The sequence below is a fragment of the Arvicola amphibius genome, chromosome 6 (assembly GCF_903992535.2).
Source record: "Arvicola amphibius chromosome 6, mArvAmp1.2, whole genome shotgun sequence".
NCBI classification, from domain to species: domain Eukaryota; kingdom Metazoa; phylum Chordata; class Mammalia; order Rodentia; family Cricetidae; genus Arvicola; species Arvicola amphibius.
The window spans coordinates 25,351,057-25,472,952 of record NC_052052.2 but is presented as its reverse complement, the minus strand read 5'-3'; the positions used below and the strand labels follow the sequence as shown (position 1 = coordinate 25,472,952).

Sequence of the window (121,896 nt, the reverse complement as noted above, 5' to 3'; positions counted from 1 at the left end):
GCCAATGAGACAGCTTAATTGGTAAAGGTACTTGTGGCCCAGTCCACTGACTTGAGTTCTATCTTGAACACACAGCAGAGGAGAGATCTGACTACACCAAGCTATCCTCTGACTCCTAGACATGCATCATGGCACACAGACACAGACAATACACACACACACACACACCCACCCACCCACCCCCCACCCCCCCCACACCTACCTTTGGGGCCAGTGAGATGACTCTGTGGGTAAAGGCACTTTTGCTGAGCACTTGAGCTCTCTACAGAACACACAAAACAGGAGGGAACTGGTTCAAGTTGTCCTCTGACCACCACATGCACTGCTGTTGCAGGTGTCATGCACACACACACACACACACTATATATATATATATATATATATATATATATATGGCTAACAAGACAGCTCAACAGATGTTAGGTGCTTGCCAGCAAGCCTGACACCAGCGTTCAATTCCTAGAACCCACATGATCTGGAAGGAAAGATGTCTTCCACCTTCACACCATACTGTGGCAAGTGTGCACACATGAGATGGCTAAGGTGTTAAAAGCCATTTTACATTTGAAAGTCTACCATGTGCCATGGTCCAACAACTAGAGTTGGTACTGTTTCACTTCACAGAGAAAGTTAAACAGAGGTTTGGTTTTTTTTTGTTTTGTTTTTTTTGTTTTTTTTTTTTTTGTTTTGTTTTGTTTTTCGAGACAGGGTTTCCCTTGTAGTTTCTAGAGCCTGTCCTGGAGCTAGCTCTTGTAGACCAGGCTGGCCTCGAACTCAGAGATCCGTCTGCCTCTGCCTCCCGAGTGCTGGGATTAAAGGCGTGCGCCACCTAGGTTTCTTTATTTACTTTTACAGAAACAACAAGCACAAAGACCCCAAAGCCTGCAACTCTCCCAGTAAGTTACAATACCTCACAATTAAGAATATCTCAGGAATGGCAGGTGATGAAGTACCAGGATGGACAGCGCTAGTATAGAGGTGGGGAGCACTGGCGCCTCATTTACAATTGCCTGAGCTTTCAAATGGCCACTATAAAGGACCTTTGTATTCACATGGAAAAACTGAAACTCATTTGAGAAACCTACTTTATACGTTCCATTTGGGAGAAAGGAATTTTATAAACTTAGGAATGTCATAAGGCATACACAAATGGACTCTGTAGAATTTGGTGGAATACCAAGACACTTCTAGAGACCTAGAAAAAGCACACTTTATTACCACATCCGCAATGAGATTCTCATTGACATATGAGAGTAAGCCAATGTCAGACACTTATCCCCAGCCCCCTTCTCTCTTTTAGTTTCCTGAGATAGAGTTTCTCAGTGTAGCCATCATGGCTGTCCTGGAACTCGTTCTGTAGACTAAGCTGGCTTCTAACTCAGAGATCCACCTGCCTCTGCCTCCCAAAAGCTGAAATTAAAGGTGTGCTCCACCAACGCCTGGTAACTCTTACCATCTCAAACACTCACCGTCTTGAAGAGGTCTGCCCGAAAGGAGGCATACATATCACTTGGTATTTCTAGCTGTTGGGACTTTTCATATAGTTTAAAATGTCCTAAAATGGAAATAAGTCTTGAGAGAAAGAAAGCAAGCCATGGGAAGACTGCAGGGGAACAATGCATTAACTGGGCTGAATAAAAACCAAGGAACTTTTCTGAAAACTGCTTTCCTTTTGTGTGTGTGTGTGTAATTTTACATCTCTTTGATCATACCAATAAGATCAAATATATATTTTTATATAATATATATATATATATATATTTAAAATTCTTTAAAGTCACAAAGAAAACTCACCCATCAAATACAAATATACTATTTTATTCTATGGGAATAGTTCTGTGGTTCCTGCAAAGGGAAAATCCAAAGACAATTAAAGACCAAGGAACAGCAGGACAGGACAAGTTCAGGTTCTGTTTGTTGGTGGTTTTTTCTCACCCTCCTGGGGGTGGGGGAGTGTGATTTCTACATAATTTTAACAAAAAGTAAGTAACAAACAGCTGACATAACAAACAGCTACATTTATGAGGAATGACTGATGATCAACCAGTTTGAAATTAGTTTAGGGGTCTGAAGCCCCTGCACTAACATGCAGCTGAAGCCCTGATACAGTCATTTATCTGGGTAGTGGTTGTTCTCTTAAGATATATTTTTTTCTCTCTGGTATTTCATAACAATTTATCTACTAAGCTAACAATATTTGTTTTGCATACAACTATAGATGGGAAATGTTAGTGTTCACACAAATCATAACTGATACAGCGGACTGGACACCTGGTGTTTCTGGATGGTTTATTGGTGACTTATCAGACAGGTGAACTGCTTTCCCTCCAATCAAACAAGGTCTGGAAGGAAGCAGTTTCCCATCAAAAATGACAAACACAGATGGAATTAGCCATACAGACTGGGGCAGATTTACTTCTTTCACACAGTTCTTAGTAACAAAAAGGAGATTCGTTACAGGCAGAGGACAGAACCACCAAGTACACAATGTCAAAAGGCCCATTTAAAATTCTGTTGAACTTAAATGACTTATTTGTTTAAAACAAAACAAAACAAAACTTGCTACCCCCACCTAATATATGGAACCACACTGAATGAAGTCTTTCACTTCAGAAGAAGCTTAGGACTTCTCAGTTCTGCTGTAAACTCAAATTAACTTCAATTAAAGAAGCTCAGTAATTACATTATTAAAAGCTTGATTCAAAATTTTGTAGGGAAGAAACTGAGAATGGAGTCTGATAATGTCACACACACCTATGCCCTGCAATCCTCACAGAACTAAGACAGCTAGAATCTGAAATAATGCTGCTTATGGGTATGTACTTGTACTCTAACCCCAGCATCCCTAACTTTCAAGTCCTTAGGGCAACAAGGTCAACTTCCAAATGTTTACTACGACCTTCCCTACCTTAATTCAGATAGCTACGTAATACTGTGTCTTTGTGGGATCTCCCACGTTTGTCAGAACTGTGGAGACAGATTATTCCGTTTGAAATGACAAGGGCCTCCAGAAGCTGGTGCAAAGGACAAGAAGAGTCACTTGGAAACAGGAAAGTAAAGCAATGGAAGAAAAGCTGCCATTGGGGGAAAACTGGGAAGGAAAGGAGCCTCCACTTCTGTGCAGCAGAGCTGAGGCTATGAGACAGCAGCAATAACGGTGTGCACGCAGGAGGAGGCTGTTAGTGGGCTTTCTATAAACAGTTCAAGACACCCAGGGTCTAATGGGCTCCACAGATTTTCTGTGTCGACTACTATCCTTTTACTTTCAATCACCCACATCTGAGAAGGAAAGACCAAAATAAAAAGGGGCACACTAACAGCAGTGGAGGGTGTTTCCCCATGTGAGGGGCCTTCAGTCAAAGTACCAAAGGCTTCTATCCTTCACATAAGTGGGTTGGCAGTGTAAATCAATCAAGACCACTGTCTTTTTACAAAAACATGAGTATTTTTATTGGATCTTCAAGGCTGAGTCCCAGTGTCCTTATTTGATGTCAGTCTCAGCTCTGTACTGATTTCCCTCCTGACTCATGGACAACTTGCTCGAACAGCCTACTGCAGCGAGGGTCTCACTCCAAAGCTACCCCTTTCTAACTAAGGTTATACTATAGTAGAATTTTATACAACAGTTTTCCTTAAAAATATTCCATAATTTCTTATTCCCAAACAAAATAAGATTACGCACCACTCAGAAACTGGTTAGTCATTCGAAGATGTCTACGAACTCTCTCCCTGCCAATCATTCACACTCCTCCCTTCGGGTTTCACCTGCAGCCACACTGTGGCTCAGGAGCTGCCTGTTCTTCACGCCTCACAAGAGTCAAGAGGACTTGGGCTATACATTTTCCCGACAGCTGAGTGCATTCACAGCTTGGTGCACACCAAAGAGCATGAAAACAGGAACTTTACTCCATCTTAATCTGATAATTCAACATCAGAATCTTCAGATTTGGCTTTGGCAAGTTCTTCATGGACCTCCCTCACCATGAGAATGCGCGTCAACATGGTGTCCAAGGTTCCAGGGTCTATTGGGAATGTGGAGTACCACATGGGGCTATTAGGAACACAGGAGCGCTCGGGCTGAAGGTAGAACACATCATTCCTCTGCTTCACACTTTCAGAACTATCCACAGGAGGGAACAAACAAAACAAAAGAGAAGGGAAGCTGAGATCAGAACACAGGAAACACACATCATTCTTTCTTATATAATGGTTCTGAACTTCTCCACAGGAGTAGATAGGGACATAGGCATTCTCCTCCCAAGAGTAACCTATAACTAAATCCAAAGTGGTAGACTTTAATAGAGAGAAAGCACAGCTGGATGTGATGGCAGACACCTGTAGTCCCAGTACCTGAAGGTGGACAAATGAGGATTACAAGTTCAAAGTTTAAGGCCAGCTTGAGATACATGAGACCCTGCCTTAAAAAAAAAAAAAAAAAAAAAAAAAAGTGGTGGTATACGCCTTTAATCCCAGCACTCTGGAGGTAGAGGAAGGGGGATCTCTGAGAATTCGAGGCCAGCCTGGTCTAACAGTGAATTCCAGGACAGCAGAACTGTTGCACAGAGAAACCTTGTCTTAAAAAAACAAACAAAACAAAAAAACAAAAATGAAATATAAATCAGGTCCTTCATTTCAAATGCTGGTAGGAAAATGAATCCTGAGGTCACCTAATGCCATTATTTCTTTGATCAAAAAAAGGACTTTTAGTATGAGTCACACATTATAATCAGAGATTCACTGAAAATGTTCAAGCCTGGACTAAGACTGTATGGCGAAGTGGGAGAGCATGCCTAGCATGGTGACAGGCCTGGTAAGACTCCAGCTCTTTAAAATACAAAACTGAATATCTGCCCTTATAGGTTTAACAAAAACCAATCTCAGATCTTGTTTTCTATACAAAAAATAAATCACTATAGAATCTACAACACTGCAAAAGATCAAATGAGACATAAATTTTGCTTTGGAAGACATTTTGGGAGAAAAACTTTGTGAGAAGAGGGCTTGCTTTTTAGCTCCAAATCCAGGCAGATAAAATGATGGAGAAAATAGAAATGAGAGGCAGATCCAGTACCACAGGCCAACTCTGCTTCTGGTTTCCAAGGACTTGAGCTGGGTGGTGAGTGAACTATACTCAGAGCACAGAAAGAGCCCTTACCATTTTGACAGGTAAAATTCATAAAGTCGAACAGGACATCTCAGTGGGTTGTCGGTATTCTCTGCCATCTCCACACCCACTGGAGTCTCGTCATCTTCATTTCGTTTCCTCTTGCCAATTGTTAGTTTATCTTGAGAAAAAAAATCAAATGTTTGTATAAGAGAAGTGCCAACAGACCTAGTGAGCTTTGCTGCATGGCCAGAGACCCTGTCACTCCTGCCCTTTTTCATTTATCCAACAACACTGACTGAGCTCCTAATGTGCTAGGTCTCATTCAAGTGTTCAGTTTACGCCCTAAACACCACACTTGGACTACAACACATATGGTCCCCGTCCCCGTGGCAAAAGGGACAGTGTGGGTGGTGTGCCTTCCTTTGGAGTTTGCTTTGTTAGCAGACTGGATTAGGTACATGGTTCAGGTATTATTAGGAAGAGTTGCCCTCTTTCTATTTGGACTTGTTTCTCCTCTGGAACACTAGCACTGACCCAGTTGTTGCTCAAGTTCCTTCTCATTGTGTGGTCTAAGAAACAACATCTTAGGAAAAGAAAGTCTCAGCAGAGTTGGTCATCTGATACGACTGGCCTCTATAGGGGCTGGGCTCTCAGACAATACAGGGTGCAGGCATAGGAGGGAAGCTGCTGCTTCTTATCTGTCCACTCAGTCTAAACAGAGTTCTACTAGGTAGACTCAAGAGCCAGAGTGGCTCATATGTCATTTATACATATGTGGAGGTAGGGAGACAACTATAGAGAACTGATTCTCTTCCACCTTCCATGAGCAGGGGGATCATATTAGGTAATCGGGGTTAAGCAACAACCACCTTCCCTTACTGAGACATCTTGCTGAACCTCCATTTTCTTTTTTTGAGGCAGGTTTCTCACTGACTTGCAGCTCAGTCATACGCTACATTGGCTGGCCTGGGAGCTTCGGAGATGCACCTGTCTCTGCCCCCACAGTACTGGGTGACAAATGCGCATGACCACTTCTGACGTTACAGGTGCTGGAGAGTCTTCACTCAGGCTCTCATGCACATTAGGACTTCAGACGCTGAGCCATATCCCCAACCTATTTTTCTTTTTCTTTGTGGGCTGGTTCTCAAGACAGGGTTTCTCTGTGACGCCCTGGCTGTCCGGAGAACTCACTCTGTAGACCATGGCGGCCTTGAACTCAGAGATCCACCTGGTCTGCCTCTGACTGCTGGGATTCAAGGTATTCACCTCTACGCCCAGCCTCCAAGCCATTTTTTTAAGATTTGTTTTTATTTTATATGTGTGGGTATTTTGCTTGCATGTGTATCTGTGTACGACCTTCATGCAGTGCGCACAGAGGCCAGAAGGCAACAGCTCTCCTGGAAGCAGAGTTACAAACATCTGTAAGTTCCATGTAGATGTTGGGAATAGAGGTCCTCTGGAAGAGCATCCTTTTGCAGAATATCCTTTACAGTTTGTGAAGATGTGTCACTGTGATTGGTTTAATATAGAGCTGCAGGGCTATTAGATAGGCAGGACTTCTAGGGACAGAGAGGACTCACAGAGTAAGAAAGGCAAAGTTGTCAACCAGACACAAATGAAGCAGGATGGGCAGTTATAGAGAAAAGGTAACTGAGCCACCTAAAAGAACGCAGATTAGAAAGTAATTAGAAGAATTAGGAACAAGCCTAAGCTAAGGCCAAGCTTTCATACTTAATAATACGTCTCCGTGTCATCTTTAGTAAGTTGCAGCACAAAGGAAACATCTGACTACACATGGCATCCAACATGGGTACTCAAACATCCAAACACAAAGAACCTGAGAAAGCTAAGAAAAGTTCTGGACAAGGAGTTGATGTGGCTTTCAAGCCCTTGCAGTCCCTCAGGCAGTCAAGTGTTTGGCATACCAAGTCACCACCATAGAAGAAGGAAAGAGAAAAAAAAAAAAAAAAGAAAGAAAAAAAAAAACCAAGTCACCACCATGTGGTAAGCTGAGTCTTGTGGCAGCTAACATGGCAATTTAAGGTTTGTCTCAAGCAGAAAAAAAGAATTCTGCAGGTATTCAGTAAAGACAGATCCAGAAGGGAAAAAACACTAAATAGGTTATAGTGTTTTTAAAATGTGCATAGGTTTAAAAAAGAAAAGAAAATGGGTACAGTCATAGAAAAATAATTTATAAATAGTAAGATAGTCTTTAAAGAGAGAATAAGATAATATAAAAAGGACAAGCCACATAAAGATGTAGAGTATGGGTCCTAAATGGTATCTTACGGATTCTGAATTTTTGATTGCTGGTGAGTAAACAACAGCTGCTAAGGAACATGGGATTCTAACAGAGACTGCTAGACTAAACCAGCCTACAAAGTTTAAAAGTACCTTAATTTTTTGTTTTGCTTTGTTATTTTGTTTTTTGAGACAAGTTTCTCTATGTAGTCCTGGATATCCTAGAACTATCTCTGGAGAATAGGCTGGCTTCTAACTAATAGATCCACTTGCCTTTGACTTTCAAGTGCTGGGATTAAAGGCATAAATCACTGCAGCCCAGTTACGATACCTTAACTTTAAAATCGAAGTCAGGCAGGGCGGTGGTAGCACACGTCTTTAATCCCACCACTCGGGAGGCAGAGGCAGGTGGATCTTTGTGAGTTCGAGGCCAGCCTGGTCTACAAGAGCTAGTTCCAGGACAGGCTCCAAAGCTACAGAGAAACCTTATCTCAAAAAAACCAAACCTTTCCCCCTCCCAAAAAAAAGTCAGAAAATGTATTACTTTGGGGAAGAGGTTATTCTTTTGTTTCCACAGAAAACAAAAAGCTGTGGATTCCTTCAAGGTCGAGATCAGACTTCATCAGGGAAGACCCCTGAAAATTCAGGCTACAAATATAAAGAAATGAACCTTAAAAACTACAAGACAGGAGATGCGTATTTTACCTGCTTAGACATAAAACAAATTAAAAAAATCATCTTTAGCTGGCTTGTGTACAACACACAGTTCACACTTGTGTTACTGCAGATATGCATGTTACCTTTGAAAGTTTGTTTTCAGAACAAGAGGACCAGACACCAATGAAAACAGGTAGCTCAGGTGATCCAACGTCTCAGATGCCTCTGCTACAGTTTCCTCAGAGTTCTGCATTCAGAACAGCTCCCTCTGAGAGCTGAGGTGGTCCAGCCTCAGACTATTCTAGTCAGGACTACAGAAAGCCTTGCGTCTTTCAATTGCACAGAGACAGGACAACAAATATTATGGCTAGTTTTCCCAGGACTTGACAATTATCTCAATTTTCTCAAGTTTCCTAAAGATATCACTGCCACAGACAGCAGGAAGAATGTAAAAACCACAAAGAAAGGAAGGAAGGAAGAGCAGCAAGAAACGGTTACAAAAAAAGCAAAAAACAAACAAAACCAATCAGTGACAACAAAAACCATGACAGCAACAATCCCAAGAGGTGGGATGAGTGGTTTTGGGTCGCTCATTGGGTTATGGATGTTTGTCATCATTTAGTTGGGGTTGGTTATGGTCAGAAAGCTATACAAAAATTAAAGGATCTCTTTCTAAAAGGAAAAAGGGGATATAGTCCAGAAATGATGAGATAAAAGGGTAGATAATTGACTCTACTTTTGAACAATCACTAATCTCAAATATTTTACACTGCTATGGAATTTTGTATATTAATATAAATTTAAGGTTATTTTTGTTGCAACATACTATACACTATTCTACTCTTGTTTAAGGTATTATATCTGTGTAGGTTATTTAGCAATGTAATGTAAATTTCTAGTTCTTGAAAGTTATTACTACAAACTATTTAGAATAATAAAAAATGCAGGTTAGTAGTTAGTATTTATAACAATTAAACTTGTAGTCATATCAAGTATGTTTGCAAAGACCTACAGAATATGGCATTTAAACGGTTTTAATAACCTCAAGCTTTACATGAAAGGGAGATATGTCTGCTTCTAGCAGCAACAATTTACTTTTAAAAAAAGATGATGGGCACTGAAGAACTTCCATATGGCGTTTACTTTCTTTACTGCAAAAGCAAGTCATCTGGATAAGAAACTGCCCTTGCCTCAACTGCTGACAGTATACTGTCCAAATTAGAAAAGCAGAATACAAAATAAGGCAACTGCCAAACTTTGCCAAGACAAAGTAGGCCAGTCCTTCAAAATTCCTGCTTCACAGAAAAGTCTGTCAGATATTTTAAGCCTATAGGCCAAACATGAATGCTCCATTACATAGTAACTTTGGGGTGACAGTTCAGGCAGCCAAATGTCTGATGTTTCTATGGTTTTATAAGTTTCTTGCACTACTCAGGTAATATTATATCCTTCTGGCATCTTTGATGGAGTTGAACACAAGATAGGTAAAGTTATAGTTTTCCTTAGTTATGATAAAAGGTAAATTAGGTACAAAACTTTGGACTCACCAAATCAGGATTAGTAACAGAGTACTTTCTCTGAATACACATACCAAATACAAATGAAATAGATATTGTAAATGTAATTCTTACCTGATAATTCTTCCTACTGTTTATAGTTTTATTATATTAGAGTTAAAACTTTTCCTTTTTATTTAGACAAAAAGGGGGAAATGTTGAAGAATATTCCTGTGCACTATGTGAAGATGTGTCACTGTGATTGGCCAATAGCTAGGCAGGAAGTGGTTAGGTGAACTTCTGGGGATAGAGAGGACTCAGAGAGTAAGAAAGGCAGAGTCGCTATCCAGACTTAGAGGAAACAAGATGGGCAATATAGAGCAAAGGTAACTGAGCCACATGAAGGAACACAGATTAAAAAATAAGGGTTTATTTGTTGTAAGAGTTAGTTAGGGACAAGCCTAAGCTACGGTCTCTGTGTCACTACTTGTGAGCTGGCGGCTCAAAGGAAAGTCTGACTATAGCATCCAATGCTCTACCACTAGGTCATCATCTGTCAAGGCCTTCCCCAGTCCATTTTTACAGTCATTTTTTTTTTTTCGAGACAGGGTTTCCCTGTAGTTTCTAGAGCCTGTCCTGGAACTAGCTCTTGTAGACCAGGCTGGCCTCGAACTCAGAGATCCGCCTGCCTCTGCCTCCTGAGTGCTGGGATTAAAGGCGTACGCCACCGCTGCCCGGCTTTTACAGTCATTCTTGACAAATAGTTTAGGGTTCTTTTTCTCCAGCTACCTCCACTATTACTTTAAAACAAATTCACTCCAGTTTCCACTAAAAAATGCCTTGCAAGTAACTTAAAAGCCAAGTTGAAAATAATATCAATATTTTTTTTTGGTTTTTTGAGACAGGGTTTCTCTGTAGCTTTTGGAGCCTGTCCTGGAACTAGCTCTTCTAGACCAGGCTGACCTCGAACTCACAAAGATCCACCCACCTCTGCCTTCCGAGTTATAGGATTAAAGGCATGTGCCACCATCACCTGGCTAATATGAACGTTGTTAAGCACCCAATCAAAAGTGGCAATATTAACTGACTGCCTCTCATTCATCCAGCTAATAACTCCTACAAATACAAAGCAGACCTTAAGGAGAAAAAGGTCTACAATCCCATCCCCAAGGAAGCTGAGAAAATTGTATTGCTTCAGGTCAGAGGCCACCTTGGGATCTACAATTGAGTTCTAGGCCAGCCTGGGATACAAAGTGAGATGCTGTCTCAAAAAAGCAAAAAAAGCAAAACAAACAAACAAACAAACAAACAAAAAAAAAAAAACAGAACTACAAAGTGGATCACATAAGCATCAAGCTAAAGCCAAGAGACAGACTCCAGGTGAAAAGGCAAGATGATCTTAATATTTTTTTAAAATTAAAGGACAACTGAAAACAAGCTAATAAAACAGGGTACATGGAACAACTATTCGTAGATTTTTCACATTTCAAGTATGTATTTTATTCTTAAAAGTAGTAACACAACTTGAAGAACTTGATATTGAAAAAAGTAAGGGATTTGTTTGTGTATATATGTGATGCACGAGCATGATGGCTTATAGCTGTAAGGCCAGCACTCAGATGGCTGACTAAAGAGGATTTTGAGGTCAAGGATAACCTGAGCTATTACAAAGTAAGATAAGCCTCAAAAAGACTAAAACCAAACACAGAAAGTTTGATTTCTAGTTCTAGAATAACAGCATTATTTTTCAGACATTCAAGATAAAGAGTCACTTTGTCTGTTTTTGAAACACATGATCATAATCTACTTACTGAAAATGTCACTGCTTACCTAAGCCTACCATAGGTAAAAGCAGTCTACTTTAGGCCTGCTGCTAAGTTCCTTTAGAATTTTAGAACTGATTAAAAGATGCTAATTAAGACAGGATGTTCCAGTCAAAAACAAAATCCCAACAAATTAAATGCTAACCAAGTTTCCTTTGATTGGTGACTGCTGACTGGCGTACCTGATGGAGGAGGGTCTTCTGTTTTGTGTTGATTTCATTGGTTAAATAAAGAAACTGCCTTGTCCCTTTGATAGGACAGAAAATTAGGTAGGTGGAGTAAACAGAACAGGATGCTGGGAAGAAGGCAGTGAGGCAGCCACCTCAGGCAGACGCCATAGCTCTCCTCTCCAAGATGGACACAGGTTAAGATCTTTCCTGGTAAGCCACCACCTCGTGGTGCTACACAGATTACTAAATGTGGATTAAAGCAAGATGTGAGAATTAGCCAATAAGAGGCTGAAACTAATGGGTCAGGCAGTATTTAAAAGAATACAGTTTCCATGTAATTATTTTGGGTAAAGCTAGCTGGGTGGTGGGAAGCGGCCCGCTGCCTCATCTACAACACGTACCTGTAAATCAGTGACCTCTTCTAAGTATTATATGTTGGTTACTTGGGATTTATCTAATTAAAGCAGGGGGCTTTACTCGGTTACATCAAATTTCTAACGTAAAGACAATAAAAACACAAGGAGGCAGAGTCCTCTCATTTTGAAAGCTTATAACCTACTTGAAAACAGAGAAAAATATTGAAATGTTATAAGCAAGTTTTGGCCCTCCATGACTAGAATGAACTATCTTAGCATTTCAAACAGAACTCTCATCTCCAGCAACACACCTGGCTCTGACTCTTGCTTCTGTAAAGGTGGGAAGAATCTCAGGTATGTCATCTTGGTGCTGTACTTCAGAGTCCTGGTCCGTCTCATCACATGGGCAAAAGAAAGCTTCAAGTGCTCAGTAACATTCTTTAGTTGGAAATATTTGGTATTGAAAAAAAGGAGGGTGTTTAACAGGACAATTGGCGAGTAAGCGCCCAGCTGTTTGCATTCCCACAAATGCTCTTCTTCAATGCGAGAGAACATGTAACCTAGACAGGATGGGAAGAACAAAAGTATGTGATCTCTCAAATTCCACAGAAAGAGCATTGTTCTCTCCCACCACTCCTTTATACAGGCAAGAGAAGCGGCACCAGGAAGAACAAGGCAGAGGACTCCAGCTAGACAGATTCAAGCACTGCCCTGTAAGCAGTGGTTACCATTCCTCAGAAGGCCACCTGCTTGGAACAACTTTCTGTTGCAGAAAGAGCCAGAGACAGTTTTATTTATAGACATATTCCAATTTCATTCAATTTCCCTATCACAAAATATTTTCTTTAAAGTTTATAATCATTTAAAACCCCCAAAACACCTTTAGCTCAGACAACAGAACCAGGACACAGGCCAGATCTGCTCTATGAAGTTAACCAGCTCTTGCCCAGACCATCAAGCTTACAATTTGCCAGTTCCATGTGTTTAGTTACTAGGGAGGAACAAGTGGCTCCCTCCTCCCATCCTCCCTCTCTCTCTCTTGGTTTTTCCAGACAAGAGTTTTTCTGTAGCTTTGGAGTCTGTCCTGGAACTTGCTCTTTCTCTTGTAGACCAGGCTGACCTAGAACTCACAGAGATCCACCAGCCTCTGCCTCCTGAGTGCTGGGATTAAAGGCGTGCGCCACCACCACCTGGCTTCCCTCTCATTCTTAACTTACATTAACAGCTATGTTTCTTGGGACCAACTGGAATCTGTATGTATGAGAAGCAAGGTCTTAAGAAACTGTACTAATTCTTGTACCTGTCTCTCCATGTCCCTTAAATTCAGCTCTAACACAGTGCTTTTTCCTGAACTCTCTTTACTGCTGCTTTCATATTCTATTCTTGGGGAGATCATCCCTGAATGTGACTTTACTACTTCCAAATCTATGCTGTAAGTCTCCTCTCTATTAAGTTCATCATGTAGCTCAGAATGATTCAGAGGTGCTCCAGAGCTCAACAGAAAGCACACATTGGTTGTTACACTAACTCATCCAGTCAGAGCCTGGGAGCCTGAGTGAACCACAGGCTTCTCTATGACACCAGGTTAAAGAATTCATGGATAAGAACAAGCAAAGACGTTCAGCACGCGCTGACAAAAATCATCTGTGCATGGATAAATCAATAGCAACTAGCTTATTGACTCTACCAGACAAAACCATTCTATAAACATAAATATAACAATGTAAATTTTTTCAGGTGTTAGTATCTCTATGTATACTGTTTATTACTTTTTAGTAACTGTTCACAGTGTATTTTACTAAAATGCTCCACAACAGATTAATCTAAAACAATCTCAACAACTGTATTACATCAGGACAGATTATATTGCAATATATGAAAATATTTTAAAAAGCAATTTATAAAAGTATACCATAAAAATAATTAAAAACAATTCCCTTACCATTAGGAAGTATTGTAGGCTCCCATATTTTCAAGAGTTTCGTAAGTTCAATCATAAATCTGGAATAGGGCTCCGTAAAAATGTTATCTATTCTACCATTTTCAAACAGGTACTAAAAGATAAAAGAATTAACACATACTGGTATAAAGAAAGCTCAAGATTAGAAAACATCATAAGAAATGGTTTCCCTTAATGTCTGCCTTTGTAATGGTCTATCCCACACAGCTTCTAAGCATTTTACTACAGGTTAAAACACCAGGATTCAAGTCCAAGGCTCTGTCATGGAAACTGGTCATTGTCCTTAGCACTGAATTTGCAAAGGAAAGTTCCTTATAAAAAGTGTGGGTGGTACAGAATAAATACTAAAAACAAGATCTTGGAGCAGCAGGTAAGAGCACGTACTGCTCTTGCAGTGGACCCAGATTCTGTTCCCAGAACCCACTCAGCAGTTCATAATCATCAACTGTAACTACAGTTACAAGGGATCCAATGTCTTCTTCTGACCTCTGAGGGGTCATGTACAAACACAGAGACATACCCAGGTACACACACACACGTATATAAAACCAATACACATAAATAAGTAAACTTCCCAAATAAGAACCCTTCACTCTTGATGAAACTGACCAACTCTCCTCTCCTGACATGCACTATGCTTGGAAATGTCCTCACAGAGCTCTGTCTGCCATTCTACTTAAACAAACTTTCTCTTGAAACAATACAAACTCAAATTTAAGACCTTACTGAGGTGGGGGAAGGGGCTGGTGTACACTGGAGAGCTGCTCTTCCAGAGAACCTGAGTTCAACTTTTAGCACCCACATGGTGACTCACAACTGTCTGTGATTCCAGTTCCAGGGAATCAGACACCTTCTTTTGTCTTCCCTGGGTACCACACATAGACATGGTGCATAGACATTTATGTAGACAAAATACACACACATTTAAAAAAAAACTTATAGGGGTGTGCTAGAGAAATGGTTGGCTTCTCTTGCAGAGAACCTAGTACCCACATAGTGGCTAACAGCTATAACTCCAGTTCCAGGTGATCCTAAACTCCTATCTGTCCCCATGGACATACTTCATGCACATGGGATACAGTCATACATGTAAGCAAAAAAACAAATAAAAAACCCTCATATACATAAAATACAAATGAATAAATCTTTAACAAAAAAAAAAAAAAACCACAAAACAACACCAAAAACTACTTGGGAACTTTCAACCACAGTTCTCAACATTCTGACCCACACTTCTGACAGATTTTTTTAGGGGGTGGGGAGTGGACTGATGGGGGACAGGGTCTCTCAAATAGCTTTGGCTACCTATAATTCACGTGAAAACTCACAGAGCTCTATCTGCCTCCCAAAGCTGGGATTTAAGGTGTGTGCCAGCAACCTGAAAGGGTCAACTATTAAGAATATCACAAAATAAAAAAATAAAGAAATGCTTGGATAACACACAGTCAAAACAATACTCTGGCTAGGAGGTGCATGCTCTTAATCCTAGCAACTGGGAGGCAGAGGCAGGCAGATCTCTGTGGGTTTGAGGCCAGCCTAGTTTAAAGAGCGAGTTCCAGAACAGCCAGTGCTGTTACACAGAGAAATCCAGTCATGAAAAACCAAAAACCAAAACAAACCAAAAGAAATCTGTACTCAGGGTGCAGCTAAAATATAAACCAATTAAGACAGAAAATATAATAAAGGATTATAGAACAATACAAGGTATATTTAGTTTTAATTTTTATAAGGATTTATTTTATTTTTATATATGTGTTTGTGTGCATATGTGCACATGTGACTGCAAGTGTCCTCCACACAAGCCAAAAGGAGATATTGCTTTCCCTAGAGATGGAATCGTAGGTGGTTGCGAACTAAGTGCTGTGAACAGAAGCCACACCCTCTGAAACAGCACAAAGACTTACTGAGTCATCTCTATAGCCTGAGCATTCAGTATTTTTAAGGTATTTCTCACATCTATTACAACTTCTTATATCACTGATAATTTTATAAACTACAGAAAATTATTTCCATTTATATTTATCCAAGTCAATAACAAATATCCATCACTCCAATACGAATTTGAGTATGAGACAACTTATGACCTTACTTGCCCGATAGTTTTGTTATTAGATATTCAATTTTTTTCTTATTTCCCTTACAATGTTAGGGACTGAATCCATGCCTTGTACATGCAAGATGCAAGAAAAGCACACTGACTATTGACCTCAATCCCTAGTCCCTCTTTTTTTTCAACAAAGTCATTTCCCCAAGTTTAAAATATAGAAGAAAGGGCTGGAGAGATGGCTCAGAGGTTAAGAGCATTGCCTGCTCTTCCAAAGGTCTTGAGTTCAATTCCCAGCAACCACATGGTGGCTCACAACCATCTGTAATGGGGTCTGGTGCCCTCTTCTGGCCTGCAGGCATACACACAGACAGAATATTGTTTACATAATAAATAAATAAATAAAATATAGAAGAAAGGACTACTTAAATTTAGCTAACAAAGCCAACTATTAGTAAGATGTAGAATATGTTAATCTTACCAAATACATACTTTTAAATACATTAAAACATGTAAAATGCATGGCTTTACAGATGTCTTCACTCTGGGCAGGAAGAACAGAATGATAGTGTCTGCCACTCCTATTGAACACTGTTCTGAAAGCCCTAACCAGAACTATGCCAGAGAAAAGTATAAATCATTCACACAGGAAATTAAGTTAAACGTTATTCTACTTGCAGATGACAGGACACAGACACGTACTTACAACATACCAGTAGTTAGAGCTAACATGTAAGCTCAGCAAGTAATGAAATATAAACACAGCCTCTTTTCTCAAACAATCCAAATAGGAAATTAAAAACAAAGCCAGACAGTGGTGACGCACGACTTTAATTCCAGCATTCGGAAAGCAGAGGCAGGCTGATCTTTGTGAGTTTGAGGCCAGCCTGGTCTACAAGAGCTAGTTCCAGGACAGGCTCCAAAGTTACAGAGAAACCCTGTCTTGAACAAACAAACAACAAAAACCATAAAGAGGGACTGGAGAGATGGCTTAGCAGTTAGACCACTAACTGTTCTTTCAAGGGTCCTGAGTTCAATTCCCAGCAACCACATGGTGGCTCACAGACATCGATGCCCTCTTATGGTATGCTGTCATGTACGCAAATAGAGCAGCACTCATATACATAAAATAAATAAATCTTAAAATAATGTCATAAAGAATAAAATACTTGGCCTAGAGAACGGCTCAGCAGTTAAAGAGCATATGCTGTTCTTGAAAAGGACAGTTTGGTTTGGTATCCAGCTCTGTTCCCTCCACTGGGGGCGGAGACCAAGAGGGAGGGGGATGTGTGTTTACAACCCTCTATAACTAAAGCTCCAGTACTCTCCAAAGCTATCTTCTAGCCTCCATGGGCATTAACCTCAGAGGCACAGCCATCCTTATATAAATATATGCACATACAACTAAAAATGAAAACTTAAGAAAAAAAAACAAGAAAACAAAACTAGGGAAGACTTAAATCAAACTACAAGCTGTAACTGAGGTAAAAATTACAGAAGACCTAGGTAGATGGAAAGATATTAGAAGACTTAGATTTGGTCAGATAACAATATTCTCCAAATAATTTGTGCATGAAACATAACCTTTCTACCAAGGCATTACATGATACTCCATTAATATACAATTTTTGTTTTAATGCATGAAATTTAGTGGACTGCGATGACTGTTTATAAAGCACATGCTATGCAAGTAGCACCTGAGTTTGTTCCTAGAGTCCTTAGCAGGCTTAAGCTATATATGTAAACCAGGCTGGTCACCAACTCACATGATCCTTTCTGCTTTTTAAAAAAAAAAAAAAACAAAATGCTGGGCAGTGGCACTTTAATCCGAGCAGTTGTGAGGTAGAGGAAGGCAGATCTCCGTGAATTTGAGAACAGGCTCAAATTCAGGAACAAGTTGCAAAATACATGTTTTATAGACCCATTTTGCTAAATAAAAACTGAGGAAAACAGGGATGAGAAGATGGTGCAAGAACACATGCTGTGTGAGCATAAGGACCCCAGTTTAAATACCTAGCACCCAAGTATAAGTTTTACATGGCCAGGTGCGCCTGAAACCCTGGAACTGGAGTGTGGAGTCAGGTAGACCCCTGGAATTTGACAAGTCAGACTAACTGAAAGAGCAAGCTTCAGGTTCAGTGAGATACCCTGCCTCGAGGGAATGAAGCAAAGTGATACAGATACCTGACATCCAGGGCATGCATGTGCACCCACATACACATGTACACACACATACCTGTCTCCCTTTCTCTCTCAGAGAGGCACAGACACACACAGCAAAGCAAAGCAAAAATATTAACAAAGAGCTGGAGATACTGGCTTAGCAATTAAGAGTACATGATATTCTTGCAACAAACATGGATTCTGTTCCTAGTATCTAAATAGGAGCTCACAACTGTCTATAACTTCAGTTCCAGGGGATTTACCCCCCTTCTAATGTCTGAGTGTACAAGGCATGCACATGGAGACAGACATGTGGGTACTAGTAATCACATGCAGTTCCTCTGGAGGAGGAGCCAGTATGTTAACAGCTGAGTCATTTCTCCAGACCACAAGTTACTTTCCTTTGCTTATTTGAGACAGATTTCTCTATGTAGTTCTGGTTCTGAAGCTAGTTCTATACCTGGAACTCAGGGATCTTGCATCTGTCTCCTGAGTGCTGGGATGACAAGTGTGTCCTAGTCAACCTAGTACTTACTTTTGAAAGTAAAGAACAAAACAAAAAACCCTACCTTGTTTAAGGTCAGATTAATACCACCCAGAGACAATAACCATTGCACACGTTTTTTATTTCACCTTCTTATGAATTCATATCACTATGCCATTACAGAGTAATACCTAATTTATAATATAGTTATGTATCACTAAGCATTACTTTTGGAGATAGCAGTCTCACTATGTAGCCTAGGCTGTCCTTGAACTTGCAGTTATCTTGCTTCATTCTAAGCAGCTGAGAGAGCTGGCAATACTACCAAAACCACATTCTAATTTATAAATAAAACAATTGGTTAGATACTATGCTCTATTTACTAACTCTCACATTTGGTGAGCATGAACTATACCCAGTAACTTTACAAACTTGTCAGAACTTCAACTTTGATGAGTGATTTTTGATTTATGACTATGTAATTGCCCCCAAATTTGTAATCCTCTTGCTTCAGCAACCCCAGTTCTAAGATTATAGAGGCATGAACCAAATGAGTCCTAACCAGACACAAATGTTGAAGAGATGTTAAATAAAAACTAGGGAGGAAAAAAAAAGGGTGAAAACATTCTTAAATACTGTACTCAAATTGCTGTAGAAAGTGTGCATTGCCTCCAGCTGGTAAATTCTCATCATGTAGCACTCTTATGAACAACTGATCTTTTAAAATGTACGTACTTGTGCATCTATTAATTTACTTTGTACTTTGAAAGTGCAAATAAAACATTTACACATACAGATGCAGTCACCTTAGTTGCTTCTAGGTAGGCTGATATTTATGCCCTTTTTATCCATTTAACTACAGAATACATGATCCCTTCCCAATGTCTACTATTCTCCCAACAGTCTCACTTCAGTTTACAAAGACTGTATGTAAAGACTTTTAAATTGGGATAGCAGTTCACTAAGGAAAATGTTTAATACAAATAAATGACAGAATACACTTATTTTCAACAATTCACAAGTTATCTCAGATGACGAAAACCACAATCAAATGTAAAAAAAGTTATTGAAACTGATACCTGCTGAATTCCAAGGCACAAGTATAAGATACTGTCTGGGTCATATTTTTCGCCATTTGGTCTCCGCACCTCTTGGATAAACTGGCATAATCCCAAACTCAACTCTGCAAACGTGCAGGACAGAATATCTTCCTTCAGCTTCATAGAGCGGACTGTGAAACGGGAGAAGACATCTGAAACATGAGCTTGCAGAAATGCAGTACCACTACTGTTCAATGAATCAACCAGTACCACTGTGCCCCAAACACTATGTATGGATCACAAAGCATGGTAAACCAACATGACGTTACAGTACTCGAGATACTGCGGCAGGAGGACTAGCCTAAGCCACACATAAAAATCCTATCTCAAATCCATCAACCAAATAACAGATCCTGACTCAAGTATTTTTTTTCAAGAAGAGAAATACAATTTACTGCACACGGTGCAACAGGTACTATGACAGAAGGTTCGTTTAACTGGGACTCTATGAAAGTAAACAAGGAATCCAGGCATAATGATGTATGCTTTTAATTTCAGCAGGTAGGAGGCAGAACCAGGCAGCTCTCCTTTGAGTTCAAGGCCACATTGGTCTATATGACAAATGCCAGAACAGCTAAGGCTACATAAAACTTTTTTTTTTAAAGTTGGGGTTTCAGTAATTTGCCACGACTGATATTGAACTGGTAAGCTCAAACATTCCTCCTGACTTTGCCTCCAGATAGCTGAAGATACAGGAACTGTATCTGGCACTGCAGCTGGATCTCTTGCTTCCTTCAATAAAGACTAGTAAACAGCAGGGGAAATGTTGCAGGCACAACCTCCAAACTAGAGGGTATTTATAGAACCCTAAGAGCATAAAGGTAATACTTGATTTGTAGGGACTATGAGTCATCACAACACAGCAGCAACTGACTGTTCTGATAAGAACTTGTGTACTCCAAGACCAACAAACAGACTACTAGCAACAAAAGCCAGAACCTGATATAGTGATCCACTTGTAAGAGAAACGGTATAGTGGAAAATCTCAAACCAAAACCTTTAAATAAATTAGCAATAAATCAAAGCTTACGCAAATGTTATTAAATGGGGCCAAGTACCATCCCAAGTAGGTAGCAGGGCTTGACAGTGTTGGTCATATTGTTCTGGCTTTAGAATCAGGAAAGATACAGGAATGAAGGGGCTGTGAAAATTCCCTCTGTTGTTAAAGATAGCTGCTGAAGCTAGGCACGTGGCAGGGGGAGTCTCTTCCTCCATCCTTCACAGTGCTAAGACTAGCACATCTATACATCTGGTCAATTAACAAACTTATTAGGGTCCAGAGAGATGCTCAATGGTTAAGAGCACTGGCTCCTCTTCCAGAGGATGCAGGTTCAGTTCTCCGCAACCACGGGTGGTTCGTAACTAACTGCCTGTAAACTCTAGTTCTAGGGGATCTGATGGCCCCTCTGGCTTCTGCATGCACCAGGCGTGCAAGTTTTCCACAGATACACATATAGGCAAAATATTCATGCACATAAAATATTCTTTAAACATCAATATTAAAAATAATTGATAGGAAAAGAGACAGAAGAATATTTACCTTTACAACCTTGCTCTGAGGATTCTTGAGAGAGTACCTGGTCTTGAACACTTCCTAAGGCATCAGAACATGGACTAGGAGAGGCATGTTCACCTCCTGATGGGATAAATGAGACAGGTAAATAACAATAATGAAATGGGATGAGAAAAGCCAAGTTTTAAGTCTTATGAGTTAATCCTTCTTCGAATATATTTACGACTTTGTTTCTATTTCTTGTATCTGCCTGACACAGAGTGTACTGAGGACTTACCTCCACATTTCAGATCTCCTTGTTCTTCCTTGGCATTTTTCCATTGGACCCAATTCTTCCAGGCATTCACCCCATACATATACTTCAGTGTCATTCCAGACACTGAACAACCTTGCAAGGCTCCTTGAATAAGACTCCTGGGCTCCACAGGCACTACAGACTTCTTCCTTCCCTGTGAGAATTCCAAAAATTCAGAAACTATAAAATTCACCTTTGGAACTTTAAGAATCTGAGTTCTCGGACTTGCAAAGCGAATAATCCTATTAATAAGGAAATTATTTTTATATCCTAAAGATTCAGAATTCAGAGCTGAAAGGGTTTTAAAAATAATCTTCTACTTTCAGACAAGATGATGCACACCTATTACAGCACTTAGGAAGTGGAGGCAAGAGGATCAGGAAAAGTACAAGGTCATTCTGGGCTCCATGGAAAGTTCAAGGTCAGCCTGGACTACAAGAGACCCTGTCTCAAAACACCAAGAACTCATCAAATCCAATTCATATAAAAAAGAAATTATTATAGTAATTATCACCATTTAGGTAACTGGGATATAGCTATTACCACATGATACAGTACAAGCTCACTTCATTAGGTCATATTCCAAACTATAAAATAGGTTTCAATAAATTCTTTACACAAGATTTAGACTTAGCCAATAATGGAAAAACATCAAGAAAACTCTCAAATCATAAATGAATAGTACACTTATAAATATTGTGTAGATCAAGGAAGAAATTGTAGCTATAATTAGAAAATCCTGTTAACTTAAATGAAAACCATAAAACTTAAAAAAAAAAATCCTGTGATGGATTTTTGTACTTGTGTGATAGGAGTGAGATATTCAAAATACCTATAAGCTCCTGCAAAACTTAAACAGCTCTGGCATTAACTTATGCAGAACATGTGCCTAGCAATCATGAAGCTCAGAGTACTAGTACCAGTAATGTCAAAAGAAAAGAAAGCAAACTCAAAAAAAGAAAAAGACTCATAAAATCCACAATTAAAACTTTCTGTCTAAAAAAAAACTAAAAAAGAAAACCAGATTAAAGCAGGCAAACCATGACAGCACACGTCTGAAATCTCAGCACCTGGGAAGCAGAGGCAGGAGCATTATTGCAAGTTTGAGACAAGCTTGGTCTACTTAGCAAATAGAAACCAGCCATGGCTACACAGTATGACCGTCTCAAATCGACAAAAGAGAAGGATCAAGATGAAGAGAAAATGGGCTGATGTACCCGCAGCGCCCACACTGATGTCTTTGACAGTCTACGACGGAGGTGAGAGTGCTCCTGTAAGCAGCCTTAACAAGACTCAGTGGGTGACTTAGAGAAAGACACAGAAGTAGAAGGGAAGTTAGCTAGGAAGACAATGATTGAGACTAGGTAATACGTGTGTGTCACACGCGAGTATTTCTGTGTGAGAATATTTGTGTGTGCTGTGGAAAAATCCTCTGGTACACTGTATAGATTTGTCACTCAAATTGGTTTAATAAAACATGGATTGGACAGTAGCTGGGCAAGAAGTATAGGCGGCAACCAAACTAAGGATTATGGGATGGAGAAGGGCAGAGAAGGAAATCACTAAAAAACAGGGGTGCAAGATGAGAACGCAGTACTTTTTTTTATTTTTTAATTTGTTTTTTGATTTTTCGAGACAGGGTTTCTCTGTAGCTTTGGAGCCTCTCCTGGAACTAGCTCTTGTAGCCCAGGATGGCCTCGAACTAACAGAGATCCACCTGCCTCTGCCTCCCGAATGCTGAGATTAAAGACGTGCTCCACCAATGCCTGGCTTGAGATCGCAGTACTTATAAGTGTAAGATTTAGCTAGTAATAAGCCTGAGCTATCGGCCGAGCATTTATAATTAATATAAGTCTGTGTGTGGTAATTTGGAAGCAGCTGCCAGAACAGGGAGCGAGAGTGGACAGGACAAAAAACTTCTGTTTACATGTGGGCATGTGTCATCTAAATACACTATGTGCTTGTATGAAAATACAATGAAGGGTCTTGAGAGATGGCTCAGAGGTTAGGAGCACTGACTGCTCTTCCAAAGGTCCTGAGTTCAATTCCCAGCAACCACATGGTGGCTCACAACCATCTGTAATGGGGTCTGGTGCCCTCTTCTGGCCTGTGGCATACACACAGACAGAACACTGTACACAAAAAAAATAAATAAACAAATAAATAAACAAACAAATAAATAAATAAATAAATAAATAAGAAAAATACAATGAAACCCATTGTTATGTTTAATATGTGCTAATGAAAACATTAAACAAAGGAAATAAAAACCATGGGGAAAGATTTTTTTTTAAAAAACTGATGAAATGAAAGCTCATCTTTTGAAAAATATTATTAACATTGGTAATTCTCCAGCTACGATGATTTAGGATAAAAAAATAAAAATATAAAATAACAAGAACACTAACACTGTAGAGACAAACGATAAAGAATATTACTTATAACATTATTGTTTTTTGTTTTTTCGAGACAGGGTGATAATCCCAGTAGCCACAATGACACACACCTTTAATCCCAGAAGCCACACTAGTTACCACAGAAATTGGACGGTGCATGCCTTTAACCACGGTGGTGTATGCCATTAATCCCAGCCCTGGAGAGGAATATAAAACGGGAGGAAACAGCGCTCACACACAGTCTCATTATGAGATTCCTGGATCGCCATTTGGGACTGAGGTCGAGGTAAAAGTGAGTGGCTTGCTGTTTTGCTTTTCAGGTCTTCAGGTTGAATGCCAATGCAGTCTCTGAGTTTTACTAATCGTGCTTCAACAGGGTTTCTATGTAGCTTTGGAGCCTGTCCTGGAGCTTGCTCTGTAGACCAGGTTGGCCTTGAGCTCAAAGAGATCAGACTGCTTCTGCCCACTGAGTGCTGAGATAAAGGTGTGTGCCATCACCACATGGCTGCTAATTTTAACTTGTGAATTGATGCTTAAATTTAAATAGAATATTGGAACTGGATTGAGGACTCAACAATTAAGAGCATTGGCTGCTCTTGCAGAAGACAGCTGTAACTCTCAGTATCCACATAGCAGCTCAAAGCCATCTGTGACTCATTTCATAGGATTCAATGCCCTTTTCTAGACTTTTTGGGTTCTAAGCACACATGTGGTATACAGACATACATAAGGCAAACACTTATATAATTAAATAATATAAAAAATTTTAAATTTACACAGAATACTGCTATACCAATAAATTTAGTGACTTACAAATAAAAAAAGTATTTACTCAGTATAGTGATGTACACACATAGTGTCCCAGGCTGAGTTGGAAGAATATCAAACTGAAGCTCTGCTTAGTTTACAGAGTAAATTCAACGCATAGCATGGGCATCTAATTGATACCCTGTCTCAAAACAAAGATAATTAAAAGGACTGGGTATATAACTCAGTGGAAAAGCACTTGCTTGGTATACATGCCATGGGTTCAATGCCCAGAATATATATACTCTTGAAAGATACAAAGCAAAAAAGTTTATAACAGAAAAGAACAGATAACCTAAATTCAAACACATCAGGTTTATAATTTAAAACCTTCTCACAAGGCGAGGTGGAGTGGTACATGTCCACCACATGTGGAGGCAGAGGCAATAGAAGAACTTAAAACCATAACAAACCAATGGGCAGTGGTGGCGCACGCCTTTAATCCCAGTACTCAGGAGGTAGAAGCAGGAACTCCGTGAGTTCAAGGCCATCCTGGTCTACAAGAGATAGTTTCAGAACAGGTTCCCAAAGCTACAGAGAAACCCTGTCTTTAAAAACAAACAAACAAACAAACAAACAAAACAAACCTACCATAACAAACCGTTGTCACATCTGATCCAAAATTATATAAAAAGAATACATTAGGGAAAATGTATTTCACCAGCTTAAAAGACTATGAAACAACACAACAATAAAACAAACATTGAATCACTAGATTAAAAAAAATTCAACTGATAAAAGTCTATCAGGGTGAAAATTTGCAGAAAACTCAAAAATCAAAAGAAAACTACAAGGGGAGCTAGAGAGATGGCTCAGAGGTTGAGAGCACTGGCTGCTCTTCCAGAAGACCTGAGGTTAATTCCCAGCAACCACATGGTGGCTCACAATCTATAATGAGATCTGGTGCCCTCTTCTTTCTGGTATACAAGCAGAACACTGTATACATGATAGATAGATAGATAGATAGATAGATAGATAGATAGATAGATAGATAGATAGATAGATAGACAGACAGACAGACAGACAGACAGAAAGATTTTTTAAAAAAAAAAGTAGAAGGAGAAGGAGAAGACCTACAAGGAACAATGCAAGACAGATTGGGAACAAAGCAAAGGTTTCTCTACTACTGCCCAGTACATAAGAACATCCCTGAATTCAATACAGGAAGAAAAATAAAGTAGAGGTATTCAGATTAGGAAGAAAAAGCTAAACTATCTTTATTCATAGATAATCTAACTGTAATGTAGAAAACTCCAAGAAATTTAGTGGAATGAAATGTTAGGAAAATAAGGTGAACATAAAAAAACCTTCAGAATTTTTGTAAGCCAAAAGTAAAATTTAAAAATAGTATGATTTAAAGTATAATGTGGTAGCAGAATGGGCAAGCTCAGCACTTAGAAGGTTGATTTGGAGGATAACAACAAGTTTGAGGTCAGCTGGGTTACTGAGTAAAATCCTGCTCCAACAATTAATTAATATAAGTAAATAACCTAACTTACTTGTAATAATATTAAGAATATAATTGATATTAATTAATATTACCTTTAATAGAACAATGAATTGGAAATACTCATGAAAAAAAAATCTGCAAGCACTAAACATATAAATATATAAGACATTGTTGAGAGAAACTTAAAGTGACCTAAATAGTTGGTCCTGAATTGAGAATTCAAGTACCCACATAAAAAACGTGGGGAGATGCTGGGTAGCAGTGGCGCACACCTTTCTTTAATCCTAGCACTTAGGAGGTAGAGGCAGGTGGATCTCTGAGTTGGAGGCCAGTCAGGTCTACAGAGTGAATTCCAGTATAACCAGAGCTACACAGAGAAACCCTGTCTTGAAACACTAAACCAAACCAAAACCTGGGAAGAGTGTAGTTCTGTGTATCTGGGTGAAAGTAGACACACCAATGGGACACATGCAGGGACAGAAAAGGCAGATCCATGAAGCTCAGTGAGCCATCCTATCTCAAGGTAAGGTGGAGGGTAAAAGGAAAAAACTTAAACTTCTTGTGTCTAAGTACGTGTGTGTGCACATGTACACATGCATACTCAGGTATACACTACACAGTGAGTGGCACATGAAACAAATAAATCGGGGAGATAACATTTTTATAGACTAAATGGAACAACTGCTAAAGATGTCAATTCTAAGATATATAATACGGACTCAAGAAAACCCCAATGAAAATGCCAAGTGTCTTTAAAAAAATTTAAAAATTAACAAGGTAAAGTTAAATTTATAAATATGAAAATTGCAATTTAGAAAAGCAATACTAGAGGCTGTAGAGATGGCTCAGTGGTTAAGAGCACTGACGGCTCTTCCACAGGACCTAGGTTCAATTCTTAGCACTCACATGGCAGCTCTCAACTGTCTGTGACAGGGGATCCAACATCCTCACACAGGCATACAAGAAAACAAAAAACAAACAAACTAATGCTTATAAAATAGAAAAAGAAAAGGAAAAACAAGATTTTACCCTTGACTCCAAGACCTACTGTAAAGCCACAATTTAAAAAAAATGGTATTAGGAGCTATAGAGATGGCTTAGTGGTTAATAGCAAGTACCACTCTTGCAGAGTACCCAAGCTTAGGTTCTAGCATCCATATCAGGCAGCTCATAACCACCTGCAACTCCAGTTCCAATGGGAATGTGGTATTTGTAGCCTCCTTGGAAAATTGCACTTAGTTGCATATATATAGATAAATACAATTTTTAAAAATAATAAAAATCTTTTTTTAAAAGAATCTTGATAATGGTATTAAAAATTTTTTTAAAAAATCAATACAGTAGAATGGAGACATGAGAAATAGAATATCTATATATATATATATCTATATATTTATATATAGATATATATATATAGAGAGAGAGAGAGATGTTTAGCATTCTTTTATGTAAAAGTACAAGTGTAATTTGCTGGGGAAAAGTTGATCCTATATATGTGTGATGCTGTAGGAAATGGATGGCCATGTAAAAAAAATTCAGCCTTGACCTTGAACTCCTGCAGAAAAATTAAGACGAAACAGTCCAGAAAAATCAAAGAAAAAAATTCTAAGACTTCTAAAAGAAAACAGAGCTGGGCAGTGGTGACACAAGCCTTTAACCCTAGCATGTGGGAGGCAGAGGCAGGCAGATCTCAGAACTTGAGGCCAGCCTAGTCTATAGAGCAAGTTCCAGGGCAGGCTCCAAAGCTACACAAAGAAATGTAAATGTAAGAGTATTTTAGACACCACTTGTGAGACAATAACATTTAGTCAGAATATTTTAAAGCATTAATTATCAAAAAAAACTAGTAAAGCAGAATTTCTCAAAATTAAAATATTGTATTTGTTAGTAAGAAAATAAAGAAGGACGCTGAAGAGATGGCTCAGCAGTTAAGAGCACTGGCTCTTCTCCCAGAGAACCCAGATTCAATTCCTAGCACCCACATGGCAGCTCACAATGGTCTGTCAACTCCGGTCCCAGGGAATCTGACACCTTGATACCAAATACACAAAGTAAAGTTTAAAGAAATTAAAGAAACTGGACATGGTGGTGCACACCTCTAATCCCAGCACTCGGGAAGCAGAGGCAGGCAGAGTTCTGAGTTTGTGGCCAGCCTGGTCCACAGAGCAAGTTCTAGGACAGTCAGGGACATAGAGAAAACCCCCTGGCTCGGGAGGTGGAGGGTCAACCACAAAAAGAAAAGAAAGGACAGTGTGCTAGGAAGATTTTTGTCAACTTGACACAAACTAGCGTCGCTGGGAAGAGAGAACAGCTATTGAAAAAATGCTTCCATCAAATTGGCCTATAGGCCAGTCTGTGGAATATCTTCTTGATTAGTGATTGATGTGGGAGGAACCAGCCCACTGGGAGTGGTGGCACCTCTGAGCAGGCTGTCCTGAGTTTGGAAAAGAAAGGTCAGCAGACTCTGTGTCGCTCCTACACGTAGGCTCCTGCCTTGAGCTCCTGCCATAATGGACAGTGACAGGTAACTAAGTGTAAGGCAAATGAACCATTTCCTCCAAAGTCGTTATTCATCAGAATGTTGTGTATTACAGCAAGACAAAGCAAACTAAGAAAAACAAGTAGAGGTTTAAGGAGTTCAAGGTTGTCCTCTGCTACACTGAAGGTTTGGGGCTAACATGGGTTATACAAGACCCTATCACAAAAAAAAAAGATGGGAATGGAGCTTAATGATAGAGCACTAATCTAGTATGCTCCCCAGCCTTGGGTTCAACTCCAAACACTGCAAATAAAATCATGAATCAATGAATGAATCAATGAATAAGTCATAGGAGAAAAATTCCTGATTGAAGAAAGGGATTATATCCACATAAAAATTCAGCAATATTAATGTATACCTGTAATTTCAGCACTTGGAAGGCAGAAGCAGAAATGCTGAGTTTCAGGCCAATCAACCAACAAAAACTACACAATAAAATAATATCCCTTTCTTTAAAAACACCCAAACAAAACCAACAGACACAAAACAAACAAAAAGCATACAATTCACTGACAACCACCACTCGGCATACATCCAAAAATGGGGTATGTATACTTAAGACTCTAAGATATTCTGCCAAAGATGGTTCACAGATGGTAAAAATGCACAAGAAAAGATATTTACTAACCTTTTATCACTAGAAGAAAAAACAAACAAACATCTACAATCTACTAGATAGGCTAAAATCCAAATGGACAAATATCAAGTGTTAGCAAAATCATGGAATTTATGAACTGTCCTACACTGCTTGTGAGCATATGAAACTGAACACCAGAGTGGTAAGCTTTGTAAAGTTTAAAATATACTTAGCATAAAACCTAGTAATCTTATTTCTAAATACTAATCTTCAAGAAAAATAAAAACATATGTTCATGTGAAAATTTACATTAGAACGATCCTAACAGCTCTCCACATAGCCCAAAATTTGCATGGCTTGTTAGGCAGAAACAAAACAGATGAAGCACTGAGACACAAAGCAGCATGGAGGAAAGCCAAAGGTCCTCTGCTGTCAGAAAAGGTACACTAGGAAGACAGCACCATATGACACTACTTCTCCGTATTTTCAATAACAACAAAACACTACCATTTTGCATTAATCTATATAACAAATTGTGGCTATCAACATCTGGAGATGAGAGTGATAACCAAAGACTAAGACATTTTCCATATAATTGCTCACGAATAGCAGTGATTACACAATCTGTTTATTTGTCAAAGCCCACCAAACTATGTTTATAATTTATGGGGTTTTTAAATATAACCAAAACTCAGTTTTAAAAAGTAAGGCTACTCTTGTTACATGTAAGAGGCACAAGTGATGAATAACTGCGAGGAAACACAGTTCTCCAGAAACAACAGGACTAATGCACATGAGTTCACAGACCACACCAACAAATACAAGACCTGTACAGGTTCAAGCCAGATGGGATCCCAGCCCTAAGAGAGGGAAGTGGACATGGGGTCCCACTACTACTCAAGAAGCCATTCTAAGAGGGAAACCCACAAACAGAGGAAAAATCAGTTTTTGCCAATGGACTCTCCCTGGGTATATCAATCACACTACTGGGCAGGCTGCATGCCCAGGGGTAGTTGGCCAACACAAAACAAACTGACCAGTATTTCTGTAGACATTATTTTTCATTTTGCTTTGTTTGGACGTTTTTATTTCTTTTGCTTGTTTAATTTTTGTTGTTGTGAGTTACTTTTTTTTTTCTTGGTGTGTACTTCATTTTGCTGTTTTTGTTTGTTTTAAAGAAAGAAAGAGCAAGAAAATAAAGTTGTTTGGGAAGGTGGGAAGGAGTCTACGAAAAATAGAAGGAGTGAGAAACATAATCAAAGGATGCTTATATGAAAATTTTTCTTTTTCTTTTGTTTGTTTGAGACAGGGTTTTTCTATGTAGCCCTGGCTGTCCTGGAACTCACTCTGTAGATCAGGCTGGTCTGTCCCGAGAGCTGTGGTTTTTTTTCTTTATTTTTTTCTTTTTCTTTCTTTCCTTTTTCTTGTTTATTTGATGAAATGTCTTCAACAAAAAAGTTTAAGACTACTCTACTGTACATATGTGCAATCAGGGTGGTAAGTGGAAGGGGAGGAAGGAAAAGACTGAACTCAGGCAAGGCAGCAAATACCTTTATATTCAATGAGCCATATCACTATTCCTGTCCTATCTTTTGGGAAAACCCTTTCAATACAAAAAACAACCTACATGAATTTAACTAGTATACTTTAACATACAAAAGTTAACTTTTGATAAGAACATGTAAAATTACCCAAATTTAGAGTTTAATGACAGAAAATTTAGATGTTTGTTTCATTTTTGGTGTTTAAGAGTTTCTCTGTGTAGTCCTGGCTGTCCTGGATCTCACTCTCTCTGTAGACCAGGCTAGTCTTAAACTGAGAGATTCTCCTTCCTCTGCCTCCAGAGTGCTGGGACTGTAATATTTAGAATTTTTAATGATCTTTAGTGATATGTTTGTATGGTTAAGTAAATACAGGTCTGTGCAGGAAACCCTAGAATCCAGAAGGGAGTGTTGGGTTCCCTGGGGTTCCAGTTATAGGCAGCTATGAGCTGCATAACATAGATGAATAATCAAATCCATGTCCTCTTCAAGAGCAGGAGATATTAACTGCTAAGTTGTTTCTCCAGCCCCTGGTATTATTCTATCTTAAAATTATTTACTTTTTATTATGTGTGTGCACATGTGCTTGAACATGAACGTGGACCTATGCATGCTATATGGTATGTATGTGTGTGGGGTCAGGAGACAACTTACAAGTGTCAGATTTCTCCTTTCACTACGTGGGTCCCAAGGTTCAAACTCAGGTTATGAAGCTTGGTGACAAATACCTTTATCCTCTATGAATATACCTCATTGGCCCATTAAAAAAAGATTATAAAAAGCTCCTCCACACACACTTTTTTGTTATTTTATGTGTTTATCTGTTCTGCATGTATTTTTGTCTGTGTAACACATGTGTTCAACATCTGCAGAGACCAGAAGAGAGCAGCTAATCCCCTTGACTGGAGTAATAGACAATTGAACTGTCATGTGGAAGCTGACAATCAAATCTTGGTCTTCTTTAAGAGCAGCAGCAAATGCTCTTTTACACTGAGCTGTCTCTCTAGGCCACTATAAAAATCTTTTCTTTTCTTTTTTTCTTTTTTTGGTTTCTCGAGACACGGTTTCTCTGTGTAACAACAGCCCTAGCTGTCCTGGAGCCCACTCAGCAGATCAGGCTGACCTTGAACTTCCAGAGAGCTGCCTGCCTCCCAAGTACTGGGCTTAAAGGTCTACACCACCATGCCCAGCAAAGGTTTTTAAAATAATAATGAAAACCTATAAATAGAAAAACAAAAGAAAAAGTTGTGTTTGAAAAAAATATGTAATAAATGACTTTTTTATACTAAGAAACAAAGGTGCAAAAAAACTTAGGTGTATGAAACAATACATGAAAATATTTTATTTGGGCTGCTATGAAGCTTTGTAAACAGAAAGAACTAATAAATACTGCTAGAAAAAAGTAATACAAATTTTAAAAATTAAGCTTCTGCTTACTCTTCGTCTGGGCTGGGGGAAGCCATCTCTGTGTCTCCTCCTTGTTCGAGAACGTGCCTGGATTCCCTGTCCTTTATTAAGTGGGTCAAAGGATTCTGCAGTAACCAACAGAAAGCATAATTAAAATACATAACACCAATTTAAAGGGAAACCAGAAAAAGAGAAGTCCTAATAATCATTAATCTATTCTTAATTTGTGATAAAAGAGCTTCAATTATACACTTAAAAAGAACAAAGAATTTAACACATAAATGAAAAGTTCATTATCAAGGAAATCTTTCATGAATAGTTATTGTTGAAAAGATTTTTTAAAATTTCAAAAATATCAAATTAACCACATATAAGAACCTTATAACAGACATTCACATTTACAAAATAAGGAAACTCTTGTGCCCTAGATAATCCCTAACACATCACAACTGCTTAATGATGCAAATGTGGAACCTTGATAAATCTTATGAAACAGGTGACCTTCAGTAGTCAAGTTAGGCTGCACAAACCTGAAGGAAAATCTGCCTCCAGATCTTGTTCTGTTTCCCCTTTGGAGAACTGTTTCAGTTCTGAATCAGCTTCTTGCACAGCATTTGACTTTAAGGCATAATGATTCAGCTCTTCCTCCCAGCTATGCGGCGTTGAAACTGCCTCTGATTCAAGATCACCGCTATATGTGCTTCCTTGGTCTGAAAGTGATAAAAACAAGCATGCTTTCTTGACATATTTAAAAACTCTAATGAGCCCCTGCATGCTTAAAACTGAAAGATGGTTGACAGATAATTACCTAGACACAACTAGTAAAGTAATGTGTAGTTGGAAAGACGACTCCATCAGTAAGTATTTGCTTTGTATGAGTTTCATCCCCAGAACCCATGCTTTAAAAAACAAAGGGACAAGCATCATAGCATGATGTAATCCTAGCACCAAGGGGGCAGAGACAGGTGAATTCCTGGTGTTTGCTGGCTAGCCAGCCCAGCCTATCTGGCTAGTTCAAGGCCAATGAGAAAACACTACAATTTGCCCCTCAATGGATGGTGATTAAGGAAAGACACCCAAAAATGTCACCTAACCTCTATACACACTGGTCATATACATGCACGTATACCTACATTCACATGTACAGATATACACACACACACATACACACAAAGAATTCAGCATCTTGTTTAACAGCTTCACACAACTGGATTCCTATTCGTGGTGAGAACTACAAAGCATCATCTCAATCTTTAAAACATTTGACGCAGTTATTATTTGCATTACAAATTAGCATGTCAGTTGGTGCCCCTCATAAATTAGGAAAAATTATAAAATACTAAACCCAAAGATAATAATGTTTATGAGTTGCTGCTTCAATTGTTAGCAGAGCTCAGTATTTCTAAAAACTAAAATATATTTGTAAATACAAACCTTTTTCAAATATCTTGGTATCTAGAAAGAGTTCTTGTTCAGAAGTTTGAGATTCTAAAGAAAAAAAGCAAACAAAACACATTGCATCTCAAATGAAATGATTTCATGATAAGTATTACTCACAATAGAGACAAACAGACTAATAGGTAAATAGCCTTCTATACATAAGGCCCAATTCATCATATAATGAAACATCTGTAATAAAAGAAGTTAAATCAACAATGCTGTCAGCAATGTTTACACTTCTAGGTAGCAATGTGAGAGAAGCCATAGTGAAAGGGGTTTTACTTTTGATTCTGTATTCTTTTGCCATTTGAAATCCTTTTATATAGTTATACATGCACACAGACACACATGCAAAAAAAAAGACGATCAATTATTCCAATTAAATGTCTTTTACATTACCTTTAAAAACCTAAAGACTTAGAATAGAAAAAATTGTTATATGAGCATTAAGCACACAAAACTGAGGCCAACATGATTCAATGAAAAATGAGATATTTGAAATGAAGTTCAGAGATTCAACATAGAAAAAAAATACAGCTTACTCAGGAAAACATTTTGGCTTTTCTTTTATTTTACTGAAAGCAAAGGAAAATTATTCCCAAATCCTATTTCTCCTTACAGTATTCCTTAACCACTTTACCTTACCTAAAGTGATTCCAAATGTTTATCTTGAAGTTAGCTTACTTTCTAAAGTTTTTCTGACTCAACAATATACGAAAGCAAAAATTTCCATCATAAGAAAAAGAATCCATTGGGCGGTGGTGGCGCACGCCTTTAATCCCAGCACTCGGGAGGCAAAGGCAGGTGGATCTTTGTGAGTTGGAGGCCATCCTGGTCTACAAGAGCTAGTTCCAGGACAGGCACCAAAGCTACAGAGAAACCCTGTCTCAAAATACCAAAAGAGAGAGAGGAGGGAGAGAGAGGGAGAAAAAGGGGGGGAGAGAGAGAGAGAGAGAGAGAGAGAGAGAGAGAGAGAGAGAGAGAAGAGGAGGTAGGGAGTGGGGAGTAGGGAGGATGGAGGGAGTGGGGGGAGAGATAGAGCTATTTGGTGATTTTTTACCGCTGTACTCCCCGGTCGTAGATAAGTCGCTCCCGTTCTCTCACCTTCTCGCTTACTCTCCTCTCTCCGATCCCTCCCCTCGCCTCCAGACCTACTTTGTTGCTGTTGGTGCGTGTGGGAGGGGGAGGGGAGAGAGAGAGAGAGAGAGAGAGAGAGAGAGAGAGAAACCCAAACAAATGCTCAATAGCAATGTGATGGAGAAGTTGTCCCACCCCTTTGTGGAGACTAGTTTTCACTATTATATAATTCAACCTGGCTATATGAATCTCTTGCCTGAGGATCTCAAATGCTAGAATAATAAATATGTGCTACCATGCCTGTCTACAAAAGGTAAATTTAAAGTAAGGTTTATCATCATGAATTGTATCAACTTTTAAACTGAATATAGTATCAGAAGTTAAAAGTTGTTCAAGCAAAGGGATAATATTCTAATATTCTAATACATTAAAGAAGAAAATCATAGGAAATACTGATAATGATAAATAAGCTTTCAATGAACTCAGTATGTATGATTTATAAATTTGATCAGTTAAGAGCACATTATACTCTTGTAGATCGCCGAGTTCAGTTCCAAATATCTACAAATGTCTGAAACCCCACCTCCAGGGTATCCTCTTGGCCTTCTCGGGTATTGCCCTTAAGTGCACAAACCCATGCACAAGACATATACTTACATGCACATAATTAAAATTCACACAAATCCTCATGTCGAGGTGGGATTAATGCCTTTAATCCCAGCACTTCAGAGGCAGTGGCAGGCAGATCAGTTCAAGGCCAACCTGGTCTACACAATGAGTTCCATGACAGTCAGGGCAGCACAGAAAACCCCTGTCTCAAACCACCCCTAGAACACCAGCCACCTCACTGACCCCTTCCCCAAAAAACAAAACCACAAACCTTTGAAAGATTCAAACCCGATGGTAACAAAAAGGAAACTTTGCATTGTTTCTCCATGTGCAATAATGCTCAAAAATTTTCCTAGTACCTATTAAGTAAAACCAAACACACCAGCTAGCTGGACATGGTAGCCAACAATGGTAACAGTGAGGGTGACGGGAACAGAAGGATCAGCAAGCAGTTCAAGAGCAGTTTGGACTGCATGAGACCATGTTTCAAAAGACAAAAAAAAAAAACCCCTCAAACCTCATTAGTTGTTAAAAATCTACCAGTGAGTAAAAGAAAAAGAAATGGTATTTGGCTCAAAAAACACAAAGAACATTACTCAGTTCATTTATAACATAAGAAAATGCTTTTGTGCTTCACATTTCAACAACTGAATTTTCTCTGTATCTTCCTGTAACTAAAAATTAAGATGATACAATCAAAATTAGAAAGCTTCCTGGAAACAGATCAGAAAGTTCCTTTCATGTTGTGGCCAAATCGTGGTTCAGTCATCTCTTAGTTCTCTTGGTATGCACGTGTCTCTATCTCGCTCTCTGTCTATGTATGTGTGTGTGGATATATATGTATGTATGTGTATATGTATGTGTATATATATCGCCAGTACAAAACTAACATCCTATTTCAATATGAGAAATGTCAATTAAGCAATACTCCCTTCACAGGCTGGTTCAGAAGACTAAATGCAGGAGAACATACAATACACTTGACTATGAGGCGCACACAAGAATAAATGTCATGGGGCTGGAGAGATGGCTCAGTGGTTAAGAGCATTGCCTGCTCTTCCAAAGGTCCTGAGTTCAATTCCCAGCAACCACATGGTGGCTCACAACCATCTATAATGAGATCTGGTGCCCTCTTCTGGCCTTCAGGCATACACACAGACAGAATATTGTATACATAATAAATAAGTAAATATTAAAAAAAGAATAAATGTCATCTATTATAATCATCGTTATTCCAAACTAACAGAATCAGACTTCTCTATAGGCAACTGAGTCAACAGGCTTTCTTTCCTATGCTTCTGTTTAGTAACATCAGCATGCTGTTGATTATAGATTAGGAATTATATGCATGGAACATAGTTTTGGATATAAGGATTAAAATACAAAATTAACATAAAATTGAAAATTACTTCAGATTAAAGTAAATTGTAGAACTGTAGATGAGCTTTAAAAAAATCTTTAAAGACTACACCAACCTCCCTGGGATAGACTCTTCTCCTTCTCTTCATCCTCTGCAATCATTTCTGCCATCTCAAGGAGATCAGCTTCAAATGGATGTGTAGGAAGCTTTTCTTTCATGTCTTCAATACTCTCAGTAGCTTTATCTTCATTATCCACAGAAGATGGAATAAGCATGGGAACAGGCAACTAAAAGAACAAGAACCAAAGGCTTCTTTTTTTCTGTGTGTGTGTGTGCACGCGCGCGCGCGCGCGCGCGCACACACACACACACACACACACACACACACAAAACTGTTCATTATCTTATTTTTACAAGACAGGGTATGCCACTAAACACAGAGATGGCAGACTGGTTTGCCTAGCCAACAAGCTCCAGGGATCTTCTGTCTCTGACTTTCAAGCACTGGGATTATAGGACACAACTATGCATGGCTTTTACATCAATGCTGGACTTTGAACTTGAAGCGTGGTGCTTGCATAACAAGCACTTTACTGACTGAGCCAACCCCCCAAACCCCTGAGGGTTTCATATTTTAAAATTTTTTTAACTTTATTTTTATTTTATGTCCATTGGTCTTTTCCTATGTGTGTTAGGTCCCCAGGAACAGTTGTGAGCTGCTGTGTGGATGCTGGGAATTGAACCTGGGTCCTCTGAGAGAATAGAAGGTACTCTTAACCACTGAGCAATCTCTTCAGCCCCTGCCCCCAGAATTTCTTACACAATAGGTTTGTTGTCAGAATCTGTGAACTGGTGTAAATATTAAAATAATGAAAAAAGATACTTTCATTGCTGAAATTATGAATCTTGGTAGTTCATTTTTATAAGGCTAGAATGATTAAAATAAAAATAAGCAAGAAAGATGATTAAAAATAAGTAAGCAAGGTGGGCATAGTGTCACAAGCCTTATATCCCAGAACATGGAAGGCAGAGGTAGGTGGACCTCTGTGAGTTTGAGGCCAGTCTGTACTACATAGTGCTCTATAAACAGTCACGAATACATATTGATACTCTTTCTGAAAACTAAAAATAATTTTAAAAAATAAATAAATAAATAGTACTTTTCTGGATACTCAACAAAATGCTTCTAAATCCTTCAAAAGAATTCTACAACATAAAAATCAGTTTTGTTTATATTTCTTAACATTTTCCAAACTGTCAAATGAGAAATATATTTAATAAAAAGTGAGAAACAAGCCAGACGGTGGTGGCGCACGCCTTTAATCCCAGCACTCGGGAGGCAGAGGCAGGCGGATCTCTGTGAGTTCGAGACCAGCCTGGTCTACAAGAGCTAGCTCCAGGACAGGCTCCAAAGCTGCAGAGAAACCCTGTCTCGAAAAACAAAAACAAACAAACAAACAAACAAAAAAGTGAGAAACAGTGATGGGTACCTTCTTTTACCTGTACTACACTTCAGAACTCTTTTAATTTTTATTTCATTTATCATATCATAATCATTATGTTTTAGCATGTTCTTTGGAAATGTGTGCCATGGTCAGAGGACAATGTATGGAGTCAGTTCAATCTTTCCACTTTTACTAACATTCCAGGGACTGAACTCAGATCAGCAGCCTTGCTTAACTGGACAGAAAGCACCATTACCAGTTCAATGACCATGCTGGCCCATAATTCAGGATTCTAACATTCATAGTTTCAAATTTTTCTTTTCTATTTGAGTGACTGCACTACCTTTTTAGTAGTGGCCATTTCATTTGTAAACCAAGCTTGCCTGAAGATCAGAGAAGTAAAACAGTCACACTGGCCAGCCGTAAAGACCAGGCAGCAATGACACACACCTTTAATCCCAGTAGCTACACCAGTTTGCCATAAAAACAAGGAGATAGTGGTGCACGCCCTTAATCCAAGAACTAGAGAGGAATATAAAACAGGAGACAGTTCTCAGTCTCATTCTGAAATTCCTGGAGGCAGGATCACCACTTCAGACTGAGCAGAGGTTAAGACCAGTGGCTGTCTGTTTTGCTTTTCTGACCTTCAGGTTGAATCCCAGTATCTGCCTCTGAGTTTTTATTAATTGTGCTACATTAGGCACCCAACCTCTGAAGTACAAATTCACAAAAAAGGCATTTGCCTGAGGCTTTATAACCACTGGTACAGGCCAGAGCCGAACCCAAACCTAGCCACCTGTATTTAGAAGAGAAACTGGAACTCCCAGCTTCCTTCGGCCCAGGTTAGCTTCCATGTAAAGATGGAAAATACACAGAGGATCAGGATACTGTATGTTATTATGTTGTCCTTGAATTGTTTGACTGCTGAGGAAGGAGCAACAGCTGCTAAAAGACATTTGATTATAAATACAGCTGCATTAATCCAAATTATGTATTTTGAAAATGCCTTGACTACAAAATTTAAGTCAAAAGATATGTTACTTGGGAGAAGAGATTTTGCTTTTGTTCCACAGGAAGTGAGAAACTGTGAATTCATTATGGATTAATAAAAATAAGGTCCGAATGAGGAAGACCCCCTGAAAAATCTGACAAGAGCAAATAGCCACATGATCCAACGTTTCTGAGCACTTCAGTTGGAGTTTCCTGAGTTCTACATTCAGAACAGCTTCAAGACTGCTGGCTGAGATGATCCAGCCTTACAGAATACTCAAGTCAGGATGTGAACATAATCCTAAATTTTCTTTGGGTCCTCATAAGATTATCAGTGGCCCAAATAAGCAGGAATTAGTCTAGAAAACTATGCCCACATTACCCAAAAATGGATTATAGATGCTTCTCTTTGTTTAGTGTGTTGGTTACAAACTGTTATGGATAATGGTCAGGAAAAAAAGCTACACAAAGGAAATCAGATTCAAGGTTATTGTTTTGAAGAGAAAAAAAGAGAGATACAGATATGACAGGACAAAAGGACAGATTATGGAACCTACTTTGAAAAGAAAAAGGGAGGTTATAGAAATCATAAAATAAAAAGGAAGATTATTGAATCTACTTTTAAAATGTGACTCTTAGTTTTAAATGTTTTACACTAGACTGGACTTTCATATATTGTATACAAAGACTGTATATTGATAAAATTTGAGACTTTGTTAAAACATACGGTACATACATTTCTACTCTTGCATACAGCTCATTTAACAATGTAATGCAAATTTCTAGTCTTTGAAAGTTATATTACCAATTGTTTAGGATAATAAGGAAATGCAGGTTAGTAATTAGTCACCCATTATAATCAAACTTGTCACATCAGGTATGTTTCCAAGGTCAAATAAAGATATATTTTAGATAGACAGTTCATCTTCAAAAACTTCAGAGATGTACAGAATATGGCATTTTAAGAAGTTTTAATAACAAAGGCTCTTTTTTGTGACAATGAGACATGTCTACTCCTGACAGCACCAATCTACTTCAGAGAAGATATTGGGCATGGAAGAAACTCCACATGGAGTTTACCTTTTTTGTGGCACATACAAGCCACTAAGTAAGAGAATGCCCTTGCCTAGACTGCTAACAGTATGGTGTCCTAATTAGACAAGCAGAACACTAAAGAAAGTGACTGCCCAACATTGTCAAGACAAGGACAGCCCTTCAGAATATCCTGTCTCACAGAAGTCTGCCAGATATGCTAGACCTGTAGGCTCAAGATGGATGCCACAATGTTACAGAGCAACTCTGGGTGATTGTTCAGGCAACCAGCTGTTTCTGTCATTACTCACATGTTTTGGAAGTAACTTGCTTGCACTTCCTACTTACTTAGTTAATATTATTTCCTTCTTGGGTCTCTGAGGAAGTTGAAGACTAGATAGTTATAGTTTTCCTTCTTTACCTGACACAGATAGCTAGTTGTGATAGAAAGTGAATTAGGTACAAGACTTAGGACTCACCAATATAAGATAGATATGGAGCATTTTCTCTGAATCTGTCAAATGCAAATGGACTAGATATATTGATATACTTTTGCCTGTATATATTTTATGTAGTTATTGTATTTATTGTAAATAGTTTTTCTTACATCAGTTATAGCCTTCTTTTTATTTTCATTTGTATTTTAATAATAAAAGCTTGCCCAAAGATCAGAAAGTAAAAGTCATACTGGCTAGCATTAAAGACCAGGCAGCAATGACACACACCTATAATCCCAGTAGCCATACCAGTTTGCCATAGAAAGCATAGGTGTGTATGCTCTTAATCCGTAAAATAGAAAGGATTATGAAATGGGAGGAGACAGTCTCAGTCTCATTCTGAGATTCCTGGAGGCAGGTTCACCATTTCAGACTGAGGTAGAGGTTAAGATTCAGCAGCTGGCTATTTTGCTTTTCTGACCTTCAGGTTTAACCCTAATATCTGCCTCTGAGTTTTTATTAACTGTGGATTTACTTTATTTGTATGAATGTTTTGCCTGCATATAAGTATGTGTACCACATGCATGCCTGAAATCACAGAGGTCAGAGGAAGGCAGCAGATCCCCTAGAACTAACTGGATTCACAAATGGCTGAGCCACTATATGGGTGCTAGGAATAAAACCCAAGTCCTCTGAATCTCTAAAGTATTTGTTTTGTTATTTTGAGGCAAGATCTGACTCTAGTATATATATATATATATATATATATATATATATATATATATATATATATATATATGTATAATGTGTGTGTGTGTGTGTATAAAATATATAAAATGCTGACCTTCAGGTGGCTTCAATTCTCCTCCAGCCTCACAAGTACTGGGATTACAGTTGTGAGCCAACATCCTACATCATAATGTTCTTTCGAAAGATAAAGTATGAGCAAAAGAAATCTTCTACAGGGCTGGAGAGATGGCTCAGCCGTTAAGAGTATTGCCTGCTCTTCCAAAGGTCCTGAGTTCAATTCCCAGCAACCACATGGTGGCTCACAACCATCTGTAATGAGGTCTGGTGCCCTCTTCTGGCCTTCAGGCATACATGCAGAAAAAGTATTGTATATATAATAAGAAAAAAAAGAAATCTTCTACATTCTCCATAATGAATAACAACAGTAATATAACAGCCATCAAACAAAATTAGGTATATTTTAACAACAAGTAAAACATTTTATTACACAGCTGTAAAATTATAAATGAGGAAAATGCAAAGTTAAATTAGGTAAAAATCTTTCAATGATTACTTACAGGAACTGGAATCCCAAAGGGGACAGGAGTATACTGAGTATAAAGATGAAGAGGTATAGGAACAAACACCGGCACAGGGACTGGTACCACTATAACCTGGGGCTCACTTGGAGTATCTTCTAATGAAAAAAGCACACACGGACAAAAAGAGTTAGAAAACAATTTAACGAAATTTCACCTTAAGAGAGGAGAGAATTTGTGCCAGGCAGCACACACCTTTAATCACAGCACTTGAGAAGCAGAAGCAGGCAGATCTCTTGAGTTCAAGGCCACTATGGTCTACAAAGGGAGGTCCAGGAAAGCCAAGGCTATACAGAATAACTGTCTCAAAAAGACAACAATCAAAAATAACCAAAAAAGGGGGAGAATTTACATTTGAAAGGGCAGGTATTCAACAAATGATGCTAAAAACTAAATATGTGTATGTAGAAGAATGAATAACACCTCAATTTGTCATAATGCAAAAATATCAGTCCAGAATGAATCAAAAATGTTCATGCAAGGCAAGCAAAATAATTAAAAGTATATACAGGAGAAATGATTCAGGATACTGTTCTGAGGAAAGATTTTTCTTTAATGTTTGACCCCAAGGAAAGTGGCAACAACATATAATTGGCCAAAGAGACTACCAAACTCAAAATGTTATATGGAAAAACAATTTGGGAGCTAAGAGACAAGTTACAGCCGGGCAGTGGTAATACACACCTTTAATCCCAGTACTTAGGAGACAGAGGCAGGTGATCTCAGTGAGCTCAAGGCCAGCTTGGTCTATAGAATGATGTCCAGAACTGGGTCCATAGCTACTGGAAAATCCTTTTGCAAAAAAATAAAAGGGGGGGGGACCCAAACACACAAAAAAACCTTCACATAATGACAAAATATTTACAAATTATACATCTGACAAAAGTTAACTATCTAGAATATAGAAGAAATTCAAGCAAATAAAGAGCAAAAGAACAACTAACCTGATTTTCAATTGATCAAATGGTCTAAGAGGATATCTCTCCAAAGAATACATATAAATGGACAATGGTTATAACATGCAAGAGTACACTCTAATTGAAGACTCTGATCAGGTGATATTGCTGGTGGGCGGTGGAAACTTCAGGAGGACCTTGATCACTGAGGTGGGGGTTGCACCCTTATTAGACAGCAGACAACAGTAGCTTCTCTGTTCTTGGAAAGTCGTTTGACCCCACAGATAGTCATCTCAATGTCACTCACACCACATGGTAACTGGGTCCAGGGAGTGGCATCCCCAAGCCTGTGTAACCCTCAAATGATATGCTAAATAAACCTTTTCTGTGTAATTAGCTGACTTGGATATTTCATTGTTAGGAAGTAACTATGTCAATAAAAATGAAAAAATATTCAGTGTCACTAATGATCACCAGGAAAATGCCTATCAAAATTATAGTAACAGGGCTGGAGAGACAGCGCAGCAAAAAAGTGTGCTTGCTTGCTCTTAAAAAGGACCTGGATTCAGTGTCCAGCACCAGCATCAGGTGGTTCCAACTACCTATAACTTGATAGGTAAATCAATAACTCAATGTTCCCTTCTAGCTTCTGTGGTAGTTTATTTGTACTTGGTACAAATAACATAAGAATGCATACAAACACATAAATAAAAATAAACTTTAAAAAATTAAAATGAAATAACATCTCATCCCAGTGAGAATGACTACTATCAAAAAAGAAGGAAAAAAAATCCTGGTGAGGACTGAGGAGGGGGAACTCTCTAATATTCCTGGTAGGCACTACAAATTAGTATGGCCATTATAAAAATAGTGAGAAGGTTCTTCAAAAATATGATAATTCAGCCGGGCGGCGGTGGCGCATGCCTTTAATCCCAGCACTCGGGAGGCAGAGGCAGGCGGATCTCTGTGAGTTCGAGACCAGCCTGGTCTACAGAATGAGTTTCAGGACAGGCTCTATAAACTACAGGGAAACCCTGTCTCGAAAAACAAAACAAAACAAAACAAAACAAACAAACAAACAAACAAAAAAGATAATTCCCAGGAGAGAACCAACTATGTAAGGGGAGCATGTCCTCTGACACGCTCTCTGTGGCACATGCTTGACCACACAGGTAAGATAAAGAATGAGTCAACTCTACTGAAAGGAACCTTTCAAGTAAATTTCAGGGAATATGTATATTCACTGTTTGGGAACAACAGCCTACATGATGACAACTTTTCATCTAGAATTCCTTTCTAGTTTAAAAACTCTAGGACCTGTGGTTGAATTAAGAGAGGCTATTGGGAAAGCAAAGAAGATGAAGGCTACGAAAGGAATTTGGGGCCAACTGTCTTGAATGTGCAAAACAAATGGAAATTAGTATTTCTTTTTTTTTTTCTTGGGTTTTTGAGACAGGGTTTTGCTGTAGTTTTAGAGCCTGTCCTAGAACTAGCTCTTGTAGACCAGGCAGGCCTCAAACTCACAGAGATCCACCCACCTCTGCCTACTGGGTGCAGGAATTAAAGGGGTGTGCCACCACAGCCCGGCTTGGAAATTTTATTTCTAAAAATAGTGAGTTTATGACATTCCAGTGACTACCTGCTCCAGCATTTAAGCTCAGCTCAGCACAGCTTGAAATATTACTTAACTCTGGCTAGCTGTGTCAAGAAGACTGGACTTCTCTGTCTCTGCAGACACAATTAAAGCTTTTAAAACTCACTACAAGGGCTCGAGAGTTGGCTCAGTAGTTAAAGCACTTGTTATTCCGTAGATGATCCAGGTTCAAACCATAATACCCACCTCACAACTCACAATTAACTGTAACTCCTTTCAGAGGGGATCCAATGCCCTTCTGACTTCCTCGCACATACATACATGTAGGTTGGGCATTCGCACACATAAAATAGAAACTAAAAACAAACAAAACTCACTAGGAGAGGGTAAGTCCCTAATATTTCTCGTTAGGGGATGGATTCCTGGTGAGTACAGGCAGAAGGACAGGGTTGCTCTTCAATCAGTTTTCATCCACAAGATGGAGGTTCTACTCCAAAACAAACAGCAGACAGGCTAAGAACACTGGGATTCTAGTCACTCACCCCAGACCACATACCGAGCAGGATGACTGTTAGGAGAGGCTGAGTAAGAACACGACATAACCCTGTGCAGAATTCAGAGAAGCAGTGCAGAGATTTTGTACAGAGGTAGAGACAGCTCCTAAGAAAGTTTGGAACCTTTCCAAGGCAACTGATCTTTTGTTTTAAGACAGGTTTCTCTACAGGTAGCCATGGCTGGCCCAGAACTCATTATGTAGATAACAGACTGGCCTGAAACTCAGAGCTCTGTCCTCCTCTTCCTCATGAGAGCTAAGACTGAAAGGCAAGCATCACCACTCTTAGGGCAATTGACTTTTGATTATTTGTTTGTTTTCTGAGACAGCGTTTTTCTGTGTAGCATTGGTAATCCTCGAACTCAGAGATCTGCCTGCCTCTGCATCTCAAATGCTGGAATTAAAGGCGTGTGCCAACACCACCTGGAGCAACTGACTTTTTAAGACAATATGAAGGAATGGAGATAGGTGTTACATGCAAGAAGCACAAGGCTATATGAACACCACTAAGTGAACACATATGAAAATGAGAAAATAGTAGAGTTATATAAACTTAAGAGCACATTAAAAAACTAAAGCATCTCTGAATTCAAATCCCACCTACATTACTCTAAAGCTAATGCTGAACAACACTGCATTATGAATTAGCTTCTTTCTTTTTTTCTGAGACAGGGTTTCTCTGTGTAGATTTGGAGCCTGTCCTGGAACTCGCTCTGTAGACCAGACTGGCCGCGAACTCAGAGATCTGCCTGCCTCTGCTTCCCAAGTGCTGGGATTAAAGGCGTGTGCCAACACCACCTGGCAAACTAGCTTCTTTTTGAGCTAACTTACTAAGTTTCAAATAGAAAAATACCTTATTCACAGGCACATTGTGCAAACTACACTGAGAAATAAATAGAAGTAACTAATCTAGGAATCAGTACTCCTGGGGTAAACCAATGATCTCTTCCCTTAAATAAAATAATAAACCCAAGGAACATACCCGTCTGGCATTCTTTGTTTTGAGTATGTGGTTTACATGAAGTGGCTTTCGTCTGCGTGATGGGTTTACACAATAAAGCTTTGTTCTTCAAAAGCCTTGGAGGCTGGGAAGGTGGAAGTTTCAGGGCATCTGTCTGAGTACTTGCCTAGGAAAAAAAAGGAAAAGAAAAAATTCAGAAACCAATTTCAAAATGCTTTTAGTAATTATTAGAATTTCAACTTTAAAAGACTTATCACTGAAATTACATAGTAAAAACAACATGCAAATATGCTATTTAATAAATCAGATCTATTTTATGCCTGAAATATTACTAGCAATCAAGGAATATTTTAGGAAGCATCACCTGACTCAATGTTCTTACTATATTTGCTTATCAAGGAAAACTCTGATATCAGCTTACTGTAAAACACTGATAATCAATACAATGGGGAGTTTTAAATGAGTGCTGTTATTTCCTGACTGAGTTAGAAGCATAGTCTTAGAGGATGTAACCAAAATTAAAGGAATCACTTATGATCACTCAATATAACATGAAGGAAAGGCTGTAACTGTGGTCTAGGCATTTAGAGTTTGGCACTAAAAACAAAAAGTAACTCAAACATGAAAATTAGACCAGAGGCTAGGAACATTTTCAAGAAATATCACTGTTTCATTCATGAGTTTTGTTCATTATTATCTTCTTTAGTCTTTTTAAAGACAACGTTAAACATGGTTATGATCAGCGTGTAATGGGAGTGAGTAGCACTAAGTAAGGATGTTAATAACAATATGTAAGATGAAATGGCCAAACGCTGTACATTTACTTTAATTACGCATAATTTAAAAATGTCAGTAATTAATTTATAATTACCTACTAAGCATTCAAAGAAATAACAGCATGTAAAAAAACTTGATTAGATAACAGAAATTCTATTCAACAATTCTTTTCCTTAATAATTAGCTCAGACATATGTAGTGCACATATATGAAATATACAATAACATTAATAAAATAACTTACATCCCCAATGATTTTCGCTGTTACTGTTGGAACTGCACCTTAATAAAGATTAAAATATAAATTTAGAATCTTTAAAATTATTTAAATATTAGTATTAAAGCCAATTATCAGTCATGATCTTCTATAACTTTCTACACAATTCAGTAAAAGCAAGCAATGGCTTGCTTCTATACTAATAGTAGTATAAAACAAGAAAAAAAAGATGTGGAACTAGAGGAAACACTTGTGCACCCTAGTGGTGCAGCAAGCTGCCAAGAGGTATATAGAGAATTTAATTCGAACGGTAAAAAAGCCAGTTCAAATCAAACTATACCTTGTAAGACGCTATTGGCATTTGCTGTGGGCTGAGCAGCAGGAGCACTTGCCAAAGATACCACATTAGCAATAACTGGAGTTGAATCTTTTCTGAGTGATGGGGGCCCTGCAGATGCAGCCTGAACCATGGAAATACTTGCTGGTTAAAAGAGAAAGAAAGACGAGAGTTTGTGTGACTTATGTTTTATACAAATCAACAGACCAGAAGAGACCAATGCCTCCAGGAGTAAGTCTGAAGCAGAGGAATAACTCGGATTTTGTTTCATCACTTCCTGACCTTTTGCCTAAGGTAAAGTGTAGTATCTTTTCTTTCCCACTTAATTACTCAGATTTGGTTTGCTAGTCTTTGATTAGTGAAACTTAAGTCTCTCATGTACTTTACCGTTGATAAAAATCCATCAGTCTCACTTAAAAGCAACAAAAATGCCAAAGGCATAATTTTAAACAATGACAATTACAAAGTAGAATTAAGGGGAATTTAAGGAAAGATGTTTCTTAACTCTTCCCTTTATATGTAAAGGACTTCCTAAGGAGTTTCTAGAGTAAGCCCTTACCTGTCCTCAAAGGGATACTATACTTGGACTCTTCTGAGTTTCAAAACAGCAATAATTTGTGCTCTAAATTAAAGCTTCTAAAATTTTATGTCCTAAATATGTATATTGTTGGTTGTTGATTGGCGCAGCTCTTACTATGTAGTCCAGGCTTACCTCAGACACACTATGTGGCTCATCCTCTCCTTGAAGTCTTGATCACCTAGCTTAGTAAGACTAGAGATGTACCACCAAACCTGACTATATATGGTATACTTAAAGGGCCATGTGATTTAGTCTTTATTTCTTTTGCTAAAATCTGAAATCTGTCATTATGGAAGCCAGGGTACATACAGAATTAAAAACAGCAAATGCCATTCATTCCCAGAAAATTGAATATGGTTGAGTGAGTATTCTGAGTATTCAATGAAATGATGTAATTTAAATGGTAAAGGTATTTGTTCAGTTTGTGATTGTCGTTCATGCTGCTGCTGTTGTTTTGAGACAGGACCGTTCTACACAGCCCTGGCTGTCCTGAAACTGGCTATATAGAACAGGCTGGCCTCAAACTCACAGATATCTGCTTGCCTCTGGTTCCCAAGCGTTAGGATTAAAGGCTACCATGACGGGCTTGTTAATGGTATTTGAACACAGTAAAATTCGTATTTTGTAAAATTATTGACAATGTATATATTCTAATCTGTACAAGAAAAGTAACTCCTTCACTGATAAAAGTTCATTTACTCGTTACATTTTACCTGAATTGTTTTGTAAAGGTTGGTCACACAAAGTCTGCTGATGGCAGAACATCAAGATACAAAGCAGGTTACAAAAGTGTTTTATTTCGCCTCGCCATTTCAATGACTCACTGAGTTTACCCTGTCTCTTGCAACCATCACATTTGGCCATCTAGAAATGAAGAGAGCAAAGAAGGAAAGTTAACAGAGGCTGAAGAGATGGCTGAACTATAGGAGCACTTAGCTACTCTTTCAGAGGACCGAGGTTCAATTCCCAGCCCCCACATGGTGGCTCATAATGGTCTCCAGTTCCAGGGAATTTGATGCCCTCTTCAGGACTCTGCAGGCACCAGGCACACATGGAACACAGACACACATGCAGGCAAAACAGCCGTAACACATAAAGTAAAACTAAATAATTGAGGGGAAAAAAAGAAACAAACTAAATATCTCTACAGTCTGACAGAATAAATCAGGATAACAAGAAAATTTAGAACTTAAATTACGGGTTTTTTTTAAAATTTCAAAATTTAACATGCTATTTGTTTATATGGGTATTTTTAATCTGACAAGATAACACACTTGATTTATTTTTAAAACTTAAATCATAAACTCCAACCTGACTACCCTAAAATGGTAAATGTTTCTACAATAATGATTTTTAAAAATGTGTGTATGTGTGTATGTCTAGTACATAGTTGGACATTTTAGAATGTGCATAGGCAAACATGTGGCAGCCCAACACTGACATAGGCAGGAGGGTCCTTCCTCAATCACTCTCTATCTTATTCACTGAAGCAGTGGTCTTTCACCTGAAGTCAGAGCTCATCAATTAATACTAGGCTTGCTCTGAAGGATTCTGCATCCTGTAGTGGTATATTATTTGTGTTTTAATAAATAAAGCTTGTCTGAAAATCAGTGCAAAGCAGCCATGCTAGTTAACCATACAGGCCAGGGAGTGGTTGCACACATCTTTAATTCCAGCAGCCACACTAGTTAACCATAGAGGCCAGGGAAAGATGGTGCATGCCTTTAATCCCAGCACTAGAGAGGAACATAAAACAGGAGGAGACAGGTCTCACTCTCAATCTCAATCTGAGGATCTGTGAAGGGAGGATTGTCAGTTTTCAGTCTAAGTTAGAGGTAAGAGCAAGTGTCTGGCTGCTTTGATTTTCTGCTTTTCAGGTTGAACTCCAATATCTGCTCTGAGTTTTTATTATTCGTGCTACAGCATCCAAGCACTGAAATTACATGTGGGCTTTCATGTGAGTGCAGAGGATCCAAACTATAGTCCTCACACTTGTACAGCAATGACTTTAGCCACTGAGGCAGCATTACAACAATCCTACCAATGACATCATTTAAAAAAAATCACTTTTTAAAAACCAACTTATAGGGATGGAAAGATGGCTCAGTGGTTAAGAGCACTTCTTATTCTTCCAAATGTCCTGAGTTCAATTTCCAGCAACCACATGGTGGCTCACACCCATTTGTAAGAAGAGCTGGTGCCCTCTTCTGGTGTGCAAGAATACATGCAGACAGAACACTATAAATAGTAAACATTAAAAAAAAAAAAACTGTACAAGGAAAGGAGTGGAGATCATCTTAAAAAAAAAACCAACTTATATTATTAGAGAACACACAATAAGTAGCAATTTAAAAACAAAGTTTTGATCCCACAAGTTGGCTTCAATAGGTAAAGGCACTTACTGCCATGTCTGATAACCTGAGTTCTATCTCCAGGAACATGTTCTCAAATGACCTCTTTCCATACATGTGTATGGTATGCATGTAACTACAACGACACACAGGCATACACATACGTGCACAAAAATAGACCAATGTAACAAAAGTAAAAATTAATAAAAACAAATATTTTTTTTAAAAAAATCAACTTAAAGCTGGGTGGTGGTGGCGCACGCCTTTAATCCCACCACTTGGGAGGCAGAGGCACACGGATCTCTGTAAATTCAAGACCAGCCTGGTCTACAAGAGCTAGTTCCAGGACAGGCTCCAAAGCTACAGAAAAACCCTGTCTCAAAAAAACCAAAAAAAAAAAAGACTATGTCTTAAGCTCAAAAAATCAACTTAAACAAGCTTTCGGTTCTTCACAATACAGAAGACAAATTCCATTTATTTAAATGAAAAATCATTAAAATATTTTAATGCCATAAGTCAGCTGTATCTACTATAGAAAATTCTCCCACGTGTTGTACTAATTGCGAAGAAACAAAATATTTAATATTAAAGACATTTTAATAATCAAGTTATTCTTTGTACATGAAATTAAGAAAAGCTAATGCTATTTCTCCCCAAACACAGACATGTGAATAATATTTTTTTACCTGATAAAACAAAACTGTATACTTCGACATGCATTCTTCACAACAGAAGTCTTCCACCTTTCCACCCAAATTATTCTGTATCAGTTTGGGAGAGGTCTGTAAACAGTAACTGCACATTTTACAGTGACTTCCCCAGCGTTTCCCCAAGTCATGTTTATAAAGCAATTTGCAACCTATGAAGTCAGGAAAGATAAAATAAATAATGGGGCAAATAAATACTTACATTTAAAAAATTTATAATAGCACTGTATCACTGTATCTTCATAGCTGGGTCCTAACCATCAGGCAGGTCAAGAAATTAATTAAAGGATCAAAACTAACTGTGTGTGTGTGGACTGAAATATATGTCATGTATAGTAAGTTTCATAAAGCTTTTGTTATATTTGAAATGTGAAAATACACTAGGTTGTAATATGAAATGTAATTATTTTGTGTTACACAGATCAAGAAGGATAACACTGCCATTTTAGAATCAATCGAACCATTCTTAAACATACACATCATCTAAATAAAGAAAACAATTTAACTTCCTTTTGATATTCCTACTCAAACGATTTATATTCAAAAACACAAATTTAGGATGTCATGAGGACTTAAAAATGTCCATCTTGAACTGAGTATCTAAATGTCTTTGAGTTCTCCATCAAATTAATGAGGTCAAATACATTCTGTGCTACCATCTTCTGCATTATACTTTGAGGTTCTTTCAAGTCATTTTAGTAACTATATAAAATTAAGATCACATAAAAACAGCAAATTATCAAAAGACTTTGTAAGCATGTACAAAAAATAAATCAGCAAGATAAATTGGCATGGTAATCTGTAAACAACTACTTAAGAAACCACAACCAATGCTCAAGAGTAAGATGACTTTTTATTTACCTTCACTACAAAATGACTTGTCAGCACCTGAGAATCGTACAGTCTCCTTTATAATTTTCTCAATTTTACAATATTCACACATTGCCATTACATTATTGATTTTCTTATATTCATCAGAACAATTCTTGCCACAGAACTGAAACATTTTACCCTGTAAAAAAATATTAAGTAGTAATTAGACATTTAGTTTGTTATGAAAATTCTCATCCTTCAAAAATACAGGGTATGATGTTGGCCATAAGGCACATGTCTGTAATCCCAGCATTCAGTAGGCAGAGACAGACCGATCTCTGGAAATTTAAAGCGAGTCTGTCTACATACTGAGTTCCAGGCCAGCCAGAGCTACACAGTAAGCATGTCTCAAAAACAAAATACCCAAACAGTACAATTTTAAGATAGAAAATAAAAATATATTTACAGACAGAATCATTTATACTCCAACTCTTATGACTCTATACTTTCTTGTTCTATTTCCTTTCTATTTTGTAGAAAGAGGTTCACAGTGAGGAACCACAGCTGATTTTAAACTCACAATCCTCCCGCTTATCCCCCTATGTGCACAAGCAACCATAGCGGCTATAAGCTCACACTTACCTTGTAGTCCAGAAGCTCTGGTTTTGTCGCAAAAAGACGATTACAGTGTTGACACCTAAGCTTTACCACACTTCGTGCAAACCCAACATGCTGGGACTGGGCAGCAAGCCGCTGGAGACCAGCTGCAGCAGAGCTGTTGATGGAGGTGGGGGACACAGCAGGAGTATTCCCTCCACCAGCAGAAACTGCTGAACCTGTAGGGATGCTCACAATTACTTGGCCCTGAGACAAGGGCACTACTGAAGAATTCATTCCAGTTGGTTTGTTGAACAAATTCTGAAAAAGTAAAACAATAAAAATAGGTCTCTTTAATCACTTGTTGAAGAAATAGGAATTATGCCCCTATGTATGCCAAGCAAGGCTCTAGTAATGCAACAAGCTAGCTTCCTTGGCATTGAACACCTTAAAACTGAATGGGGCAAGCCTCACTTAGAGAGAAAAATAATCTAATAATCTTCAAAACTACTATTCTCCCGAAAGTGTCATTTAATTTTATGGAGGACAGTTAAGTGACTTCTAAGCTGAAAAGCTGTAACAGAAACAGACAACCTTGGTACAGTATGAGGTGAGTCACTGACTGAAGAAGAGGAAGATTCCCGAAGTCCTACCTGGAAAGCTACCACACAACTGTAGCTGCAGAAGTTGCGTATACTTCCATCTGACATGGCTAGATGATACTGAGGGATTGCTGAGGTTTTACAACTGTTACACTGAACTTGTACACCTTAGCAAATGAAAGTAAAAGCTATGAGTCACACATGAACCTATGAGGAATTAAGTATCATAGACAAAAATTCAATTTTTAGGTTAAGCTATAGGAACTGAAGCTAACCTCAATCATGCCACATCTATCAAAAACTAACTGAACATTTAAAAGTTTTAAATTTTTAAATAGTCATAATCTACCCTGGAATTACAAAATAAATGAATATTGAAATTAATTGGATGTGGACAATGAAGATACATTAAAGAGGGTATCTGTAATCCATTCAGTAAGGGGGATGCATAAATAGGTAAGCAATAAATAAGATAACAGGTAGTATTTTACAATAAAAATGTGAAATATAATTGCCCTAAAAATCAACTAAATTTAGACAAAAATTTGGGTCAGCAAAAAAGTAGTAACTAATTTCCCAACTATTACATTTTATAGTTTATGAAAGCAGTATTACCTGCAGAAGTAACCATTTTAACTCTGTAAGCAGATAAGCAATTAACAGAACAGAAAAGTTCTGTCTTCCCCAAGCTATTGGTATTCTCAATCATTTCTGCTGAGGATCTCAATGATTTGCAAAGCGCACATGGTGTTATTTTGGCTGATTTCTAGTAACAGAATAAAACAACATTCATTTTTACTGAATTCATAAGGCATAATTCTTTGAAATGTTTAAACTTAACTCTGTTGAAATATTATGTGTGGTGTTAGGAATCAATCCCAGGGCCCTGCATGGTGCATTTTCCCCCTTACTCATGAAGTATTTTAAGTCAATAGTTTTCCAAATGATCATCATTACAATCTTCAGTAAAAAGCTTCACAAAGGGAACGTATGTTATTCTGAAATTCTCAGTTTGTATATTACATATGTATGCACACAAAAGTGAAAAGCGTTTCACAGAGCAACATACATCATGGAAACATGCATTATGCTTTCATATAACTAATGTATTTCATTAGAAAAGTGTTAGATATAATCTAGCAAATTTAAGATCTGATAATTGATTATAAACATTGTTTTTAAAAGATTGTTTTATACACTAACACAACGACTCTCCTTTATATTAGCTGTAAAGTGTAAAGAACTTCCTACAAGAGCTGTTATTTAAAAGCAATTAAGTTTTAACTTAATTTTAAATCAGTAAACTTACTAGAAAAAACAGTATCAATCCTCTCCATCAAATAGCAATACATTCACTGTAAGCAGCAAGATGGGAGCAGATCTTGTAAACAAGGACTCTGACAGAGTACTCAACAGAAAATAATTGTAAATGCTATTATCCAATCACACACTTAAGAAAACACTGTTCAAACTGTAACTAAGAGATTTTAAGATTGTTTTCCCTTTCCGTGGTAAACTGCAAAATTGATACTAAAATGGATGCATTATTAACATACACCTCATCTGGAATATTTTCTAAATTCACAGATCAGAACTACAAACACAAACCTAACTTAAAAGACATGAGTCAGAACTCATCTTTGTGAAACTTTTGCTGACACACTAGTCCCACCAACTATGTTTATGTTCTCTTCGTGTACACAGTACACAAGACTTCCATTACACCATCTTTATCTGCTGGTTTATTTGTATGTCAGAAACATGCCTTCCCATAAAACAGGAACTGGACTCAATGTTTAAATAAATTAAAAAACCATCTACAAGAAGCCAGGATCTGTATTAGTGTTTCTGCTCTTACTTTACATAATCCTGAACACAATTCATAGCTATTATCAGGGTAAGGCAAACAAACAAAACACAACAACCTAGAATCCATGTTTTCCCCATGTAAAATTGTACCCGAACATACTGGACTGGTCTTACCCAGTACATCAAAAATCTTTGGTTTGGTGTTTTGCTGTTGTTGTTGGGGGAAGAGTGTTTTTGTTATGGAGATAGTCTCAATATGTAACTCTAAATGGCTTGAAACTTACTATGAAAATCAAAATAGGCACAAACTCACATGTGTCTTCCTCTAACTCACAAGTACTGGAGACTAAAGATATGTAACACCATGCCAGGCCCTTGTATTTTTGAAAGAGTGAGAGACAGGGAATATTAAATTCTTGCCCCTAACATATTTTAATAGATGAGAAGTATTTCCAAAATTAAAATTTAAAACTCATTCTTAAAGTAAAATGTTTTATTCTATTTCTCCTTTTACAAAGTATGACTAAACTTTTAGTGCCTGACACAATTATCAGAAAAAGAAGGGCTTCTGAAAATGTTATATTTTTTTTCATTTGTGAGAGAAAAACATTAATATATATTATAAAGTTGAACCCTTTTAAAAATTATACATTAGATTTAAAGTGAAATTCCTATGATTTTAAAAATGCAAAGTTGAACTTACACAGTGAGTACTAGGCCACCCAGTACTACACTGTGAGAGCAACAAAAGAACCGAATGCAATAGTAAAACCTAACTACACTAGTCCCTGATTTGGGTGGACCATATACAAATTCACTATGTATTAAGTGGGGGGGGGGGGGCAATCAGCAAATGCAATAAACAGGAAGCCACTGCAAATTACAAAATATAAAAGCGTTTACCATCCCATTAGGACAGTAGTACTCAACTTTCGTAATTCTATGACCCTTTAAAACAGTTCCTCTGGTTATGGTGACCCCCAATCATAAAATTTTCATTGCTATTTCTTAACTCTAATTTTACTACCTACCGCTATGAAATCGTAATGTAAATATCTGTGTTTTCCAATGATCTTAGGTGAACTGTGAGTCATTCAACCCCAAATGGGTCATGATCTACAAATTGAGAATGACTGCTTTGGGGCTCCCAATTATGAAACTAACATTTGACCAAAAATTACTGGTAAAATATGAAACAAAATACTAAACAGCATAAAAGACCCTTATCATAAAGTTCATCCAGTTTATTCTCTGCAAATTGCTAATTCACAAAGTAACAAATAACCCTCATTTATTCTGTTTCATAGGAAAAGTCTTTTAGCACTCAGGAGGCAGAGGCAGGTGGATTTCTGAGTTCGAGGCTAGCCTGGTCTAGAGAGTTCCAGTACATCCAGGGCTACACAGAGAAAAACCTGTCTCAAAAAACAAACAACAACAAACAAATAAAAAACCCTCTTTACAAAGATTTTTACTTTCTTGTTTACAACTGTAATTATATGATTCCATTTGGAAGAAAATATATGTTGTGCATAAACACACATACACACACAAACAATCTGGACCATTTTCGTTAAAAATAAATAAATACACACACATATCAAAATATATTTCAAAGATCAGAAGGATACACAACAAAAAGTTAAGACCAGTTATCCTTAGGAAATATATTTCTGCTTTATGCTTGGGTTATTTAAAATTACTATTCAAAAATACAAATCACATCTGAAATAACAGTCATGCCCTAGTCAAGCACAGTAAATGCAGATAATTCCTACACTTGGCAAACTAATGCAAGATGGAGGCAAATAATATGGACTGGACCATATAACAAATTCCAAGAAGAAATGGCTGCATAATGATACCCTATTTCAAAAAACAAAGCCACACCCTATGCTTTTCTTTTTGGTTCTTCCAGACAGAGTTTCTCTGAGCAAATGGCTGTCCTGGAACTCACCCTGTAGACCAGGCTGACCTCAAACTCAGAGATCTGCCTGCCTCTGCCTCCCGAGCTGGGATTAAGGTGTGAGTCACAATCACCTGGCTGGAAGATGCATTTCTTAATGCATGTAGAGAAATTGGGACAAAGAACTCTATTTCAGAACATTTAATATATATGCATTTGGTAAACACCATCAACATGTAAAAATATAACCAAATACTTATCTCATTATTTTAAACAACTGTGCCAAAAATAATTTCTACCCAAAGGTTTTACTCCCCTGAAATGAAAAAGATACCAAGATTAAATACAATCAAATACCTGCTTGTATGAGGTGACACACATTGAACTACAAAACTTCTTAGACTGTCCCTCAATCTGAAGCACATGGCACTGTCCAGAGCCACTGTAACAGTAACCACCACAGTTCTCACAACAGTTCATAGTCAGGTTGTTAGCAGAGCGAAATTTAGAGAAGCAGGCATCACTGCAGAGTTTATGGACCACGTTCTGGTAATTAACTTCATGTCGAATCTAAGAACAAAGTAACACCGAAACAACAAAAACAAAATCAAACACTGTTCTCTAGGCATAAGCAATAAACTTATTCCCCCAAGAATAAAGAGGTAACTTACAACAGCGTTCTTCTGACACATGCTGCATTTGGTTGAAATGCTATTTGTATTTATGGTAACAATGGGTTTTTTTTTCAGTTCATATGTTGACAAGCATGATTGACTGCAAAAATCCTTACTGGTGGTACTATTTTCAAACTGCGCACTGATCACATCCTTTGGATTTAAAATGTCTCTAAAATAATAACAAAGATAAAATAAGTCCCAGGATATTACATTTACTTTTGTGTGTAAAGCAACCAAATAAAACCAGGCTTATAGCAAAGAGAAAAGACATTGCAACTTTATTAAACCATTTCTATTTTCTGTATATGAGTGTTTTGTATACATGTATGCCTGTGCACCACTTGGGTTTCTGGTGTGTTCACGAACCAGAAGAGGGAGTTGAATCCCTGGAATTGGAATTACAGATGGCTGTAAGCCACCACATGGATGGTAGAAATCGAAGCTGGGTCCTCTGAAAGAATAGTCAATGCTCTTAATCACTGAGTTATCTCTCCAGCCCCCAGGGTCACTGCAATTTAAATGTTTATGTGTGTATTTGTGAATTTGTGATGTATATGTGCAGTATCTATGTGTGCAGGTAGGTGCATGTGAACATGGGATTATATCAATGTTTGCTGTCTTCTTCTATCCATCTCCACTTATTTTCTCAACTTGGAACTCAATGACTGGCCAGCAAGCTCTACAGATTAAGCCACGTACACCCCCAACCCTGCAGCACTGGGATTAGAGAACCTTGCTGCCCAAATGGCTTTTCCTTGAACACTGAGGATCAACACAGCACTCACTGAGCCAATTTCTCAGCCCTGGAATTTAAACTGTGAAGTAAGTTTAGAGTTCTCCTCAATAAACTTAGAGATCGTTGAGTCTTTTCTTAAATAGGTAACATACCACTTACTACATTCAAGTATTATAACAATAATGTTTTCAAAATTAAAAAAAATACATGGAATGGAGCCATGCGTAATGGTTCTTGCCAGTTAACTCCTGAATGCTGGACTCAGGAGGCTGAGGCAGGAAGACTGCAAATTCAAGGCTAGACACGGCCACACAGTCAACACAGTGAGTTGAATTCCAGACCAGTCTTGGCTGAGACCCAGACAGACGAAGAGCACTGATGAATTGCATTCAATGTAGAGGACATTGAACATTTTAATTTTCTTCTTTAAAATCATCTGTATTTTCAAAATATTCAATAAAAAACAATTACATATGAAATTATTTTCAAATATTATGTGCAGGATCTTGTGTGTGTGCATCTCCATGTGTATTGTTCCTTCTACCATTTTTTGCATTTTATTTTTGTTTGTATTTTTTATATGCCAGTATACGCAATGTGTGCACACCACAAAGGCTGAAGTCAGAAGACAACTTAGGGTTCCAGGACATAAATTCAGGTCCTAAATCTTTGGAGCCAGTACCTTTACTCACTAAGCCATCTTGCACACCTCCAAAACAGAGTCTCTCATTGAACCTGAAACTTAAAGATATTCAGCTAGACTGGCAGTCCACTGAGTTAAGAGGATGTACTACTCTCTGCCTTCCCAGTGCTAGTGATTTGAACTCAGCTCCTCAGAGGGCACCCCATTTTCAAATAAACTATTTACCCAGTCCGATGTGATAGAGTTAAGCATGGTTACTTAGATGTCCACAGCTAATAAAATTTAATATATAACCATTAGTAATGAAGACAATGAAGAAAGAATCCCTAAGGATTAGGTTTCCTACCACTACTACATATATCAAGGTCTGGAAGAAACATTTCTCATTGATCTCAATAAATTTACAGACCAATTCTTATGACAGAAAAAAAGGGAAATAATCACATATATTCTGAAAGCTACAAAAAATTCAGACAAATTCTATGAATATCGTAACAAAAATGTGATCTAACAGAATCCACAAAATTATATTTCAAATTATTTATCTAAGATTTGAAATAAATATAAAAAAATTTTAGGTTCTTATTAAAAAACTATACATTAAACGATAATAAAAATATAATTCAGCATGATAATCCTAAGGGCACAATAATGGCATACATACATTTGGTGGTAACGAGCAGCTATCTAATTGCACTTAGGGCCGGCTCAACAAGAAGGATGTCTAGTACTAGAAATCTAGCCAACTACCAGGGCCTAATGAGTCATGGATCTTGGATGAGAACCTACATCTGCTACTTAACTAAACCGGCATAATCCCTAGCTGCATTCTAAATATTTATCTTGCACCCACAGTTAAGTGCAGTTTTTACTCATTATTAAAGAAACAAAGAAACTTCCATTTGTAATGGAAAAAGACCATTGGGGGGAAAAAATCAAAACTGATCAAAATGTAGAGTACAAGAGACTGAGTGGTGTCCAGTAGGAACTAATACACTGACAACACAGTTCCCACATCTGAGGCTCAGAGATCCTTGCAACAAAGGGGCAGTACTGCTCTAATGACTATGTACATTAACAGAGGGAAGAGCAGAAAGGTCAAGTGACAAATAGGAAATGAAAGGTCTTCTGTCCCTGAAAAGGGATAAAGCAAAACTAAAGGGGGAAAGTATAATGAAAAATGAGAATAAAAGAAAAAAAACTTTAAAAAGCCTGAGAAGACAAGTGGGTAAATAAACAGTGCTTAAAAAAATAACAGAAAAGGGCTGGAGAGATGGCTCAGAGGTTAAAAGCATTGCCTGCTCTTCCAAAGGTCCTGAGTTCAATTCCCAGCAACCACATGGTGGCTCACAACCATCTGTAATAGAGTCTGGTGTCCTCTTCTGGCCTGCGGCATACACACAGACAGAATATTGTATACATAATAAATAAATAAATATTTAAAAAAATAACAGAAAAATAGAAATGGAAGAGTAAAGAATGAAAATAGATAAAAGACTAAATGAGTGAGGTAAAACAGATAAACACTGAAAACCTTGAGGTGTAAGGCAAAAATACAAACATCATGGTTCAACTATTATTTTATATATTTTTTATTTTTATTTTATATATAGAAACTTTTGCCTCTGTGTATGTATGTTCATCATTGTGTGCCTGGTGCCTGAGGGGGTCAGAGGCAATATTGGATCCCCTGGACCTGGAGTGACAAATGGCTCTGACTCATCATGTGGGTCCTGGGAACTTAAGCAGGGTTCTCTGCAAGAGGAGCAAGTGCTCACAACTGATGAGTCACCATTCCAGCCCCAGTCAGAAACACTTATTTCTGACAGGTAGGAAGAAAAAAAAAATCTGTCTTCAGATAGATCAGTGATAACCACAAAAGGACAGAGAAAAATGATAAATGCAGATAAAACTAACATGCATGAACATGAATATAAAGAAATACATAACCAACCATGTGGCTGGGAAGACAGTTCAGTCAGTAAAAGGCTTGCCCTGATAGCATAAGGACCTAAGTTCAATGCTCAGAATCCAAATAAACAGCTAAAAGTGGTGGTGAGCACTTCTAACCCCAAAGCTAGAATAGTCCAGACAGGAGGATGCCAAGGACAGGAGCATTCCTAGGAAAAAGTGCCAGTCAGCCTCGAGTAACTGGTGAGCTCCAGGTCAATGAGTCAATGACATTCTGTCTTTTTTATTCTTTGAGTTTTTTTTTAATGTATTTATTATGTATACAATATTCTGTCTGTGTGTATGCCTGCAGGCCAGAAGAGGGCACCAGATCTCATAGATGGTTGTGAGCCACCATGGAGTAGCTGGGAATTGAACTCAGGACCTTTGGAAAAGCAGGCAATGCTCTTAACCTCTGAGCCATCTCTCCAGGCCTGTCTTTTTTTCTCTTCAATTTATATAACTTTATGTGCATTGGTATGAAGGTATCAGATACCTTAGAAATGGAGTTAAAGACAGTTAAACTGCCATGTGGGTGCTGGAAATTGAACCTGTATCCTCTGGAAGAGCAGTCAGTGCTATTAACCGCTGAACCATCTATCTGTCCAGCCCCAGGATATTCTATCTTAAAGAAAGTATATAGAATCCCTGAGGAGGACATCCAAGGTTATCCACTGCCCTTTATTCATGTGCACATATATACACACACACACACACACACACACACACACACACACACACACACACGTGTATGTGCATATACATAACCTCCCCTATATGCATACACATTAAAAATATATACATGGGTCGGTGATGACCTTTAATCCCAGCACTCAGGAAGCAGAGACAGGCGGATCTCTGTTAGTTCAAGGCCAGCTGGTCCACAAAGCAAGTTACAGGACAAGTTCCAAAGATATACTGAGAAACCCTGTTTTGAAAAATCAAATGGAGAGGAGTGTGTGTGTGTGTGTGTGTGTGTGTGTGTGTGTGTGCGCGCGCGCGCATGGGTGTGTATGGAAAGGAGACATATTTCTGCATACCAATATGAGTTTTATATGGTAATTTTAAAATAAGTGATAAATCTTTATAAAGCAGTATCTATGGTTCTCATGAAAGAATTACTGACATCTTGGAAATTGCTGGCACCTAAAATGATTAAGGATGTATAAGTTATTATATCAGACAATCAGATTTATTTCATAATAAAAAACAGCAAACAAGATAAAAATAAAAGGTAAAATAATTATTGTTTTCAATCTAACTTAATCATATAATAATTTAAAAGTACCTATACTAGAATATGAAAACTTAGAATACAGATAAGTATTATTTGTTTGTTTGCTTTTTGTTTTATTTTGTTTTACGAGACAGCCCTGGCTGTCCTGCAACTATTTCTTGTAGACCAGGCTGGCCTCAAACTCACAGAGGCCCGCCTCTATCTCTGCCTCCCGAGTGCTGGGATTAAAGGCATGCACCACCACCAACAGCCTAAGTATTCACTTTTAAAAGCACATGTTATAACCAAAACAGCAAAAACAAAGAACTCTACTTTGAGTAAATTAATCTTGCCAGAAATAGTAGTGAAAGTCAATTTAAACATTGCCTTACATAAGATATGGCTATAATGATAATAGTTTTTCTCTAAACTTAAGATCATTAAATAAATCATACAATAATGTTAGTTATCTACTAGATTTACTATATAGAAGTAAGCACAACAAAGTACATACCTCTACATTATTTTCATTTAACACTGACAGGTAATAATGTATATTTACTACATATAATATGATGTTTTAAAGCATATCTTTATAGTCAAATGGCTAAAGTTACTTATATATTGTAAGAATACATGAACTCAATTTGAGGGGGAAGGTGGAGTTCGTTTGTTTCTTTTAAAGATTTATTTTATTATATAAACCGTGTTCAGCCTACATGAATTCCTGCACACCAGTAGAGGACAACAGATCTCATTATAGGTGGTTGTGAGCCACCATGTGGTTGCTGGGAATTGAACTCAGGACCTCAAGAAGAGCTCTTAGCCTCTGAGCCATCTCTCCAGTCCAAAAGTGGAGGTTTGGTTTTTTATTTTGTTTTTAGTTTTCAAGACAGTTTCTCTGTGTAGCTCTTGGCTGTCCTGAACTCTCTCTGTAGACCAGGATGACCTCGAACTCAAGAAATGCAACTGCCTCTGCCTCCAGAGTGCTGGGATTAAAGAAGTGTGGCACCACACCGGACTTTTGGACGAAGAACTTTAAAATATACTAGCAATAATCACTGTGTTCCATAATAAATTGCTTCAATTTATTCCTTAAATTTTAAATCACCAAAAATACCAATATTATTATTGAATCAATTTTAACTTTGAACAAAACTAGACCAAATTTCCTAACCTATCCAAACAAAGCACATGGCTCTAGATCACTTTTAGTCACATACAAGTATTAGAGACATTCACCAGATAAAACTATAAGCACTGAAGAACTGCTCCAAACTGAATACACCCTTTCTTAAATGAACAGTATCACTAAAATATTTCAACTTTCACATTTTTTTCCAGATTTTGGAGTATTTGCACAAATATTATTGGTTAAGCATCCCTGATCTGAAAAATCTTAAGAATGATCAAAACCACAAAATTTCTGAGTATGTTTATTATTCAAAAGGTTTTGAATACTGGGATTTCTATTTGTGATTCTCAAACTGGATAACCTTAAAAGAAAATCCCAAAACAAAACAAGACAAAACAAACAAACAAAAAAAGCTGTGGTGTTTGTTATTTTAAGGAATGGCAAGGTAGCAGGTTACCAAAACAAACAAAACTACAACTTCCAAAGGAGAACGAAGTCCAGTCTAAATTGAGATACATGAAACACAGTAATTTAAAGTGCAATGCTACTGGATAATACAGCCAAATTTAAGTTTTCAGTTATCCCTGAGAGATGAACAAAAACAGATGTGCACAGATAATTGGGAGATATCACAGTGGTTATGGCTGCCCTTCCAGAGGATCTGTGTTCAATTCCCAGCACCCACATGGCAGCTTATGATGGTCTGTGTCTCCAGTTACACACTTTCTTTGGATTTCTGAGGGCAGGAAACACACATGTAGTACACAGATATACAGGCAGGTAAAAACACCCATGAAAATAAAAGTTTAAAAGAAATTTGTATGAAACTAAGTTATTGAAAAGTATCTACATATACTCAAATTTCTGTTAAGTCTATGGTCTAACCAATTCAGAAGACAAGAAAACTGAACAAGTGTAAACCCTGAAAGAAAGTAATAAACTGTAGTTTAAATTGAGAGGCGAAGAAGTTTCAAAACACCAAAAAAGTATCATTGCTTTTTCTTTTTCTTGTGTGGGGGTGAAGTTGGCCTCTCTGTGTAGCCCACAAAGATCCGTCTTCCACTACTGAATGTGCTACAACACCCAGCTTCTCTTTTTTTCTGAGTTGCTCTAGTAATAATTTACTAACACCTTATAAAATTTATAAGGGTGATCTTAGTATTTCTCAAAAACATCAAGATAATTTTAATTAAGCCAAGGTTCATAAACCTTTTTGCTATTCAACATTTCAACAGAACTTCTCAAGGTTCAGAGATACTAGATAAAGTGTATGTGTGCGCGCACATGCATGCACATATGAGAAGTCTTTTAAAGTGAGACAAAAATTTAACTATATTGCAACTAAATAACACATAGGAAACCTAACTGTAAATATGTGTGGCACCTAGGATCTATTGTCAACAACTGCAGAAAGAACTGCTGTGGTGCTAAAATAGTAAAATGTAAGGAACCTTAACTAATAAAAAGGAAAGGGTTAATTTAAAATCACTCCTTAAACTAAAAGAAAGCTGAGCACTTCCTACTCAGAAAAACATGAAAGCAGCAACAACATGGTGGCACTAAATTCTGTGGTATTCCTTTAAAAAAAGAAACCACAGTAAAGTAAAAATTCAAATATAACACACAGGTTAAAAAACAAACACTAAGAGAAACAAAGGAACAGTAAAGATAATTTAGAACTCTGTTATACTTTGAGCAACTTGAACAAGTCTTCTTGGTAAGAGGAGGTGGCAGGCGGGCAGGTGGAACTGTGTATCCAGTGAGGCACAGTGTGGAGCAGAAGAGCTGAGTAGACCCTTTCCTCTGATAAGCAGTCTGCCCCTTCTGGAGGATTTTTTTACAACCAGAACAGGAAACTCGAACAGCTGTGGCTGGAACTGAAGGAAGCATTTTATTCATGCCAGGTGATGCCAGAGAAGGCTGAAAGCCAGTAGTCAACTGTGGAGCTTTAAAAAAAGGAAAAGAACATTGAAAGGAAAAAACTTACTTTTGATCTTATATTTTATGCATCAGTACTTTTCTAGAGCTAGTTTGGAACCTGGTATTAACTATGGACTATACAATATAAAGGATTCTAAATGAACAAAGAACAGCCTAGTTTATTAACCTCTGATTTACATTGGCCAGAATAAACACAATTCATTTACTCAGGGCTGATTTCTTACCAAGAGGACTGCCACTGACTGAAAACACAGCACTAATTTTCAGTTCCCCCTCTGGAGTTTTTTGCTGTTGGCCATGACCATATTCCTTTAAAAAAGAAAAACAATAAATAAATATAGAGAAAAGACTAAATTCCTAAAGAAATCAAGACATTTTACTGTTGCTGCATAGAAGTGAAAAATGTTTATAACATTAACATTAATAAATAATGACACACAAAACAGTAAACAACTTATAACTAACAAGGGCGAATTTGCTTGTATATACTGAGAATAAGGACGGGAAAAAAAATGAATGTTAGCTACCAAAATAGCCTGATGTAGCACTACTAGATCGTTTCTAAATTATTACTGAATTTTTCTTTAATATTATAGTACTGTAAATTTTTGTTTATTATAAAAGTAATACACAATCACATTAGAACATTTATTTAGAAATAAAGAGAAAACTTCTATTCTTATTTCCATCACCTCAAAAGGACTGTTGTGGCTCTGTGGTATATTTCTTTCCAGTCTTTTCCCTTTTCTAGTCAAAGAAAAGTTTTGTTTCATTAGTTATAATTATTCCAAATATTTTTCTTATGAATTCATGTTCTGCTTATTGGAATTATGATATATTCTTGCATACTTCTCCACAATAACTTCTAGTGGTTAAGTATCAGCATTTATAAGACCTGAGTCCAAGAGCCAGTAGTCTAGGTAGTCTAAGAATTCTAAAAGAACATTTTAAACACTATATTGTTGACATAACTTAAAAGAGAAAGTTTAGATTTATTTATTCTTTTATATACGTGAGTTTTTGCCTGAATATATGTACACTACATGCATGCCTGGTGCCCATGGAGGTTAAGAGAGGACACTGGATCCCCTGGAACTAGAGTTACATATGTCTGTCAGCCCCACCATGTAGATGCTGAGAAATAAACCCATATCCTCTCAAGAAGCAGCCAGTACTCTTAATCTATGTGCCAAGCTCTCCAGCCTTAAATGAGTTTTAAATACAAATAAACATTTTAAGTCATTTATAGACACCATACACCAGAATTCCAGTATATATTTTTCAGGGTTATTCTTTAACTGTACAATTATACTTGTCACCTGTAACAGCACTAAGTAATAGTTGTTTTATAATTTTAACATACTTATTACAACAAAGCTTGCGAAATAATAAAGAGACCCATAATTAGAATCGTGGGTATCTCAGACATACTTCCTTTTGGTGGTGTGTATAACAATAAATAAAATACACTATACAACCAGAAGGACTATTGATATTTATTATATATACACAGTAATAAGTCAGATTAAACAGTTGAAGCTGGCATGAAATATGTACATGGGACTCAGGCACAGAACAAAGAGTACCCAAATCCTTGGCAATTATGAGAGCACAGTTCTTTTGGTGTTACTTTTGTTTTTGAGGCAGGGTTTCACTGTACAGCCCTGAATAGCCTGGAACTTCCTAAGAAAGACCAGATGAGGCCCAAACATGCTGCCTCTGCCTCCCAAGGATTGGGATTACAGGTGAGTACCACCACAAATGAATAATACAGAATATTCCTAAAAAAAAAAAAAGATCAAAACTTATGCAAAACTCCATGACTAATACAATAGTATTGTAACTTTTAAAAAAAAGCAGAATCAGTACTATTGATTTTTTTCTGCCTTTTCCTCAGGCTTTAATACGGGGATGCATGGCAATGACATGTAATGGACACAATGTTGGTATACTTAATGTTTACATATATTCAGCACAATGAGCGAAGGAATGCAATGATGAAAATCACATCCCCACCCAGTTTTTCAAGACAGGGATCTTCTGTGTAACAAAAACCCTAGCTGTTCTGAAAACTGCTTTGTAAAGCAGGTTAGCCTCAAATACACAAAGATTCACCTACCTCTACCTCTGCTGGAATTAAAGAAGTGCTCCACACACCCTTCTGATGAATATCTTTTATCAAGTAGAATTACTAGGTTACAAGATCCATATTAAAGATTTTTGAGACATTTTAAGAATGTTTTTATCCAAACAGAACTGATTTTTGAGTTGTTTTGGGTTGATGATTTGTTTTCTTTTTCCTTTTTTTTTTTTTTGTTTGGAGTTTTTTGGGGGTTTTTGTTTTGTTTTCTTTTGTTTTACAAGACAGGGTTTCCTTGTGTGAACCTGAGTGTCCTCAGAACTCAATCTGTAGATCAGGCTGGCCTCTAACTCACAGACAGCTAACTGCCTCTGCCTCCCTAGTATTGGGATTAAAGGTACACACGACCATGCCTGGCTTTCAAACAAAACTGTTCTGACTCCAATAACTAATGGAGTGGGGGAAAGAACAATTAAAAGATTTTTCATACTTGTTTTCATTTGTAGCTATTTTTAATCTTCACTTACAAGTGCATTATGCTAGTACAATATTAACCTAGGTAGCATTTCTCATCAACATTTCTTCTGAGTTAATTTTTTTTAAATGTACTAAGAGGCTTCCATTAATGCCAAAATTTTGACAATCTTTACCTTTGTGATTTCTTCTATCTCTTACCAAGTTTTACTTCCATAATAAAATAATAAGGAAGTTGTTTCACTGTTTATAATACAGTCCTTTAATCCAGGGATCAGCAAACTTTATCTGCAAAGGGCCAGATAGTAAATATTTTTGACTTTGCAAACCATATGGTCTGATCTCTATCACAACTGCCCAACTCTGCCCTGGTAGAGCAAAAGCACCCACAGACAACATGTAAATAAATGAACATGACAAAGTTCTGATAAAACTTTATTTCTAAGAGCAGTGGTTGAGCAACAGACTTAAATATAGGGTGGGTTTGATTTGACTAACCACTGATAACTTGCCAGTGCTAGCTACCGTTCACTTGGGATTGGTAAGCTTCTTGGACTAAATAAAATTTTTTTTTCGTCTTAACAGGATCAATACAACATACTAAATCCTGAAAAAACAATTTATCATGGGCTATGCTGCTATCATCAGTCTGATGACTATACAATGTTTAACTGTTTACACAGTTTCCACTCAACCTCTCCAAATACAATTGAAAGCATGTATAAACCATCTATGTATATTTGTACACTTACTCCTCAAAACATCAGAACCTAATCACCAGTATGTTTATGATATCTGTATCTTTAGGAATAGTTGACACCATTAATACTTTTTACATTTTTTTAAAAACTAGTCTCACCATTCATTCAAATCATCTTTTATCTACTTTTTAGTTGCTACTGATAATACTGGCTCTCAACTGGGCAACACTGTTTTTTCTATAATTATTATTTTACCTTCAACTCCACTTAACTATCACAAGTTCTATTAATACTCTGATAAAATTACTTTATTTCCCATTTCTATTACATTCTCTTCTAATTCCCTTTATAATACATTAGCATGTTTTGTGCCAAAGTAAAAATGCTAAGATCAATAATATTTATTATTTTAATAATTACAAGGTTCCCATAATTGTGCTTTCAAATTCAGAGTTTGGGCTAGCGTAGTTATTTTCTTTCCACAATGAACAGAATATACATAAGAAATGTATCATGAATTATGTGATATATCATTTGGTATATAATAAAGATACAGATACTCAAAGTACTCCTGAGTGCTGGGAATAAAGGTATGTGCCACTGCCACTTTTCTTTTTAAGACAAGATCTCATTGTATAGCCCTGGATAGACAGAAACTTATTATGTAAATCAGAGACTGCCCTCGAAATCACAGAGATCAGCCTATCTATCTCCAAGTATTGGGACTAAAAGCAAGTACTACCATATCTGACAAGTACTAATTTCTTTTTTTAATATTAACTTATCCTGACATACCTATTCATATATTTGAAAGCACATTTCTAATACAAAAATTCTTATCCCAGAAAACTCCAGAGCACTTGGTCTGTCTAGGTCCCCTATGATGACTATAGTAAGCCATGCTTTGTAAGAAAAAAATACCTGATGACTCCAAAGCTTTCAAAAACAAAATAAAATACAACTAAAAAACAGAGGTCAAATAAAAATTGCTTATCTTTCCCTTGCTGAACACAAAGAAAGGCCTTATTAATGCCACAGGATAAATGATGTTGAAAATGAACATCTCCTATGGCCAAATGAATGACATAATGCAAGCAAAGCTCCAACATTTGCACAATTGCATTATACTTTCATAGTCTATGAACCATTACTGTGATAATTAGGCAATTTGCTTTTCCATTTTCATTTACATCAATGAAAGACTACAAATTAGTTCTCTCTTCATTACTGTGAGCAGAAAAGAAAATAATGAAGATATCAACATTAGTAATATCTAACTTTCAGGTGCTATGGAAAAATAAAAACTGAGATCTTTGGCTCTCTTTAAGAGTTTCTCAAGGCTGGGCAATGGTGGCGCACGCCTTTAATCCCAGCACTCGGGAGGCAGAAGCAGGCGGATCTCTGTGAGTTCGAGACCAGCCTGGTCTACAGAGCTAGTTCCAGGACAGGCTCCAAAGCCACAGAAAAACCCTGTCTTGAAAAACCAAAAAAAAAAAAAAAAAAAAAAAAAGTTTCTCTTTGAGAACTTTAACTACACTCTTCCCTTTTTAAATCACTCCGTGAGCTACAGAAAAAATAGTCTAATAAAAATAAGACCTAGATTATCAACCTAGATTGATTCTTTCCTGGCCTAGATTGATTGATTTGGCCTTGAATAACTAAATTAAGCTATGACATTTGACTTCCTAATGTAGGCACAGGATAACATATTCTGTATTTAGACCACATACTCACAGTTGTTAGAAAGATAAAACAAAATAGTACATATAAAAAATCAACAACTATTTTTTTAAACTACAGAAAATACTATTGTAAAATGCAATGAGATTAGAATGAATAAATGAATCTGAAAAGCCAAACGATTTTATGCTAGGTAAAAGATGCAAGAAGATGACCAACAAGTAACTAAACACAATGGGGTAGAACTGAGATACATATACAGACATTTCAGCAGCCTAGCGGTCTGAATGTAGACCAACTTGAACAGTAAAAAGCACACTGAAAGCAAAACTACAAAACAAAGCAGAGAGAGAAGTCACTAGTAAATGATGATTAGAGAAAAGGGTAACCAGAGATTTTCCTTTGTTGGGGTGATTTCTCTGAAGATTTTCTTTTCTAGGTTTCTCCTTTCATCACATCATAGCAGCTATTTCTCCTACTCCCACTTATTCATTTATTTATTAATGATCGACTGATTGGGTGGTTTTTCAGGATAGGGTTTCCTTTGTGTAGTCCTGGCTGTCCTAGAACTCACAAGAGGTCCACCTGGCTCTGTCTCCCAAGAGCTGATTTAAATTTAGGTGTGTGCCACTACCCCGCTTACTCCTACTTTTAAACTATCCTTAATGAAGCTCTTCTCCAAGCTTTAAAAGGAAGTCTCTCTTTTCCTTTAAAGTCCTAACAGGCTGTTTCTGATATACCATATTGTGACTTTTGGATGGTCTACCTCACATGGCTCCCCTGGTCATGGTGCACTCTCCCCAAAACAAACACTATTTCTGACAGGCAATTATGTGTCAGCGCCTTTCACAAACCACCTGGCACTCCTTCTGTATCTTATACTCTATAGCTGCCTAGTCTTTACTCTTTGATCTGAAACAGGGGTGCTCTATAGTAAATGATTTTGCTCCCCAGGAATATCTGGCAGTGTCTGAAAATATTTCTGTTACAACTGGAGAGGTAGAAGGCTACACGTGGCAACAAGTATAGGTAGAGACCCCACAAAACACAGAGCAGGTCGTCATAATAAAGAACGGGCTTCTTCCAAATATCAGTAGTGCTAAGGGTGAGAAATCCTGCTCAAAGAAGCCTTCACAAAAAAATCTCTTCTATACATGTCTTATTCACAAAATCCCTTATATAGCAAAATAAGGAAAAGGTAAGCTTTCTTAGATATTATTTCATAGAAACAGCTAATCTGTGTTCTCTATTTTTCACTTTCTGAGTTCATGACATCTGAATACAGCCTACCTTCAAATAGCTGCTACTACTATATATTCATTGTTTAAATCCCTTCCTACAGTTCACAGTAACTACAGCCTGTGGTGTAGCTTCTTTCTTCTATTCCAACCACTGCAATACCATCAATGGGTAACTTAAGTAACTGTAGAATTTCACTTGCAGGACTCCTATGACTTACTTCCAGAGCAGTCTTGAAACTGCACAGCTAGACCCTTGTCCTTCCTACTCAACTATCTTAAACTTAGAATCATAAATCACTCACCAACGCCTCCTTTCCAATAACCTGGTTCTTCAATTAATTAACCCTTCCAAAGATATTTATGTCCACTAGCCCTCCTGAAAGACAATTAAAGGCATACCTAACCTGTACCTCATCAGTAGTAGAAGGATCTATGAATTAAATCATTACACAAACTCATGTGCCACCCTCCTCCTAAATTTTCAGCCTCTTCTGCTGTCTCAAGTCTTGAAACCTCAAAGACTCACCAGTCTTCCAATTCTGCACTAAAATGCCCACAAAACCCACAGTGCTATTAAAACACAGAGATTAAAGTCTTAATTACTCTTCCCGAACACTTTCATGTAATTCTTGCTACAGCCTTGCAAAGCAATTCAAGTTGCTTCAATCACAAACTCTTTTCATCCTGTCAATAAACTATTTACTTAGGCACTTCCTCTTTCAAAATGAGTTAGCTGATGTGTGGAACAAAACGAAACAAGGAGGGGGAAGGTCAAATGTTTACTTGAGCATTTTCAGGTTCATCTTTAACTCTGTCTAGAAGTCCCTGCTGAGGCGCCACTGCTTTGTCATACTCATCATCCAAAGGTTCTTCTTTAATTCTAATATTTGATGCAAAGGAATTTCCCAGTTCCGAACCAATAGATTCTTTATTGGCAAATGGATAGCTGGAGTCCTAAAACACAATATAAAGGATTAATAAATATTCAAATTTAAAAATTATTCCTCTTCAGGGTTAATACCCAAAGAAAAGCTCACTTGAAATTAATTCTATGGACATACATCAGTGTCCCTATGCCTAAAAGCTGATGAACTATAGGTCTAAATATCAAATGCAAATAAAGAATCTAAAAGCCAAGGTTTTTTTAAAAAGAAAATATCTCCAAAGATGGCCTTATGCAAATTAATATTTTTTAAAAAAATCAGTGCTCCTTCTAACACAAGCAGAATTTTGAAAGTGACATAAAGAAAATTTTGACACTTGCCACACTTAACAGCAATCTACATACACACTGAAAACTTACCCTAAAGTTTGTTTCTGGGGTTTGTGGTAAATGAGTATGTAATGTTTCTTCAACTTGATTAGCTATTGAAAGAAAACAAACAAACAAACACATGTATATGAATAACAAATCTTATAAAGAATGACCTAAAAAGACTATTATTTGAAATCATCTCACTATTCCAACAAAGAGTGAGTGAGCTAAGTTCCAAAAAACACAGTTTCATTCAAAGTTCCACACAATCTACTCTCCCCTACCATTTAGCCTTACCACACAGCTTTCCTTGCTCAAACAGAATGGTGACTTGATTTACTATGCTCTGAAAATTGTTGGTTCTCCTCTGCCACTCTGCTAAGTTACCCAAGTCTCTGCTTTCTGTTCTAATACTTAGTTTCCAGACTCTGCTCAGTTCAAAACTCACCTCTATAGGAAAACATCCCTTGTCCACTAAGTCTCTCTCCTAAGAATTTCAAGTGAGTTAGGAATGTGGTTCATGGGTAGAGCACTTGTCTTAACACACCAAAAGGTCTGGAGTCTAATACAAAGCATGTAAGGGAGCTAGGCAAATTTAGACTAGGTGTGGTGGCTCACACACCTGTTAAACACTTAGGAGACAAGGTAGGAGAACTGCAGTGAGTTCCAGGCCAGCTTGAGCTGAAGATTAAGACTGTCTCAAAAGTGAAAAGAGCAATCACGTTAACTAACACCCCAGTTATTTACTCTTCTATTATCTTATCTTACACATACAATCTTAGACTGTTCAACTCATCATTAGCACCTCTATTTCTACCTGTCTTATCTCTTCTATTACTAGACAAGCTCCTTCAGAAAAGACTCCCAGAACAATAGCCATTAATAGGTAATAAAATATATAGATAACTTAATCACATATTAGAAATAAAGTACATCCTTGAACAATGTTGTATATAATGAATGTTCAGCTAAACAGTTATGCTTCTTCACAACACTGATTTGTTCTTTCTGCAATTTATTTCCTAAGATTGTCTGAAGAAGTACATGGATTGATATGGTGTAGCTGCTTTCCTAAATATCAATTTAACATTTAGGAAAGGATTATAATCTTCTTGTAAAAGGAAAGATCCTAAGAATACAAAGATGAGTAAGATACAAACTGACTCTCGAGAAACAAAATCAATAAATACTATAAATAAGACATAAAACAAAATTCTGTGGAAATATAAGAAAACCATTCTTAGGAATGACTACAAAGTGGAAAAGATTTATGAATTATGCTTCAATGGATAAGAAGTCATTTTATAGGTATATATATATATATATATATACACACATACATACAGAGAGTAAAAATGAAATATCAAGAAAGGAAAGCATACAAGAAATGTGTGATACATTAAAGAACAGGACTAGATCTAGAATAGAGGGTGCATTGTGCAAAGAGAATCAAAAGGAACTTCAATGAACTAAAAGAGAAAATGAGGTACTTTGTTTCAACTCTCTAGACTAATAGATAGGATAGCAATTTAACTCAGTGCTAACAGCACAAAGATGCTAAGTCCAACTTCAGATTCTAATATTCAACCAAAGATAAACAGGTGATACAAGCATCTTGCCTTTCATCAAAATATTGCAATCCAAGAAGGGGAAAAACTATGGCTTAGAGCTATTTTTCAACCACTTACACCACAACTAAATGTTACGGGGAGAAATTCAATCACTCTGAAGAATAAGGACAAAATAAAAACAAGCGCTTACAAGGAGTTTAAAACTGTTCGTATTTCACTTAACATTACAAGTAATAAAAGCTCCATTATAGGTACTTTGTTATTGTGCTTTAGGGCTCTATTCCAATAATTATTACCTGCTTTATCAAAAAAACTGCTTTTCAACCTTGAATCCAAACCTTTATGGGGTTTATCCGACCGTTTTTCACGTTCATGATAAGTTAAGTCTCTATTTTTCTCCTTTCCAGAAAATGTCTCTTTGCTGTTTTCTCTTACTAAACAAAAATCTTTCCGTATTGATTTAAAGACAGAAACCTGATCAAACTGTTTAGGAAAGTCTTTTTTTAATTTATTTTGAATTTGTATTTCATTTTCATTGTCTGATTCATGATGAGAGGCTCTTCTCTCTACTTCCAAACTATCATCAGTATGAACTGAAGAAACCAGATTGTCCTTTGAACTAAAATCCTGTTCATCCTCATTGTCACTACTAACGACTGGAATTCCTGCAAGATCCCCAGAGCTCAAAAAATAATCATCTTCATCCAGCAATGAATTTTCAGATCCTGTTTGATTCGGCATTCCATAAGAGATGCTGGCAAGGGTAGGAGTTAAGTTGTGGTCTGTGTCTTCAGACATTTCTGTATCCGTGACGCCACCTTAAAAATAAGACACTGTTTAGACGAGTGACAGCACCGAGGATGGCCGCAGTCATGAGCTCTGTCTGCATTTAAACCAATATACTTCTTTGTGTCAAACAAAATACAGGTAGTATTATAATAGTAATCATTTAGCATCTCTGATGAGAATATCCCCGACACTTAAGGAAACAGGAAGCCTAAACTTAAAAGACCAACTTCAGGTTACAAAGAAAACAACATGGTACTGAGAAAGGAGCACCAACTTCGGAAACAGACCTATCTGTGCTGAAATTACAGAGCAAAAACATTCTCCATCTGTATATAAAACAATCTAATACTCACCTTGGAAAATAGTTTTGTGGTGAGGTTTAATGACAATATTTATAAAAAGCTACTCACAAATTAAAACACAGAAAGGAATATGAAAGTGATAATTATAATTTTTAATATTATGTGTTCTGCAGAGTTGAGACTAAAACACTAATAATATAACGCAGTTCTTTAATCCCAGAATCCCTTTTTTCTCTGCACTCACACAGATTCAATAAAGTAAAAGTTTACTATGCTAAGTACGCAAACATAAAAATAAATTTAGCTAAGTTGCTACCCTTCTAACTCTAAGCCGGTCTGTCCTATCTCTAAGCCGGTCTGTCCTATTACAAAGATTCAGCTTTCCTTCACAAATACACCTCTTTTTATTTATTTGTTTGTTTATTATGTATACAATATTGTCTGTGTGTATGCCTGTAGGCCAGAAGAGGGCACCAGACCCCATTACAGATGGTTGTGAGCCACCATGTGGCTGCTGGGAATTGAACTCAGGACCTCTAGGAAGAGAGACAATGCTCTTAACCTCTGAGCCATCTCTCAAGCCCCACACACCTCTTTTTTAAACAAGTTTTACCTAGCTTTAATCTAACAACAAAGCTAGTTCACTGGTCTCAGAACTTCCCACTAGAATTACCCACAACAACCTCAGAGTCACAGCCAACGACTGTGTAAAAGGCTTATCTGTTTGATACTGTACTTCTTACTACATATTATTTTATACTCTGTTCATGGGTTCAATATTAGTTCTCCAAGATTCCAAGTTTCTGGTTTCACATACTCAGACTAAATTATTTTATTCATTTGTATATACCTTGACCTGTTTTATTGACTTTTTCTTTTTTTGGAACCATGATACTTCAGGATGAAGGCCAGGAGCTTGTGCATTCTAGGCAAGCACTTTCCCACAAAGATATACCCCAATTTTAACTTCCTCTTTTCTTCCAAGATAGATTTAGTGAGGCTGGAGAGATGGCTCAGTGGTTAAGAGCACTGACTGCTCTACCAGAAAATATGGGTTTGATTCTCAGCACCCAGATTGTGGCTAACCTCTGTAACTCTAGTTCCAAAGGATTCCAATACCTTCTACTGGATGCACAGATATATGTTCACACACACATTTCACACACACACACACACACACACAAATCACACACAAAATATAAGAATAAATAGAACCAGGCGGTTGTTGTGAAGCATAGCTTTAATCCCAGCACTTGCAAGGGAGAAGCAGGTGGATCTCTGTGAGTCTGAGGTCAGCCTAGTCTACAGAGCGAGTTCCAGGACAACCAAGACTGATTCACAGAGAAAACCTGTCTTGATAAACATGAATGAATGAATGAATGAATGAACGAACGAACGAATAGATCCCAAGGTAGATTTAGGTACCTACATTTAATTAGCTCTCCTCCCCTAAGGAACTCCAACTTACCTAAGCGCAAACTCATTCACTCATTTCAAACATGCAGTTCTTATTTCTCCCTCACTTAAGTAAATGATTCACCAACTAACAATTATTCAGGAGAGAAAATTATTTCAATTCTTCTTTCCCATGAATAAATTCTATCAATGATATTATTTCATGTCTCTAAAATTAATATCTTCTATTCAGTACCTAATTCTGACAGTCCAAATCTCTTCCTGTCCTATATTTTCAGTGCACTAAATCCACATAACTCCTTACAAAGTAACTGCATTCTTACAATTCCTATGACTAAATCACATTTAATTGGTCCAAGAATAGGCAAAAAGGATCTTGTCAAAAACAAAGTCAAGACAGAAAATATTAATAGCATATTTGTTTAATCAGTTCAAAAAGCTTTCTGTGGTTAGCTCTTTAACCTGGATCTATAATCTAATAAAAATCCTTTATTTGTTTATTTACAATCACAATGTAACTATGCAGAGTCCAAATAAAAATTTCCTTCAAGGTACCTTCTCCAAAAGCATGTTTCTAAAATGTAAGTTAGTCCATAACCCTTGATGATCTCCCACAGTCCCCTGATCTATAAAGGCAAACCGCAGCCATTCACAGCACATATGTGGTAAGTAAGTACTACCACAGGTTATAAAGACAAAATGTAAAGGTAAAAAACTCTGATAATGGTTGCTGTTACTTACAAAGCTACAAAGATGATTGGGGGGAACCTACTAACAATACGACAACGGGGGTAATCAAGATTGGAGTTCATAATAAAAACAAAATCAGAAAAACAGAAACCTTTATATGTTTTCATCAGTAAAATGCTTGATAATTAGTGTGAAATAAAAGAACGGAAAAATCTTAATTGTATGCTTTTCAAAACAGTTCACAAAGGGTTAGAAAGACGGCTCAGCAGTTAAGGGCACTCGATGCTTTTGCAGAAGACGTAATATACTTGTAGAGAACTTGGCTTCAGTTCCCAGCACATATATGGTGACTCACAACCATCTGTAACACCAGTTCCAGAATCTGATGTCCCATTCTGGTCTCTGCAGGCACCAGGCACTCATGTAGCACACTTACATACATGAAAACACCCATATGCATAAAATTTAAAAACTAAATCTTTAGAGCCAAGTGTAGTGCCCACTCCTTTAATATCAGCACTCAAAAAGCAGAAACAGGAAGAGCTCTGTAAGTTTGAGGCCAGGCTGGTCTACATAGAGAGTTCCAGGACAGCCAGGACTACACAGAGAAATTCTGTCTTAAAATAAATAAGGGACAGAATTAGCTCAGCAGTTAAAGAGAACTAACTGCTCTTCCAGAGAACCTGGGTTCAATTCCCAGGATTTATATGGCAGCTAACAACTGCCTGTAACTCCAGTTGCAGGGGATTCGACACCATCAAACAGAAATATAGGCAGACAAAATACCAATATACACACATAATAAAAATAATTTAAAATGAAATCACACAATAGATGGTAAAAGGATGCTAAATTCTTTTTTTCTTTTCTTTTTTGAGACACGATTTCTCTATGTAGCCCTGGCTGTCCCAGAACTGGCTTTGTAGACCAGGGAAGTCTTGAACTCATTTGATCTACCTGTCTCTGCCTCCAAATGCTGAAATGAAAGGTGTGCATCATATCACCTGAGACAGACACTAAAATCTGAGGGGAAACGCACAATAAAGAACTCGCAGGTGAGGCATCAACATGCCTACTTTCTCATGGCACATAGCAGAGACAGGCAGAAAATGAAAGACTGCACAGGGTGAACAAAATTGGAGATATTTTCATAGCCCTGTTTTCCAATTACTTAAAACATCATCGAAAGAGATTAGGGAGATATACAGCCCAGCATTCTACCAGACTATAAGCATTCTAAAGTCATCTTCTCTATTGAGTAAGCCATGTACTGTGTACTCTGTAACTGTTTCATGAATAAACTGCAAGTAACAAGGTCATCAATTTAAGTTCTATAATAAATAAAAATTAATACTAACAAATAATATTGCAAGAAACTTTGATACCTATTTACATTAACAGGTAATAGGACAGAAAGAGACAGGCATTCAGAAAAACCTGACATGAAACTCACACGGAAATTACTTCCAGATAAATCTAAGTTCAAACATTAAAAGAAAAATAAAAGCCGGGCGGTGGTGGCGCACGCCTTTAATCCCAGCACTCGGGAGGCAGAGGCAGGCGGATCTCTGTGAGTTCGAGGCCAGCCTGGTCTACAAGAGCTAGTTCCAGGACAGGCTCTAAAAAAGCTGCAGAGAAACCCTGTCTCGAAAAACCAAAAAAAAAAAAAAAAAAAAAGAAAGAAAAATAAGAGAAGCCATGTTACAATGATTAAGTCTGAAGGTAATACCCAATATTTTAATGACAAAAAAATCAGTATAAAACACAAATTTACTGAATAAAAATATAAAACAAAAATGCAACTACAAACACTAATAAAATTAATCAAAAAACAAAGGATAAAAGTTAAAATGACTTCATTGTACTACGTCGCAAAAGGCAATAAAGAAACAACCAAAACATATAAAAGCAAAAATTTTAATAAACATTCCACACATAGGAAGGGACCAACAATCAACAAGAGAAATGTCAATTAATAATACAATGAGCTACAGAATGACAGTAAGACAAGAATGCTACAGGACAAGGTTGGCAACTATGACCCCAAGGCCATGAAATATAGAGAGAAAAGACTGTAGCAGAGATTACATGTGGACTTTGGAAAGCCTAAAATATGTTACTGTTAAATCCTTAGCAAAGAATATTTCCCAATCCTTACAGTTAAATACTGATGACAGAAATGAATGTAAACAAAAAGGTTAGTTTGAGGCTAGTCTGAGCTACATAAGAATTTTTGTAGACAGACAGACAGGCAGACAGACAAACAGACCGGAAACATTTCTTTTCACCAGTGAAGCAAATTGATTACAGTACATACACTGATAGACTATTACACAATTACTTTTAAAAAGGAGGTGGCCAGATGTGGTGGCACACATCTTTAATCTCACCCTTTAGGAGGTGAATTTCTGTGAGTTTTAGGCGAGCCAGGATACACAATGAATGCTTCCTTTTTTTCTTCTTTTTTGTTTTCATATTTATTTGTTTGTTTATGGTTTTTCAATATGTGGCTTCTGTATGTAGTAGCCTTGGCTGTCCTGGAACTCGCTTCGTAGACCAGGCTGGCCTCGAACTCACAGAAATCCACCTGCCTCTGCCTCCTGAGCACTGGGATTAAAGGCGTGCGCCTCTACTGCCTGGCTCCTAGTTACACTTTGTATGTGGAAGTCAGAGGACAAATTTTGAGTGTGTTTTCACCACTTTTATGTATTTCTTTGATCAAACTTGGGCTGTCAGGCTTATATGACAAGTGCTTTACACATCAAGCACTTTTGCTGGCTCTTCATTTAAATTTTTCTCCCTTGTCAATAGGGAATTTAAAATGACGTCATTTTCTTTCTTTTTCTTTTCTCTCTTTTTTTTTTTTTAAACAGAGACCCTGTTTCAAAAAACCAAAACAAACAAAAAACAAAGGGGAACATGGATATCAATACACTAATACATACTGTTAGGTCCAAAGCAGCCTCCCAAAATAGCCGTGCTAGTAAAAATGTCTTAAATAGAAAGACTGTTGTTATTACTGGGTAAACAGAAACCTAAAGATTCTGTCCTCCAGGAACCTCCCTTAACCCACCCCTTCAGCAGGGGACTCTAGTTCCCAGTCCATCCAAACAGCCTGCAGAAGCTCAAAGACCCCACCCTGCTGACTGTCACAAAGCCAATTGCTTTTTCATCATTTTGCTACTCTCTGCGAATACATACATTTGTACATACATGTGCTCGGTGCGCATAGACATACACACACATACATGCATGTACACACATACAAAGTGAGAGTTAGTTTTGGCAGTTAGATCCTCAATAAACCATTTTTTCTACCCGTGGAATAGTCCAAGGTTGTGTTTAATTTAATCAGATCATCGGGACCTATCCCAATAGTGTGCCATAGATGGGAAATGTCTCCTAGCAATCTTTGGACGTCATTAAGATTCTGCAATTGAGCCGGGCAGTGGTGGCGCACACCTTTAATTCCAGCACTTGGGAGGCAGAGGCAGGCGGATCTTTGTGAGTTCGAGGCCAGCCTGGACTACAAGAGCTAGTTCCAGGACAGGCTCCAAAGCTACAGAGAAATCTTGTCTCAGAAAACCAAAAAAAAATAAAATAAATAAATAACACGATGACAAAGAAGCAGCAGCAGCTAAGGTAGAAGTATTGGAGGCAAGTTTTTTTAAAATTTATTTATCTAGGGGCTGGAGAGATGGCTCAGAGGTTAACAGCGTTGCCTGCTCTTCCAAAGGTCCTGAGTTCAATTCCCAGCAACCACATGGTGGCTCACAACCATCTGTAATAGAATCTGGTGCCCTCTTCTGGCCTGCAGGCATACACACAGACATAATATTGTATACATAATAGATAAATAAATATTTAAAAAAATTTATTTATCTATTATGTATACAGTATTCTGCCTACATGTATGCCTAAAGACCAGAAGCAGGCCCCAGATCTCACTACAGATGGTTGTGAGCCACCATGTGGTTGCTGGGAACTGAACTCAGGACCACTGGAAGAGCAATCAGTGCTCTTAACTTCTGAGCTATCTCTCCAATCCAAGAGAGGCAAGCTTTTAAGACCAGTCTAGGTTATACAGTTCGAGGCCAGCCTGAGCTACAGAGTGAGATCTTATTTCAAAAAGACAAAAGAGAAGTAGTTGGGTAGCTCGGGGAAAGACATTTGTTGAATAAGTCTATAGATCTGAGTTGATCCTTAGAACCCACATTTCAGTGGAGAGAAAAAAAAAATCAAATCCAAAGTTGTCCTCTGCCTTTCCCATGTATACAGTGATACACCTGGTCCCCACTCTGGACATACAATAACAAATTTAAGTTATAATTAAAAGTAAATAAGAGAAATATATAACAAGAGTAGAACTCACTATTTTCCTATTAATAAAATAGAATTTTTGAAAGAATGAGAAGCATGTAAGTGGAATCCAAATCTTCAAAGACATCAGTATATTTCTGAGCCTTCTATAATTTAACTATCCATGGTTGTGTGTCATCTTTATTATCCAAATAAAGCTGTTCTTTACCATTTAAAAGAGAAAGATATACATATACCTTTTTACAAACTAGTATGAGTTATCAAAACAAATGTTCTGAATGTAAGTGACTAGTTCATGAACAAAGTAGCAATGCTCTCATTTTTCCTTTGAAATCCGTCAAGTTTGTTCTCAAGGAATCTTACTCTATCAATGATATTAGCAGCTATTCAATGATGAGCTGGTATCTCAAGAACTTTTACTAAACACAAATCTTTAATGGAAGCTGGGCATGGTGGTGCATGTCTTTAATCCCAGAACTTGGGAGGAAGAGGCAGGTGGATCTTATTGTAGGAATTCTATTAATAATACACAGACCCGAGCAAAAGTGTATTTGCAGGAGGTATTTAAAAATTATTTGGTTAAAAAAATGGAGTAGAAAAAAAGTAGTGAAAATGAGCTATAATAGAGGAGGGATGAACTCTGGCTGCTGTTTTAATATTTGGTTGTCTTCCTGACCACCAATGATGAGTTCAAAGATGAGCAGAAAAATCAAGGTGGTTCAATCATAATCTTTTTAAATTAATATACTTATAAGAAAGTAAAAGATATAACAGGAAATTTCTACTCTAGAAATCAATTCCTACCACTCTAGTACATATGGATATTATTTATTTTACTGAAACTGACAACAGTATCAAATGAGTTTACAATACTGTCATTTCAGTTAGCTGGCTGAATTACTCAAATTGAAAGGACTGTTTAATGTTTTGACTTAAGCTTACTTTTACAATATGTGATTTTTGTCATACCGTCAAATAAAAACAAGACAGCCGGGCGGTGGTGGCGCACGCCTTTAATCCCAGCACTCGGGAGGCAGAGGCAGGCGGATCTCTGAGTTCGAGGCCAGCCTGGTCTACAAGAGCTAGTTCCAGGACAGGCTCTAGAAACTATGGGGAAACCCTGTCTCGAAAAAACAATAAAATAAAATAAAATAAAATAAAATAAAATAAAATAAAATAAAATAAAAAAATAAAAACAAGACAGAAATTTTTTAGCACAGTGTATAAAATTAATCTAGAACTCCAAAGGATAAACTTCCAGAGGACAAAGAAATGGCTCAGTGGTTAATACCACTGAATGCTCTTCCAAGAACCTGTGCTTGACTGCACACACATAACAGCTGACAACCACCCCTAACTTCAGAGGATCCAACATATACCAGACATGCATGTGATACACAGACATACAAGCAAGCCAAATATCCATATACATAAGATAAAATAATTTAAGTCAATCAAGTGGTTAAAGAGATAGCTCAGCAGTTAAAAGCATGTACTGTTATTGCAGAAAACCTGAGTTCAATTCCCACGACCTATGTTACACAACTTGTAAACTTCAGTTTCAGAAGGATCTGATGCTCTGAACTCCTCGAAGACCAGCTGCACATACAAAGACACACACAAAAACAAAATTAAGAATAAATCTTTCTTTGCTTAAAGTCGATCAAACTAGGCATAGTGGTAAATGTCTTTATTTCCAGCACTCAGGAGGCAAAGGCAGACAAGATTCTGTAAGTCCAGGACCAGCCTAGTCTACATATACTGAGCTCCAGAGAAGTCCAAACTACATAGTAAGGTCCTGTCTCAAAAAAAAGTCAATCAAACAAACTTGCTTTCTGGGAACACTACAAAGAAACGATGCCCATGATCTTTTGCTGAAGACTCTAAACTTGCTCTTTACTTCCTCATTAAATACTGTGAAATATTTCATTGTACATCTAAAATTTCTCTTCTGAGGCTGAAGTAATATCATTCCATGGTAGAGCACTTGTTTATGAGAAGCCCTAGACTTAATCTTCAAGACGATAGATAGATAGATAGATAGATAGATAGATAGATAGATAGATAGATAGATAGATAGATAGACAGACAATGATAGATAGATAGATAGATAGAGACAGACAGACAGACAGACAGACAGACAGACAGACAGACAGACAGACAGACAGACATGATATTTCTTCTAGCTAGACTCTACTGCTTGCAACAAGGACATTCAATAGCTAACCCCATTATAGACTAGGAGAATTAGTAATTACTAGTTATCACACAAAAAAAACTGTTAGCAAACTAACTGCAAGAAGGAAGGTACTCAGAAACATGGAAGAGCAGGTAAATGGAAAGAAAAAAAAAACACATTCCCCTAAAGAATTCTAGATGACAAAATTTGCCATACATAAACAAGTATGAACATCCTATAAAACTCAATTCCATTCTTTGTATTTATCCTACAAAAATATTTGAAAAAATAAGCAGTGTAGATAGCAAAACATATTCAGTATTGTTTATAACAAAAATTTAAAATTGTTTATACATTTACTGAAAGGAAGCTGGTTACATTACAGCCCTGTAATAAAATACTCAGTAGCAATTAAAAGGATACATACAATATGTCTATAGCCATGGGCACATAAAAACATCTATACAGTTAAACAAAAAAAGCAGAATATTCATGTGTTCCTGAACATAAACCTCATATAGCATACACATGTATACATTCATAGAAAAGTCTGGAAAGATATATAATAAATTCGTAAAGCTAGTTAAATCTTCTGAAAATAGTAATATGTTTACTTTCTACTTTATTCATTCTGTACTGCAATGTATTACTTTTATAATCTATCATACAACATTTAAAGAGACTGCAAACTAAATAAAAGCTTTAAAGAGAAAAAAAATAAGTGCAAGCTATACATTCCATATCAGCAAAGTATTGCTGTGTTTTAACACAATAAAAACTGAAAGAATATTTGCAAAAAATAAAAAAGAATCTAAACACCTCAACTTAATGACATTGAGGCTAAATCGAACTGGACCATCCCACAACTCAACACTAACTAAACACCCTAATGGTTAAATGCTGAATCCAGAAATACCCTAACTATAACCATTTTTTTTTCTCAAATAGTACTTACAGTTCTCTACAATTTCATCAAAAACTGCATCACTTTTCTGTTCAAACTGAAAAAAGAGAGAGAGAGAAATATCATTATTCTCAAATATTTCAATCTTACTTTTTGGAATCCCTTTATACTCCCCAGGAGAAATTTGGTGTTCTTAAAATCAAAGTCACCCATGTTACAGTGGTGGCTACTGCTGAGTGTGGGACCTAGGCGAGAAGTAGAGTCAAGTATGGAGTAATTCTAGGCCTTTAAAACAGACAAGGAGCTGGAATGAAGCAGAAGCCACTACTCCTGGAATTCATGGTACTCTGCTTTGCTTTAGCCTTCCAAGTGCTGGGATTTCAAGCATGAGCCACAGCAGCTGGCAAGCATTTCTCAGAGTCTTAATGATAGAACATTTTTGGTTGTGAGCCTCCCTTTAACGGCTGAGCCGTTCCTCCAGGCCTGATAGAACGTTTTTGGAAGAGAACACTAACACAGCCAGAATCACAGTGATAAGCGATACAAACTGATATCAGAAGGTCACCTGTGTGCATTTCAATATAGAGCCACTTTTAATGTTTAGTAATATACTCCAAATTAATTCTATATAATTATGCTATTTGACAATTTCTGATTTTCAGAAGTATTTTCTGGGAATTTAACAAAGTACATTGAGCACAATATATTTAAAACACTAGAATCTTCAAATTTAATATGAAAATATTAAAAACAGGAAAACCTGGCTCCTAACTGTCCCTTACTACCCAACTTTTCTGTCCATCAATCAACCACATAGCACTCTTACCTACAAAATATAGATGTTATCAAAATTCCCAACATCCATTAATAACTAATTGAAGCTGGCAAGCAATGTCAATTATACAAAATCAATATAAAAAAAACAAAAAACAGTAGCCTTCATTTATACCAACAGTCTATTCTCAAGAAAAGAAATTACTGGGCTAGAGAGATGGCTCAATGGTTCAGACCTCTAGTTTCACTTCCAGAGGACCCAATACCCTCTTCTGCCTTCCTTGGATACTAGGTGTGCATACATATATGCAAGCAATGCATTCATACACATAAAATAAATATTTTTTAAAAAAGAAATTAGGAAAATATTCCATTCACAATAACGGCCCCCACAGAAGTATTTAGGAATATATCTAACCAAAGAAATGAAAGACTTTTAAAAACAAAAACTTCAAGATACTAAAAAAGGAAAACACGGAAGGTACTAGAGAACAGAGATAATCCATAGTACTAAATTGGTACAATTAATATTGTGAAATGGCTATAATACCAAAATTAATTTACAAGTTTGATGCAATACCGAGTCAAATCCCAATGTCATATTTCACAGGTATAGAAAAAAATACAAGAATTCATATGGAGCCACAAAATATCACAAATAGCCAAAGCATTCTTAAGGAGTAAAAAATACCACTGGCAGTTTTATAATATCTGATCTCAAATTATACTATAGAGCTAAAGTGATAAACAGTCTGATACTGGCATGGGGTAGACCAATGGAATATAATAAAGGACGCATATGTAAAACAAGGCTGTCAGGCATGGTGGCTCACACTTTTATTCCCAGCTTTTAGGAGGCAGAAGTAGGCAGACCTCTGAGTTTGAGACCAGCATGGTCTACAAAGCGATTTCCAGGACAGCCAGGGCTATACAGAGAAACTGTATCTTAAAAAATCAAACCAAAAACAAACAAAAAAATAAATTAATTAATTAAAATAAAACACACACAAGTACACACACGGACACATGGACAAATGGTCAATAACCATTTTTTAAAATCTCTAGTCATCAATGAAATGGAAATTTAAAACTACTTTGAGTTGGGGAGGGAATACCTACGAGAGGGACTGGGAAGGTATGAAGGAGGGTAAACTTTCATTGGAATGTAGTATGAGAGAATAATTTTAAAAATAATAAAAATAAACAAACATTAAAAAAAAACTAAAACCAAGCAGTGGTGGCATATGCCTTTAATCCCAGCACATGGGAGATAGTGGCAGGCTGAACTCTGAGTTCGAGGAAGCCTGGTTTACAGAGCTAGTTCTAAAACAGTCATGGCTACACAAAGAAACACTGCCTCAAAAAACAACAACAAAACAAAAAGAAAACCTACTCTGAGATAGCCCCAGTCAGAATGGTTGTCCACCATCAACAAACCTGACAACAAATGTTAGAGAGGCTGTGGAGAGAATGAAAACTTATTCACTGTTGATGGAGTTACAAATTAATATAACAACTGTAGAAAGGAGTTTGGAAATTTCTCAAAAAAACTACCATATGATCTACCTACCTATCTCATTCTCAAACATATACCCAAAAAACTCCATGCCCTACCATAGAAATATTTGCAAGCCAATGTTTGTAAGCCCAGATATTACTTACTGCTTTATTCACTATAACAAAAACTTAGATTTAACTTATTTGTCCATCAACAGATAAATGAATAATGAAAATTTGCTGTATTATATAAAATAGAACACTATTCAGCGCTGAACGAATTTTAAAATTTTCAAGAAAATGGACAGCCAGGCGGTGGTGGCGCACGCCTTTAATCCCAGCACTCGGGAGGCAGAGGCAGGCGGATCTCTGTGAGTTCGAGGCCAGCCTGGTCTACAAGAGCTAGTTCCAGGACAGGCTCCAAAAAAGCTGCAGAGAAACCCTGTCTCGAAAAACAAAAAAAAGAAAAAAAAAAAAAAAGAAAAGAAAATGGACAGACTTAAACCATGTATAATGCAAGGCTTCACAATCTCAAAAAGAAAAATAACCACATTCTCCCTCATGTAAAAATCCAGCCAGTAACATAGGCAAATATATAAATAAATATGTGTATTAGTACCATGTAATATGCAGAAACATTCCACAAACCCATCAGTGTCTCATTCATTATCAGTAGACAGGAACTAAACAAACAACCTCAACTAGACAATGTGTGGAGTAAAAGACTTTAGAATACTGAGTCCTAAATGGTATGCCAAAGCCTTCTCCTAAGGGCCCAGGAACTATGCAAGAGGCAGCAGAAAGATTCAAGCAGTCAGAGGAAAAGGAGAACACAAAGAAAACAGGGTCTTGTAGACACAACAGGACTAATGCACACGGATTCACAGGTTTGTTGCAGCATGCATAGGGCCTGCACACAGCCAAGTCAGAAGGAATTCCAGTGCAGAGAGAGGAAGTAGGCATGAGCTATCTTCAACTGGCTATCATTTGCAAAGGAAAAATTAGTCTTTTCCAACTGAATTTCACTAGATATACATAACACATTTAAGCGCAGCAGTTGATAGTATTCTTAGAAATTTTCTGTCTCACATTGCTTTGTTCAGGCACTTTTTAATTTTTATTTATTGGCCTTACTTATCTTTTGCTTTTATGATTTCTAATTTTGTGTTTTTATGAGTTTTGTTGTGGATGGGTGTGTCTCTGTGTGTGTGTGTATACATATATATATATATATATATATATTTCTCATGCTTTTTGTTTCTTTAAATATAATTCTGGTTTGTTTTATTTTTTTCTTTTTTTTTCTGGTTTTTCGAGACAGGGTTTCACTGTAGTTTTAGAGCCTGTCCTGGAACTAGCTCTTGTAGACCAGGCTGGCCTCGAACTCACAGAGATCCGCCTGCCTCTGCCTCCCAAGTGCTGGGATTAAAGGCGTGCGCCACCACCGCCCAGCTCTTCTGGTTTGTTTTATATGCCTGTTTGGTTTTTTTTTTTTTTTTTATTTTCCTAAATAAAGAGAGAAAGGGGACAAGGAGCTAGATGGGTAAAGTATGGAAAATCTGAGAGGAAATGAGGGAGGTGAAACCAAGATCAGAATATATTGTATGAAAAAAATTATCAATTAAAAACAAAAAGTTGGGAGTTCGAGGCCAGCCTGGTCTACAAGAACTAGTTCCAGGACAGGCTCCAAAGCCACAGAGAAACTCTGTCTCGAAAAACCAAAAATAAATAAATGAATGAATGAATGAATGAATAAACAAACAAACAAGCAAACAAACAAACAAAAAGTTGGGGCTGGAGGGATGGCTCAGAGGTTAAGAGCACTGACTCTTCTACAGGTTGTAAGATCAATTCCCAGCAACCACATGGTGGCTCACACCCACCTGTAATGAGATCTGGTGCCCTCTTCTGGCCTGCAGGGACACATGCAGGCAGAACACTATACATTCTCAATAAATAAAAAAAAGAAGCTACTTTGTGAACCACTTTGTCTAAGAACTTTTAAAATGACCCTAAGTACACAGGTATATAAGGAAGTGTACAAATCAAATATTTGCTGATAATAAATAATAAATTTACTTTAAAAAAATAAAAAAGTTGGAGCTGGAGAGATGGCTCATTCCTTAAGAGCAGTGGCTGCTCCTCAGAGGTTCCAAGTTCCCAGCAAGGACAAGTGGCTCACAACCTATCTATAAAGGGATCTGTTGACTTCTGTCTGGTGCCCTTTTTGGTTATGTATGTATACATGCAAATAGAGCATTCATATAAATAAAATACATACACAAATCTTTTTCTTTTTTTTAAAAGTCAGATGTGGTAGCAGGCTGTGATCTACAGGAAGGTTCCATCCAGCGTCTGTCTCCTGCAGCGGCTACACGGCATCTCCCTGACTCCCCTTCTTTTCTCTTCTATCTCTGCTTGGAAATCCCCCCTTGCTCTATTCTGTGCTGCCATAGGCCCAAAGCAGCTTCTTTATTAACCTATGGTAATAAAACATATTCACAGCATACTGAGAGGAATCCCACAGCACCTCACCTCTCCTTTTCTGTCTAAAACAAAATGGAAGGTTTTAACTTTAACATACTAAAATTACATATATGAAACAGTTATAAAGCAAGAATTATAGTTAAAATATTTAGTCCATTTACATTTGGCAAATTAAGGAAAATATTATCTTTCTGAGTCTAAAGTTTTATTTTTTTTTTATAATTATAACTATCTTTTTTTAGCTCCATTAAAGATTTTAGAAGGATATAATACTACCTACGTAAGCAGGAAGTGCATTGTAAGCAATTTTAAAATCCCTAGAATTGACAAAGACATCTCCCTGCCTGGACTCACCCGAAGTTTTTTTGTAACATTGGGGCATCTATCTTTAGCCTACAGGCCCATAGTATCTGGCAGACTTTTTTATGAAGCAGAAAATTTTAAAGACAGTTCTGTCAATACTGGCAGTTTGTCAGTCACTTTTTTCTGTGTCCTGCAGAATGTCTAGCAGATAATATGAAGCAGGAACGCTGAAGGACTGTCTCACCTTCTTTAGGCAACTTTAGCAGTCATTTTTCTTGTGGGTCCTGCATGTCCAGTTTATACAGCGTACCATCAAGCAGTCCCAGCAAGAGCAGTTTCTTGCCCAAATGGCTGACAAACTCCATAAAGAGCCTCTTTAATGCCCATCATCCTCTTGGAAGTAGATGTTACTGCCAGGAGATGAGTCTCACTTGTCATGAAAAGTCCTAAGTTTTTAAAACATTTTAAATACCATATTCTGTTAGTCTTTAAAAGGTTTAAAGAATACCTATTCATCTGAAATATATCTCTGTATATCTAGAAAACCTAACTAGCATGCTACAAGCTTGATTATTATAAATGACTATCTATTCATCTCTATTTTTTAACTATACATTACATTTTTAGATGAGCTGTACAAACACAATACCTTAATCAACAACAGAAATATACATAACAAAATTGACCTTAAATTTGTATTAATAAACCAAGATCCATACCAACACAAAGTATTCATCTCTATATCATATCCCCCTTTAACTGTTATAACAAACATTTAGGCAATTTGGGCATTCATTTTTAGACTACTTATTATTGATTAGGGGTGCTGTTAATCAGGTCTTTTATGAGGTATCCTGTGTGGTAGGTCCATTTTAGACAGCAGCAGTTCTGAAGCTGTCATGGATATTGGATCATCTGGTCCACTGCTTTAGCGAGTCTTGTTTGATCAAACCATATTAGTTGGTAAGGAATCTATAGCTTTTTATCCTCTGTGGAAACAAAAGCAGAACCTCTTTTCTAACAGTAACACACCCTTAGACTCAAATTTTGAAGTCAAGATACCTTTAAAACATATATATATATATTGGTTTAGCTTAGCAGCCCATACAATGAAATATCTCTCTGTACTTAGCTCATTTACAGTCAAAAAGTTTTAAGAAAACACAGTAATATACATAATCTAGACTCTCTGTTATATTTCTTTATGTGGCTTATCTTTTTACTCTATTATTTTTTTACAAGTTTAGTATTCATCTTATTATCTTTACTCCTTTAATCGATGACTATACTCTTATAGCTATCTATAAATACTCTCTTCCTCCCTCTCTCTCTCTCTCCTCCCCTCTTTCTCAAGCCTACTCACATTTATCCAGCTCTGTGACTCACTTAGAGGTCTTTTTAAATCTGAATTTATCTTTATTGCATGCATATTTATAATTATTTTTGATCAGGAGCATTTTTTTAATGCTAAGCACGCACAGCTAGGACCAACTCTGTGGCCCTGCTTTCCGCCCAGTCCTACATGGCAGAGGCATGTTCACTGCCCCAGCTCCAGGGTCAGAGCAGGTCTATGTTACCATTAAGCAATTTGTAACACACTGCTCACAGACGCCATTTAAGTGTCCAGCCTCCTGAAAGAATCAGAGCTGATCATGCAACTAGCATGAACCAGAAAGCCCTCCCCTAAAGAAGCTGGGCAGTCTTCACTGTCAATGCTGAGTCAGGAAGACCTCTCTTAAAGGAGCCAGCAAACAGAACCCATCCAGGGAGGTTTAAAAAAAAAGTGCCTATCAAGAAGCTGCGCTACACTCTGTTCTTTTGTGTCTAGAATTTCTTTCCATTTTTTATTATTAGTATACAAGGACATGTGTGCCACTGTGCTTGGTAGTCAGAGGACAACTTTCAGGAGTTGGAAATTTCCCTTTCTACCTTGTTTACTGCTGCTCTGTGTATTCCAGGCTAACTGGTTATTGAACTTCCAAACAATTCTCTTATAAGCAACCACCTCTCATCTCACCACTAAGTGCTGGGATTACAGATAGATACAACCACATCTGGCTTTATGGGGTTTTGTTTGCTTCTTTTTGTTTGTTTGTTTGTTTGTTTTTTCTCTGTTTCACATCTCTAGCTGCTCTGCAACTCACTCTATAGACCAGGCTGGTCTTGAACTCAGAGATCTTTCTGCCTCTGTGTCCAAAGTGCTGGGATTAAAGGCATACACCACCACCACCCAGCTATATTTGGCTTTTTATATGGAGAGACTGTTTTTATATACTGAGAAATCTCATGAGCTTCTTTCACCGAATTTTGTTATAATTTTGTCTAAAACAAAAACAAACCAGAAAAAAAACCACTATGTTTTTGTTTATGTAAAGGGAAGGGGAATCAGAGGACACTTTTAAAGAGCTGGTTCCCTCTTTTCACCATGTGAGTTCTAGGGATTGCGCTTAGGTTATGGCATTTTGACACACTAAACTAGCTAACTAGCCCAGTGTTAAAATAGTTACCATGATCTGGCATAGCCATTGCACTCGTGAACTCACAACAACTACAGCTAACTGCTCGAGATCAAGTAGTGAAAACCGTGCCAACAGACATTACTGATTAGACTCAGTGAGCTCCGGAAAGTATGAGTGGTGCTGAAGTGGGCATGGGATGCTAGACGAGGATGTGATCACAGTACACTGCTTAGGGGCTAAAGAGCTGGCTCAGTTGTTAAGAACACTTCCAAAGGACAAGGTTTTGATTCCCAGCACCCACAAGGCTGCTCACAACCACCTGTAACTCCAGTCCCAGAGTATCCAATGCCCTCTTCTAGCTTCTACAGGCACTAAGTGAACAAACATATGCAAGCAAAACACTCATACACTAGACACATAAAAATAAAATGAATAAATTTAAATAAATGTGTGTGTGTGAGAGGGAGACAGAGAGACTGTGTGTGTATGTGTATAGCCAAACATAATGGCACATACCTTTAATCTCAATACTCCAGAAGCAGAGACAAAGGATCTCTATGAATTTGAGGCCAGCCTGTTCTACAAAGTGCGTTTCAAGATAGCCAAGGTAATAAACTAAGTCTCTCAAAAATCATAAAAATCTTTTAAAAAGATACACTCATTACTATGTATGAAATTATCAAAAATAAAGAATATTATATTTCTAAAATTTTAAATGTTATCTGAATGCTGACCATATAACTCCAGAATTATTAATAATTTGGAATATATGCCTTAAACTCTTCGTTTAATATGCACAGTACATACTAACTTGGTTTTAGCTCATAAAATAGGACAATTTTGTTTGCTGTTGTAAAATTAATAGAGAGTGCATTAGCAAACATTTTTATAAGAATTATTATTATGGTGTGTGTGTGTGTGTGTGTGTGTGTGTGTGTGTAAGTGGTATTTCCATGTGCCTCCATTGTCTGGATAGTTTTTTACTTAACTCAGACAGCATTTCCTCCACATTATTGTTATGGGGACTGTTGTATGTATCTCTTTAAAGGAAGTTGTAAAATAAATTTATAGAAGTGCAAAAATTTTATCAAAAGTTACTGATAGTTAAAATATTTGTGGGTATTTGCAAAATTGCTCCCCAAAATATCTATCCTAACTCCATCCTCCATCTGAGTGCTCCTTCTCTTGCACTCTCACTATTGCTGACATTATCTGTATTTGTCAGCTATCATCATCTGAAATCTGCAGAAAGTTTGACACTCTTTGGCTTCTGTTTTTATGGTTATTTCTAGTCCCCAATCCTCTAATTCACAACCGCCATAATAAAATAAATTATTCTGAAAGAAATCTTCAAAAGACAAACTTTCTATAGTTCAGAGATTTTCAATTAGTGTGCTATAAAAAATTTAAAGGCAGATAAAAATGTTCTTAATTTTTTCATTATGATTTATACATTCTGAATACTGTAATGGGAAGGACTACTTCCAGGTTCTCTACATGACAGAGATATAACTTAAATTTATCTTATAATTTAATAATTCACCCATATATCAATTCAAAGAGAATGAATACTATAAAATCAATGAGCATGAGAGTCTTATCCATTTACTTTGGTCTTTTTTCCTCTACTACAGTTTTTTTAGTGCCCAGAGCTCACTATTATTTTGTAAATCATTCATGCTTTTGCTTCCTATTGTAATATATATAACTGAAAAAAGTATTTCATTTCAATTGCTTGCTACTGGTATACAAAAAGAATAATTAAATTTTTTTACTTTGTTTTCACTTGTAATCTTGTGAAATTCATTAATTTTAAAAGTATTTTGGAGACTTCATAGGGTTATCTATATATTTAACTGTTCTGCTTGTAAATAAAAACAGCTTGCTGGCCAGTGGTGGTGCACACCTTCAATCCCAGCAGTTGGGAGGCAAAGGCAGGTGGATGGATCTCTGTGAGCTTGAGGCCAGTATGGTCTACAGAGCAAATTCTAAGCCATCCAGAGCTGTTACACAGAGAAACTATGAAAACCTGTCTCTGGAAGGAGAAAAAAAAAAGCTTTACTTCTTTCTGATTACTATGACTTTATTCTGTATTGAATTAGCTATCACCAGTACTATATTAGTACAAGTAATAAAACTGGACATCCTTGCCTTATTTTTAATTTAGGGTAAAAGTACTCTTTTTTTAAAAAAGATTTATATTTTCTGTTTTTTATTTTAAATTTATTTATTATGTAAACAGTATTCTCAGTATTCTGTCTGCATGTATGTCTGCAGGCCAGAACCACCATGTGGTTGCTGGGAATTGAACTCAGGACCTTTGGAAGAGCAGGCAATGCTCTTAATCGCTGAGCCATCTCTCCAGCCCCCCCCCCTTTTTTTAACCAAGGGCTATAGTAACTGTAGGCTTCACTGGACAGTGTAACTGTAATGTAAAGCCTACGAGAATGGCATTTTAAAGAACAGCTGAGAGCCATGGAAGCCTAAGCGCTCGTCTTGGATAATAGCAGTGGTTATGCCACATTGGTACTGAGTGCTATGTCACCTATCAGAGTCCAGACATCTTTCCACCAAGCACTGACTTTCCTATTAGATCTGTATGAACAAGTACTTTGGGCTCTTTAACCTCATCTGAAGCCCAGGCCCAGACCCAGATGAACTATTACTATAATGGTCAAACACAGATACAAACCCCTGGCATACACAAAGTATAACACAGGTCTGGCACCCTCAAAAACAGTCCGTAACATCTCTAATGCCCTCTCACTGCTAGGACATGGCATCTGAAAGGCTGTTTCTCTCCTAACCTCTGCTTACAGTGCTGGAGAAAGTAGCTGCAGACCTGACTCAAGCAGGGAAATAAGAGCCAGGTTAAGGATGGAATCTGAGCCTGACCCCTTAAAACTTTCTCTGTATGGCTGTCTCAATTCTGGCACATTCCTTCTCTGAACAAAAGAAACAACTTGAGACTTACAGGACAGTTCAGCAGGTAAAGGAACTTGCTGACAAACCTGACCACCTAAGTTCAACTGCCAGGTCCAAAAAAGAACTGAAACACAAAAGCTGTCCTCTACCATCCACGCACATCAATGCACATTCATGCATGTGTGTGCACACTTACTAAAATATGCAAATGTGCTAGGCGGTGATAGCACAAACTTTTAATGCTAGCACTAGGAAGGTAGAGGCAGGCAAATCTCTGAGTGATAGAGGCCAGCCTGGTCTACAGAGAGGGGCTACACAAAGAAACCCTGTCTCAAAAAAAAAAAAGTAAATGTAATTTTTAAAAATTAAATTAAAGGTATGGGCTGGAGAGATGGCTCAGAGGTTAAGAGCACTGTATATTCTTCCAGAGGTCCTGAGTTCAATTCGCAGCAACCACATGGTGACTCACAACCATCTATAAGATCTGGTGCCCTCTTCTGGTCTGTAGGCACACATGCAGACAGAACACTGTATACATAATAAATAAATCTTTAAAAAAATTATTCCCTGCACTCAAGAGGCAGAGACAGGCAAATTTCTATGAACTGGAGGTCAGCCTGGTTGCAGACTAGCCAGGGCTACATAGAAAGACCTTGTCACAAAAAAAATAAAATAAAATAAAAAATAAAACATAATAAAACATGGGATTTCTGGTATGGGGGAACGTAACTTGTTTAGGATATGTGAGGTCTTAGGTTCAAATCAATGCACTATAAAACGGTAATAGATATAAAACTTTTAATTTCTTGTCCTATTTTTAGTGAGTTGGGTCTACTGAAGCATTTGTCTATCTAAAATAGGTGAATTAACTACATAGTTACTAATAACAATTATCTGTATGAGTTATCCCTCTTCAGTTTTTTTTTTTTTTTTTTTTTTTTTGGTTTTTTGAGACAGGGTTTCTCTGCAGCTTTAGAGCCTATCCTGGAGCTAGCTCTTGTAGACCAGGCTGGTCTCGAACTCACAGAGATCCGCCTGCCTCTGCCTCCCGAGTGCTGGGATTAAAGGCGTGCGCCACCACCGCCCGGCTTCCCTCTTCAGTTCTAATAAAGTTCTTGTGCTTTTATTTTCCTTTTCTTTAACCAGTCTAGCTAGATTATTTTTTATGTTGATCTTGATAAAACTACTAACTTCTGGAATCATTAATTTTTAAAGTTTTATGCTTCCTATTTGATTGATTTTTGTTTCTTATTGCTTTTTAAAAATCTGTTTATTTGTGTGGTTTTGTTTTGTTTTGTTTGTTTGTTTGTTTTTCGAGACAGGGTTTCTCTTCTGTTTATCTCTGGCTGTCCTGGAACTCACTTTGTAGATCAGGCTGGCTTCGAACTCACAGAGATCTGCCTGCCTCTGCCTCTCTGAAGTGCTGGGATTAAAGGCATGTGTGTGTTAATTTAAGTAGTGTGTGTGTGTCTAGACACAGAGGAGCCAAGCATCCATACAAGTCAGAGGACACCTTTCAGGACCCAGTTCTCTCCCTTCACCATAGGTCCCAGGGATTAAACTCAGGTCACCAAGGCTTTCAAACAAGCTCTCTTACCCAATGAGCAATACAGCTGCTCTATGCTTCTGTTTGAGACAGTTTCAATTTGCAGCCAGAGTAGCCTGAGCTCATGTAGTGCTGCTGCTTTGGCCTTCTGAGTGCTGGAATTAGAGGTGAGAGCTACCACAAGGGCTGTCTTGTAGCTTTATTATTTCCTTCACTTCTTTTGATTTACTACTATGCTTTATTTTTATTTGCCTAGTTGTTTTTCTTACTTTTCTATTGAGACAGGGTCTCATGAAACCCAGTCAAACCTAGACCCCACTATGACGCCAAATCCAAATCTCCATGATATATCTGTATTATTGTCAGATAAAGTAGACTTGATGAAAGAAAGCTTTACAGGTATAAAAATTATTTAGTATATGGGGCAGGAGAGATGGCTCAGAGGTTAAGAGTACTCACTGACTGCTCTTCCAGAGGTCTTGAGTTCAATTCCCAGCAACCACATGGTGGCTCACAGCCATCTGTAGTGAGATCTGGTGCCCTCTTCTGGCCAGCAAGCATATATACAGACAGAACATTGTATACATAATAAATAAGTAGATCTTTTTAAAAATTATTTAGTATAATAATCAGTAAGACATAATTCTATACATGAAGGTTTAACACAACTTTAAAATAATCAAAAACATTAAAATGAAAATAGGCAAAACCTCCAACTATGTTTACTAGACATACAATACTTACCAGCTGTTAGTGAATAATAAAAAAAAGCAAAAACATACTTTCTATCAATCAACTTGCCCTAATTTATATTTGTAGAAACATCATTTCAGACAGCTATAGCATACATTTTAAATCTATGTAGAAAGAGCACTATAGGGGGCTGGAGAGATGGCTCAGCGGTTAAGAGCATTGCCTGCTTTTCCAAAGGTCCGGAGTTCAATTCCCAGCAACCACATGGTGGCTCACAACCATCTGAAATGAGATCTGATGCCCTGTTCTGGCCTGCAGGCAGACACACAGGCAGAATATTATATACATAATAAATAAATAAACAGAAAGAAAGAAAGAAAGAAAGAAAGAAAGAAAGAAAGAAAGAAAGAAAGAAAGAAAGGAAGAAAGAGCACTATAATGTATCACATGCTAGACCAGAAAAACATCGAATAATTGATTTTAAAAGATATGTAAACCAGGTGGTAGTGGCACACGCCTTTAATCCCAGCACTTGGGAGGCAGATGCAGGCAGATCTCTGTGAGTTCGAGGCCAGCCTGGTCTACAGAGCAAATTCCAGGACAGGCTCCAAAGCTACAGAGAAATCCTATCTCGGGAAAAAAGAAATGTATTATCTCACCTCAGAGGTTTGAGAATCACTAACAAGGTAATAATAATGTCAAAATTTATTAGTTAAAAATACTGCTACCGCCAGGCACAGGTAGCACATGCCTTTGATTCCAGCATTCAGAAGGCAGAGGCAGGTGAATCTCTGTGAGCTTGAGGTCAGCCTGGTCTACAAAGCAAGTTCCAGGACAGCTAGAATGGAAAGATGCTCAGGAAATAAAATTTTCCACAAGGTTTGTGTTGCAATTAAAGCAACCATCTAAGAGTTACAGGAGGATTGATTACCAAATTAACAGATTAAGCAAAGTAATAGTGTATGTCTGTAATCACAGCTCTTGCAGGGGAGGCAGAAGGATGAGGATCAATGCCAGTGTCAGCTACACAGAAAGTCAAGACCAGACTAGACCAAAGGAAATTCCCAGGGGAGAAGGGGGTGATGAAAGATAGCACAATGGTTTGAGCACTTATTGCTGTTGCAGAGGACTAGACTCCACAGGCACCAGACATAACATGGTGCATACATATACAGAGACAAAACAATCAATAAAAATAAAATGAACACATCTAAAATAAAAATTTTTAAAACAGACAGCAATGACGCACTGCTGCTATGCACACAAGGGAATCCAGTCTGAATCCTAGCACCTATATAAAAGTCATCATGGAAAGAAGTTGTAACCTGGGCACTGAGAGCACAGATACAGGAAAATCCCAGGAGCTCACTGGACAGCAGATCTAACTGAAATGGCTAGCCTCAGAATCACTGAGGGCTCCCAGGTTCAGTAAAACTCTCAAAAATGATGGAGGAGTGTCTATGTGTTACTTTTATTAATAAAAAAAACTGCCTTGGCCCTTTAAGAGAACAGAAAATTAGGTAGGCAGAGTAGACAGAACAGAATGCTGGGTAGCAGGCAGTGGGGAGACGCTTCAGGCAGTCGCCATATACAGCTGCCATGCTTCTCCTCTCTGAGATGGACGCAGGTTAAGACCTCTCCTGGTAAGCCACCCCTCGTGGCGCTATATAAATTACTAAATATGGGTTAATCAAGATGTGAGTAAGAGGCTGAAATTAATGGGCCAGGCAGTATTTAAAAGAATACAGTTCCCGAAAAAGCTGCAGAGAAACCCTGTCTCGAAAAACCAAAAAAAAAAAAAAAAGAATACAGTCCCTGTGTAATTATTTTGGGTAAAGCTAGCCGGGTGGTGGTGGGACACAGCCCGCTGTTCCTTCTACACAAAAAACAAAAAGCAACAAAAAAGTGGCAAACAATGCTGTGAGATGATGCTCTTGTACAGTGTAAAGATTTGTCACTTATATTGATTTAATAAAATGCTGATTGGCCAGTAGCCAGGCAGGAAGTATAGGAATATAGACAGGGTGGTCAGACTAGGAGAATTCTGGGAAGAGGAAAGGCAAAAGGATGCAGTCACTAACCAGGTACAGAGGAAGCAAGGTGCCTTACTGAAAAGATACCAAGCCAGGTGGCTAAACATAGACAAGAATTATAGGTTAATTTAAGTTGTAAGAGCAATAATAAGCCTGAGTTAATAGGCCAAACAGTTTATAATTAATAGAAGACTCTGTATATTTGAGACTGAATGGCTACGGGACCAGGTGGGAAAGAAACTTCCATTTACAAAGCAAAATAGAGAAAGATATCCACTAATCCTCCTCTGGCCCCTACACACATGCACATGTACATCCACAGATAGACACAATAAGTAGGGCTGAAAGTTGAGTTAGTTGTTAAAAGTACTTGTTGCTCTTGCATAAGACCTGGGTTTGGTTCCCAGCACCCACATGGCAGCTAACAACTGTCTGTAACTCCAGTTCCAGAAAATTACATTACCTCTACTGGCCCCCATGCCCTTTACTAGTCTCTTTGGGTGGCAGACAGACAGTATACATACATATTCATACATACATACTATATTACATGCATACAGGGAAAACACTCAAGCACATAAGAAGTAAAAATTAGTAATAAATGTGATTTTAAAAATTAAGGGACCAACAATGTACTTAGTAGGTAAAAAGGTTTGCTACCAAGTCTGATGACCTGAGTTCAATTCCCAAAACACACACAGAAGGAACTTCCAACTCCTTGTGTGTCATGGTGCACGCACAAGGACATGCACACATGCAAATAGATAAAACAAAACATTTCTTTAAAAAAGTCAAATGACTGCTGGGCAGTGGTGGCGCACGCCTTTCATCCCAGCACTCGGGAGGCAGAGGCAGGCGGATCTCTGTGAGTTCGAGACCAGCCTGGTCTACAGAGCTAGTTCCAGGACAGGCTCCAAAAAGCCACAGAGAAACCCTGTCTCGAAAAAACAAAAAACATAAAAAAAAAGTCAAATGAGAGCTGGCCAGTGGGGGCACACGCCTTTAATTCCAACACTCCAGGAGACAGAGGTAGGCAGATCTCTGTGAGTTCAAGGCCAGCCTGGTCTACAAGAGCTAATTCCAGCACAGTTAGGGCTGTTACAAAGAGAAACCGTCCCCTCCCCTCCAAAAAATAGCAGAAGGGGTTGGACACAAGCATTTAATCCCAGCACTTGGGAGGCAGAGGCAAAAGGATCTCTGTGACTTCCAAGACAGCCTGGCCTACAGAGCAAGTTCCAGGACAGCGAGAATTATTGCACAGAGAAAACCTGTCTCAAAATAAATAAATGAAGGAATCAAATAATAAATGAATAAATCAAAAAAGAAGGGTAAATACTTAATGCAGAAAAAAAAATCTTTCAAATCCAAGGCAAAATGACAGTTTTTCAGACATATAAAAACTAAAAGAAACTGCAGAGACGGCTCAGTGGCTGCTCTTCCAGAAGACCCAGTTCAATTCCCAGCATCCACATGGCAGCTCACAACTATTTGTAGTTCCAGTTCCACAGGATTGACACACTAACACAGACATTCATGCAGGCAAAACACCAGAGGCTTTAGGAAACAAAGAGAGTGAACTTAACCTCTACAATCTGTATACCTACTATCCAACAATGTATTTCCTGCAAATGCCTAAATGGGCCACTGTTGTAGAAAATGGACCTCTGCGCAAAAGAGCCATTTTCATCAGACCGCTGTGTCTGCTTACAAGAGACCACCACAATCAAGCTTAAACCAACTGCTGACATTCCTTCCTTCATAGAAGGACAGGGTAGGGAGAGTCACTGAACCTTCACCTCAGATTCCAGACACTCCTCCCAGTCATTTGTACACAGTCCCAACTGCAAAATGGCCTCAGGGTCTCCAGAGGTGCAAAAATGTGTATAACTGAAAAGGTACCATCTATGCAGCTATAAAGAAACCCATCAGCCTATGTTGGGTGAAGACTTTTAAGCATGGCTACTTTGGGGTTCATGCTCCAGGAAGAAACTTCAAGCTCTTTAAATAAGTAACCTTAATACTAGGATAAACTTTGGTAGAATTGTACTTTTGAGTTTTAGAAACATGGTGTAGGAAGTTCTTCTGTCTATGTGTTGCTTTCATTGGTTAAATTAAAAAAAAAACTGCCTTGGCCTTTTGATGGGCAGTACTTAGTTAGGCGGAGTAGACAGAACTAAATGCTGGGAAGAAAGGCAGACAGAGACCCACCATGGAGCTGCCAGAGACAGACATGCCAAATCTTTCCTGGTAGGCCACTACCAAGTTGTAATATACAGATTAACAAAAATGGGTTAAATCAAGATGTGCGAGTTAGCCAATAAGAGGTTAGAGATAATGGGCCAGGCAGTGATTTAATTAATACAATTTCTGTGTGATTATTTCGGGTGTAAGCTAGCCTGGACAACAAGCAGCCCGCTCCTCCTGTTACAGAAACAAAAGAAAAGCAAAGAAAAGGAAAGGAAATCACATATCTTTTTAAATATTACCACAGGGAAGATGGCTCAATCAGTAAAGTGCTTGCTTTGCAAGTAAGAAGACCTGAATTCTAACCCCTCGGACCTACAAACAAAAAAAATAGCCAGGTATGGTGGCATATACCTGTAATCCAGTTATAGGGAGGCAAAGCAGATCCAGATCCCTAAGGGCTCACTGGCCATGTGGCTGCCCAGATAAACACATACTAATCAGCGATCTCTAGGCCAATGAAAGACCCTTGTCTCAAAAACCAAGGTGAAAAGCAACTCCCCAGGAGCAGCACTCAATTATCATCTCAGGTCTCCACACACACATACATGGGCACACAACACACATACACACACAGTTCCACTGTAGAAGAAACCATGCAAGGAATCACCAGGCTAAGGAAAGAATCTTTACCAGAAGACAAGGACAACTATAGAGCAGCAGCTGCTCTCAGCTAAGTCATGAGTATGCTGACATATAAAATAACAGGATTTTCGTGGAGGGAGAAGCAATAAGGTCAGATGTCTAAGACAGGTCAAATAAGAATGTCTCTGTGTTGCAGAATATTATTTTAAGATGTGTTACTTTTGTTTATGTTGTATTTGTTTAACTCTATGAAGTGGTGGCCAGTCACTCAGCCAGCCATGGAATAAGAGTGAACATAAGATATACAGAATGAAGGAAAAAAAGGAAACCCAGATTCAAAAGGCAGTTGGAATAATTTAAGTAAAGAAAACCTGGCAAGAAGCAAGCCAAACTAAGAACAGGCATTTATAAGTTAGTATAAGCCTCCACGAGTGAGTTATTTAGGAGACAGGTGGTGGGCCAAAAAGAGCAAAAAGCATAAAATACTGACACAACATCTCTAAAAGTCGGGTATAGATTTGGTGATTAGATTACTTAGGTGGTATTTTATAATTTTTATTATATATTACATATATACACATGTATGTATGTATGTATGTATGTACTTTACGTATGCTTGTATGTATTCTGCCGTCATGTATATAAGCATCACATATGTGTGCCAGGTGCACTAAGAGGCTACAAGTCCTAAGAACTGAATCTGGGTCCTGCCAAAGAACAACCAGTGTTCTTAGACACTGAGCCATCTCTCCATTCCCCTCCTAAGTGATCTTAAAGAGGAAATTTTCAGCCAGGCATATTGGCGCAAAAAAACAAAAACTACTACCTTAAAGTAAAGAAAGGAAAAATAACCAAAATACAGACACAAAAGTAAAAAGAAGGCCAGGCGGCGGTGGCGCACGCCTTTAATCCCAGCACTCGGGAGGCAGAGGCAGGCGGATCTCTGTGAGTTCGAGACCAGCCTGGTCTACAAGAGCTAGTTCCAGGACAGGCTCCAAAGCTACAGAGAAACCCTGTCTCGAAAAACCAAAAAAAAAAAAAAAAAAAAGTAAAAAGAAATCAGGAACTGGTATAATCTCAACCCGTAATTTTACAAGGCTTCTCTGAGAACCAAAGAGTGAATAAAAACACTTGATGGCCTGAGCTCAGTACCCAAATCACACCACAGCAAAGAATCAACCTCTGAAAGCTAACCTTTGACCTTCACATGTACACACATGCCCACACTCAAAACACATACCACACATACACAATAATAACTTTTTTAAAAAAAGAGGAAAATGTTTTTCTTGAGTTTGGACTTTGGTCTATAGATGCTATTTGACAATAAAAAGTACAAGGAATTCTTCAAAAACTGGTAAGCTCTAAGGCCACCATAGTAACATGGTGATTAGGAGCCCAGATAAACCTTTCAAGGACAGAAAGAAAACCACCTTTCTAGTATTTCTCAAGGTAAAGAGTTCTCTGAACACACGGACGGACAGACAGACGGACGGATGGACGGATGGACACAGACACAGACACACACACACACACACACACACACTTTCTTTAAAAATTAAATGGTTTATTTTTCTGTCATGTGTGTGCAAGTTTTGCCTCCATGTATGTATGTATGTATGTGCACAAAGAGCTAAGAAGAGGGTGTCAGATCCCCTGGAACTGTAGTTATAAATGGTTTTAAGACACCATATGCGTGCTGAAAATCTAATTCTGCTTCTCTTCAAGAGCAACAAGTATTTCTAACCACTGAGTCCCAATAAATTCAACTTAAAAACAAATTTTTAGAGGCTGGAGAAATAGTTAAGTACACTGGCTGCTCTTCCCCAGACGACTCATTCGGTTCAATTCCCAACAAACACATAGCAGTTCACAAACATCTGTAACTCCAGTCCCAGGGGATCCAGTACCCTCTTATGACCTCCATGGGCAGGCACTTCATGCATGTGGTACATACACACACTCAAGCAAACATTCATATGTATCAAATAAAAACTAAAATCTAGCCAGGGAGTGGTTGTGCACATCTTTAATCCCAACAGAGACGGGCAGATGTCTGTGAGTTTGAGGTCAGCATAGTCTACAGAGTGAGTTCCAGGACAGGCTAAAAAGCTACAGAGAAACCCTGTTTAGAAAAACCAAGAAAAAAAAATCTAAAAGAAATTTTTAAGAAAAGAGCTAGGCAGTAATGGCACATACCTTTAATCCCAGCATTTGGGAGGCAGAAGCAGGCAAATCTTTGAGTTTAAGGCCAGCCGGGTCTACAGAGCCAGTTTGAGGCTACACAGAGAAACCCTGTCTCAAAGTAAAAAATGAGAGAGAGAGGAGAGAGAGAGAGAGAGAGAGAGAGAGAGAGAGAGAGAGAGAGAGAGAGAGAGAGAGAGAGAGAATGCATTAAGGAGAGAAGATGAAGCGATGAAGCCTATTGTGGTAGCGCATGACTTGAATCTCTGCACTCAGAAAGAAGAGGAAGAAGAATCGCTATGAATTTGAGACCACCTTGGGAGGGAGGGAGGACGGTGGGAAAAAGAGGTTAAAGAGACTTAGGAATGAGTTAAATTCTTCTGGAAAATATAAGTAAACTTGAACTTAGTGATAATTTCATAAATATGACATCAAAATACATGGTACAAAGTAAAACAAGCTGGGCAGTGGTGGTGCACACCTTTAATCCCAGCACTTGGGAGGCAGAAGCAGGCAGATGTCTATAAATTCAAGGCCAGTCTAGTCTACAGAACGAGTTCCAGGACAGCTAGAACGGTTACACTGAGGAATCCTGTCTTGAAAAAAAATAAAAATTTCACAAAAAGTAAAAAGTTTCCAAGCTTCTGTGCATCAAAAGACATGTTCACAAGAATGAAATACAGTCCAGGGATGGGAGAAAATATTTGCAAATCACCTACTAAGAGTTCAACAGCCAGAAACTAGGTGACGGTAGCACATGTCTGTAATCCTAGCACCTGGGAGACTGAGAAAGGGAGCTGACAAATTCTAGGGTAACTCAAGCAACACAGTTCCAAGCCAGCCCCAAATAAACAACATGAAGCTATCTCAAGGAAGAGTTTAGTAGGTAGAATACATGTATAAAAATTTCCACAATTGACCAATGAAAGACAAACTCAGTTAAGGACCAGACAAAGAACAAAGATTTTAAATAGACATTTTACCAAAGAGGGTATACTAATGGCCTATAAGCAGATGCAAAGATACTCAACATTATTATTAGAAAAACATGCCAGGCAGTGGTGATGAACACCTTTAATACCAGCACTCGGAGGCAGAGGCAAACAGATCTCTTGTTCCAGGCCAGCCTGGTCTACAAAGAAGTACCACAACAGCCATGGCTACACACACACACACACACACACACACCTATCTCAAAAAAAGGGGGGGAGAAGAGAAAGAAATAAGGGAAGAAAGAGAAGAGAGAGAAGAGGGGAGGGAAGGGGAGAAGAGGAGAGGGGAGGAGAGGAGGGAAATAAAAAAAGAAATGAACAGAGTTGGGGTTGGAGAGAGAGGCTCAGTGAGTAAAGGCACTTGCCACTAAAATGGGCAACCTGAATTCATTCCCTAGGACCCAAAAAGTAGAAATAGAGAACCAACTCCTAAGACGTTGTCCCCTGACCTTTGCATGTGCAACATGGCATGTCTGAGCACAAATACACTAAATATAGTAACAAAAAATAAAAAAAATAAAAATTAAGGGAGTGGGCTGGAGAGATGGCTCAGTGGTTAAAAGCACTGACTGTTCTTCCACAGGACCTGGGTTTAATTCCCAGCACCCACATGGCAGCTAACAACTGTAACTCCAAGATCTGACACCCTCACACAGACATGACTGCAAGTAAAACACCAATATACATAAAATAAAAAATTATAAAAAAATAAAGGGAAGCAGGGTTCAATTCCCAGCACCACACTGAGGCAGCTCACAACCATCCACTCCTAGAGGATACAATGCCTCTGGCCTCTTTGGACACCTGCATTCACACACACATAACTACACACATGTGGCCTTAGGGTTTCTATTGCTGTGATGAAACCATGACAAAAGCATCTTGGGGAGGAAAAGGTTTATTTGGCTCACACTTCATAGACACTGTTCATCATAAATCAGGACAAGAACTCACACAGAGCAGGAACCTGGAGACAGGAGCTGATGCAGAGGCCACAGATTGATCTTTACTAGCTTGCTCTCCATGGCTTGCTTAACCTTCTCATAACCCAGGACCACTAGCCCAGAATTGGCACCATTCACAATGGGCTAGACGCCCTCCCCCATCAATCACTAATTAAGAAAATGTTCAGGGGTTAGAGAGACGACTCAGTGGTTAAGAGCACTGGCTGTTCCTCCAGAAGTCCTGAGTACCAACACTCACATGGCAACTAACAACCTCCTCTAATGGAAGCCAATGTCTCCCTCTTCTAGTATGCAGATGTAAACATAGTCATATACATAAATAAATCTTTCATTTAAAAAAAAAAAAAGCTGGGCAGTGGTGGCACACACCTTTAAACCCAGAAGAGGCAGGGGGAGCTCTATGAGTTGGAGGCCAGCCTGGTCTACAAAGTGAGTTCCAGGACAGTTAGGGCTGTTATACAGAGAAACCCTGTCAGAAAAAGAAATCAAAAAAGAAAAAAAAAAAGAAAAAGAAAATGCCCTCTAAGCTTGCCTACAGTCAGATCTTAAAAAGGCATTTTCTCAACTGAGGCTCCCTCCTCTATGACCTTCAGCTTGTGTCAAGTTGACATAAAACTAGCCAATATACATACCTATAATAAAATAATCTTAAAAAAAATAAATTTTAAAAAGATGCTTTTACAGAAATCAAAAGAAACAAGGAAGCAAGCAAATCCAAGTCATAAGATGCTATCTCATATTCACTAGTGTGGTCACTGCTGAACAGGAAAAAGAAAATAAGAGATGCTTATGCAGACATGGGAAAGCTGTAGTCTCCATACACTCCTTATGGGTGGAAAACAGTACAGCAAGTAGGTACAATAGTCCTGTGGTGCCTCAAAATGACAAACACAGAATCCCTATATAACCTAGCAAATGCCAAGTATGTGTTCTAAAAAAAAATGAAAGGCAGGGACTCAGATACTTTATAACAATGTTTACAGAAGCATTATAACAAACCTACAAGACCAACTGATGAATGAAAAAATAAAATCTGATATATACAATGGGACTTTTTTTCAGGTGTAAGAGGGAATGGGAAATTATGACACGTGACAACTGGTGTAACCTTGAAATTTATTTTTTAAATATTTATTTATTTATTTATTTATTTATTGTGTATACAGTATTCTGATTGTTTGTATGACTGCAGGCCAGAAGAGGGCACCAGACCTCATTGTAGATGGTTGTGAGCCACCATCTGGTTGCTGGGAATTGAACTCAGGACCTTTGGAAGAGCAGGAAATGCTCTTAACCTCTGAGCCATCTCTCCAGCCCCCAATCTTGAAAATGTCATCCTGAGTGAATCAATCAGACGTGACAGGACAAATGCATGATTCCACTTACATGAAATATCCACCAGAAACAGAAAATAAGAGTTTGTCAGGAATGGGAAGAGATCTATGTGGAATGACTGCTTAGTGTGTAAGTTTTCTATTTGGGCTAAAATAAGTGGTGATTGTTTCATTACACCATAAATGTACTTATAAAACCATCGAATTGTACATTTTTTTTAAAGATTTAATGTATATGAGTGCTCTATCTGCCTATATGACTTTATGCCAGAAGAGGGCATCACATCCCACTATGTGATGGCTGTGAGTCAGTCACCACGTGGTTGCTAGGAATTGAACTCAGAACCTATGGAAGAGTAGTCAGTGTTCTTAAGCTCTGAGTCATCTCTCCAGCCCCATGAATTAACACTTTAAATCGTTAAAATGAGGCTGGGCATGGTAGTCTTTAATCCCAGTACTAAGGATGTAGAAGCAGATAAATCTGTGCGTTCCAGCCAGACTGATCTACATGGTGAGTTCCAAGACAGCCAGGGTACAAAGAAAGAAAAAGAAAAAAAGAAATAAGAAATGAAAGCAAAGGAAAGGAAAGGAGGGAAAGGAAAGGGAAGGGAAGGGAAGAAAAAAGAAAAGCCCTATCTAAAACAAAAATAAATGGAAATAAAATATTAAGAAAAATTAACTGGGGGCTGGAGAGATAGATGGCTCAGCAGTTAAGAGCATTGCCTGCTCTTCCAAAGGTCCTGAGTTCAATTCCCAGCAACCACATGGTGGCTCACAACCATCTATAATGAGGTCTGGTGCCCTCTTCTGGCCTGCAGGCACACATGTGGACAGAATATTGTATACATAATAAATAAATAAATATTTTTTAAAAATTAACCTTTTAGTTATTTTAATCATAAGATATTAAATAAAGGGGACAAAAGACGTGCACCACCATGCCAAGCTCCTGCCCTGGTGTTAAACTATAAGACAAAGAAAGAAATGCTGATCTTTACCCATACACAGAAAGGTATAAACTTTGATGTCTGTGTAACAGACAAAGATGGGTAATGGTACTAATCCATCCACTCCTCTCCCCTACGCTCACAAATTGAGAGACTGGAATTCATACATAATCTAATTAAAATCAAATCAATAGTCTATACTATTATCTGTTAAAGTCCAAGAATTTCCTGTTGTTCTAACTGCACACAAACAGGAAAATAAGACACCAGGAATACAGAATTTAAGGTTGTCTCAAAACAATCGCTCTCGGGCTAGAGATGGCTCAGCAGTTAAGAGCTCTTCCAGAGCGGTGGTGGTGCACACCTTTAATCCCAGCACTCGGGAGGCAGAGGTAGGTGGATCTCTTGTGAGTTTGAGGCCAGCCTGGTCTACAAGAGCTAGTTCCAGGACAGCCTCTAAAGCTATAGAGAAACCTTTCATTTTAAAAAAAAAAAAAAAAAAGAAAGAAAGAAAAGAAAAAGAAAAAAGAGCTCTTCCAGAAGTTCTGAGATCAATTTCTAGCAACCAAATGGTGGCTCACAACCCATATGTAATGTGATATGATTCCCTCTTCTGGTATGCATGAAGACAGAGCATTCACTCATATCATGAAATGCATAAATAAATAAATAAATAAATAAATAAATAAATAAATAAATAAATAAATAAATAAATAAAATCCCTAAATCTGGGGCTGGAGAGATGGCTCAGTGGTGAAGAATATACTGCACTTTCATTTTCATAGGTTCTGAGTATGATTCCCAGCACCCATGTCAGGAAACTCCCAACTGCCTGTAAACTCCAGCTCCAGGAGGATTCGACACCCTCCTTCCTTATTCTGAGGGCACCTGTATTCACAGAAACAAACATTTACATACACATAATTTAAAATGACAATTTAAAGACATACAACCTTAAACCTAAAACTCAGGAGGCAGAGGCAGATAGATCTCTATGAGTTGTAGGCCAGCACAGTCTATATAGAAAGTTCAAGGGTAACCAGGGCAACGTAGTGAGAACCCTGTCCCAAAAAATAACTCTGAAGACTAGAGAGACAGCTCAGTGGTTAGGAGTACTCGCTGCTCTTGCAGAGGACTTGGGTTAGGATCCCAGCACCTGCATGATGGCTAACAATCATTGGCAACTCCAGTTCCAGGGAATATGATATCCTAATCTGACCTCCAAGGGCACCAGGCATGCACATGGTGCACCTGCATACATGTAGACAAAAACATTCAAACACATAAAATAAATCAACAAAAAATAAATCCTTTTAGCTGGGTGGTGGTGGTACCCATCTTTAATCCCAGCACACAGGAGGCAGAGGCAGGTGGATATCTGAGTTTTAGGCCAGCCTGGTCTACAGAGCGAGTTCCAGGATAACCAAGGCTACAAAGAGAAACCCTGTCTCAAAAGCAAAGGGGGAAAAAAGAGTTCTCTTACAAAAAAAAAAAAAAAATCAAATCAGTGGAGCCCTTTGAGCACCTATTGTGTGAAGGTTATAAATACTCTGCAAAAAGCAGTAAAATGAACTCTGGCCTGAAGGAGCTGAGTTTGGCTAGAGAAATAGCACATATTATCCAAAATAAACATGAACACAACACCTATCATGTCTCTCCCATCGAACAGTATAGCTCAACTTTCTAATGATTGGAGATGATTATGATTAAAGACAGTAAGAATCTTAAATCCCACTTCATCCATAAAATTTCAGATTAAATAACCTTATGCATCATACAGGTCTATGTAAATACCTGTAATAAGGCACAAATCATTTTAGATTATACTACATGTCAGGCATACATGTACATGCCTGTAATCCCAACACTTGAAAAAGAGAGGCAGAAGGCAGGAGTGCAAGGTAAACCATGGATTCAAATCTAAATCAAGGCCAGCAGGGGTTACATGAGACTGTTCTAAAAAATTTCAAAAACGAAAAAAAAAAACTGTACTAAACAGCTCCAACCAATCTGCCTATAATAAAACTTAACATTTTGGGAGGGGGGGGCATTTGTATCACAGAAATCAACAATTTTGAGCATGTTAACAAACTATCAAAGCCGGGCAGTGGTGGCGCGCACCTTTAATCCCACCACTCAGGAGGCAGAGGTGGATCTCTGTGAGTTCGAGGCCAGCCTGGTCTACAAGAGCTAATTCCAGGACAGGCTCCAAAGCTACAGCGAAACACTGTCTTAAACTGCGGGGGGAATATATATATATATATACACACACACATACACACACACAATAAAATGGATTATGGATGCAAAAGACTTTGAAAATATCAGATATAAGGCCAGAGAGATGGCTCAGCAGTTAAGAACACCGACTGCTCTTCCATAGGACACAAGCACAATTCCCAGCACCCACGTGCATCTCCCAACTGTCTGGAACTCCAGTCCCAGGGGATCCAACTCCCTCTTCTGGATTCCACAGGCACTGTAATGTAGTACACACATATATGCAGACAAAACACTTATACACATAAAAAATAAATTTAAAAAAAATATATATATTGAATACAAATATCCTCAACAATTTATCATGTAAAAAGCTGTGCAGGTGTTCCATGTGTTTCATGGTGGGTGTTAAAAATAATGTTTGAGCTGGGCAGTGGTGGTGCACACCTTTAATCCTAGCACTCAGGAGTCAGAGGAGGGCAAATCTCTGTGAGTTTGAGGCCAGGCTAGTCTACAAAGCTGGTTCCAGGACAGCCAAGGCTACAGAAAGAAACCATCTTGAAAACAAAACAATAGTAATAATAATGTTTGAAATCTGGGGTGTGGCCCAAAGGTTGCATGAAGCCCTGGGTTCAATCCCCAGCACCAAAAAGGAAAGATGTCACTTTTTAGATGGGGTCTCACTATGCAGCCATGACTGGCCTAGAACTTACTGTGTAGATCAAGCTGGCCTCACAAACCTGCCTTTGCCTTCTGAGTCCTGAGATTAAAGCCGTGGTCATTTCCTGCTTAAAACAACAAAAAGTTTTGATGGCAACAATCACTTTTTCACTTGTTGAATGGAACCCATGATAAAGAATATACTTAAAAAGTCTAATTTGTTAGCAAAGCACTTAGATTTTTCTAAGACATTCTATAAAGCAAATGACAACAGAATGAGTAGCAAATGAATCTCTGCATTTACGTTACTGTTAATTTATCCTTTATATTTCAATTAACAGACCACGTTATACACACTCAATGAAGACTCAGTTTACAAATGGTCACAAATTGAAGAACAATTAAGAATTTCAAAACATATGCACTCCATATCAATATTCTAAATGAATTATTTGAACATACTATTAGTCGGCTTCATCCATTCTATGATTGGCTAGGAAGAGAACCTAACATTTTGCAAATCTAAGACTACCTTTATTTTATATACTTATTTTTATACACACACACACACACATACACACACACGCACATATATATATATTGGTTTTTTGAGACAGGGTTTCTTTGTGTAGCCCTGGCTGTCCTGGAATTCTGTCTATAGACCAAACTGACCTTGAACTCAGAAATCCACCTCTCTCTGCCTCCTGTGTGCTGGGATTAAAGGTTTGTGCCACCACCATCCAGCCCAACATTAAATTTTAATTGTTAAAAATACTAAAATGCAATGTACTTAAAAGACTAATGACTGGGTAAAGGGTTTTTGCTAGATGGAATAAGAATGTGGTAAACACCCAGGCAGTGGTGGTACACACCTTTAATCCCAGCACTCGGGAGGCAGAGGCAGGCAAATCTCTGTGAGTTTGAGACCAACCTCGTCTACAAGAGCTAGTTCCAGGACAGGCTACAAAGAAACTACAGAGAAACCCTGTCTCAAAAAACCAAAAGAAGAGAAAGAAAGAAAAAGAAAAGAATATGGTAAACAAGTATCTAGAAAAAAAATGTCAATAGTAGAATCTAGGAGTTTGGGTATGCAGTTGCACCCTGAATTAAAGCTGTAGTTTTACTTTTCTTGATAGTTATAAACAGCTTCCTAATAAACTACTGAGGGAAAACATTTGCTGGCATATCGTTTATGATTTTAAGAGAAAAAAACTCCCTAGGGCTAGAAGTACACCTCAGTGGTAGAGGCTTGTATCCCAGACGTTAAAGCCCCAGCACTAGAAGAGTAAAATAAGAAAAAAAGAAAAGTACAGACCTAAACAGAGAACTCTCAACAGAGGAATCTAAAATGGCTGAAAGACACTTAAGGAAATGTTCAACATCCTTAGTCATCAAAGAAATGCAAATCAAAAAAACTCTGAGATTCCATCTTACACCTGTAAGAATGGCCAAGATCAAAAACACTGATGACAACTTATGCTGGAGAGGTTGTGGGTAAAGGGAGCACTTCTGCATTGCTGGTGGGAATGCAAGCTGGTACAACCCCTTTGGATGTCAGTGTGGCGATTTCTCAGAAAATTAGGAAACCACCATCCTCAAGACCCAGTAGTATCACTTTTGGGTATATACCCAAAAGATACTCAATCGTGCCACAAGGACATGTGCTCAACTATATTCATAGCAGCTTTGTCATAGTCAGAACCTGGAAACAACTTAAATGCCCCTCGATCGAAGACTGGATAAGAAAAATGTGGTACATTTACACAATGGAGTACTACACAACAGAGAAAAATAACAACAGCTTGAATTTTGCAGGAAACTGGATGGAGCTAGAAAACATTATTTTGAGTGAGGTAACCCAGACACAGAAAGACAATTATCACATGTCATAAACTCATAGGTGTTTTTAAACATAAAGCAAAGAAAGCCAGCCTACAAACCACAATCCCAGAGAACTTAGACAACAATGCAGACACTAAGAGAGACTTACATAGATCTAATCTACATGGGAAGTAGAAAGTATAAAAAGACAAGATCTCCTGAGTAAATTGGGTGCATGGGGACCATGGGGGAGGGTTGAAGGGGAGAGGGTAGAGGCAGGGAGGGGAGGGGAGAAAAATGTAGAGCTCAATAAATATGAATTAAAAAAAGAACAAGAAAAAATAAAAATTAAATTAAGGAGCAGGGAAAAAAAGAAAAATGAAAAGACAAGACAGAAACTCCTGAGTGGCATCCAACTCAAGGGCAACCCTGCATTCAAATCACAGATCAAAACCCTGGACTTTGCAGACTTAATTACGTAACACAAGAAAAAAAAAACTGCATTTCCTCAGCCACTAATGGGCTTCTGGTTTAACTATGAGGTTGAACTCACAAAGCACTTCACACGGGGTTAGGCACACAGTCAGCACTCAGTGTGTTAGCAGTGTCTTTCTTCGAAGCGACACTTGTTTTATGCTGAAGAGAGAAGCATTTCGGTTAAGAGCCTATGACAATGTTTTAATCAGGTTGCGTTAACAACTACCCCATCATTTGAGGCCAATTCCAAAAGGAAGACCCCAGCTAGGCGACTTAATGCTTTAACAAGCCGGCAAGGGGAAGTAAAAGAAATGCCTTCAAAAAATATTGCTCAATCGATAGTATTGCTCTCCATCTGAAGAAAACCATTTGCAATTTTATTTAAAAAAAAAAAGTTTCAAGAGAAACTTTTACAAGGGTTCCAACAACTCCCATGTAGACAAGGGCTGGCGGGGTACATCCTCCTAATGACGAAACTTGCCACTCTTCCACGCTCCTAACTGCAGGTAAAGAAGCTAGACTACAACGTATTTCTCGTTCTCAAAAAGAAGAAGAAGAAGAAAAAAGAAACCTTCCTTCAACATCAAGAGACAGCCCAACTTCTTCCGAGGTGAAGAGTACCGTGTCCACTTTGGATCTTGATAACGGTCAAGGGGGAGGGGAGAGTAAGCAGGAAGATGAATTGGCTACGGTCGGTGTTCCCGCAGCACCCTCCCGGTGGCTGCTCAGAAGGCAACCCCTCCACGACTTCTTCCCGCCACCGCTGCCCCCACCTGACCTCTCCCCAGAGAAACTTCCACGGACTCCGTTTCCCTGGAGGATGCAGAAGCGGAGCCTGACACCTTGCGTCCCCGAGGCTCGCCGAGTACGCACCCACCGCCCCCAAGCAAGGAAAGGGAGGGGGACCCGAGCGGACCACGGCCCCCGCCCCTCCCCCTCGCCGCCGGCCAGCGAGCTTTGTCCCACCTGCAGAGAGGACCCCCGGGCCGCCTCGGGCCGCCCCGCCCTCGGGCCGTCGACCACCGCGCCACCCACGAGCCCGAGGCTGAACGGGGCCGGCCGCGCCCCGCCCCCCGCCGCACGCCCGCCCGCCCGCCCGCCCGCAGTCCGGAGCCCGCCCGCGGCCTCACCTCACCTACCCTCTTTCGGGGGCCGGTCTCCACCTCCCGCTCCGCCATGTTGGGCCCCGCTCGGAACCGCGGCGGCTCCCGGCGCGGCGGCCGCGGCCCCTCTCGGCCCCCGCCCACACTGCAGACACGGCGCTTCACTCGCGACGGTCCGGTCCCCTTCGCCCCCGCTGGGCCTGACGCGGGAGTGACGAGGGGGCGGAGGCCCGCGCGCCGGCCGCAGCTCCTGGGGGTCCCACCGGCGTGCGCGTGGGCACGAGGGCCTGCCGGGGCAGGGGGGCCGGGACTCGGGGGGTTAATGGCCTCCAAGGGGGCCCCGTGAGTAGGATTATTTTCTCTCAGAGAAATTCCTCCGCCTGTGGTTTCTTAAAGGGATCTCCAAACCAGCCCCTTGCGCGCGTCCCTGGTGCGCAGGCGCATTACAAGCCCCTCCTCCCTTTCCCACCAAGCCCCCGGTCCTGAGCGTGCGCGGTGAGTGGCCCAGACTAGGCCAAATCCTGCTCGTCTGTTAGCTGCCAGCAGCTGCTCCCACCACTCAACTATGGCTGCTCCCTTAAAGGGACCATGACCAAGGGATGATGGCAGAATGAAAGATCTTAATGAAAGGACTGCCTGGAGGTCTAGGTGAAATGACAATGAGGGGTGCACATCACCACCCTACCTCTGACTACAGACTAAAAAGAGAAAATGTTGATGAGTTGAAGTTCTCAGGGAACCTTTGAGCATGAAGAATCCCAACTAAGAAGAAAACGGGACTGTTATCTCGAGGAAAAACCAACACCTTGCCAAGAGAAGGAAGGATAGAGACTACCAAGGACCAACTTCCAACCTTAAAATCAGATCCACTGGTGGTACTGAAGACAGAACCAACAACTGAAGATGCTCCAATAGTTATTTGTCATTAGAATAACAAAATGGGGGCAGGATCCTAGACACCGGCTACACCATTGCTTTCAAAGTTAACATTTCAGTATGGTCATTTGACGTAGATTAATTTAAGTCAAGATACTGAGTGGCTGGTGAGGAACCTGAACCCAGACTGGAGTTGCCTCCCTCCAGGATTTGGAATGGACAAAACGGTCTTCAAGACAACTGGGCAAGAGGACATAAAGTGTAAAGTCCCTTGATATTTCAAGAACGTGGTTGCTCTCTGGGAAGATGGGCCATGGTAACCTGCAACTGCTGTGTGCATCCTTTGCCTCCTCTGCAGGAGCGGGAGAATCTGACTTACAGGATAAGAACCACACTATCAAAACAGGAAAAGCCAAGAAGAGTGGGCTCTCTCTTTTCTGAAACACACTGAAGAAAGCTGAGAAGAATGAGAGCCTGATTCATCGCTCTGCCTAGTCTAGTCACAAAGTGCTCACACGGAATAAAACTCTCCTAGTGGAATCTTCGTGGTGGCTTAGGGACAAAAGAGAGACATGTAATAAGAAATACAAAGAAATTAAATTGGTTGGGGTTGGGTTGGATCAGGCTGGGTTGCTATGTAGCTCAGGTTGGCCTAGAACTCTTGATCCTCCTGCCTTGATCATCCAAGTGATTGGAGTGCTGGGATAATAGGAAATTCACAAACAACTAATCTTTTAAAAGAATGTAAGTCTCTGATTGAAGAGGTGTCATTTTCCATGGCAATACTTCTCGAACGGGACCCAGCGGCTCCTATACTCAAAGGATGAGTGTGCTTCTGTGTGTCAGTTGGTAGGTTTTTTAACCCAAGAGCTTTTGCTGAAAACTGAAACGGCTGCAAGTTTCCATGCTAGTCCTTGCTACCTTACTGAGACTGTTATCTTTAGTTTTACTCATGGGTAGAACAAAGAGAAATATATTCATTTCTACCAAGGAATTTCTTTTTTTTTAATATACTAGATTTTAGTTACACATCCAAGGCAAAAGCAAATAGAGAGATTAAGAAAAGACATTTTCAGGGAATGTAGGTAAATAAAAGACTGGATGGTGTTCACCTTTTTACAGGCTGTAGAATACTCCCTTCAAGTAAAATGAGGCAGAGGCAGGCGGATCTCTGTGAGTTCAAGGCCAGCTGGTCTACAGAGTGGGTCCCAGTACAGCTGGGGCTGTTACACAGACAAGCCCTGTCTCAAAAAACCAAAAAAGAAAGAGAAAGAAAGCAAACAAGCAAGCAAGCCAGCCTGGTCTACAAGGCAGTGTTTCAGCCTGAGCTGTTACACAGAGAAACTGCCTCAGTGCCCCCTCCCAAAAACAGAACAAAACAAAAAAAAAGCTGTACTTTTTTTGTTGTTATTTTTTGACCAACTACTGTTCTGACAGTTTTGAACAAGAAGGGTTTCCTGTTCGAATGGAAGAAATTTTCCTGACTGTGGACAATCATTCCTTCTGTGGCAGACGGTTAAAGTGTTTCTAATGTATTGGTTCTCAGCCTGTGGGTTGAGACCCCACAGGGATCACATATTAGATATCCTACAATCAGATATTTACATTACAATTCATAACAATAGCAAAATTACATGGAGTAGCAATGATGTAATTTTATGGCTGGGGGGGGGTCTTTGCAACATGAGGACTTGTGTAAAGGGTTACAGCATAGCTGGGCGGTGATGGCACACATCTCTAATCCCAGCACTCGGGAGGCAGAGGCAGGGGGATCTCTGTGAGTTCAAGGCAGGCCTAGTCTACAAGAGCGAGTTCTAGGACAGGCTCGATAGCTACAGCAAAACCTTGGCTCAAACCCCAGAAGAAGAGTTGCAGCATTAGGGAGGTTTGAACCACTGGTCTACTGTAGTCATGACAACGATCTTACACTAACCTGCATCTTCCTGACATCTGCTTCCTTTCTCTCCCAACTCTCTACCAATTCTGACTCTCTTACTCATTTCAAAACCTTTTGCCAGGGCTGGAGAGATGGCTCAGCAGTTAAGAGCACCAGCAGCTCTTCCAGAGGTACTGAATTCAGTTCCCAGCAACCACATGGTGGCTCACAACCGTCTGTAATGAAATTTGGTGCCTTCTCCTGGTGTGCAGGCATACATGCAGGCAGAACACCGTGTCCACAACAAGTTAATAAGTAAATAAATAAATCTATCTTAAAAAAAAAAACAACAACAAAAACTTCTGCCATCCAGGTGCTGGAGAAATAGCTTAGAAGTTAAGATTCCTGGCTGCTCTTCCAGAGGATCCAGGAATCCCCAGAACTTACTTGGTTGCTCACAGTCATCTGTAACTCCGGTTCCAGCGAGTTACCCCTCCTCTTTGTGCACACTGCACAAAGGTGGTGCACTGACACAAAACACCCATATATGGGGACATGACAGCCAGACCTGATTTGATGGCCTGTGTTCCTGCCTCCCTATGAAAGGAACTATTCTATCCCAATCATTAGAGGGCTCAGAGGTCCCCTGTGATGACTAAAGAAACTGAATAAGGAGCCAGTCATCCCTTGAAGACTGTTGACTTTTTCCTCTGGAATGCCTGGGAGATGCTAGTGGTCGGCAGGTGAGAGACAAACAGGATAATGGGCTCTGAGGTACAAACGCTGTCTTGCTTCTGCAAAGCTGGACCACGACTATGAGAAAGGGACCGGATGCTCTTTTCATCACTGTATGGTGGGAAAGTAAGAAACACCTGAGGGAAGTGAAACAGCGTTCCTGCCCAGCTGTGAACTTCATGGAACGTTGTAATGCACACCTTTCTGACGTCCACCTTAAAACCCCACCTTAACTCCCTTTCTGAAAAGCGTGCTGTTTGCCCCTAAAGCTTCTGTCCTTCTGCTGGCAATAAGAATAAATTCATTTAATCTAAATTTGAATTAAGCCTAAGTCTTTGGTTCCTCTCAGTGGATTCAATTGCCATAACACACATACACACACACACACACACACACACACACACACACACACACAAATAATAATATAAAATGTTTAAAATATTTCTAAGGTTTAGTTCTTTATATATGCAAGTGCTTTGTCTGCATGCACACCTGCACACCAGCAGAGGGCATCAGATCCCATTATAGACGGTTGTAAACCACCATAGGGTTGCTGGGACTTGAGCTCAAACCACTAGAAAAGCACTATCTAGTGCTCTTAACAGCTGAATCACCTCTCTGGCTCCAAGAAAATATATATTTTTTAAAAACATGCTATCTCATTCACCAGCTTGATAACCACCATCATAGATAGTGCTACCCCATTCAGCATCCATAACGTGATCACGACTGTCCACTGTAAGTTCCAGAGTCATTACTGTTTCCACTTGCACCGATGTTAGCGCCGCCAGAACTTCCTCCTTCACGGTTGCTGCCACAGCCACCCCTCTCCCATGTGCCCTCCATATCCTGGTCCACCGTCACTATCACCCTCTCACCTAGAACCAGAACCACAGCATGCACAAAGCCTACCTGCAAGCCCCGGATCTGCAATGGTTCCGAGCATAGCCTTCAAATTCATTCCTCGTCACCTCTTTTACCCTTATGGCCTCCTTCTTCCACCCAAGTTTCCACCACAACCAAATTACCTCCTTCATGTCTTCCTTCACAGACCTTAAAGTGGCCACATCCACCTCCACGACTTCTTTGTCATCCTGCAGACTAAGTCACTTATTTAGAAGGAGAATTTTCACTGTACAACTATGTATTAATAATTGGATATAATAGTTGCTCATGGTAGGTAGCTCATGCCTTCAATCCCAGCCCTTGGGAGGCAGAGGCAGGCCAAGTTTCAAGTCATCCTGGTTTATCTAGTGAGTTCCAGGACAACCAGGGCTACTACTACTACTACTACTACTACTACCACTAATAATAGTAATAATAATAATAATAATAATAAGGCGGCGTAATTTGGGTTGGGCATGTTGCTTAGTTGATGGAGTGCTAGCCTAGCTCATGGAGCCCCACGAAGTTTGGTTCCCAGAGCAGCATTAATGTCACGGCAAAGTGCACCTGCTAATCCCTGGCATTAGGAAGGTAGAGGGAGGTGAATCAGAGGTTCAAAGTCGTCCTCTGTTGCACAGCGATTTTAATAAAGGTTAGTCGAGGCTACTTCAAACACTGCATCAAAAAATTGTGTGATACTTCTGAAGAAAAAAATTTAACAGAATTCACAAAAGGGGCAGGGAATGGTGGTGCACAACTTTAAGTTTTCCTTCCTACTGCCTATCCCTAAGAGTGGGATCTCTCCCCATTTCCCTGGTCTTGGGACTGCCCTCCCACAACAACCAGAACCTTGAGCCTGGAAGTTTCAAACGTACAACCAAGATTTCATCCTAAAATCCTTAACTTTATTTTCTCTCCCCAGTCTAAGTGTGCTACAGATTTCAAATCAACTATAGATTGTTCCAGCTCCAGCTCCAGGTGTTCCCTCAAAATCTGCATCCTGGACAGCTTCAAAGCAGCTGGCCCCCGACGGTTATGAAGAGCCTGGACACCCAGTAAAGCAGCCTGCGCTTCCTGGGCAAGCATTTCAGCTTTCCTGCCCCCACCCAGCCAGCCAACAATGACATCCTGCTGTCAACAGCAAGTAGTCATAGAGAAGATTACATTTGGCCCCTCATCATTTGCTTTTTATCCACAAAAAGGCTGGAATGTTAGGTTTCAAACCTGGGATAAATGACTGAGGTGCCTATTTAACATATCAAAGCAGACCCGCCACCTGGATCTTCCTGTATCACAACCCCACACACACTCCACACACACCCACATTCCTCATGCCCCGCCCCCGTCACCACACACACACACACACACACACACACACACACACACACGTGCGGGCACACACACACTCCTACCTGTTATACAGTCCTCCTGGAGCATACCCCACCCCTACCCTACACTCTCCATCCAGGGGGCTGGGCTGCTATTCCTTATATAATCCAACCCTTTTGGTTACACGCCATTTTTGTATTTTGGATCTCTGAGCTGCTGCACCTGCCCTCTTTCCCCTCTCCCATCCCTTTCCGTCCCCAAACATGGCCTGGCTCAGAGACTTGTACATTCTGGACTCTCCCAGATATCCCTGCTCTCTTCATCACCATACATAAGAAAAGTCAGGTTTTTTGTTTTTGGTTTTTTGGTTTTTTGTTTTGTTTTGTTTGTTATTTGTTTTTGTCTTTGTTTTTGATTTTAGTTTTTTAGTTTTTTGAGACAGGGCTTCTCTGTAATAATAGCACTAGCTGTCCTGGAACTAGCTCTGTAGTTGGCCTCAAATTCAAGGATATCCACCTGCCCCTGCTTCCCAAGTGCTGGGATTAAAGGCGTGCAACACCACTGGCCGGCCACCACGGCAACTCTTATAAAGAAAACATTTAGTTGGGGTAGCTCACTTACAGTGTCAGGGGTTCAGGCTATTATGACAGGAAGCATGGTGACATGCAGGCCCATGTGGTGCTGGAGCTGAGAATGCAGGCAACAGGAAGTTGACTGACTCAGAAGTTGGTATCCTGAGAATAGGAAACTTCAGTGCCCACCCCCACAGTGACCCGCTTCCTCCACCTAGGTCGTACCCGTTCTAGGAAAGCCACACCTCCAGATAGTGCCTTTTCTTATGAGATTATGGGGACCTATTACATTCAAACTATCACAGGCAGTACCCATAAAATTTTGTCCTCCTGAGTGTTCTATTTATCACTGCCCGGCTATAGGTGCCCACCAGAAAAGACCACTCAGATACCATCTATACCCAATAAAAAGTCTTTATTCCAGGCAACTGCAACTACACTCAGACATTTGGCACCCAAGTGTGCCACCAAGTCTTTATAATAAAAGGTTTTTTGTTTTATATATATATGTATATATATAATTTATTACTATAAGATATAATAACAATATAATTATAAATTAGAAGACTTATTTTATAGTTTATAGAAAATATAAATTATATAAAACATATTTATATATAATTTATTTTTATTTTATGTGCATTGGTATTTTGCCTACATTTATATTTTTATAGGCAATATATTTTATATGAAGTATAGTTATATATTTTATATATAATTTATTTTTATTTTATGTGCATTGGTATTTTGCCTACATTTATGTCTGTGTGACGATGTTGGATCCCCTGTTACAGACAGTTGTAAGCAGCCATGTGGGTTCTGGAAATTGAACCCAGGTCCTCTGGAAAAACAATCAGTGCTCTTAATCTCTGAATCATTTCTCCAGCCCCATAGTAAGAGTTTCTTTTTTTTGTTTTTTGGATTTTGTTTGTTT

The 121,896-nt window shown here is 38.4% G+C and overlaps 1 protein-coding gene across 5 annotated transcripts; it reads right to left on the bottom strand.

The window, feature by feature from the left end:
- Positions 1-3,247: 3,247 nt before the first annotated feature.
- Zmym4 (zinc finger MYM-type containing 4) lies at positions 3,248-115,113 on the bottom strand. Of its 5 annotated transcripts, none has more exons than XM_038333387.1 (30): positions 114,717-115,113; positions 84,492-84,537; positions 74,137-74,658; positions 72,318-72,379; positions 71,798-71,968; positions 65,063-65,147; positions 64,588-64,843; positions 57,212-57,386; positions 56,898-57,110; positions 53,444-53,594; positions 52,880-52,995; positions 52,272-52,547; positions 51,678-51,828; positions 50,796-50,968; positions 48,472-48,622; positions 47,182-47,322; positions 46,869-46,906; positions 45,870-46,014; positions 41,824-41,942; positions 36,728-36,899; positions 33,561-33,614; positions 32,657-32,836; positions 32,157-32,251; positions 21,392-21,563; positions 21,142-21,237; positions 19,581-19,732; positions 13,793-13,904; positions 12,162-12,410; positions 5,156-5,285; positions 3,248-4,120 (listed from the first exon to the last, which is right to left on the bottom strand). In XM_038333387.1, the coding sequence occupies exons 1-30, from the start codon at positions 114,762-114,764 to the stop codon at positions 3,913-3,915; spliced, it is 4,659 nt and encodes a 1,552-aa protein (XP_038189315.1). In that variant the 5' UTR covers positions 114,765-115,113; the 3' UTR covers positions 3,248-3,912. The 5 variants fall into 5 exon arrangements, with proteins under 5 accessions (XP_038189315.1, XP_038189316.1, XP_038189319.1 ...); XM_038333388.1 differs by having other exon boundaries at positions 114,726-115,113; XM_038333391.1 differs by having other exon boundaries at positions 114,722-114,739.
- Positions 115,114-121,896: the final 6,783 nt, after the last annotated feature.

Bases quoted from the DNA above. Each gene is read 5' to 3' on its own strand.
- Zmym4 (XM_038333387.1), bottom strand. From the start codon at position 114,764: ATGGCGGAGCGGGAGGTGGAGACCGGCCCCCGAAAGAGGGTAGGTGAG. The intron at 47,323-48,471 runs GTAAAATGTAAC...TCTTTTAACCAG, and splicing joins ACCTTTACAAAACAATTCAG to CAAGTATTTCCATGGTTCAG. The intron at 5,286-12,161 runs GTGTGTTGCTGG...TTTTTTCTCAAG, and splicing joins GAAGCAAGAGTCAGAGCCAG to ATAAACTAACAATTGGCAAG.